At 44.3% G+C, this 124,064-nt stretch overlaps 8 protein-coding genes and 2 pseudogenes across 12 annotated transcripts in view; 6 read left to right on the top strand and 4 right to left on the bottom strand.

The window, feature by feature from the left end:
• Positions 1–2,707: 2,707 nt before the first annotated feature.
• Positions 2,708–15,328, top strand: LOC109487240 (annotated as a pseudogene).
• Positions 15,329–17,954: 2,626 nt separating this feature from the next.
• LOC109487268 (sodium- and chloride-dependent glycine transporter 1-like) lies at positions 17,955–58,040 on the top strand. Of its 4 annotated transcripts, none has more exons than XM_019791250.1 (14): positions 17,955–18,055; positions 35,053–35,299; positions 35,689–35,820; positions 45,783–46,002; positions 47,307–47,439; positions 48,018–48,152; positions 48,859–48,962; positions 49,296–49,420; positions 49,903–50,015; positions 50,403–50,534; positions 51,191–51,290; positions 51,746–51,846; positions 52,435–52,602; positions 53,184–58,040. In XM_019791250.1, the coding sequence occupies exons 2-14, from the start codon at positions 35,083–35,085 to the stop codon at positions 53,331–53,333; spliced, it is 1,830 nt and encodes a 609-aa protein (XP_019646809.1). In that variant the 5' UTR covers positions 17,955–18,055; positions 35,053–35,082; the 3' UTR covers positions 53,334–58,040. The 4 variants fall into 4 exon arrangements, with proteins under 4 accessions (XP_019646809.1, XP_019646810.1, XP_019646812.1 ...); XM_019791251.1 differs by lacking the exon at positions 17,955–18,055 and adding an exon at positions 24,781–24,796; XM_019791253.1 differs by lacking the exons at positions 17,955–18,055; positions 35,053–35,299; positions 35,689–35,820 and adding an exon at positions 40,258–43,640.
• Positions 58,041–59,533: 1,493 nt separating this feature from the next.
• LOC109487239 lies at positions 59,534–72,700 on the bottom strand. The gene is made up of 7 exons (XM_019791224.1): positions 71,988–72,700; positions 71,094–71,200; positions 70,586–70,686; positions 69,834–70,431; positions 62,426–62,526; positions 60,430–62,109; positions 59,534–60,186 (listed from the first exon to the last, which is right to left on the bottom strand). Exons 1-7 carry the CDS (start codon positions 72,678–72,680, stop codon positions 59,534–59,536), a joined length of 3,933 nt encoding a protein of 1,310 aa, XP_019646783.1. The 5' UTR covers positions 72,681–72,700.
• A 1,602-nt stretch (positions 72,701–74,302) lies between these two features.
• Positions 74,303–76,447, bottom strand: LOC109487265 (E3 ubiquitin-protein ligase TRIM56-like). Its single transcript, XM_019791246.1, has one exon. The coding sequence runs from the start codon at positions 76,365–76,367 to the stop codon at positions 74,331–74,333; it is 2,037 nt and encodes a 678-aa protein (XP_019646805.1). The 5' UTR covers positions 76,368–76,447; the 3' UTR covers positions 74,303–74,330.
• A 2,309-nt stretch (positions 76,448–78,756) lies between these two features.
• LOC109487238 (tripartite motif-containing protein 2-like) lies at positions 78,757–90,060 on the top strand. Its single transcript, XM_019791223.1, has 2 exons — positions 78,757–79,911; positions 88,045–90,060. Exons 1-2 carry the CDS (start codon positions 78,823–78,825, stop codon positions 90,058–90,060), a joined length of 3,105 nt encoding a protein of 1,034 aa, XP_019646782.1. The 5' UTR covers positions 78,757–78,822.
• A 364-nt stretch (positions 90,061–90,424) lies between these two features.
• LOC109487237 lies at positions 90,425–92,814 on the top strand (annotated as a pseudogene).
• A 2,110-nt stretch (positions 92,815–94,924) lies between these two features.
• Positions 94,925–96,971, top strand: LOC109487236 (E3 ubiquitin-protein ligase TRIM56-like). Its single transcript, XM_019791222.1, has one exon. The coding sequence runs from the start codon at positions 94,977–94,979 to the stop codon at positions 96,969–96,971; it is 1,995 nt and encodes a 664-aa protein (XP_019646781.1). The 5' UTR covers positions 94,925–94,976.
• A 2,427-nt stretch (positions 96,972–99,398) lies between these two features.
• LOC109487266 (tripartite motif-containing protein 2-like) lies at positions 99,399–113,210 on the top strand. Of its 2 annotated transcripts, none has more exons than XM_019791247.1 (2): positions 99,399–99,717; positions 111,383–113,210. In XM_019791247.1, the coding sequence occupies exons 1-2, from the start codon at positions 99,458–99,460 to the stop codon at positions 113,109–113,111; spliced, it is 1,989 nt and encodes a 662-aa protein (XP_019646806.1). In that variant the 5' UTR covers positions 99,399–99,457; the 3' UTR covers positions 113,112–113,210. The 2 variants fall into 2 exon arrangements, with proteins under 2 accessions (XP_019646806.1, XP_019646807.1); XM_019791248.1 differs by lacking the exon at positions 99,399–99,717 and adding an exon at positions 107,262–107,338 and having other exon boundaries at positions 111,180–113,210.
• Positions 113,211–114,136: 926 nt separating this feature from the next.
• On the bottom strand, positions 114,137–118,750 carry LOC109487235. Its single transcript, XM_019791221.1, has 6 exons — positions 117,640–118,750; positions 116,982–117,301; positions 116,414–116,553; positions 115,568–116,005; positions 114,990–115,201; positions 114,137–114,408 (listed from the first exon to the last, which is right to left on the bottom strand). The coding sequence occupies exons 1-6, from the start codon at positions 118,748–118,750 to the stop codon at positions 114,137–114,139; spliced, it is 2,493 nt and encodes an 830-aa protein (XP_019646780.1).
• Positions 118,751–122,078: 3,328 nt separating this feature from the next.
• Positions 122,079–124,064, bottom strand: part of LOC109487234 (ice nucleation protein-like) — an 8,931-nt gene continuing 6,945 nt past the window's right edge. Inside the window, exon 8 of the mRNA XM_019791219.1 lies at positions 122,079–122,385. Coding sequence (XP_019646778.1) covers positions 122,324–122,385 — 62 coding nt within the window. The 3' untranslated portion in view covers positions 122,079–122,323. The remainder of the gene's footprint in view (positions 122,386–124,064) is intronic.

The raw sequence follows: 124,064 nt of genomic DNA, 5'->3' as shown, positions 1-124,064 counted from the left end.
CTTCTCTCGGCGGCTGGTTGTAGGATGGCCGGCTATTAAAAGAACGCGTTAGAAACTCTTCAAAACGCTGCATCAAAATTCCCACCCGCCCCGGAGCCTGCACAGGAGGCTAACCCCTTCCCAGCAACTCGCAACAAAATTTCCCACATCGTTCAGGACGGCGACAATAAAAGAGCGTTCTCCGTCCCTCTATGTACAGCTGTGGGTCAACGTGGTCAGCTGTAATAAGTGTGGATACCTGGTAGACCAAATTGGAAGAGATTTTCAATAATTGCAGTTTTTATTATGTTTTTTTTTAACGACTGAACCGTTTAATCTGTACCGGCCCGCCAGGGAACTCCGGGAATGATGCTGAATCCGTGTTTTTGAGATGTCCGTTTCACGCTGCTGTTGTATCTGTATCTAACCCTTGAACATCTAACTCTAGACATTGTTAAAGCTATCTAACGATAACTGTACTACCAAATGTAGGGAAGAGAAATGGGTCAGACAAAGTAAATGACAAAGATACAGTTTACGTCAACTAAAGTTCTAAAAAGTCTATATACATATCATGATGATCGGCAAAAGGTCACTGAACTTCAAAATAGTGAATTATCGCCTAAACATCTACCCTATTACATTGGAAGGGGCCAACATGCGAACATCGGCCAAACTCTAACTACCGCTCAGTGATTGAGAGAGCGCGAGCCGTACGCGTGTTGATGCTGCCAAAAATGTCCTGCAGAGCCCGCAGACGCGCCGGCAGAGATATCTTCCTGCTGTGTGACGGCGTCTATAACTCAGCCCAGACGGTAGACCTGCCATGTCTTGTGTTTGTTTAAAAGAAACACACAACGATGACAAAGGTGAATCTGCAAAAAGATCTACTAACATAACATCAGTAGTCCCCAAGGGTTGCATACTTCAGACAGCGAGGCGCTCAAGATAGTTTTGAGAAGACCTCAAATAACAGAACATTGTTGTTTTAATGTGACAGTCTAAGGGCACCTTACTGAGTTATGTAAGCAGATGTGAACGCTACATAACGCAAGATTAATTGTGCCGCCTTCTTCTGTAACAGGGGAATTACCCTTTTCCTTCTGTCACGACGCAGGCAGAACTATCCTACCGTCCTTGGCGATAACTTTTCACTGAATATCACTGCAGACATGCAGCAAGTCTTAGCCTCCGTAGCAGGCTTATAGAACTGGGGGTTTGGTGGTCTTCGGCTGTTTCTGATCAGCCCAGTTCTAAAAACGGGGGTAATTCAACCAGGCCGGCTATGGTTGTCTATATATGCAATCAGAAAATAGCACATAAAAGCTCCCAAAGACCATGAAGACCCCCAAAACCACCAGTTTTTGGCATGCTATGGAGGCTACAGGAAGTCTGGCATTTCACAGGCGAGCATACAACCCATTCGTGGAAGCGTTAAGATAATTACACGTTATTTTATTTAAAGCCACTTACTGGACTGACGCTACTAGCTGACACCATTAAAGAGTTGAGTAGCGGAAACAATACACTTATCCAAATGGACCTGATGGTATCTTATGAACATTACATGACTTACCGGATGATGTACTGGAAATGATCCAAAAGTTTCTTCAGCTTTTGGGTAAAGGTTTTGAAATCCAAACTCTCCCTTAAGTTATGATTATACAGACATATAATTCTCTGCCACAAAGTATTTTAACCGTAAAGGCATAATTGGCCTTACTACAAGGCTTGATGATCTAGGTTAACAGGATTAAGTACAAGACATGAACCGAAGGTGATACTAGTACAGGTTTAGACCTTCTTTCACCGAAGACTTGGTAATGTTACTGATAAAATCCTTAATCTTAATGCAAGAAGAGTTTCTCAAAACAAGTCCTAATTAAGGTGAACAGATCGGTGAGATGGATCATATCAAATTACCCTTTGTTCTCTGTCATCTTTTCTTCTCCGCACATCGACCCTCGCCTGATCGATGCCTGCTCCGCCCGACTTGCGGGAGAACCCCGGTGATGTATCGTTAACCGGAGCAGAGTTAATGACACATGTGACGTGACAGTAGAACGGTCCCAAGGCGGCGTGACGTAGGTGGTCACAGGTAATTATGTCGCTAATGGACCTTCACTCTGGAGAAAATATGTAGCTAGCTTCAGTCTATAATAGGGACGTCCCTCGGACGAAGACCCAATTTCGTATCAGCCAAAGGCACGGTTCTGGATACACATGGGCTATCCGGAACCGTGCCTAGCACCTGAGCATGACTCTTGATAAAGCACGGTGAAACGTTGTTGAACGTTGCCTGCCTTCCCAAATGTACCGTTAGACGTTGCCGGCCCTCTACGATTTACCGTTCAGCGTTGCCAGGTCACCCCATACAGACCCCCCCTGCGTGTGTGCGTGCATGTGTAATACAATAGAAAAGGCGTGGTAGTCAGTGTTAACAAAATCCGTGCTTTCCTCTTGTCTACACTTCTCCGAGCACTGTCTTCTGAAGAGTCGGTCGCTTGTGTTTTTTTTTCTTCCTGACACCAGCTAGTCAAGATATACCGTTCAGCGTAACCTGGTCACCTCCATACAGACCCTCGTGTGTGTATGTAATAGTCCGACCAGTAACAGAAAAGGCGTGGGAGTAAGTGTTAACAATATACGTGCTCTCCTCTGGGTCTCCACTTCTCCGAGAGAACCTGTCTGCTGAAGAGTAGGCTGGTTGTTTTTTTTCCTGCCTGATACCAGCTAGTCAGGATTTACCGTTCAGCGTTACCAGTTCACCCCCATACAGACCCTTCTCTGTGTGTGTAATAGAAAAGGCGTGGGAGTGAGTGTTAACAAAATTCGTGGTCTTCTCTGGTTCTTCACTTCTCCGAGAGAACCTGTACAGGTCTGCTGAAGAGTCGTTCGTTTGTAGTTTCCCCCTCCTGACCCCAGCTAGTAAAGATGAAGACGGTTCTAGCTGTCTGCTGCCTGCTGTTGTCCCTCTGCTCGGAGTTCCGGGCGGCCGGCGCCTTCACCCCCTTCAGCTACTTCTCCCGCCTGGCTGCCAGCCGGCCCGGGAGGGGGTACGACTCGCGGCGGGGCGGGGGACGCGGCGGCGGCCGGGGAGGGGCCCGAGGGCGAGCCGGCGAAGAGGGGCGCGCGGTTCCCGTGGGAGTGGAGCGGCCCGATGGACCGGGTGGCGTGGGGCGGCGGCAAGTCCAACTCCGCGCTGGAGTACCTCGGACCCCGGCTCAGGAAATCCGACCAGGCCGACCTGCCAGCCTTCCGTAAGTTTCTAATATTGTTTTTAATACATGGTATTGGTTTTCCAGATTAGTCAGTTTAAGGCTTCCACGCATCAAGGCGGACCCCTACTGTTATCGAAAAGCGTGGAACCGTTCCTAGGACAGGACATTAAGCCATGGTCCACTAGTCATTGGTCTACAAACGAAAATAGCCAGGGCGATTTCTCCGTACAATTAACCTGTAAGTTCTGTACATAGCCTCTGTCTTCCCTGCCACGACTAGTGGAAGAGTAGCTCTTTGGTGAGCAAAATGGTTTTGAGATCACTTCTACTTTGTACCACGCACCATGTAGAGTAGGCGATGTCCTTGGTTCTGAAAGCCAACATACAGTGTAGCCGTGACGTTAATACACAGCACACATCACGCACCTGTTTTCCCCCATCAAGACCAGTGAAAGAGTAGCTTAACTGGGTGCATGAGGGCTCAATTGTTACGAGATGCTGTGTAGGCGATGTCCTTTGTGCTGAAAGCCAGGCTACAGTGTAAATGCGACGTTATGCACTGGTCAGCAGCGCCTGTCACAACCAGTGGATATTAGCTCAGATCAGCACCAGAGTAGCTTAACTGTTTATTGAGTTCATTGAGTTAAACTGGTTCGTAGAGTCCCAACACTTTTCTCTGTCAGATTCGATCAAGAATTTGACCCATTTCCGCCGACATTGACCGATGGGCACGGTAAAATGTTATCAGATTTCTCTCTGTATTGGGAAACAGTAGAAAACGTACTATCGCTCATTCAAATTTCAGCTTTCATTATGAAATTTCCAGTCTCAGTTCTCAATCATTAGATCAAACGGGAGCATGTATGGGAAGGATTTTCTTCATCGGTCAATCAAACTGTATAATCTAGCGCGCAATGTTTGGCTCCTGCCATGTCAGTGGCGCACATATGTGTTTGGGTTTTGCATTAATTGTAAATATCAACGCCATCAATGGTCCCGTTTGTGTACAAGAGATCTGGGCATATGAATACAGAATTGAAGGATTGATAACCACGGCTCATAACCACGGCCATATAGATATGAACATATGTGTTTTACATTAATTGTTGATACCAACGGCATTCATGGTCCCATTTGTGTGTGTGTCAGAGATCTTGATATATGAATACAGAATTGAAGGATTGTTTAGAAGATTAGGTCAGAGGCCTCATAACCACGGTCACAACCAACCATCCGTCAATCCACTGTCCACATGTCCGCGATAACAGTTCACGGGTCGAAGGCGTCAATACAATCCATTCATTTCATTTCTTATTTATTTTACCAGTATAGACCCATGACCTGCATTTTGGGTACCCCCTTGGTACATAAAAACCCAATTCAGAACAGCACACCGTAAGCCCAAACGCCATTTCAAACAAGAATACCTTAATTCTAACGCAGGTACAAGAAATAGAACACATTTGGTACAGGTAACCAACGTCTGGTACTGAATTTATTAAGTTACACTCAGAAAAGAAACTACTTTTAACGCACTGGTCTGGGGCATTTGAAATACATGTATGACGTTTTATGTTACCCAATAATATACTGTATGGCACAAACGTGTAAGATGTTCTGCGAGCATGTGGTCAAGGTAGCCAAATTTCAGATCATTTCATATCATATAAGGGCACAGGATTCTAAAGCATACATTTTAGGCTGCAAATAGATAGATTGAAAACCTCAGTAGAAGAAATCTCAATGCCTATATCAAACAATGGGAACCCTCTGGGGGTATCGGCTCAGTGGTAACGTCTGTTGACATTGATTTTCGCGGGTTGAAGTCCTTGTTCCGGGTGGTTTAACTCGCTGTGATGAATAACAGTTATCGGCTTTATCGACTGCGATTGGGAAATGGGAGTTAAACAAAACCTGCGCACAGCGTAAACGAGCCCAATAAAACAAGTCCTGTCGTTCTGATTGCCAACACAAGGCACCAAGTCTGGATGCGTGCACTGTGGTTGAAACATGGTGGCACGGTAGTCTGATGGATGTAAAATCTTTGGCGATACTGTTGGGTTAGAGAACGGAGGCCTACAATGCGGCACTTTGTTCTTGGGACTCGGGTTGAAGACTTGGAATCTAATCTAATGGTTCTGGGTTCGAACCCCTAGCAGGCCCCAACGTTGTGCCCTTGAGAAAGGCACTTAACACCTACTTCCTCACTCCACGTGCTCACTCTAGCTAGGTGAAAATAAGTACCTTTTAGGGACACCCCGCGCAGTTGGCTTAGAATCTAAATATTCTGGATTTGAATCTCTGGCAGACGATCACTTATCTCCTCGATCGACTAGGGTAAAAATGAGTGCCTAGCTTCGTTTAGGGTCACCCTCTCGGATGGGAGGAAAATTAGCTCTGTGGTGATGAGCTAAAACTGGTTTTCCCTGTCTCATTCGCAACTCCAAAGAGTTTGAAACACGTCACCACCGCTCAGATCGTGTTCTAACCCTCCGGCTCCAGCTTCAGTAAAAAAGACGAAATTGGTTTGGACTGGTATCAGGTTATACATGGCCTTAGGGACCACGTGTAGGGGCCGCATGTCAAATGGTGAAAAAGTACGAAATAGAGTGAAACAAAGCATGGGTTCATACGAAGACTCTCTAGCCACAGTAAAGAAATGGACACAGAGGTGGTATGGCCAGGTGTCATGGTATTCAGGGCGAGCCCAAACCATCATGCAATGAGCAGGATAGGTAGAAAGAAAACGGGTAGGCAACGGAAAAGAGAATGGACCAGCATGACACAATTAAAAAAGTCAAGAGAAACAAAAAACCGGGAAGTGTGGAGAAAAGTAGTCATCAGATCATAGGTGGTACCACAACTGTCGGATAATTAAGACTAAATGAAAGATGATGATGGCAATGAGAAAGCTCTGGCATCATTAAGAAAAACCTCATCCCGTGATATTTTGCCCTTTCCGATGTAGCGGATTAATTGTAGCAATCTGGGCCGATTTTTATGACGTTCTCTGGCGGTAATTTGAGTAGGCTACGGGGGTGTCCGGTTAATTACCGTCATCTCAGATCTAAAGGTCGCTACATCCGATAATTGTTACATGCAGAAAGTAGCAGATTCTGTAGCCTCCGGGCGTGCGGTGTCACTTTCTCATCGTCTATGATGTCATCAGCGGAAAGTCTCAATCCGGAGTTGGCTAACAAAAGGTTTGAACACATTTTCAGTGGATGCAGCCCCATTGTGTTTTTGAACGCCCACCTTCAATAACAAGCGCATGTATCTCATGGCCTGATACATCGACAGACGTACATAGACCAATCTGCCTGAGATGTTAGGCCTAGGAAAATGAAAGAAAAGTTATCTCGAGCAAGGTTAGCCCACCCTCCACTTACCATTACAAGTGGTAAGTACAGTATTTACAGTTTCAATATACCGGGAAAATTCCCCTAGCTCTTTTCAACGAGTGAATCCCGACCTAGGAACGACGACCCTTTCCAGTTGCGTGCAATCTGAGTGAGTGTGAGAAACGACAGATGCTATGTAACGTTACAGTATTTACAGGTTTCTTGTGCCGAAGAAATTCCCCCTAGCTCTTTTTGACTATGAACAGTTGACTACAGCTTAACATCCCGTCCTAAGTACGGCAACCTTTCCAGTAGCTTGCAGGTCGGGCGAGCGACAACAGCCGGGGCTCGAACACCCAACCTCTTCCAACCTCCTACAGCAATCGGAAGAGGGCAATGGGAAATCGTTACAGAATCGCCCTCGTAGAATTTAAGAGCGGCCATTACGCCGAAATCTCGTCTTTCACATAAACGCGGGGTCCTCACCCGATACTCCGTGCGGTGACGTCAGAAGGCGTCTACCATTACAATAACGGTGTCATTTGGTAAGGTTGTCGGCCTCGGCCTCGCACAACACCTTTCTTTGAATCTCGCTGTTTTAGGAACATTTTTTGCCTAAAAGTTACAAATCTTAACAGGTATGTTCTACACAAATATTACCGACTACCGACCCTTGCTAAATACACTGTACTGCGTACGATGACGTCAGGACGTGGCCACCATTACCAGTACGCCGTGGTGGGGTCGTGTGGCGCAGTCGGTAGCGCGTTCGGCTCACACCCAAAAGGTCGCGGGTTCAAATCCTGCCCATGTCACCGATCTTGTGCCCTTGGGAAAGGCACTTTACACGACTTTCACTCAGGTGTAAATAAGTACCTAGCTTCGGTTAGGGACGTCCCTCAGATAGGACGTTAAATGGAGGTCCCGTGTTTGGGAGAGCCACACCCCACGCACGTTAAAGAACCCACCACACTTATCGAAAAGAGTAGGGGACCTTCCCGGTGTGAGTGGTTCAAACCTTACAGTCCGGTCTTACGCAGCTTGTACGTACATGTACAAAACTGGTTTACCGGTTATGCACCGTGTCATCAGCAACCACTTACGGCCGTCACGTGTGCGGGCCATTCGGGGCGGAAATCTGCAGTAAAAGCCTGATTATGGTCATGATATTAATTTCTCCCCCGCGTGGATTCATTAGTGGTGATGGCTTCAGTCGTAACAAGTTGATTAGATCCATTAATAACTGTCAATCATAAAACGATCTGCAGTTTTTTTTTAGTATTTCTGCCTTTTGGATCGTTGTAAAATGTTGTAAAATGGAAAATTTCGTTTCTATGAAACATTTTGTAATTTACGTCGATGAAGGTTAGACATCCAGGTAATACGACACGCCAAAAAGCAGTTACTCAAGCAACTGGATATGATTTTGGAAACGGTCAAACGGTCAAACGGACCGTTTCCCAAATCATATCCAGTTGCTTGAGTAACTGCTTTTTGGCGCATTTTGTATTTTTTTTTATTAACAAGTGCAAAATAGCATGGTAACACCATATAAATTACAATTGTCTTTGCCTTAAGTTATGTGAAAATAACACAAACCAACGTAACGTACGGGTTCATACCGTACATGTTAATCGTAAGGTTCATGACAAATTGAGAGAACTCGGCTGTACATTTAGATGAAGAGGCGCACTAAAAGACATTTTAGTTAAGTCATCCAGTTATGTCATTAAACCTAATGAACCTCAAACGGGAATTCAGGGTCTTACTTTTTATTCCCTTTATGCGAAAATATTTCTTCTTCAAAGCTCCATGTGATTAGTGGCGCAGTTTTCCTGATGAATTTTGAAGGCGGCCATGAATAAATAGAACACATCAAGAGAAACGGTAATCCGCGAATCTCTGCGGCAGTTTGGGAGTTATTTTCCGGGTGTTACACACACAGCATGAGGCCGGGTCTGAAGTGACATCCAGAATCCAACTTCAACTTTGTAGCAGAGTCACTGATCCGTGTTTTGTCACTTAAACATACACTTGTTACAGGAACGGGTTGTTACACTTATTTAGAGACTCACATTGTGTACAGGATACATGGATGTTATTTATCATCATTATGTCAGCTATATGCCACATGTCCCTATGACAATTGGTCGCTTGACTCGCTTACACATCTAGAAACATAAGTCCTGTTGCTAGCAACTCTACCTCTAGACCAAGAGGTCGGGAGTTGAAATCCCAGAAAGGGTCGCAGTACTAAGAATTAGACGTCATGGGCCACGGTCTGATGTTCGTTGTACTTATCAAAAAGAGCTAGGGGAATTCCCCTGGTACAACGAACCTGTGTATACGGTACATACAATGTACATAGCGTTTGTCTTCTCTGTTACACCCAATGGAAGATTAACTCTTCAGTGCACTAAACTGTTACGAGATGCGGTGTAGGTGATGTCCTTGGTACTGAAAGCCAGGTTACTGAATATAACTGCAACGTTTTGAACTGAACACAGCGTTTGTCTTCTCTGTCACCACCAGTACGTAGAACTTTTAAGCTCTTCAGTGAGCTGGAAATTTTATTTTTATACCATTCTTCCCGTAAAGCCTTAGCCTGGGTGCCATCCAACTTGCTACGTGGCTCCTTGCACTCACTAGTCTCAGATCAAGACTTAAGCTAGAACAGCTCGACGCAAAACTGCGAACTCTTCTTCTTCTTGAAGAAGACTGGTATTTTGGGGGAGAGTTGAGAGTTGTGTAAGGTGCCTTCCCCAAGGGCACAACGTCGGGGCATGTAGGTGGAGTCGAACCCAGGACCCATGGGTTCCGTTTCGACCCCCCTACCAAATGTTACACACACGACGCCTTTTTATCGACTGTGGAAAACCAATCTATGATCTCGCACGGCCAGGCGTGACTGTAGACTGATTGTCCCTGACTAACCCCGCTGTCCGGCAGTACCGTATGGACAGAATCACTTCATTCTGTGGTGCCAGATCTTCAGATGTACATTACCGCACCTCCCGGGTTGCCCCGTCACGCCGGCAGTCTTTGGACAAGCGTTGATGAAGCCTTTGATAGCGACCCCGTCTCAACGCTCCCATGTGGTTCTCGGACGTAATCCTTTCGTCACGCCTGTACCTTATCTCTCTTCCCAGATGGACGAACAGGATTCTGATATATGCTCTGATACTGAAATGCTTAACAAAGACATTACTGAGGTAAAATTAGACCCGTGGAGTTATCACTGTTTGCTCAGAGAAGGTTCAAAGTTGCTCACAAAGACCAAACGGTGTTCTCTATTGTCAAAACTACAGGTTTATAGGTAGATCAATAGAGATTTCCCTAGCTACCAATCTCTTGAAAACTAAATATGTGCCGAGTTTTGTTTTCTCTCCGCCCATGGAAGTGGGTCTTGACAAACCATGTCTACCCCCAGTGACAATAAAAGATCGACTGCTTCTTTACGGTCGAGCCCTTCACCCACTCCTTAGAAAACTGATATCGTTTAGGAGAAGTATCCAGAGTCTTGAGCAGGTACTCCCTAGGATTAGGCGGTAATTAGGAGCTTGAATGATGCCAAACGCGCGGCACGGGGTAGGAATACGGTCGGCAGACAAGCAGAGAGATTCTCATCGGGATTTGATAGTCCCTATTCTTACTAAGTAGTCCTATCCAGTACCCAGCACCAGGTAGCTCGATATGTATGAATAACGTTCTAGGGCCAAACAAACGCTTCTTATTGAGGCAAAGGTGCCATATACGGAAGAACCATTGTGTCATGTGTCATGAACCATGTGTCAATTACTGTGTTATTGGTCGTTCCCAGAGTAACCATGACCGTGTTTATTTCTCGTTCCCAGCCTGTCACAACTCGGAGTGGCTGATCTACGTGGACGGAGAGTCACAATGTGGTGAGTACAGGGGATATGTTTGCTTGTTTGTTTATTTATCTGTACTTCGAGTACGTGAATATAAAACTGTTGCAGACTAGTAAGTCGGTGAAGGTTAGACATCCAGGTAATAAGATACGCCAAAAAGTTCTAGTAGTTACTCAAGCAACTGGATATGATTTTGGAAACGGTCAGACGTTTCAGGTAGCATCCAGTACCTTTCGTCTGAGACACTAAGAGGCCAGTGGAGAAATGCAGGTTTATAAGCACGAACTATTTACAACCTAACTTTACTCTGACGGGTTGCCAAACCGTCAACGACTGGCTGTTGTAAGATTGCTTTTCTGAGGAAGATTCTGTCACAGAAAAAAACTGTCTGGCCTGTCCAGGTGTGAGTCCTGGCTACAACAGATAAGTGTTATCTGTGAGCCTCACGCCATCATGTGTCCACGGCCTCATGATTGTCACAGGTTTAGTTGACAAGCATGACGGAGTTAACTCCTGGTCATTTGAGAGGAAAACGTGTCTGATTTTACAATCCTACTTAACTTATACCAGATACTGGCTTCTTTTACAGCAAGAAGGTCTCTAGAGAGCTAACTTTACTCCGACGGGTTGCCGGATCATGAACACGATTGTCTGTGTTAAGATTGCTTTTCTGAGGAAGATTCTGTCACAGAAAAGAACTGTCCGCCCTGTCCAAGTGTGAGTCCTGGCTACAACAGATAACTGTTATCTGTGAGCCTCACGCCATCATGTGTCCACAGTCTCGCGATTGTCTCAGGTTTAGTTAAAAGAAGCATGGCAAAACTGTCTCATGGTCTAGAAGAAAAAATTATCTGGCGAGACACGAAGTTTCAGAGGTTGTCGAACTTCCCAAGTTTTATCCGAAGCATGCCATGAAATCTGCCGAGATTGCACCGGAGTGAGTGCTGATGGAGTGATTGAGGTTTTGATGGGCGGGAGAGGAGGTTTTACGCGACTGGCAATCGGCCTGTACAGCCGGATGGTGATCATCGTCAGACGTTCAGACCTGAACTAAAAACGCTTGTACATGTATGTATGATTCCGCGTTCTGGAGAGTTTTCTGCAAATGTGGATCTGTAAACATTTCCTAGGGTGTTTTTGTACAAGTTCTGCCGGGCATTGTCATTAGGGAAGCTTCCGTCTTATGTATCCAGAAATATGACAGGTCAACAACTGTCTCACTGTGCAACAATACTGCATACTAAAATATTTAACTGAAAGGCAATGTACCATACGCTGTACGATCTTTGTACGATCGCAAACCAACAACACATCAATAAAAATTATATTATCGAGCTTTAAACTTCGGTCTACCAAACGCCAACCCCGCACCTGCGTCACTCCACAACTTCCCTACATCTTCGCCCGTTTGTCACACAAAGTTGCTAATTATCATGAATAGTTTGTTAGCTAGAGTAAAAGCAAACATCAACTAAGTGCAGGCAACATTTTACAGTCCATTTAGTAATCTTACTCCGCTTACTCCTGCTCATCACAGTTTATATTCTGCCTGGTGAAGTTGTGCCCTGATGTCTTGTTGGAATCAATTCACCATCAAATCCTATAAACACCACCACTTAATCCTGCCATATGAACAACGAAAACATCACGGCGCATTAGTTATCTAGGAGGGTAGTGGTGGTTACTGAAAAACATCTAAATGCATTGCCAAGTCATGTGGCTTAACGCGACATCTAAAGCTGGATGATTAACAAAAGCGGTCAACTTTACCACGGATGGGTACTTACTGCCAAATGCGGCCTTTAGCGTGATCGGCTGCCGAAATATTCTGAATTAGTTTTGATCATTATGGACGTCGTTATAACCCAAGGTTATAGAATAAAGTTTATTGCAATTACATGCCCGAGGTCTAAATGCAGGTACAAACAACATGTATGAAAAAAAAAGAAAATACAATGGTATGTGAGAATACGTCTAATATTATACTACATTCTACAACATACATGGCACTAGTTTTTCTGGGTTTGACTTCTTCTTCAATGTAGACGATGTCGGCCCCCGTCGAAGTGAAGGGTGCTGGGCCCTGATGTAAATAGCCTTCCTCACCCCTCCCAGGAAAGTATAAGCAGTATTGTTACAGCACCCTAAAAGTCCTCAGCCACCCTTCAATCACCTTCAGATTAAAACTTGAGAAATCTTGCTGGGTGCCACAAGAGATATGCGTTCAAATTATAGTGGTTTATTCTTTCCCCAAACAACGTTCTGTCTACAGTCTACAGTCCAGCTAATTTGCTTTACGAAAGTTGATATATTTGTTTAAAAGTTGGCTTTGCCATGTATGGATACAGGACAATAAGACTTGAGCCTGTTCAGCTGCTGAAGTTGAATACTCCGATCATCATAGCTTGTCGTTTTATTGAAGAATTGGTGAGAAATCTTGCAGGGTGCCAAGGGGACGACATCCCTGCACTGACGCGCAGACACGATCTCCCCACAGCGGCTGGTGCAACACGATAAGGACCCCGGGCTTTTGTCTGACTCTGAAATAAATTGTTTCCTGAGCTTCCTTAGATGAGTGCCAAAAAGGGGTACAGCCAAGACCATGCATCAACCTGTCGCGTTCCCGTCTTGGTGATCATTTAACACCCTGGTAATACAAAACAAATTAACCAACTGGATACATTCTCCGAAGAGTAAAAACGTTTCAGATAGCCTCTGCTATCTTTCATCTGTGTCTAAGAATGAGTCTGAAGGCAAGTTTGTTGGTTGATGAAAGTTCTTCTTTCATCCAAGAAGGCCAATTGCGTACTCAAAATGGATTCAATTAACTGGATAAATTCTCTGAAGAGTAAAAACGTTGCAGATAACCTCCGCTATCTTTCAACAGTTACTGAGAATGAGTCTGAGGACAAGTTTGTTGGTTGATGAAAGTTAACGGTAGATAACCAAGAAGGACATTTACGTATTGAAAATGGATCCAAGTAACTGGCCATGGATAATTCTCTGAACTGAAGAGTACAAACGTTTGAGATAGCCTCCACTATCTTTCATCAGTCACTGGGAATGAGTTTAAAGACAAATCCCAAAGGAGACTCTATCTGAATTGAATATAAATGAGGAACTTCAACTACTTAGACCTGTTGGACCACAGGGGCTACTGTTGTGTCCGGGGTTGGCAAGGCGGGGTCTGTCTGGATGTCTAACCTTCATCCACGTATCAGGAAGTTTGTGTATTAAAAAAAATCTTATAATGTTTACATTCCCAGAAGGAAAAAAAAACATTGCTGTTGCTCTGTTTCCTTTTCTTCCGTTCCAAACAAATAACGTCAATGACCTGGACCAGGCAGTTGTCACAATGGTAACTGGTGCTGTAGCAGACACCCTGTTGTGTTGGATTACATTATGTAGCAAGTGGCAGGACAGTGTTTGAGGGGCTGGTCACAATATACATGTGTTTGAGTAAGAATAAACAGAGCAGTAATTTGTAAGACTAGACCGTGTACATGTAAAGGTACAAAAAATGCATTCGCTTTAGAAATATTACCTTTCTAATTAATTATTTGTTTGTTTGTTTGTTTGTTGACTGCCTTATTTCCACCCCACAGTCCCCCCACTGTACGACACTGCCTACGATGACGAGTACTGCATCAAGGTGGACATGGGCCCCCTAGCGGGCCGCGTGGTGTGTGCATGCGAGCGGGGCGCGACCACGGTGGCCATGAAGGACGGAATGGACACCTGCGTGGAGATAGGTCTGAAATATTTTTACCTTTTACAGAAGGAAATTATAGAACTGTTTTTGCTTCTCCTCTTCAATAAATGAGGTCAATGACCAGATGGCTTTCACCACGCTAACTGGTACTGTAGCGGACACCCTGTGGTGTTGGGTTACATTAAGTGACAGGACAGAGGGAGATAACACCAGTTTCTCCACAAGTTCCTACACCCAAATCTGGCTTAAAAGAAGTTACCATAGGTCACATACCAACATAGAGTTCTTTCTCTATATATGTACTCTGCTCTTCAACTGAAACAGATGATTTGGTTGCGTATCACTATCCTAACATCTCTAATTGCCTCCTGGTTCTTTCGTCCATCATTCAGACGTGGTACGACAGGTAGGGTACTGCGGGCTGAACCCGTGTCCGGGCGGCTACACCTGTCAGGAGCTGCCGGTGTCCGGAAGGTTCAACTGCGTCAAGCAGACCCCCAAAGGGGAGGTGGTCGTGCCCAACTGGGTGAGTCTTGTCAGTCGCTCTCAAAAGACTATGACTTAACTGCGCAAAAAAACACGATGGCTCCGTTCAAATTTGAGTCTAAAATCATTACATAATGCCAAAGTACAAGTTAAAGTTAATTGTTCAAAGGGGAAATCGCCATGCCCAACTGGGTGAGTAGGAAGATTTCACTCTAAGTTAGCTTTGTGCAATGGCATGGATTGTTGTATTCAGGATAGTCCACGCGTATCCATACCAGAACCGTGCCTTAAACAAGTCTACGTTGTTGGATACGTGATCTAGTCTCCACGGTGACTGGCTAACTAACCTGGCCAGTTACAATCCGTGTGGACCAATTTCTACCATTTACAAATGTCTGGTGGAGATTAGAGACTATCCAGAACCGTGCCTGATCCTAACCCTAACCCATTCAGGCATAGAACTAGATAGACACGGTTCATGTCACTCGATACAACAACGTACAAATACAAATCCCGCCAAGAAAGGCATTTCCATGTTATAAGCCCTTGTTTGTGAGGCAGTGGTGTCTAGGTACATGTATCAAGTTACTAGTCGCCATCTTGGATCCGTTACACACCACCAACATGGCAGCTATTCCATATATGGAAGTTGTGACGTCACGAAGCTAAACCTTCTCATATATTTATTCCCTTCCAGTACGCTCCCGTGTGATGTAAGAAACAACTTACCCATGAGTCTGTGCGTATTCACGCGGGGGGTCTCAAGCGACGTTTCCATGGTAACCGCATCCACAGACCCTCTGAGTGATGACGTCAGCCGATCGGCTCCATATCCGTGGATTCTGACTGTACAAATCAATACACAAGATATTCCCTCTGTATAATTGTATACTCTAGTCTTGTAGTGTACGTACTGCTATATGAAGCATAAACATTTGAGTAGTTTGCGTATTCATATCGTACTTTGTTTATCTTTTCACATGTCAGTTTACTTTTATCATCTAGACACAGGCGAGGCCACTTGATAATTTCGGTTCGCGACAGTTTAAACTCATTCCGTGGTAGCTATCAGGAATATTCGTGAGAAAAAACAAACAACATGTACATATGGTACATGTCCACGGCAGTTGTTGATAGTGATACAAGAAATAAAGCAAACTCAACAACCTGTAGTATTGTGACGGCATGTGTGTACATATGTGTGTGCTTTATTTTGAAGTGCGAATTTGTAATTAGTGACACAATCAGTAAGTTACTAAGATAACTCACGATTCCAGTCCTTCGAGAAAACAACAAACAAATTTGCATTGAAAAATAAATCCTGTTGTGTGATTTAAAGAGGTCATCATTTCAGCGGAACCGTTTCTGGAACTATATACGACGTAAATGGCCGACTGCGAGAACAGGTTGTCTAAAAGTGAAAGTATCACAGCGCCACCTAGCAACTTGTATCATATTGCAAACGTTTCAGAGGTTATACATGTACTATAGCAAAGAAAACCTAATCCGTGGAGCCTGCTTACGCTGAGGTCACATTTCCAAACCGGGGCCCGGCAGGGATGTTTAGATTAAGGACAAATTAACAATCTATATCAATAATATACGTAAATAGTTCCCATTATTGATTTTTAAAACTTTTTTGTGCTTTGTTGTCTTTTATATCATACTTTTCGTTACATAAGACTGCCCGGCCGGGCCCCGGTTTGTAAATGTGACCTCAGCATTAGCGTCTACCAGGCTACTAGGGGCTGAAAAGAGCAGAAATTGGCCAAATACACAGATTATATGGACGTCAGGTAAAACTGTATTCCTTTAGCGGACCAACTCCCCTGGCATGTTATCTGTCTTTTTGGTCAATTTCTACTCTTTCCAACCACTTCTAATTCTGGAGCCTGGTAGAGACTGTACTTAATTATTGTCATCCAGATTTCCATACGAATTACGGAGAATCAGAACAGCTTGCCTCCTCCTTACAAAACTGGGGCACGCAGGCCCTTGATAAAACTATAAGTATGATTAAACCGCGTCCGCACCACCTGTAATGGGTGACACAGAAGGCCAATGGTCCGTACTGGTACTATTTGGGGATATCGGTGATTGCGTCTGAAGACAAAAACCCACTAACACCACTTCTCATGATTCGGTTTATATAGGTCAGCTTTTATTTGGGGGCCTGCATGGGAAGGGGGGGGGGGGCTGACTGCATGGCATTCCATCGACGTTTTACGCTAAATTCAGGAGGGCCACCTACTCATTTTACTAATTAGGAAGACACGGAAAACGGCTGTCAGTTCCTACAGTTTACGGGAAAATTGAAATTCCTCAGCTTGTCTAGTCCAGGCTACTTGAGACTCCATGTAGCATATTAATAGCCACTGGCCAAATACGAGCAGACTGAATGATATAGCAGTCCGGGAGTTGGCCGGCCATAGAGTTACCGTTTCCAAAAAACGGATATAGTACTTTATTAATGCAATGACGTCGTTTTACTCAGCAACACTCAGTTATGACAGCCATGTTTGATTTCACACACACACACCGGCCTCTCCAATTTTACCATTTTTGATCGATGAAATTTCAACGATAACAAAAATACATATCATTCAAATGTCGATCATAGATGAAGGGAAATTACTCAATCAATCAATCTACCAACCAATCAATTGATCAATCAATCAATCAATCATCCACTGATGATCGTCGATCTCTGAGCGCCCTAATTTTCTCACCGAACGAATAGGATCCGTACATTCGATCCATCTTTGTGAACATGATATGATTTTAATATATTCGTGCTGTCAGTGTCAACCGCTTGTATGCTAGCGCGCTGTGAAAACATGAATATGTAATTTATTCGGTGTAAATATCATTGGTATTGCTATTGCTTGGTTTAAAAACCAAAACCGACTCAGTATATTAAAGGAAGGTACGCCAAACCCCAATGACCCTGAATTCTATGATTATTTTACAAGGGAAATGTAAGAAAAATATATTCCTGGTTGAAGATAGACATGTGATAGACATGCGTCACTGTAAAAACCATACGTCATGCATGAAATATTTAAATTCTCGAGTGTGTTACCACGTGATTTTATGCTGACTAAATGCAAAAATTCGGACGAATTCAAGTGATTTGAATTCACTAAGTATATCTTCACCTTCCATCCAATATTTCCCTGAAACAACAGTATTGCAATTATTAATCACAATGTAGATAAGCCGCAAAGCCACGTCGAAAGAATATAAACAAAACGAAATATGGAAATCCATGCGCCAAGCTTGAAATTATGACGTGTAAAACACCCCTATACGGAGAATGGACGAGTCCTGGCCCCGCCCACGATGACGTCAGTGTAAGTGAAACTGAGAGGTTCACTCATTTCGCGCCATTACGAATCTGCGATCGGCGTGCGAAGCTGTCGTCTGCGGCCAACAAAAATCACGGTAAGGGCGAAATTTAGGTCATTATTTCCTCTGTCGTCCCCGAAATTCGCGTGATAGCCAGAGGCACGCCACGTTTAGGTCAGATTTAGTTTATTTTCGTGATCGTGACCGTTTTTTTAACGTACAATCGGTACCGTTAGTGTGCGCGGCTGGCGGCCTTTGTCACAAAATCGGCCATTTTTAACGGCTTTTTCCTCGCCAAAACTACCCCGTCTGACACCTTTACCCTTCGGGATCTGTATGCCTATGTTTGTACGTTTTCCTGTCTAATTTATACACCGTACTGGTTTATTTATCTAAGGTGTTAGAGATATATTTACCGCGGGCTGCCGTGCGCGCGAGGAAGCCAGTGTTTTTTCGGTGTTTATTTCCTGGCTCGCACGAGGCGAGGAGCTTTGTTCATGAGCCAACATGTCTGCTGGCCATTTTTCTGCGCTTTCCTACTGCAATTATTCCCTCAGAATCTCAGTCAGATCCTTAGAAATCCTTGAATTAAGTGCCAAGGGACTCATTGTAAATCCACGTGGTGTTTTCGACGTGTAACTCTACTCTATTCTACAGAAAAAAATAACAAAGAAACAAAGGACCACTCAAAAAGAAATCGGTGTAACGTTACTTATTTTCAGGTCTTGCTATTGATAGGGCTTTTCCATTCCCGCCGTTTGCATATCATTACAATACATGTTATTCAGTGACTCATGTTTTGTAGCAACTGTTTCTAGATGGAAAAAACATTTGAATGTATTTTTCCACTGGACGAATGAACATTTTACTTACTTAGGCCCGATTTAGACTGGAAACGGTATACCGTTTCGAAACGGTGCGAAACGTTTCGCCACAGAAAACGGTTCGTCTTTAGACACAGAGGCGGAAGCGTTTCGGGCCGCCCGTGGCGCAGGATGTTTCTGACCCACAGTGACCTATGATGACCTCCCCAAACCGCTTCTACGGTTTGCCTCATTGGCCTTATGATACTTTTGTTTCAGGGCCTTGAACTTCGCCCGAACCTGATTTGGGGTGCGTAAATACCCCTCAGCCGCCAGCCCGTCCACAAGCATCTGTATGCCCTCCCTATTACGCGAGGTCTCCAAGCGGGATTGTATAGTTTGATCGGCCCACGAGCTGATCAAGCAGCGGGTCTATTCTTGGGTCCAGACCCTCCCCTGGCCTTCTGCCATCCCCCCAGACATAAAGGATGACGAAAATTCGAGAAATACATGATATAAAATGGCGAAAATGGACACAATCGAATATGGCGCGAATCTAGCAGAAAATGGACGCGCGCGGGCTTATTAGCATGTGATTAGCATATGACACGTGACCTGGTTTATCGTTTCAAGAAACCCTTTGACTTTAGACCTAGCAAAAAGCGTTTCGGACCCCCCGCTGAAGGGTTCTGAAACGGTCGAAAACCACGATGGAGGTGGTTTTCGGAAACGGTCCGCGTAAACCCAAAACAAACCGTTTTTTCCTCTTTAGACCGGGAACGGTTAACCGTTCCGAAACGTTTCCCTGGCCAAAACCCCTTAAGCGTTTCTAGTCTAAATCGGGCCTTAGACCCGCGTGTACGTGTGTGTATGCTACAATAGCTTTGATTCAGATGTTTTAGAAAGAACAAAAGAGAACAATGGACAGTGTTAATAATTTATGATTTTGGGTGGGACCGTTCTAAAAACGGATTTCACGTCAACAGTTTTTCTGTAGAGGATGATGTATGGAAAAATTATATAATCTATTCTTCCGGTGGTATTGTATACATTTCCTGAAAAATGTAATTAGAAACAATGGATCTAGAGAAAATTATGCTACCTGATACTCTTTTGCATCTCAATACATTATGTTAATTGGTCTGCAAATGTATGAGTCAGGTAGTGTAGAGAAAGCGGCAGCCAGAGAATTTTCTTTGTTTGCTGAGAACAAACATCTAAGCTTGTTAGCGACACGACTTCTCCGAAAAACAAGTGCAAGGTAAATACACAGAGAAAACACAGGATTATTAGTCTCAAAATTGGACTAGAAACGCGAGGAATATTTTGTAGGTGAAAACAACACTCCTGCGTCATACATATATTTCCGCCCAAGGTCCTGGCTCATGTTTTTCACATTAGGCGAGCCACTAATTGGCTGCGTGCTGCCATGTTTTTATCCAAGTGTTCTTGGCTGTGTTTTCAGCCATGAAAGCGAAAGGGCTCTTAACTGGCGCCTGCAACTGTAATCTTGAGTATTTTATTGGAAGAAAAGTGTACTCAAGGTGTTTGCATGTCTGCAAGACCCCATGGACTCTTGTATTTTTCCTTGACTGTGCCCTTGTGTTTTAAGATGTACCAGCACTTGTTGACCCCACTTGTTTTTGTTTGTTGATTTGGCGGTGAAAGTCACACGGTCAGGGCTGACCAAGTGGCTACTAGTATTACCAAGCCCTGGTCCCGCTAAGAAAGGAAATATAGGAAGAAATTAACATTTTGAACATTAAATATCAGTAGCCCAGGAAGAAGCCAACATTTTAAGATTGATAGGTCAAGAAAATCCCCAATATACATGTACAACGAAAACTGAAAAAGTGACTGAGTGAACCCATAGAAATTTACGGAAGTGCAACTCATTCAGACATGGGTTAGAAATGTTAACTTCCCATTTTCTCACGAATATTGTGCTGTCTCTTGAATGGCCAGACCATATTAGCTTACATGTTGAGAGAAGTACTGGGGGAGGGAGGAACAGTAACCATGGTGACAGTGACGTCAAGAACTACAGGTACCTCGGCCAATCCTGACATTTTGTGACGGCAGGAAAAACAGATTTTTGTGTGGGCTGTTGGCAACCTTGCACAGTATTTCAGTGTGATATTGCATTTATCACAAGCTGTGTTAACTAATGCACGACATGTGCCTGTAAAATTATTCAGGATAGTACACCTCACTGGTTTACCTATAGGCTATACATGAACAAAATCTGCACTGTTTCTCACACTAGTGATGAGTAAATTGAGTGCTGGAATATCATGAAAACATGTTAATTTGTAGGTAAGGTTTTTAGCTGTGACACATTTCATAAATAGAAAACATCACCCAACCTCACGGATCATTTTTGTGCGACTGACTGTGCAGTGATCATGAGTGAGTGACTGGACTTATATGTGCAAATATTTTATATAGAAAATGTATTATATAACGGTTATATATGTATTATATAGGTCTCCATTGCTAACCTCTGACACGCCGGCCTATATTACTCAGATGTTGCTATATTTACTCCAGCGTGTGTTGTTTTTCACTTTATGGGCAACGGAAACAACCATCCATATATGTGATCAATATCTGGCATTTTCAAAGATGTACACGAATCTTCACATTTTGTATCTACACCAAATGTTTAGGTATCAGTATTGTCTGTAATGTTGTAAATAATGTCTGATATGGAAGTGACTACATGTATGTGTATTTACACTTCCTAATATACGACATACTCGAATTGATACTTGAACTGAGGGTCATGGTATATGTATGTCATTCATCTGTCAAACCTCTGGTCTGATATATGTACTAGTATGTTGCTTCACCAGATACATATATAGTTAGTAAGACATCCTTTGATAAAAAAAAGAATGCCACCTAAAAACACAACAAGGGTGACAATCAGTAAAAAAAAACATTGATGTTGTTTTTAAGGATTTGTACATGATTAATCAGATTGTGCCTGAAGTGTTAATTTGTTAAGGCCTTATGTTTGTTTGCATCACAGTATGTAACACAAACTGCAGGTACCATGTATGTGCAGGGCTCGAAATTCTTTTTTGGGAATAGGTGCACTGGTGCACAAAAATTTTTTGGGGTGCACCATATAAAATGAAATACATGTAAGTAGAATGTCAGTAAAACTAATTATGTTTCATTTCTAAAAAAATTGCTACAAGCACAACAATAATTCTATTATTTTTCTGACACTGAAATGTTAAGAATATGCTGTATACTATTATACATATAACATTTTTACATACAAAAACCTAAGAAAATATTTGGGTGCACCCACAGAAAAAAAATTGGGTACATAGCTCCAAACTTGGGTGCACTTTAAGGTGCACATGCACCCAGTATTTCGAGCCCTGATGTATTAGTTCCACCAGTATAGTATTTTATGTAGCATGACCTGAACTAGGCCTCCATCCAGCAGCACCATATATGGTGTACACAGCCAGCTGCTTCCGATGTGTCGTCAGACAAGGCAGGATTCTTCCCTTGACCTTGGAGCCAGACTATATAAGGACAAGGAACCACCAAGGAGACTCTGTGTGTGTGGGAGGGGGGGGGGATGCAGGAATGAAGAAAAAAGGAGTTGTACAGTAGTACATGTATGTGAACTGAGAAAAAAGGAAAGGACAGCTGGTGTGTTACGCCGTAGGGCGGTTATACTGGCTATACTGGTACAGATATTGAAAGACACATATTTGATAGAGAAAGTCTAAGAGTTAACACCAAAGAAAAGACTAACAGTCACACATACACACATGTACACACACATACATAAATTTTATCCTTCTTTCTCTACTATAACTATAACTAGCAGTTGTGTCTGTGTAAACAAGTCTGATCAACATCCCAGGATAGTTTTCTGTAACATGTGTCCAAACCCCAGAGCCACACTGGAGAAACAGGTGTAGGAACACTGCTATGGTGGCATGGATGGCTAGCCTGTGTGAGTTATGGTACTTCTACAAATAAATTTGTTTTTTGGGCTGATTGGACCTTCTTTCTGACCAGTGGAAGGACTGCTAGGATCCAGAATCATGATGAAGTCACAATCATCTTGCAGATCTTTTGGTAGCTAAAAAAGACAGTATCAAATTTGCCAGCTAGTTACCATTTGGTTTGCTGTGATTTGGCGTAAAAAAAAAGAGACACCAGACTGACCAGTACAGAAAAAGCCTGTCGAAAACACCCCAAAACACACAAAAAAATAACCCACAGCCTAAACGTCTGCTTGGACTTGGAGAGTAGTGATGTCGGACCAGCAGTGTTGCCAGAATACAGCTATTCTGGGGTTGTCAGCAACTGAACCATGCTTTGTTCTTTGGGTTCCTGTCCTTTGTTTGACTTGGCCAGAGCTGAAAGAGCATTGACTCTGTAAAAGTAAATGAACACAAGAAAATCCTTTCACGCTTTTTCTAGGAAAGATTTTGAGCGTGATTTGATTGAACATTCAGAATGTCGTGATTTCGTTAGCATAATTCTGTTTATTTTGTGAAGTGGACTAAGCCCGTGCCAAGTTAATCTGTTGTTTCTTGGATTTGAAATAATGCTAAACTGAAAGATCAACACGAAAATAGAGTCTGATTGGAAAATGCCTTCCTATATACACACAATTTCATGAGTGTATAAATGGAAGTTTTCTTCCCAGCCCTCTGTTTTCTGTTTTCCTCTTGCTAAATCTTTACTAAAAGGTATCCAAGAACCAAAGATTTGAATTTGTATGGCCTGCAGTGGCAGGTGTTGTAGCATTGTCATGACTGAACAATGGAGGATTACCATGCATACATTGTACATCTGCCACCAGCTGTCAGGGTTTGTGACAGGGAATTATTGACACTTTTACATTGACAATGCCACACTTTAATGATGTAACACTTTGATAATGCTACAGACAGCAGCACAGTCATGGATTGTGTGGAGATACAGATCTTTTGCATACAATGCCACTTTTATAACAAATGCTTACTTGAACAATCACAGTTTTGGAGCTGGCTTGTGCCAGGCTATACATGATTTATGTGCATATAATATATTATTGATTGATGATACTTCAGAGTTAAAACAAAAAATGTTACAATTGTCAGCTTAGAGACCAAACAAGTATTATACAGCTTTGCAACACCAGCATTAGGAACCTGTTAGATGTGTGTTACTGTGTACTATTGTTACTGTAATAATATGTTTGAGGTATGGTGTTAATCATTCTATTAATGACTGTTTTCGGAGTCATCCACATTTAAATGTTGCAATTAAACATTTTTGGAATCAAAAATATGCAAAGATAATGCTACTTGCACTTTGGCAAGCTAAGAGAACGCAGGATCTGATACAGTGTCGTAAATCACATAATATGGAAAGCAAAGTATTTACAGCTTTGATCTGGCTGAACAACACTGACATGACAGCGAAAACTGAAACCTGCCTGGCATGTCCCCAGCAGTGCCATAGCAACAGTTGCTAGGCAACGATGTGTGACATTTGGCAGGGACAACGCTCTGTGCCAAGTTCATGTTGCTGACAGCTCTCTGTGCTGTAAACTTGTTTTTTTTTAGTTAACTTAATTTGGAGGTACCACTAAGAGTGGGATCTGTATCGGTATAGCAGGTGTAACAACCCTTCGGCGTAACACACCAGCTTCGCAGGCACTTGGCACGGCGGTAGCTGGCTGTATTACACAGGAACTAGGGTTCAATCTGGCTGGAAAACTGGTTCGTCAGCAAAAGCTGAAACTAGCATGTCCTGCCCCCTGAATGTCTAACAGTCCCAACAAGTGTGTGGAATTTGGCAGGGACATGTTGCTGACAGCTCGCTGTACTGTGAACTTGTTTTTTTAAGTTAATTTAAGTCCTTCCAGAACAAACCGGTTCCTTCTAGTTCCTTCTCGACTCAATCAAGGCCTTCTGAGCCAGAAATATAAATCTGGAACAAGTGTACAGTCCGTCATATACATACATGTAAGGCTGTGTTGCACTCCCCAGTGCAGTTCATTTAAGAGGTAGGTTTTCCTGTTCTTGTCTGTGGTTCTGGTACTTTGTACTGTACATGTATCTGTTTGTTGTCAAGTGGTTGTGGTTCGTCCTCACCAATGACCTCACGTTAAGTTGTGTGTGTCCGGCTGTGTCTTACTTTTACCAATCCTATATATACAGGCCACAAGTTGGGCACATGTGGGTTGCTGGAGTCCTATTGGTTTCAATGGCAGGTGCCTGTCGTATCCAGAACTGTACATATCTAGTTCTATGCCTGAATGGGTCAGGGTTAGGATCAGGCACGGTTCTGTATAATCTCTGTGTAGCCAAGTGCTAGTATTGTAGATATGCCTCAGGCACAGTTCTGCGTGGACCATCCAGATCCGTGGTCCATGCTTATCCAGAAAACTGTGCAATAACTAAGTTTCTGGATAAAGCATGCATATGATATGGTTCTGAATGCAACAGTAGTCACCCACTCATTCACCTGTTAGAGAACTCCCATGCCTGGTGGAAGAAAATCTGTATCCTTATTTGGGCATACTCTGTGCTGAATCATTTTCAGACTCCGGAAGTCACAAAATTACATCAGTGTTCCATCAAAATTAAATTTGCAAGCAACGATAACAATCAGGATTGGGTCTGGGTGGTGATATTAGAAATATGCAGTCCCGCTAAAATAAAAATGGGAAATGCTGTGTAGTGTTGAGTTTAAAAATAAAAAAATACTAGTGTGAAATGGGTCATTCGCAGATTGATGGATTTATTCCGTGTTATGGACAGACATCTGCCAAGTATCTATCGACTCTAAATGGACAGAAAGCAAACAATAATTAATAGATCAATAAGTTACTGTAGGAGGAAAGATTTCATTACGTTTGTGGTAGCGAAACGTCAATGAAAATCAATGAATATTTTATATGTTGTAAATCGTTTCGAATCAAATATCAGTGCCATGGAAATTTACCACTTCCCAAAAAGCAAAAAAATTATAAGCTCAGCTGTTCATACCCAAAATTAAGAATTATATATTTTTTTTTGCTGCATTTTTTATCATTTATATTTCAGGTGTAAATTTTCAACCCGCTGGCCAAATATACCATCTAATTTTTTTAGTAATTAAATCTAATTCTTTCGCTGTAAAAATCTAAAAGGTACAACATTAAAATATTAGGACACAGTCTCAGACTGTATAAGTAGATATGGAGGGCTCAGTTCCAGTTCATGTTTTTCATCGGCAGAAAATCGGATTCCCCTCTTGTCCCTCTTACTCCTGCCGGCTGATTATTATTCATGTCAGGTACTTTGTTCCACATAAAGCACACCTTTGGGAGAATGGGGCTGTGTTCGGCGCAGATAGGGTTAGGCCTTGGGAAAAAATGTTGTGTTTCCTGTTTCCCAACCGACCCTAGAAAATAAACTGCGGACCCTAGACTTTTTTTGTGTGTGGAGTGTGGACCCCTGCAAGGGACATAAATTTTTTGAGCTGATAAACATTTTCTAGCTCCATGATCTGACACCTGACTGATGAAACGTTGTGCAATCGGTTTTTCAACATTGACGTTGAAAAATATAATGTTTGTCTTGCATGTTTTACTTTGATAAACTGTATTGTATAAGTTTGATCCCTAGAGATTGCCAAAGTCTAATAAAAAAGAAAGAAAAAGATAATCCCTACCTACCAACCCTAATTTTGTTAGGACTGAAACAGGACATTGTAGTTGTACAATCAGTTTTCCAACATTGACTGAAAATTTAAGTGTAATGTATAAGTTGGATCACTAGAGATCGCCAAAGTCTAATAAAAAAAAGAAAAGAAAGAAAGAAAAAAAATTACCGGCCCTAATTTTTTCAAGACTGAAACGGCAAACGCAACATTTTTTCCCTCTGCCAGAGAAATTCATGACGTGACGTGCGCCCGCGGGAGTGGAAAATCACGCCTCGTGCCGGCCACGCGCGCGGTGCGTGATCTCTGCACGGCACGCTGGGATTGGGCAACGCCGGAATAATGGGAACCTGCAGATCAATATTCCGCCTCGCCTCGAAATTCATTTTTTGAGATTTGGTGGTGCGCCGGTGCAGGGGTCTCCCCAGAAATTTTTAGGGTAGAGATGCCCCCTAATCGATAAATGTCGTGAAAAAAAAATCATTGAGTGAAAATACTAAGAGAAAACCCTAAATTTAAACATTTTGGGAGAGGTGCTAGGATTTTGGAGAGAGGGGGAGTTGCTTGGGAAGAGCCCACTGGTGGGACCCACTGGTGCACCCAATTGTAATTAAGATAAGAAATCAGGTGCATAAAAAATTTTTTGGGTGCACCATATATAAGCTGAAATAGGTAGAATGTCAGAAAAAACTGATTGTTTCATTTCTAAAGACAGTGATCCTAAAGCAGTGATTTTATTACTTTTCTGACACTTAGATGTTAAGAATATGCTACATACACATGTACACTACTATACATTTCACATCTAACAAACGTAAAAGCTATGAAAATATTTCGGTGCACCCACAGAAAAATATTGAGGGCACAGCTCCAAATTCGGGTGCACATGCAGCCAGTATTTCCAGCCCTGCGTCTTATTTAATAACAGGGAACACTGCAGATTTACTGTCTGCCCTACATTCTCTGTCACAAGATAGATGGTGGTTATATAGTTTTTTGTGTTATCTTTATTTTTGCACTGAGCAACATAGACAAAGACAATAATTATAAAACCAAAACCTCAGCTTGTAATCGATCATAGTCTCATGATTTGAATGAAGTTAAATAAGCGTCTAATTTATGCACTGGGTTTATCAGCAATTTTATGCAGTGCATTCAGTGCTAGCAGTGTCCATCCAGATGTAGCCGGAAAATTGTACACCAAGAAACATTGCATGGCTCACTCTCAGAATTCTAAAAAAAAATCTGTAGCTTTCCTCCAATCTAAATGGAGTGCTTGGCAGACACTTTACAGAGGAGGGCAGGAGTCCAACATAAATACATGAAATGACTGACGTAAGGGAACATCAGTGGTTTACAACTGAGTCCTTCCAAGAGAAAAGAGGCTGAAGCATTTCGTGGGGCAACAAAAACATTGGCAGCCAGCCACACCCCAGTTTCACATTCATTGGTATTCTGTTCACACAATATTCTCCACGTAACCTGCGTGTTTCGTTAGATACCAAGAACTGTTTTATTCATGAGTCATATGAATAAGACAAAGAGCTGCTTCCATGTCCATACATGTTGTGAAACGTATTGCATAATGTTGTGAAGAGAAAAGCAAGACTCATGATTTCAAATTTTCTTTTATAGATATGACTACGAGTACATACATATATGGCCCAGGCCAGTCAATTGATACAGGAGCCATGTAATGATGTATATTCATTCGTACATGTATAAGGCTGAGCAGTGTTTTCAAAGTAATAATACAGTTTCAGCCTGCATTTTTCAAAACAATTTCGGGTCTGCAATGGTGCAACTGTGCAGGCTAAACCTGTTATGGTCTCTGAATCAGACATTGTTAAACAAACGATTTTTAAATTCACTCCTCACCATTCTGAATACATTGTAATTTCCTAGCCCCAGTGGAGTTTTATTCATTCTCATTGTCTGAGTTTTAACCAAGCTCCCTTCAAGCCGTATCTTTCCCCAAATGGCTGTTGTGTACATGCCAGGTTGACAGATGGAGCAAACTGTCTCCTAAAGGTCCTCACAAAGATGCTCTAGAGTGATCTCGCCAGGCCTTCTGAGCATAGAGCCCCCCTATGCTGTGATTTGGACCCCCTATGCTGTGATTTGGACCCCCTATGCTGTGATTTGGACCCCTACGTATGCTGTCTTTCAAGCAGCATAGGGTTTTTTTTGGGGGGGGGGGAACCTTCATAAATCTTGCAAAAAATGAAAATATAACTTTAGATTGAAGCTATAGCAAAGGGAAAACCTTAAGTTTACAAAATCCCCCAATAAGTGAGAAATAGTGTCTCAGTGGGTTATGAGTTTCAAAATTTTTAGGCTCAATGTGCGACTTGCGCCGCGAAAGTTGCCCTTCTGTACCTGACCCCTATATTATTATGCTATGAAAAAATCCTGGTGAGAACACTGATGCTGCCAGGTATCGATTCGTTCCTTCATGGCTTTAAATGTCCCAGTCAAGCAAATCCCTGAGTGAGTTCTGCGATCTTTCATTATCCAGAGATGAGTTGGATCATGGTAAGTGTGGGGTGGACTGCCTCAAAGGTGATCTACTGAACGTGCTAGGACTGCAGATGAGGAAGAAGTGGTGATAACCAAAGATCCAGTTTTTTTATCAATTTTTTTTCTTTCTGTCTTTATTTCAGGAATCCATGGCCCGTATAAAAGAAAACATACAAATAGAAATACACCTAATAACAACAGTTAAAAATATGGCTTATATGTACAGACAGAGCTAGATACTGCAGAAGAATCTTGTGCGAAATCTGTTTGTCAACCAAATTTCTTAGACAGGAGCCCCATCTCGTCCATGCTAGCTTAGCTTTTAATGTTTTCACAATGTAGACTTCAGTCAAGCAGCTTCATTATTGAAGCATTTCAATGTCTGCAAAATTGCCCTGCAGCCTCCAGAGTAATAAACCATTGCTCAGTGGGGTTTAATTGCCTTACTGAAGTCCTCCGCTGGCATTTGAGAATTACTGGGTGCCCACTAGAGGGAGTACATCTCTGTCCTTTATTGCTGTGGGACTGGTGTGCAAATGCCTTCCACGCTCTGATCTGATGTATGTTTGCCATAAAATGCTAATCTCCAAGCAGATCCTAGGGTGGCAAAAGATAGTATCAAATTGGCCAGGCAGTATCCATTTGCCCGAGAGGGTCCAATATATATATGCCACCCAGCACTGCCTGGCCAATTTGATGTTGTTTTTTGCCACCCTAGGATCTGCTTGGAGATTAGTAAAATGTGAAGTGCGCAAGTTTCATTTTGTTTGTTTCTTGCTGATGAAATTTTGAGTCCAGAGATGACCATATTCAACATTATCGACCATGTATAGTCTACATACAATCTGTTAATAGGCACTCTGATAGTCAATGAGCATTCTGATCTATAATACGATTAATATCTGTTGATAAGCAGTATGTAGTGTATGATGAAGGGAAAGAGAAATCACCCTTTTTGGGTCCCACAGACAGATGTGTTTATGCACATCACACCGGTTATGAAGTAGGTTTTTCAATGATGTGTGTGCATGGGTGTGCATTAAAACTCAGGGAATGACCTTTATTGCAATGAGGTTGGTTTGCAAATGCCTCCTGCACACTGATGTACTGTGGGCATAAAAGCACTGGTGTTACAGGTAGAATACATGAACAGCACAGTCATTTGTTCTTTAAAAATATCTAAATGTTTAGTCAATTGATATCACGATTGAAAAAAATTTAGAGCCCTGCTCAAGCCCTATCTATGATACCAAATTTCTCTAAATTTCTGGGTCTTAATTTCGCAATTTTTTAGTCCTTGGCTCTACGTGTATGTATAAAGAAATCACCATTAGGGGCCCCATGCTGAGACTTGGTTATGCATACTGGTATCACACCAAGGGGATTTTGCAATGGTGGACTTTATATAATGTGTGCAATGAAGCCATGCATTGAATCCATGGGTGGTGCTGCATTCAGACAGACAAATTACTGTTTGATATCTGCAATTTTTTCAGGCGGTTTGCATATTCATTATAATTTTTACATATTCATATTTTACGGAAAGGTTATCCAGTTGTTTAATATATTCATGTTTTACGGGTAGGGTGCTCACTTGTTTAATCAGCGTCTCGGGTAGAGCAGAAACACAGATTCAGGTTTGATTTTATATTTTACTTCTTAAAATTTTGAATTAGATTATGAGTATATGTAGTTTTATGTGGGCAGTTGTCAAGGAAATTTGTGTACATTATTTGTGCATTTCTGAGAAAAAAATTCAATCTATATGTGAGGTTTGCACTTGTTATTTTCTGTTTCGTAATGACATAACAGCCAGTGGTGCAGTACGACCATATATGGAGATTATTTTTATCCCAGCTGTTACATCATGCAGTCATTATGATCATGTATGGCTCTCGGCTTTTTCACCAAATGGTTAGACTGATTATGTAACATTTTGTAGGCTTCGTGCGATTTTAGACCATACAAAATTCTAGGTGAGGATCAAGGTAGATAGCTTCCATAGCATGCCAAAATCTGGGGGTCTTCAGGGTCTTTAGGAGCTTTTATGTGCTATTTTCTGATTGCATATAGACAACATAGCCGGCCTGGTTGAATTACCCTGTTTTTTTTAACTGGGCTCATCAGAAAATAGCTAAAGACCACCAAACCCCTAGTTCTATGAAGTATAAGCCTGCTACGGAGGCTACAAGGTAGAGTGGTTTTGAGTTTGACAGGTGGCCTTCATTGACAGGTGGCCTTTTTTTGGCCAGGGCAGATTGCATAATGCTTGCACCTGTGAAAAAAATGGGGAACCAGAAAAGGGTGTGTGTTATGAGTGACCAGATAACATTGGTGGCCACTTTGTGCAAATTTGTGTTAGGACTTTGTGATGGAGAGGCCACCACAAAAAGGAAGCAACTGCAGACATTTCATTTTCAAGATTTAAGTGAAATACAGTATTTTTTTTTGCTCATGAAAACAGTGGTTGCTTTAGCCTGGGATCCATCTGTTCCACACCCGGGATAGCCAGTGCAATAGGAGCTCCGTTACAAAAAGCATAGCACCCAGGCTATATGGAAGCTGCACATTCAGAAGAGGACAGATGGAAGGATGTCATCAGTGGTCATTTGTAAAGAGTGCAGATGGCAGATGAGTGCATGTTTAATTGCCTATCAATATTCATGCTGAATCCCCAGTGTGATTTGATGGTGCACAGTCCCATATCTGCTTTACTGGAGTCTGGGTGCATCACAAGGTTAGAGGTTCACGTCTCTGTCATGCTGAAGTAGTCATTTGCCAGTTCTCTGTTGGTTTTGGGCTGAGGCAAAGATTTGTTAACCTTTAGCATACTGAAGTAGCCAAATATTTTGTATGGGTTGTGGGAACAGGTAGCACGAGGAGGTTAACTTTTAGCACACTAAAGCAACCATTTGGCTACCAATTCTGTATTTGTTACACTACAGGGTTAGGCAGCAGGGAGAAGGTTAACCTTTAGCACACTGAAGTACAGGCATTTGATTGTAGAGTATAGTATAGTATATTTTGTAAGCTTTATGCGTCTGCCTGTCTTTTGAGTCATATATTTTCCTTCCTGAATTGTATAATTTGCAATGTCATAGCCAGGAGGTCATACAAATTCAATTAGGTGGCCCAATGGTCGCTTAACAGTCGCCTGATGATCCAGTGAAAGGGGACCTTACTAAGTTACTTAGGGGGCCCTGAATGCCCTTTTTTGTTATAACGTAATCAGGGATTTAAATTCTGCATAATTTGTAGGCAGTCGTTGTGATGTCCTTGCAGTTGTTCAATGTAATGGGTGACGATCTGTACATTTGCTGTTGAATTTTAGAGTGTAGAATTTGGCATGATACGCAGCTGGACCTTTCAAATTTAGCGTAGAGCGTTGTTGGGATCCCCACATGAGGGCCCCACTTAATTTAGCAGTAGGGTACCAAGGAAAGTGCAGATTTACTCAATCTAGGCATTTATCTTCAGTAGATTCTATCAGTTCCTTGTAGCAGTGTAATTTACTATCATTAGCACAGTTACTAACACTAACATACAGACAAATGGCCCATCGGTACCTGCCCTAACCGTTAGGCCACACTGATTGGCAATTAACCTGTTAATGTGCACATAATTTACACCCAGAATCCATCTTTTGGGCGGTTGTGTAAGAATCATGAGACCACCTGACATGGTGTTAATGTTTCTGCTGGATTAGGGGTACTCTCCAAGCAGAGGTTGATGGTGGAAGATCGTTTGCTTTATATATATATATATATATATATATATATATATATATGGCCCTTTTTTTTTTGTCGCTACCACCTTCAGTGGGGAAATGCATCCTGTCCGGCCAATTGGATACTAAGTAGTTGTCTTCCCCCACCAAGATCCGCTTGGAGATTAGAATTTTAGATTAGGGGCGCCTGGAAAAAATGGTATTTACCGTCCATTTTATTATTTTTTTTACAGAAAGAGAAAGTGTAAAATTCAATAGATGACACTTCAATACTTCTTACATGAGTTAAAGTTTTCATGAATTGAGTTAATTATGATACCTTGCAATTTTTCGAGTTCAAAAAGTTTGTCTATCGTTAGTAGTTACTAGTTAGTCTTGTCATCCCCTGAGCTTCTGAACTTCACAATGACATTAGCGGATAGCAGAGAAAATGCAGAAATCCCTGAGCGCTAGACCATCTGCATTTCAAACTCCGCTAGAGACCATTACGGTTTTAGTACAGGGTTCTGGAACCTCTCCAGGAGGCTAGGGATGTCAGAAAGTAATGGCTTTGCAATTTTTTTGTGTGTCAGAAAAAAGTTCATCTGAAATTGCTAGTCTTCCTGAACCTGACAGTGACATAACCATATAGCAGACATCCCTGAGCACTAGGCCATCTGCATTTATAGAGACTATTACGGTTTTAGTACAGGGTTCTGGATTCGCTCCATGAGGCTGGGGATGTCAGAACGTAATGGTCTTGCTGTGGCCTTCCATCTGTCTGTGCCATTGCCATGAGAAATTGCAGTTGAATGATCCTAAGTGCTAATACATCCCTGTCTGATAAAGTACTCTGCATCATCTGTTTTGTCTTCCAGATATCGGCCCATCTGCCCAATATCATTTAAGGGTAGGGATCTCTTAAGGCTGAGAGTTTATTAGGACTAGAATCATTAGGAGACGGTGTTAATTCACCAAAAACAACAGTTACTCAAGCAACTGGATATGATTTTGGAAACGGTCAGACGTTTCAGGTAGCATCCACTACCTTAATTTCGTCAGTAACACTGGAGAGTTGTCAGAAAAGCAAGTTTATAAATATGTACAAACTATCGATTGATATGCAAATAAGTGAAGACAATTCTTTTAAGACAAGGATGATGCAAATTAGTCCAGTAGCTCTTGTTTTCTTTTGGCGTATCTCAATTCTTATTACCTGGATGTCTAACCTTCACTGACGACAGTGTTAATTTTTAGGTTTCACAGGAAACTGTACCTTTAGGGAACAATAATACTTCAAATTGTGCAGAAAATTCTTCTGTGTCATCAGAAGTTTGTGGAAAATGTGAAACAAATCGTATTTGTGTCTCGTTGCCTTCCCATAGACTTCCTGTTGTGCATTAGTAAATAGCATTACATTGAGACAGACTGTGCAAGCATTTCCGGGCAAACTGGATTATCATACCGGGAATTCACTTATTTTTGCTGGCATCTTTGCCAAGACATTGTGCCTTTGGGGAAGACACTTTGCACGACTTTCCTCACTCCACCCCGGGTACCTGAGTTCAGTTGTGGTAGTATTAAAGACAGTGGAAGGAGAGGGATGGGCTCCATCTTCCAATACCGTGCCCTAGACACAGTGGACTAACAACCCGCTGCCCCTATGACCTGAAAAAGGCTATGAGGCTACCTTTTTACTGTCAGGGTGAAAATTGTGCCCCACATTTAATGACAGGGTCCCACGGGAAATCAAGCAAAAGGAGATAAGCTTTATTATATAGACATTCTTCCGTCCCATCCATATACATGTATATATTATAAACCTTAAGCATCTGCCTGGGCTCCACTGATTACAGGCAAATTGGGTCTGCATAAATTTTACTGTGTTTTCTGTTCTGTATGTCCTTGGAAAATAAATGAATGTTAGCCCAGTACTGTAACGGTAAGGAGAGGTAAAGCATCTGTGCTTAATTCAAATGTGGTGCTTTTATGTGTCAGCTAGGAGGAGCTAGTGGCCTCTGAACGACACCTCACATTTTCAGTCTGGTACACTCGAGGCGTTTTGGGCTCTTAAATGTCCTGGTAGTTGACAGTATTTTATTTATAGATAGAGATATGGAACATACAAAGATCGGGGATAGAATCTAACATTGAAATCTGTGTGTGTTTGCTACAATATACGAGTATCAAATTTAAGATGGAATCTTAAATTTGTGTCAAAGATGGAATCTAATAGTGAATTTTGTACTTGTTTGCTATGAATCTACTTATATCAAAGATGAATACATGTATAATGGTGAAGTTTATAATATGTGTTCACTACAGACCTACCACTAACCAGTACCAGAGATAGTCTAACGGTGAAGTTTGTATTTATGTGTTTCCTACAGTTCAGATCCTACAACTTCAAACCACCAGAGATGGAGTCTAATGGAGAGATGAAGATGAAGGAGGCCAGCATCCCCCTGTCGGTCCAGGACCATGAGGAGGAAGAGGAGGAGGAGTTTCGTGATGATCTGGCGAAGAATCGGGGGCAGTGGGGGGCCAAGCTGGACTTCATGCTGTCCATGCTGGGCTACTGTGTGGGGCTAGGCAACGTGTGGCGGTTTCCTTATCTCTGCTACAGGAACGGCGGAGGTAAGGATGAGAATGTCGTAATTCTATAAGTTGTTATTATAGTTTCCTCTAGTCTAAAGCAAGGCAAGTAACAGAAGTACATTTCAGGTAATATCTAATGGTCTGCAACCAAAGGTTTCAGTTGGGGCTTTATTTTGTTGTTTTGGTGGCCTTTCTAAGATTCTATGAATTCTTTCATTTTCTTCCCTCTGATAACTGTGTTTGTTTGAGTCTTATGTAATGCTCAAATCTGGCCACATTTCTTAATATATAAGGGAAGAGAAACGGGTCAGAAAAAAATCACAAATGTAATACAAGCCTCAGAAGGACTAGCTGCCTGACCCAGGGACACTGACAATGCATGTTTTGTAGCTTGATGTTAAGATATTAACAGGTGTGGATTATTACAGGTGCGTTCCTGATCCCGTACATCCTGTTCCTGACGTTTGCCGGCATCCCACTCTTCATGATGGAGATGAGTTTCGGGCAGTACGGCAGCCTCGGCCCGCTCACCATCTGGCGCGCCTGCCCCATCTTCAAGGGTTGGTATCATTCGTGGGGCCCCGGGGGTAACCTGTCAGCCAAGCCTGCGCCAAGTAGGCAACTCCACGCAAACCCAGGGGTGGAGGGTAGCCCACACTACAGCTCTAATAATTTGTTTTTAAACAAAGAAACAAACTTGTTTGAAAAGAAACGTATTCTAAAAGTACACTGTGATTTTCAGCTTGACTTACACAAATTTTCAACTGTAGTCAATTCCAGTCTTTGTCAAGAAATGAGCAATCCACCGCTTCTGTGACATCACCTTGCACAGATATGACACACGTGACTCAGTGAGCAAGTTGCAGAAAGTCTGTGGAATTTTTCTTCCTGGTTGTCGTCTTGCATTTGTTAGTGGATAAAAAAATGCTGTGACAACGAAAATGTTTTCCTCTTTCGGAAAACCAGTTTGATTACAAATGAAAGTTGACTTATGAGCTTATCGAGAGCAAAAGCTGCCTTGGTTGTTACTGCTGTTACATGCTTTAGGCCAGCCTTATTTGTAGTAAATTTTAATGTGATGAAGCAATGTGCAAAGGTCCCACATGATGGGGAGTTGAGCTTCAAACTGCTTGCGCTGAAGTACAGCTTCCCACTTATGAGGGGCTAACGCAAAATCCCAGACAAACGCATAAACATTAGGACTACACCAATTCACTTCTTTGGTTCACGGACATTTAAGAAGAAAAATTACTAACAGGTCAAGATGAGAATAGAGGGCTGGGAGAAGAATTTGCATCCAACAATTTTCACACACAGAAACTGTGTTCACAAATGTACAGACTTCCCCTCAAACTCTGTTGTCATGTTGATCTTGCAATTCAGCACGTCCGAGAACCAACAAACTGAATTGGCGTGGTCTCAAACAAGGAAAACGCTTTTGCAAAAGACAAAGCAACAGTAACAAGCAAGGCAATGGAAACTTACTGAGAACAGATCCTTCATCCACTGTTGGAAACAGTAGTATGAGGGATGTAGGCCCCCTGGTGTTGGGTGGAGGTGATCTAACACAAGGGTGCAGCGCTTGGCTCATGGTATTGGGAAGGTAGAGTTTCCACTACAGATACCCAGGAACTGTCATTCCAAGAGAAGAAACAAACCATTGATGAAATCTTGTTTTGATGGTGAGTTATACTTCAAAATGTTCTGTTTCATGGTTTTGAGAGAAAAAAACAAAAAAAACATTTGGAAGGAAAAATTATTCGTGACAGTTTCTCATCAGCACGGAAACTCTGCCGTCCAAAGTCTGTGATTTTCTTGTTTTTATTTCGTGTCGATAGAATCTGCTTCATTTTGTCTTGGACAGACAACCGTTTGGCTATTCATTCTCGAAACGTTTGGCTGCACTCTTCAGATGGTTAGTTAGGAAATCAAATCATTCGAAACGTTTCTAAAATTGAAGTTTAGTTCACTACAATCTCAATCTTCAAAACAGTCGCTCTCTGCCGTTTTTGTTTCAAGTATTACTACAATTTCAAAACTTAAAGTGAAATGAAGAAAAGGTGAACGTAAAGAAATGGAAAAGATACTGAAGCAGATTGAAGAGCGTCCCCTTCTTTTCGTTTTCGTTTGTCACTCGAAATACCCGGAAAATTTTCTCGTTGCTGGCATCTGTTTCTGTGCATCTTCTGAAGGTACAACTGTTCATGGTACTGGTAGGTGCATTTCGGGTTGTCACGCTCGGTAAAATTTTCTACGTATACTTTATGGTTTGCACTGTGTTAAATTTGAAGAAGCCACACTGACTGTTGAAGTCACAGCGAGATAGTGCTGCAGCTAAAAAATGACGAGGTTTAAATTAGGATTGGCAGATTGGCTTCGTGCCAAACCAAACTTGTTTATGGGTCTGGAAAGAGGCCAAAGAAAGGAAGTGGTAGTAAATATTTCGCATGGGCTGTTTTAAAGGCATGTGTCACGGTATACTGTCCAAAATGGCGTCGGAGTTTCTGGAATTTTCTTGTTACTTCATAATGAATTGAACTACCATAAAAACAAATCAGGCCTTGTGTGACATGACAACTCAAACACAGTTGTTTTGAAACATATCTGTAACTGAATTGATATCAAAACGGTTAAAACAGCAAACCAAAAATGTTCTAACAATCTCTAGCATGTAACATGAATTCTATGGACTGCATAGAAGGAGACTTCAGCAGTCAAGGCTTCTTTCACCTCCTATGAAAACTGTTAGCTGTAGTCTTGCATCATGTCACTGTAAGTCTGTTGATAGTTATGGGTACACAAGCGCTGACAGTTTCCCAGATTTCCAGGCCGTAACTTAAAAACACCATCATACACCAACATTCTGATATTTGATTCAGTACAGTATGTATGTGTTTTTTTTACGTTATACAGTACTAATACTTTGATCTACAAAGAGATAGGTTCATATTCATGCCCATGGGATCAAGATATGTTAAAGTATTGTCAAGTTGACAGAACTGTATAGCTCTCAGACCTAATGCTAAATCTGATACAAGAGTTAGGAGAAAAATAACATATTCACCCATATTGCAATGGGATAGGCCACCAAATCATAGTCTCTCATACATTCAAATGTCTCAGATGTGTAAAACTAAAAAAGAAAAAAAGATTATGTACATCATTTTGATTCTGGTCTGTAATGAACGTATTATACTAAGCTATAACATGGATCAAAATCCTTGTCAAATAAGCAAACACTTGTGCAAAGAGACATACTTTCACATATTTTGATCCCATTGCAATGGTCATAATCCATCTTAAAAGAAAACCACACCACTAAGAAAAAGTGCAGTTCCCTCGACATATAACAGACCGTTGTACCTGTACCTAGTCACCTGTTTTACTCTGATGTATGCAAACTGGCTGCTGCTGTGGTGTTATGAGTACAGTGGGTGTGGAAAGCATGCCGTTGTTTCGAAAAATGCAGAAAGAAATTAAAAAAAAAACAGGCTGACGTGTTGAGAAATGATGTTGACACTCGCCTCGTGCAATGAGAAGGTTTTACCCGCTTTTAAGCCTTCTGATTGGTTCAGCTGAGTTATATAATATTGGCAACTGCTGAGGGAAGTTATTGTGTCTGGGATACTGTTTTTGTTTGTCTCTGTTCGACGTGTCAGTTAATACAAAGAAACAAACAAACAAAACAGAATACTAGCAAAAGAACACTGAAATCAAGACAAAAACAGAATGATCAGTAAAAAGCACTTGCCTGCAGGCAGTTTATTTAAAACATTTTAATTTGAGTAGGGAGGTATTAGTAGTTCAAATTTTTAACTCGTACAATATATATACAATTCTCCCATAGTAAGCATCGCAAACGAAAGGAAATTTAGGTGATCTTAAGTGATGATGATGTCTTAGAAAAAGTTTGAATTTATCAGGCTGAAAAAAAAATATCAAATATCAAATATCAGATCACAGTGCACAAGGAATTAAAATTATGACTAAACCGGAAAAAGGCCACCAATATTTTAACCACTTATGAGACGCACATGTTTTTAAAGGTTATCTCATCACCATATGAAAATGAAAAAATAATTTTTAGAAAGAAAAACTCAACCATGACATGATAATTTCCCTCACTTTTATTGAGCATGCTCATGAGACAACAACAAAAAAAGAAAAGAAGAAAAATGTATGTTATATTTTGAAAAGTTGAATGTACAAAAAAAAGAACAGAAAGAAAATTGCATGTATTTTGCTGATTCCACGTTTTGCTACCCCACCTAAGTTGCTGTTTGTTTGTGTGCCCCTTGACCTTATAAGGGGCAGCTAACTTTGAACTTGAGCATCTGTTGCGGCCATTCAAACACAACACTTCGTGGTACTGTCTGAGGCCTTGTTGGCCAATTCTTATAGGTACTTTTAACCAACTTTGACTTCAAAATGAAAGCTGTAAATTTATCATTCGATTTAGTTATCAAAATATGACACTGTCAAAAAAGACAGATCATAGAGATAGACCTAAATTACTACAGTGTTATCGATAGAAAAAAATCATTTTCAACAGTACATGTAACTATTATAAAGACTCTATTTGCAAAATCATGCCCGAAGGCTAATTGCTTTCACAATCAAAGTATTATTATATCCCACACATACTGAAATTTTCCATGGTTTGTCAAAGTGCCTACAAAATTCAAGCTGAGAAGACAGTACTGTTATTAATAAGCAGGAAAGAATTTTGCTTACCCAATGTGTTTGGCAAATAACAAACTAAGACATGATAAAATCCAGAGTTTTCTGAGTGTCAATGGCACAGTTAATTCAGACAGTCTGGTACAATTATGTGTGTCAAGGGTGAAGCAAACTATCCTGAAATATTTGGCCACGTCTGCAGTTGATAAAGCTTACGTAGTCACTATGGCAGTACGCACAGTTACAGAAAAGTTGAAACACTTGGAATGAAACCAGGGCCTTGGGATCACTGTGAACAAGTAGGATACATTAGTACCATGTTTACATGACTTAATACATGTGTACATAACAATCTTGCACCAGACTCTGTACATTTGGAAGCCATCCAACTATAAAGTGGTAAACAGGAAGTGTGTCTGTCACCTACTAACTCAAGTACTGGGCAAAGCTATCATAGGAATTTGGACTCATTAAAACAAGGGGTTAAATTTAAAGCCTTGTACATGTATGTATTTCATGGACAAAGGCCATGTACTGGACATACATATAGGCATTTGTGATAATATGGCATATTAAACATTTCTAGGGGTGTTCAACTTTAATAAGCACACTTCCATTTTGCTTCGTGTGAGCACTAGTTAGCAGAAATTGACAGATACGAACAATCTATGTTCTTGTTGGAAGAATTGCAAGATTTTAGAACCCAACAGTTTACTGCATTTATAGACATACCTTGTGAGTTAGACTTACAAATGTACAGAGCAGTGTTGTGACCACAGTATTTCAATCAAACTTCATAGTTCAAGAGCAAGACCATAGTTCAGATCAGAAAACATCTGCACTTGGTTGTAAAAGGAAACTTTATCCTGGAGTGAACTGAATGTCCAAATATACACTGATAGCTGAGGGGTCAGTGTCCTGGGCTGCTGTGTAACTGGATAGTGTGGATCATTCTAGACGGCCTCTAGTCACTGGTAGATGACTCAGATTTTCAGGATTTCATACGTGTAGATGTTGACTTTGAAGTGTATTTAGTTTGTGATGAAATTTAAATGCTTATGAAACGTGTGAATTACAAAATCTGGGCTTTTTCAAAAAGATTTTAATAAGTACATGTAGTATTATATGACAGTAATACATTGGCACTCTTTTATTTTTATGACAGACATCTGACACAGATTTTTAGAATTTCATTCATGTATTGTTTAAACTGATCAACTTCTATCTGGTAATTATATAAAGAGGGCTACTTTAAATTTATATCTCTAAGATCTACAGTTACAGTACATGAAGATTGCCAATGTATAAAGAGAACAAAAACAAGAAGCGATTATACGCCAATGATTCGTTACGTCTTGTTGACAGAATGTCAGCTGTGACCTTGGAATGGTGCCAAGGTCATTCTATTGACAACAACTGTACTTAAGATGGTTCTAGAAACTTCCAAGGCATCTCTTTGCCGAACAGCTGACTGCAAGACTTAGTGTTATCTTGGCCTTGAGACTTATTTTTAGCTTTCGCTAATCACTATGTGCTGATGGTTCAGGCTTCAAGTTGAAAACAAAATGGCACATTCAATTATTACTGTAGCATATTATTCGTTAAGACTTGAGTGGCAAGTGTTAGTCAAGACTTTTAGAGAAAGAAGTTCAGAGGTTGCGTTCTATAGGTAGGGTCAATGCATTAGAAGGGTAAAACTTGGGCAAGTAAAGAAAATTTTGATGAATTTCTGGTCTCTAACATATTCCACACATTTTAAATCGTGTTAGTCAAGACTTTAAGATCAGAGAAAGAAGTTCAGAGGTTGTGTTCTATAGGTTCTATAGGTAGGGTCAGTCTTGGAAGGGTAAAAGTTAGCCATTAAAGTAAAGCAAATTTTGATTAATTTCTGGTCAGTAACATCATACACATTTTAAATGGACAGAATGGTTCTCCATCGCTGCACCACTTGGGGACACCCCTGTTATGAGTGCCAAGTTCGGAGTTGTTGACAGAATCTCAGCTTTAAGCCCTGGAACAAAGCCAAGTTGGTGTCAGAGACAGCACAGGAAAGAGTGATTGCATCAGGGCGAGGTGTTAACTCAGGGTGTGCGGCTGCTCTGAGGATGCAGATTTATATGTACATATCTGACCTCTTTGGTGCTATGTAATGCTTCATCCTGGAGCCAAAACTACATGTGACAATGATATTGGCACCGAAGAGTGGAACTTGTTTCCACTAAGAACAGTAGGGGCATCTTCACTAGAACTAGCTTTGAACAAGGTATAGATTTAGATGTAGCTATGATGGCTGCAGGTTGTTGAGTGTAATATGACCAACTGCAGCTGGTGTGTTATACCGAAGGGTGGTTATACGGGCAATACAAGACAGATACACAAGCTGGTGTGTTGTGCCAAAGGGAAGCTGTGCAGATATTAAAAGTCAGGGTAGGTTGCTGGGTGGGGGAGATGTTTTTCCAAAGGGTGTGAGCAGCTAGAATGACACTCCAGACTACATGAAGGGTGTTCAGATACTGGGTTACATGTGTGTAGGTCAGTTTTTGGAAGGCTGGGTCAGTAGAGAAAAAGTGAGACGTGTAGGCTATACCATAGCGAAGGTTCTGGAAGATTTTAAAAATAAACGGGCAGACATTTTGATAAAAACACCCCGAAGGTCAGCAATACTCAAAAGCTTTTCAAATTTGAAAGGTTTTGTTATCACAAATGGAGAGCAAAGTTGAATAAGTCAGCTGCAGACTTGAAAGACAATGTACCCTGAAATAAATTCTTACTAGCATGGCAAAGGTCATATTAACTTATTCAGAATCAGTCGAAACACTTGAATTGGTATAAGAGGTATGTAGGTTTCCACTACAAAAGTGGAAAGAAAAAGGGAAGTAAAATTGAGTACCGTGTTAGAGTTTAAAATTGCTCTGAAATAAAAGAAAAACAGAAAAAGGAAGTGTCACAGTGCTTGAGTATTGAACCCACAAAAGTGCCCTTAAATTTGAGAAACAGAAAGGAGAGAATGAGCAAGTTGAGTGCCAAAAGGGTTGGGCATTGAACTCCCAAAAGTGCTCCGAATTGAAAAGAAAAAGAAAGGAAAGTGAGAGAAAAGCAAAGTTGATTGCCAGAAGGGTTGTTGGTTGTACCCTGAAATAGATTCTTTGTAAACTGTTCTACAACCAAGAAAGATTACTTTAAAATAAAAGAAAAAAATGGAAATTGAGTACCATATTGGTTGAGCATTGAACACATAAAATTGTTCTAAAAAAGATGAACAAACATGAAAGAAAAGCTCAGTGCCTAATGGTTTGAGCATGAACTCCCAAAAGTGCTCTGAATAGAAAAGAAAGAGAAAGGAAAGTGAGAGAACAGTAAAGTTGATTTGCCAGAAGGGTTGATGGTTGAATGGCGGCGGCAAGCATTAGGACCATGGCACGTGTGGTCGTGGACTCTCGAGTGTGATGCAGAATCGAATGTTTCTCCACAATCTCACTGATCGTATCCTCTGTGTGGCTGTGTCCATATATAGGTGTGATACTACATTTCTAGGAGAGACCCTACTATCTAACCCACACAGGGCCTAACTTTAGGCCCCTGGACTACGTAGCTCCAAGCCAAGCCGCTCTGCTTCTGCTGTTGCAGTGGTGGAGAGGACCATAACAGCATGAAGGATGAAGGGTGAACATATAACATGTGATGCCAATGTGTACTACAGGTACAGGTAACGCACAACATCCAATCCTGGTCTGTAATAATATCATGACGTTGATTGTTGATTGTTTTCTTGCTGTTGCCATTGCAGACACACACACTTGCTGACTAATCCAACACTTGGATCTTATAGGAACCCGCCACCCCCCTCTTGCCGTGGTTATGGCACTGCGAAAAGGCCACGCGTTGGGGAGACACACGTGCGCTCGCTCTCGCACACAAGCGGCCCGTTGTTTGGCCACCGCATCTCGTTCGTGGGTATGCCATGTCGAAAAGTGTCCGAGGAATTGGCTAGGTCGCTACTACTATATCGTACTATCGTTTTTTTTCTCGACGTTTGCTATGATCTATTTCGGTATGGTCTTGTCTTGTGACTCGTATCTCTCTCTTTCTCCACTCTCTCCGAACAAAGTTGGAGCCGTGTTTTACTGGTGAACTTTGCACTTATGGGTCATGGGTTAGATGTCACGAACTTTCAACTTTTCTCAGGTTCAGTGCAGTATATCTCAATGGTGATGTAGTGTGCACGTTGTCTGTTGAAATGCCATCACGATGCTTTTGTGGCAAGCTTTTCTGTGGAGATTGGACTCAGAGAGCACCAGCTTACCTACATGTAGAAGTATTTTTCACAAAAGTTGTGAAGAAAGACAACTCACGATACACAGGCAAATTGAACACTTCATATTGTAGCATCAGTCCTATTTTGCACGGATGGAAAACTCTAAGATCATTGTATTCTGCTCTTTGCTACATGTGTAAATCTGATCACTTATTACCTTAGCTTCAGCCTTCACACAAAATGCTATCAGTTATTCATAGCTTTTTGCTTTCCCAATCCACAAATTATTGTACAAACCAACAAGTCCTGATTCAAACAGTGCCGGTAGTCACCAGCTGATACAGAAGTGGTCTTTTTGCCCTGCACCGGCTCCCCCTGGCAATGTACATGGGAACTGCAGTGATGTATAAAAGTGAGACAAGGAAAAGCTGCAACCTCTGACCAGCCCAGAATTGACATGTTTGAAAATGTGTTTTTCCTTCAACTACAAACAATGTCTTGTGGACTGGAGCAAGACATTGCCTCGTTGTGGATAGTTTTCACATTTGAGCAGCTGCTTTTTCTACTTAAAATGTTCAGGAAAAGAATGGTTTTATCTTTAAGGTACTGAAGTACTACTCATCCACTGGTTGTGACAGAAGACAGATGCAGAGAAGAGAAGACAGATGCTATATGCATTAGTGTTCACAGATTCACTGTACCAGGGAAATGCCCCAAGGTTTTCGGTTAGGTTGATCAGGGGAAGAAAGTGATGATTCAAAAGAGTTAGATTTTCATTGCAGCAGAAGTTGTCACCTACGTATTCTAGGGTCTGTCTGTGTGGCTAAAAAACATCACGGTGAAGAAGTGAGCAAGCAAATAACGACAATAAACCACCAGCATGTGTAGAAATTACGAACTTTCTCAACATGGCATACCCACGGTAGATTTGTTTGTTTTTCCTCCATCAACCGCCCATCCGGAATTGGAGCCTTTATAACTGCCCCTTTCATTATAAGACAGGTCTCTAACTTTGGACACATACAAGTAGGAATATCGCAACGCGGTGACAGGCTGGGCACTGGGATGGGTGAACTCTGACCCCTCATGGGGCCACTTTGAGGTGTCAGAACCATCTGCATGAGAGAGAGAATGACGATGGTTGTTTGGACACTTTTCTGCCTGCGAAGTTTGGCATCACTTGCCGTAATTTTTAGAAAAAAAAGTTGAAAGATAAGCATACTATAAACATGTACAAACGAAACTGTTAAAAAAAGTCTATTTTCAACTACAAATCGGTGGTGGTTGCAATTGGATGATGAGAGTCGGATCCAGAGTAGTCAACAACGAAAGAAAAATATACCAGATTCAAATTTAGCATAAGCAGAAACTGCTCCTTGCAGTTTGTCTTTTCGTAGATTGAAGAACAAAAAAAAATCAAAGCAAGTATAAAAATGTAAAAAGAAAAAAAAAGACATGTAACGTCGCTTGCCTGCAAATCGACTTGACACCTCCAAGTGGCCAGGTGTGATGAGGGGAGGTGGAAAAACATGACAGTGTATGTGTCCCTCCCGCACGGCTAACTCTCGTACCTTCGACTTCTCCCAGGAATCGGCTATGGCATGGTGGTAGTGTCAGGCCTGGTCTGTATTTACTACAACGTTATAATCGCCTGGACCCTGCACTTCCTCTTCTCCTCCTTCACGTCGGCTCTGCCCTGGGCCAGCTGTGACAACCCCTGGAACACGGAGAACTGCACCCTCGCCGCTAACCACTCTGCACTGGAGGAGAACGTCACACGTATCTCACCTACACAGGAGTACTGGAAGTAAGGATGCATAGCTTATACATGCGTGTGTGTGTGAGTATATGTGTGTGTGCAGGTTTTTGTGTGACTGCGACAACCCTGAAACACGGAGAACTGCACCCTGGCAGCCAACCACTCTGCCCTGGAGGAGAACGTCACACGTATCTCTCCTACACAGGAGTACTGAAAGTAAGGATGCATAGCTTATACATGCGTGTGTGTGTGAGTATATGTGTGTGTGCAGGTTTTTGTGTGACTGCGACAACCCTGAAACACGGAGAACTGCACTCTGGCAGCCAACCACTCTGCACTGGAGGAGAACGTCACACGTATCTCTCCCACTCAGGAGTACTGGAAGTAAGGATGCATAGCTTATACATGCGTGTGTGTGTGTGTGAGTATATGTGTGTGTGCAGGTTTTTGTGTGACTGCGACAACCCTGGAACTCGGAGAACTGCACCCTGGCTACCAACCACTCTGCACTGGAGGAGAACGTCACACGTACATTTGTATCTCACCCACTCAGTAGCACTGGAAGTAAGGATGCATTGCTAGTGTGTTTGTGTGTGTGCACAGTATGTGTGTATGTGTGTGTGTGTCTGTGTGTGTGTGTGTCTGTGTGTGTGTGTGATCGTATCTGCAAATGTGTGTGTCTGTGTTTGTGTGTGTCTGTATGTGTGTCTGTGAGTATATGTGTGTGTGTGCAGGTTTTTGTGTTTGTGACAAACCCTGGAACACGGAGAACTGCACCCTGGCCGCTAACCACTCTGCACTGGAGGAGAACGTCACACGTATCTCTCCTACACAGGAGTACTGGAAGTAAGGCTGTGTTACCGAATAGTGTGTGTGTGTGTGTGAAGGTGTGTGTGTATGTGTGTGAAGGTGTGTGTGTGTGAAGGTGTGTGTGTATGTGTTTGTGGGTTAATAGGTATGTGTGTGAATGTGTGTGCGTGTTTTTGACTGCAAAATGGAGAACTCACCCACTCAGGATTAATGGAAATAAGGATGCATTGCCGACTATTGTGTGTGTGTGTGCGTGTGTGTGTGCGAGTGTGTGTGTGTTCTTGTGCGCGTGTATATTGGTAGAGAATTGAGAATGAAGTTTTCAGTGAAGTTTTGAATGAAATGTGCTGGTATTTTTGAGAACGTCACCCGTATCTCACTCAGGAATACTGGAAGTAAGGATGTGTGTGTCTGTACTTGTGTGTGTGTGTCTGTGCATGTGCGTGTCTACGCGTGTGTGTGCGTTGGTGAATGTGTGAGTGTGAGCTTTCTGATTCTCAATAGTATCTAAAAATGTGACCTTTCCCCCCTTGTTTCCCTAGTAACCGTGTTCTGGGCATCTCGGCCGGTATCGAGGAGACGGGGACGGTTCAGTGGGAGCTGGCGCTATGCCTGCTGGGAGCCTGGGTCGTCGTCTTCTTCTGCCTCTTCAAGGGCATCAAGTCATCTGGAAAGGTAAACACGTCAGCTACTTCACGTTAGACACTTCACGTTAGACACTTCACGTTAGACACTTCACGTTAGACACTTTTGTTTTTACCAAGTCGTCTTCAAATGCATGGTTATTGAAGCGCATCAAGGTCATCACGTCATCCGGATAGGTAATCATGTCGGCAACTCCAGTCAACTTAGGAAGTTTTGTTTTCACCTTGTCATCTTCGGAAGTCACCTTTTAGTTAGGAAGTTTTGTTTTTACCTTGTCATCTTCGAAAGTCATCTTACGAAGTTTTGTGTTTACCTTCAAATTTGTCATCTTAGAATACATGATTTTTTGTTTGATAGTTTGGAATTCAATTCCGAGAGTATTGCTAGTGTTGCAGTAGTATGTCTGCCACAATACTCCTTTTTATAAAAATGTACGAGAAAGAATAAAATCAAATTGACATGTAGTGTGTTGTTTTGTTAGGTTGTGTACTTCACTGCCACGTTCCCCTACATGATGCTGATAGTCCTGTACCTGATGTTCTACATTGTTCTGTACCTGATGTTCTACATTGTTCTGTACCTGATGTTCTACACTGTTCTGTCTGCAGGTTGTGTACTTCACTGCCACGTTCCCCTACATGATGCTGATAGTTCTGTTCCTGCGCGGGGTTACCCTGGAGGGTGCTGGGAAGGGTCTGGTGTACTACCTGACTCCTGACTTCAGCCGCCTGGCCGACTCTCAGGTAGGGACGATCACCATCCAGCTTCAGTACAACGTTGCAGAAAATCTGCACAGAATAACAGTTCTCACCAGAATAACACCAGTAGTTAGTAGTAGTAGTAGTAGTAAGCCTTTATTTAAACTCGAAAGCTTGTTTGTGTGTGTTTGCATGGCTGGAAATACTGGGTGCATGATTGTGCACCTGAGTGCACCCAAATTTGGAGCTGTGCATACAATTGTTTTCTGTGGATGACCAGTGCACCCAAATATTTTCATAGGTTTATGTAATGTTAAATGTATTGTACACTGTAGTATACAGCATATTTTAAGTGTCAGACTCTGAGGTAGGACGGAGTGGAACTTCACTTCCTCTTCTGGGCAGTCATTCTCTTAAAAATACAGTCTGATGCACCCACAGTAGCTTTTGGAGTAATGTATGTGTGCCTGTATGTGTGAGTACATGTAGGTGTTCATGTTTTTGTGTGTGTGTATGTGTGTGTGTGTGTGTGAGTAGGTGTGTGTGGGTAGGTGTGTGCATGTGTGTGTGTGTGTGTTTGTGAAGTGACTCTTTCTCAGTCACTCATAAAAGATACAATGTAGCAGATGCTATCTGAAACATCTGAATCTTCTTCGGAGATACCCAATTCGTACAACATGTATTTTCTATACAATGTACGTGTATGTACATTGGAGAAGACATTGACATGTACTTGTAACTTTGTGTGCAGGTGTGGTATGACGCTGCCTCCCAGATCTTCTACTCTCTGGGGATTGCTTTCGGCGGGACCCAAGTCATGGCCAGCTACAACAAGTTCAACAACAACACTCACAGGTGAGAAACAATAACACACACAGGTGAGAAACAACAACACTCACAGGTGAGAGGCCTACAGAGAATCCGCAGCATCCACAGTTTCTTTTAAGAAATATCGTTGGAAAAATAAGCGTATACGTAGTAAATTAAGCATAATACACCAGTCAGCTTCAGGGTAACACAAAAGCAAACATTCGTTTATCTCCCAAATCATTGCCTTGTTTCCAGGGATTCTGTGTCTATTGCACCAACTAGTAATTGTTTTCTTGTGTATCATTTTACCTGGATGTTTTTCCTTAATTGACATGGGATTTTTTCGGTAAATCTGACACGCTGCCTTGTTGTTTTCAGGGATTCTGTGTTCATCGCGCTGAGTAACTGCTGCACCAGTGTGTTTGCCGGTGTTGTTGTGTTCTCCATCCTGGGCCACATGGCTCACAAGCTGGACATGGACGTCAAGGATGTGGTCGCAAACGGTACGCAGGTTTTAGCTCAAAGGTTCCTCTGTGTAGGGAGAAGTCATCATGAAGTTTGAACTGTAATTTCCAACTCAAAAAATTGGCCTTAGGCTGGAGTATAATAAAAAATTTAGCTTTGTCAAGGCATGAGCAATCCACCGCTTCCGTGATGTCACACAGATAACACACGTGACTCCGTGAGCCCACTGCTCATAAGGTTGCAGAAAGTTTGCTGCACTGCCTGTCCCTGTTGAGGGATACTTGCCTTGATATAGATGCCTTCTTGAAGCCCCATGCAGATATATTGCCCTTCTTCCTGTACATATCTTAAATGTGCTGAGGCGCGGAAACTTGCTTGATTTTTTTCCCTTTCAACGCCTGAAGAGGAGAAACCATGTATGGATGTAGTAGAATGAAATGTATGTAATTTTGTTGATACATTCTCTAAGGCAAAACAAGAATGTAATATGCTCACTGTCATATAACCCTTCCCCCTGTAGGCCCTGGCCTTGTGTTTGTTGCGTACCCCGAGGCCCTGACTCTGCTGCCGGTCGCCCCACTCTGGTCCGTCCTGTTCTTCTTCATGATCTTCACTGTAGGACTCGACACTCAGGTGTGTACTCAGTTTTTACGTTTGTGTATGTTTTGTGTTTTGTTTGCTTGTGGTGCTGTTGTGATTTCCACATCCTAGGCATGTCACACGTTGTTACTCAGTCATTTCTCGGTCAGTTTTCCGTCTTTTTTGTCCATAGTAAGAGTAAATTCTACTTTTACCCCAACCCTTAGTGAGGTCAGACAGTCATCTTTGTCAAGAATTTAACAAGACTTATTTAACTAAAAAAACTCTTGATCTGTAGACTTATATTAACTGGAATCTCTGACAACTTCTCAATTTTTGTCCATGTATGCTTTCTTGCAGTAAAGCTATCTGCATGGATGTGTATTTTTTGTCCATTATAGAGCAATTTAACCAAACCTCTCTCTGTGTTTCCCCCACTAGTTTGTGATGCTTGAGACCTGCATTACTGGCATCTGTGACGAGTTTCCCCACATCATGCAGAAGTACAAGACATGGGTGCTGCTGGTCGTGTCTGTCGCCATGTACCTCCTCGGACTCACCTGTGTCACCAACGTAAGTTAAACCCGTCTATATTGACCAAACTAGCATGTCTGAGCAGCAGCACAAGATTGAGAGGTTGGACTAAACGATTTGTAAGGTTTTTGCTATAGTACTTTTTGTCAATTAAAAGCTGTCTATCAAAATGTGCCTTTAACCTGTCTATACATGTACATGTATGTCATTGTAGTGTGCATAGTCCAGTGGTTTTAGTGACCCTGCCTCAGGACCAAGAGATTGGGAGATCAAATCCTGATAGTTTGCTTTCCTGGCATGCACGCTATATTGGTGGAGTGAGGAAAGTCGTGATAAGTGCCTTTCCCTAGGAATATAACCTGTGACCTCTTATATAAATATGTCTGCTCACCTAGCCACTGGGCCATTAGATACACACATGTACAACAATGCTTGGGGTAGGGTACTCAAGAAATTTTTGCTCAGCTGGATAGAATTTCATAGCTATCCAGTTTCTTGAGTAACAGTTTTCTCATGTGTAACATTACATGCATGGATGTCTAACCTTCATCGATGTTACTTGGAGTACATGTGTATCGGGCAGATGTTGATATCACCATCAGTGTGCAAGCACGTGTACTCCTCAAAAGATGGGGAACAACAGATGCTAAACCGGATAGACAGGTAGTTGAAGTTTCTATGCTATCTCTTCCCAGGCCGGCATGTACTGGCTGAACCTGATGGACTGGTACTCAGCTGGCTTCTCCCTGATGGTCCTGGCTTTCTTCATGTGTGTGGCCATCTCATGGGTGTACGGTAAGTTCTGCCGAGTACTCACTTCAATTCTATTGAAATCTTAAGTATCTGTATATCCACCCATTTGTGTAACGCACTAGATTGAAGGTACTCGGTGCAGCAGCTAAGTGTTGTTTAAAGCTATCTATGGTTGGTGGCAGCAAGTTGTACTCTACAATATGTCTAAGAAGGAATCTTCCTTATCTGTCATTGTTGGTCTCAATACTTCAGAAGTTTTCTTTGACACGATTACATGCAATGTGACCACCTCTAAATTAATTTTTGTTCGCAAAGGTGATTTTATGAACTCAGATACAGATTTTTTACTCATTCCAAAATGAGTAAATAGTGATTACAATTACTAAACAATTTAGACTTAAAAGTGCCCAATAGAATTTTTCAGTGTATTTGTACAACCCTTTTTCAACACCATACTGAAAATTATTGACTTATTTTTCTCTTCATTTTTTTGCCAGGATTCCAGCGCTTCTGCAAGAACGTTCAGGAGATGATCGGCTACCAGCCCAACTACTACTTCAAGATCTGCTGGGCTGTCATCTCTCCCATGGTCCTACTGGTACGTACATGTAGCACAAGTTGTAGTTGTTATTGTTGTAGTAACTTAGTTACTGTTGTGGTAGAGTTGCTACTGTACAGTAGTACAGAAACTGTAGTTACTGTTACAGTTACTGTAGTAGTACTAGTAAAAAATGTAGTAAAGTAGTAGTAAAAAGGCAGCAACGAACAAAAAACTGTGGAAGGCAATGCCGGCCGGCCTCAGTGCTAAACACTGATATGCACTAAGAGAGAGAGAGAGAGAGAGTAGTAGTAGTAGTGGTGGTACTGATACTGTAATTCACTTTATGTTCACGGTAGCAAAATTTCACGGTCTGAGAAAAATGGACATGTTCACGTAACTATATGTTCACGGTGGTGACAAGTGCAGGAACAAGAAAATCCAGGAATTATTTGTTAACTGTAATGATAAGTTCACTTTACACAAGAGACAGTGAAAACAGTGAACTTATCAGTACAGTGAACAAATCAGGAATTACAGTAGTCAGTCATCTCTTGTGCTCTTGTTCAAGTCTGAAATAGACTCTGAATACTAATTAACCAATCATTGATCAATCAGTCATTTGTAATTGTTCTTTCCTCTCCCTAGTTCATTGTAGTGTTCAGCATGGTGGTGCACGTGCCTGCGTACTACGGAGACTACCAGTACCCCGGCTGGGCCATCTGTATCGGCTGGTTCATGGCTCTGCTGTCCATCATTATGGTGCCCCTGTTTGCGGTTCTCGCCATCCTCAAGGCCAAGGGCAGCTTCATGGAAGTGAGTTTTTGGTGATGTTGTCTTTTGCTCAATATTGTCTTACATGTGACTTTGACTCAGATGCATGCAGATCTTACGTGTACTTGTATTCTTGTTTTTTTTCTTAAGAGCTTTAACCTTCTAGATTTAGAGTCATTTTCTGTGGTCTGACTTTTGAAACTGTTTAAAGTTAATGTCCAATTCTATGTAAACAACAGAAAGGATTTCAGAGACTGCAACAAACTCTCAGCTCCCTCCATAGCACCTACATGTACGCTATACCTGCAAATTGTCAGGCGACTGGGGTCCATCTGTGAAACTGCTCTTTCCAACAGCTTCCTGAAGCCTTGTAGAGGCTAATTCTGTACTAGGATGTATAGAAAGCAGTACTACATTGTGGGATGTGTAGAAAGGTTTGCAGAGACTATAACTAATTCTTGGCTCCCTCCTTAGCGGCTATACTACATGACATTGTATGCCTGCGAGTCGTCCAACAAGTGGGATCCATCTTTGAAACTAGCTACATTTAGTTCTGCGTAATCACTAGGATTTGTACAGTGAGGATCAATTAAGACTCTAACTAACTCCCTTTCCCTCCGCAGCGGCTACGCTATGCCTGTGAGTCCTCAGACGACTGGGGTCCCGCCCTGGTGAGCACCAGCAGTGCAGAGTCCTCACAGTCGGAACCGGAGAAGAAAGTTCCCCTCCAGGACACAGAAGGAACAGGCAACTCCTACATCTCCACCATCTAGCAGGCCAACCCTTAAAACCCGCCTAACACAGGGCTCTAGCCGGCAACCAGTTTTTCCTCAATCCCAGGGACTTTGTGGCGTTTGCTGGAAAAATTCTTAAACCAAACCGTCAACTTCCTTCTTCGGTCATCCTCGTCATAAGGTGTAGCAGGAGAAGTTCTGTTTTCGGTTCTGTTTGTCAGTCAATGCAGACAGAAGTTCAGGTCCTTCTAAACCAGTTTCAGATTCTATGAGTCTTTGAGAGTTGTGGTTAGAAGACCGATCCTCCTTTTCACATCCGGAGTCTGTCAACTTTGATGGACAAAATTGACAAAAATTTTGGGTAGAAATATAAAAAACGTCCAAAGGACCACCAACAATCACTCTTATTCCCATGATTTGCCTCTCAAAATGTGGGAAATTGCATTTTTAAAGGCTTGGAAATCCAAAAATTTGTCCCCGGACCTCCAAAATTGCGAGCACTCTTCCCCCAAGTCCGATGACCAAGTCCAACCTGGGTTGACGGAAAAAGATTTAGAGCTGGCTAGAGCCCTGGCCTAACACCTGTGAAAAGAAGTACCTTACTCCTGATATTACTATTTGAGGATAATATATTGCCTAGTTGATAAGGATGTTCAGATTTGCCTACTGTAGAGAGTGTGTTTGGATGGGTGTGAAAGCAGACACTTGGCTTCAAGAATGCCCCCCACCCCCACCCCAAAAAATGTTATTGGACCCAAAACAGAAACCTTTTCAGTACTATTGGTGCTGTTTTCTCTGCAACAGTTTAGAAGTGAGCACTTAAGACTTCAAAACCTTTCAAAGGGACTCAGGATGTGTTCATACCAATTTGGACAGCCTAAAGAATGCCCCCCACCCCCACCCCCAAAAAATTGTTATTGGACCCAAAAACGGAAACCATTTTCAGTACTAGCGGTGCTGTTTTTCTCTGCAACAGTGAACACTTAACTGTTCGCAAACCTTTCAAAGGGACTCAGGCTGTGTTCATACCAATTTGGATAGCCTAAAGTTACTTACAAATACTGGATACTACTACTACCACATGTACCAGAGTCTATACAAAACAATATTTTACATTTGGATAGTCTACAAAGACTGGATACTACTTCCACAGTCTGCAAAACAGTGTTTTTCTTAAAGTCTCTCCCTGTCCCCTAATAAGGAAGGCATGAAATGTCTGCTTGGTCGTTGTGTAGTCGTGGAAGCCGCTCTGCTCACTTCTGGTTCACCTTGAACTTGTAAGTTCCGAACCCCCCATATTGGGGTGACCCTTGGGTAGGGTGTCGTCCAGAGATTGTTCGTTTCATGTACATTAGTTCCTGATTTTTGTTTATGGTACAGTAACTGTTATGTACACTGTTTTCAGTGTACAGTGAGCTAATATCATTACAGTTAACAAATGATTCCATGGACTTTCTTTTTCCTGCTCCTGTCGCCACTGTGAATAGACAGTTCAATGAACATGTCCATTTTTCTCAGACCGTAAACTTTTGCTACCATGAACATAAAGTGAATTACAGTACTTCAGAAAAAAAACTTCTCAAGGCTCTGCTGAGAAACTTAGAGATTCCCACATTCCTGTCATTTTGGGCTTTGCAGCAGAAGTTAAAGATGATGGAGAAACTAAGAGAATGTACAGTTTGGACCTACAGTACTTTTTTGTGAAAATAGTCAAACCTTGTTTGCACAGTGATGAGACTTGGCTTTCATTACTAAAGCATTTTGAGCATTTCCAATCCGGTAAACTTGTTCGAAGACAAGTTTTGCGCTTCTCGGTTTTAAGAAACTCACAAACGAGCAAGAAATTTTTTTATGCTTGCAACACTTCAGTGAGTTCTTCGAAGCATGTTCCTACACTTGTCCTGGACGGCACCCTCCCCAAGCCTCTATCTGCGTACTACAGAAATAGCCTTTATTTTGTGGAAAGTGTACCTCACTAGAACCAACCCTTAAGGTTAATTAGCTGGGTGTGTTTAAGAGCACTTAACGGCACATAATTAAGTAATAGGGAAATGAAACAAAACCAGGGTCCAAATGTTAAGTATTAAATAAGGGTGTTTGAGTGTGTGATGTGGTTGTGACAGGAAAACACGTAAATCTTGGATGTTTTTTGTAAGGAAATTACATGTACTTGAGGATGACCTGTATATGATAATTATGCCTGTTTCGCTGCATACATGACCACAGTCGTGGATTGCCATAACATCTTCTCTATGAAGCTTATATTTTTTCGTATCACAATCAGCACGAATCATGGAAATGGCATCGGAAGTTTCTACTAGCTCGTGACAGAATAGTAACAAAAGTATGTTCCTTTGCCGCCAACATTCAACTGATTTGTTGGGAAAGCAACAGAAAATGCACTTGTCGAAAGCAGAATATTGCCATTATTTATTTTTCTGCTTAACAGCTTGCTTTCTAGTTATGTGATGTGGAAAAGCTAGATGCTTGCGAGCTTAAGATTAGTGATTAAAAGTGGAACTACTGTATACTACATCATTGCAGAATGTCTTGCACTTATGCGGAATGATTGTCAGTAGTAGTTCCTTACCTCATATGGAGCAATAATATAACACCAAGGCTTTGTACATGTACATTGTATTTAGATGCAACCCTTTGTACATGTACTTTATGTGGTTGCAAATCGGCTGCATTTTTGCTCTATGAGGGTTTATGCAGCCTGTCGCTGTGCCATAACTGCATTATGTATTAATTACTGTATATATACGTGGGACTTGCCCCATGTTTGACATGTGGTCTGCATTTTGTACTTTTAAGATGAGCCCGTCAATGTGTAGCATGGAAGGTTCATCTGTGTAAAGCTTTAGCTGCTTGCTGCAACTTGTCTTGGAACAAATCCTGAACACAAAAGCACTTGGTTGCACCCAAAATTTTTATAACCTTTGCAAAACAATGAGTCGATCTGTTGCTATTTTGTATTTGTTTCGTTATTTATTTATCTATCTGTCAATCCACCATGCACATTGTGCAAATAACACATGGGTATAGCAGTGGCACATCTGTTCCAAGTATGAGTGTTGGAAGATGCAGTTCAGGATTTGATCCAAAAGGGGCCAACGCTCTGTAACAAATTGTTTGTAACCACTTTCTGTTGCAACTTAGTCCACCATGGATAGTATGGCTACGTCTTTGCAGTGTCCATCGTCAGCTTTAGCTGCTTTGTTGTAGCCTCCACCAGGTTTTCTTGGGGCACAGATTGTAGAATTTCGTAAAAAAAAGGGGAATAGTCTGCCAGAAGAGTCAGTCTCTATGGTGGCTAAACTCCCATAGTCAATTATTCTCCCTATTGGCTAAATTTTACTTTTTTTGAACCCACTTTGTTAGCCTGGTGGAGACTAGCTTTGTGAAATGTGTCTTCTGTGTTTTGCGTAACTCTCCGTCTTTTGTTTTCCCTGCTGTGTTTCTTTCTGTGTGTCTCGCCCTTCCCTTCCCTCGTCACCAACAGGGCAGAAGGAGAGGTTGGTCCCGCGAAGTTGGTCCGGTCACCAGAGAGAGCGTTACCGAGTGGCCATCGAGGCTTACATCTGACCTCGTCTGTAACCCAAACTCTCTGTCCAGAGTCCCTTGCAAGCAACTTGTGACTCTTTGTTGTCTACGATGTCTTGTCTTCTTTACTTCCCTACTTCTTTACACCCTTAGCCTTCTGAAGGTTAATCCTAAGTACTCCACCTTTTTACCTCACGGTTTCGCAGGGTTAACCATTTGCTTAACGTTGACCCTTCCGTGCCATGTCTATCTGTAGTGTGTTAGTTACTAGTAGTTTTGCTGCTATCCTCTTTGCATCCGTAAGTAAAAGCACGGCCCATTGCTGGACATTGGCGTTGTAGTAGTTTTGGACACTTTTATGCAGATGTACACATTTGTTGCTTTACCGCTGTTGCCAAAGTTTGTCTCGGTTGCAGATACTTGTCACATGGACAGATGTATCAAAGAGGATTTGCTGTATTTTTTCTTATTTTATTATTAAGTTTGCATTTTTGTATGTCGTAGGCAGCTTTCAGTGTAAAGAATTTACCTCTGCATCCACTCCATTGTAAAGCTTTTGATAAGGAATATGTGCTTAAGTACAGTTTTAGGAGAAGTCCAAGAATCTTGTCCATATTCAATATGCTGGAAAAATAAGTTGTGATGTAAAACACCAAAAAAATCAAGAATTGTGATTGTAGAGTGTACAATTCCCATTTCTGAAATTGATGCAGGTACGACTGCATGGCCTTATAGTAACGATGGTGGATGATTATACTCAAGGAAAATTTCTATCTTTAAGTAAGGCAGGTGTTTGTATATATATTGAAAGATTCTACCTTTAAGAATTGTGCTGAAGGTACCAAAGTTTGGTCACTTGGTCCTTGTCTTACAAAATTGTCTTTGTGACTTAAGGTTCTGATTGAGATTCTGACAAGAAAAGGGATCAAGAACCAAGTGACAGACTTTGTGTTGCCCTTAGGAAGAATTTAAGAAGTGAATTGTACTTAAAACATTCTCTGGTGTTGCAAGCTCTAGATCAAGTATGTTGCTTACCTTGTTATGTATTACTGCTCAATGCTTTGCTAGTGGAAGCTATTATAGTGTATATGTTGGCTAAAAAGTTTATTTTTGAATGCATGGCAAGTCTGAGTCTTTCTGTAACAGGCACCATTTCTATGATCAGTGGTAAAAAGGGTTCTCTGTGGATGGATTGTAAAATGATGGGTTGTTTGATGACAAGTTTAATCTAGTCAAATTGATTTATTTATTTACGGTTCTTTTGTAATTCAGAAATGAAGGTTTTGAACACTCAAGAAAAGGAAAGTTGTTTTAAAATCCCTTGACATGTCTTTTCAACTAGGCTTTGTTTTCATCCTGGAAAAACAGACAAATTATTCATCTGAATTCTGTCGCCTACGAACTTTAATGAGATTTAGTGAAGTTGTGTATTTTATGACAAAAAGACTCAGACTGTCATCTGCTGATCCGAATCATTCCTCTTTGCGTTTCCCGAGATGTGATCAGTTTGAAGTATTTTTGAAAGCTTTTGTTGTTAAGATCGTTGTCACTAGTTTGTTGCAATAAAAAATGAGCACAATATGACTGTTGTTTTCTTTCGACCTTTATTTAACCTTGAAATTACAATTCGACCGTGACCGCTTTTCAAACGTTCAAGGGGAGAGGTAAGGGGTCCCAATAGCATATAAATACAAAATTAACGTATTACAATATTTCAAAGAAGAGTACTTTTCAAAACTTACACAAGATACAGCATCGTCTCTATCAATTCAGTCCTACCAGTCCTGACCAATCCCGTAGTAGATTATTGTAGCATGTTCTTAAATGCTGCCACTGAGGGTGCTTTTCTTACATTTGGTGGTAAACTGTTCCATGTCGTTGCACCTGAATACGCTATCAATCTTTTGTGGATCTACGCTGCTGTCTAAGGAAAGTTAAGTTCTAAGGAGTAGGTACGTTTGTGTGTATCCATGATAGGTTGACAGCACGTGGGTGGGAGAATGACAGGAGGTCAGACATAAAAATGGGGTGAACATGAAGGACCCAGATCTAGTAGCCAGCAGGAATTCAGATCGGTTGAGTCGGACGAATTTGAGTGAAATTGAAGCCAAGTTTGATTCCGGAACACTGCTAACTTACATTGTACTTCAGGACGGTTGGCGGTTGTTTTGCTGACTTACGGTCGAAAACCAGCCAACTATGATCGAACCTCCCGAACGCTTTGCTAATGATTTTTGAACATTTTGAAACAATCGGCAGTTGCAGTGGAACTGTTGCCGAATCAGCCGAACGCTGGTGTGTGAAACACAAGCTCCTTGTCCGGCGCTTAAGGAGCATTCCACCCCAGGGTGGCGGACTAACTAGGGAGCCGGTGAAAAGCGAGGATCAGTCAGACTAGCCGAAGGCAAGCTGACCAACTCCTAACCAACGTTTGCGGGTGATCGGGAGACCAAATTCGTGAATGTGTGACAGGAGGTTCAGGTAAGCCTCCTTTGGAGGGAACGGGCGCAGACAGCTTGCTTTGGGCTTAGTGGCCCACTACTTGTATTTAAAAACTTTGTTTACACGTACGTGAGGTAACATCAATAAACTTATATAATGAGACGATATGGAAGACAGACTGTGGATGTCTCGTAGTGTCTCCATCTAGTTGACTATTCTTGATTGTCGATTTGTGATAAAACGGCTTTACTCTAATCACTGGTGGCCTTTTTACATAATCGAATGTTGTCCAGTACCGCTGCTATGTGGGGATGTTCCGGGTTGTCCCTGTAGATAACTTTCATCATGTCCAATGACAGCTCGTAATACCTCATGGCTTTACTGTAGTCTCCAAGTTTTCCCCAACAGTTTCCAATGTTACAAAGTGAATACGCAATGTCAGGATGTACTCTGTTTTCACCATAGATAGCTTTCATCATCTCCAGTGACTTTTCGTGATAACTGATAGCTTTCCCCTGACCGCCAAGATCACTCCAACAGTTCCCAATGTTGTTCAGTGAAGAAGCAATGTCGGGATGTGGCGTTGTTTCACCATAGATAGCTTTCCTCATCTTCAGTGACTGTTCGTGATAACTGATGGCTTTAGTCTGATCGCCAAGGTCATTCCAACATGCTCCAATGTTGTTTAGTGAAGAAGCAATGTCGGGATGTGGCGTTGTTTCACCATAGATAGCTTTCCTCATCTTCAGTGACTGTTCGTAATAACTGATAGCTTTCCTCTTATCGCCAAGGTCACTCCAACATGCTCCAATGTTGTTTAGTGATCCAGCAATGTCGGGATGTGGCGTTGTTTCACCATAGATAGCTTTTTTCATGTTCAGTGACTGTTCGTGATACCTAAAAGCTTTCCTCTTATTGCCAAGGTCCCTCCAACATGCCCCAATGTTGTTTAGTGATGACGCAATGTCGGGATGTGGTGTTGTTTCACCATAAATATCCTTCCACGTCTTCAGTGAGTGTTCGTGATAACTGACAGCCTTTCTCTGATCGCCAAGCTTATTCCAACATGCCCCAATGTTTCCAAGTAACGAGGCAAATGTAGGTCCATCAATGGTATTTCCAATGCTAAGTGCCCGTTCGTAGAAGCTCTTTGCAGTCTTATAGCCACCGCGCCAGTAAGAGGCACTGCCTAATTCATTAAGTATTTCGAACTGTTTTTCCTCGTCACCACCCGAATCTTTCAGAGCTGCCTCCAGGTGACGACTGGATGCATCAAACTGCAACAGCTGCAGTGTTATTTTACCCTTTGCTAGAGATGAGATGTCAAAGATTCGTGTTGGGAATATCGTTGTCGTTGGATTTTCCTCTTTAACTGCATCCACAATGCATCGTTTTAATGGAATGGCAGTATAGTAGTACCTAAAAAGCATTTTTGAGTCTGGTATGTAGAAAACTGATTCAACGAAAGTGTCATCTATGTCATGTTTGTCCAGTTGGACTTTCATCTCCGTGAGAGGAGACAGTCTGTCCTTCTGTCCTCCGTTGGCAATGTACGTTCTTAACCGTAGCTCCGCTGAGATGCTGATCAGTACAGTCAAGTGGTGGGCATCTTCGTCACTGATCCGCTGTGTCTTGTGTAACTCTTCTATCATTCCCCACACACTGGGGATCGTGATACCGCAGCAAATACTCAACACATCAACGGCCACGCTGGGAAAACGGTAGATGTCTTTCTTGACATCCAGAAGTTGGTCCGTTGGTTCAGCATTCACTATTTGCTGAATATTATCCTTTAGCATTAGAATTGCTGACAACCGTGTAAGAACTGGAGAACGGTCGACGCTTTTGTTGACTTTGTCCGTATACTCATCCACCAAAAACTCATCCCCTGTCAAGTAGGTCACCCGTCTGAGGATGTCTGACAGGTGATAGCCTTCCGCCAGGGCGATGTGCAGATGCTGATATTCCGCCAACTTGGCAGGAGTCTGGATAAGACTAACGGGAGGTTTGCTTTTGGTTTCGTCTCTTCCAAACGGAGTCTTAGAAGCCCACGGCATGAAGCCGTCGAAGGCGAAGCCGCGAGGTGTGACGGAGTCGAAGAACCAGTCTTTCTCTGAGTCTTCTGAGAGAAAGTCGTTGAGTGACGGGATGGCCATGGCTGGGAGGATGGTTTCCCCAAGGTTGATGACTTTTAGATGTAAGTAGTGTGTGAGATTTAGGAAGTACCTCTGTGTATCATCATCATCATCCTTCCCCTCCTCAATCAGAATGGCGAACTCCAGGTCGGAGTACGGCGTCACCAGTTCTGTGGCCTGTGACCCCAACCCGGTGAAAGCGTACTTACAGGGAGGAGGTCCGAGTTTGGCGATGCATTCATCTGTCAGTACTTGGATAAACTCTCGTCTTCCAGCTGTGATGCTCTTGAACAAGTTCTTGATTGCTTCAGCTCGTTTGGTCTCCACCTCTCTCACGACGGGATCGTCTTCATCATACTGATAAGGGTTGTGTTCCTGATGAATTGTTTCGAGCTGAGATTTTGCACAGGCGCGCGAGTTGTCCAGTTCCTTTCTGTGATCTAACGCGCTGCTATACGGACACGGTTCACAGTCAAGGTTACAGGTGTTTCTAAGAAACTGCCTTTCTGTTTCTTGCAGTTTCTTTATCATGTTTTGTTTGTCTCCATCTGTTCTGGCTATGGAGGCGTTATACAGAGCTGCCGCCTGTGTGAATTTCCTACCTTCTCCTGTCCGCTTACCTCGCTCGACGTAGACGTCACCCAACCTGCACAGACAGTCGGCTTCTTTAGCCTTGTTGGGTTTACTGCGATCTGTAGGTAGGAATTAGAAAAAATTATGGGATGGGTCAAACTGATACTTTCATGAATGATATTTATGTGATGGAGATAGTCACATTAAAATTTACAAGTCGAATTGTCACTTGTAAAACATGATATCTATAGAAATTATGAATGTCGGAAGATTTTCAAGATAGAGGAAATTACCTTAAAATATCTTAATTGTGCATTTTAGACCTTTCTTAAGAAATTTTTTACTTAAAAAAAACACAAAAAAATTAAAAAAAAATTTGAAATTCAATGATCAGCCATGCATTAATTGTGTTTTCAAGGAACGTGTATAACAGACCGTGAACCAGCTTCAGGGCGGCTGCTAGGTTCTGCTCTGCTGCGTCCAGGTCTCCATTTCCCAAGTCACGGTCTGCCGTCAGGATGTACCTGCGGTAGGAGCTAAACAACGAGAGGTTTGAAGCAACTTTAGTTTTCAAAGGTGGCAAACGTACAACAAAGTGTTGTACGAAAGGGATATTATGCCAACCATATATTCTTACGGAAATCTCTGCAATCTAGTCACAAATCACAATTATATATAGTAATATTTAATGACGTGCGTAATAAATATCTGGCTACATTTCCATATGACGTTGATTAATTGATCATTAGCATTCCCATAACCTGGTTTTATCAGGTCTAATATTATGTAACATTCCCAGTCATGAAATGTTTGATACAGTTTGATACAGAACTGATACATGGTTTTCTTTTTTAACTGGGAGGGGGATCAGACAGTTTATGCCTGTCCAATATGCGAAAAATGTAGTCTTCACTAGCAAATATTGTGGTGTGGTCTTTTGTTCCTCTCAGGGCGTATAGATCTCCTTTTAACGCACGGGCATGTACTTGTATGTGTGATTATTTGTATCACATTGTCGGTAACCATATCTGCACGTTGCGTGCAAGCTGCCCCATGGGGAAGGCCAAACCCACCATACCTGAGCAGAGACACTCAATAGAGAATCCCCTCAATTGTGTAGCTGTGTATAGGCAACTGGCAATAAAACGTAACTAAATATTTTATAAGCCATCTCCAATACAGCTACGTGCTCACGAGCCCGGCCCAAACATGGGCGTAGACACAGAAATGCCTTCTCATTGCTTCCGAGCCACTGGTTTCTTTGTGTAGCTGACAATCGGTAGTAACGTAAATATTTTATGAGCTATCATTAACATGTAGCACACTGCTCACATACTTTTAGAGTATTTGCCAATCAAAAGGACCAAACATACATACATGGGAACACGCCGCATTCCGTCCTCAATGACTTCTTCTAAGGGCGCAGCTGAGAAGGGAGTGAAGTTGCTCTTCCGTCCCCTCAAGTCCTGTCGTTGCATACGTGTCCATCTCTACGTAAAGGTCATTGATGAAAGAATATGCAAGCAATCTTATCATCTAATTTATAATTGAACGAATGGTGAAAGGAACAGGACCTGATGTGATCTCTGAACAACCCAAAGTTAAACGTTGTGAGAAGGCTGCAGCTAGTTAGTAGTTTGGGCATTATGGTCTACACTTCAGTCTTCTAATAGACCATGAATAGTAAAAATACATTTACAAATTCTTGAAATATTAAAATATGAGACACAAGAAAACGCAAAGACAGTTACACATCCTGGTACAAACTACGGACACACACAAACGTATCTCATCTATCCCCTAATCTAATTATTCGACCGTTGGGGAGACAAGACCTCCACCCTTCTCGGTATTCTGTCCTTCCTCACGTTTCAAGTTAGTATCGTAGCGTAGTTACAAGGTCTTCAGTGTGCTAAAGCTGCTATTAATCTAGGGGAAACCGTTCTTATCTCATCATGAGTGATCTATGATTCTCCAAATTGCTGCTAGCTATGGCCACTCACCTTTATGTTTCTGATGTCTTGTCTGACTTTTGCAGTGTGCAGTAAGCGGTGAACAATGACAACTGTACCATGGACGTTGTGACACCGCGCCAGTGCCCTGTTGTACAGAGCAGTAGCTCTGGTCAAGTTTCTAGTGTCTCCAGTTTCTGTTCCTCTTTTCAGGTACACGTCACCCAGACTCTTGATCGCTTCTGTTTCTAACATGCTGTCGTCGTTTACTATCGCCTCTACCATCACCTGTGCGTATCCAACCAGCAAAGATTCTGTGTTACCTCCGGTAGCCCGTCTCTTGTCCAGGGCTTGAAACCTTGCCGCTACCTTTGCAGGTGTAGTCGTCTCCTTGTCTGTAGTTGGCTGTTCTTTACCCTGTGACGACACCCCTTGTAAAAGCCTCTCCGTGTAGTGGTAGCGGTGTTCTATACCATCTGCCTGTTCTTCATGGTAACACCGCACCATAGCAGCAATGTAAAGCGCCAAGGCTGTGTTGAACTTCCCCACGTCCTTCCCGAGTCTACCCTTCTCCACGTTCACGTCGCCCAGAGTTTTGAGCAGCTCCACTTCCGCCAGTCTGTCCGTGTCGGCCATGGCGTCCACCAGGGCACGGAGGTAGCCTGTCTCCGCCCGGGCTAGTCCGTACCTCCTGCCCTTCTCGTCCGCCTCACGGAGTTTCTCACACACCCGCAACATGGCGAGCTTCTGCTGAGAGAACGTCTGTGAAACACACTATTTTTTTCCTTCGCTCTCTGTTCTATTTTTAGGTGCGTGACTCACGAACAAAGAAACGTCTGGCCAGGTTTGTTTCGCTTCCGGGGTTTGTCGTCACTTCCGGGGTTTGGCACTGTAACCGTCATGGTTCGAGTATTTTGCCACTATGTTGACACTGTCTACAAGATAGAAGTCGTCCCAGCAGGCACGTGACTCATGGACTGTACCTCAAGCAAAGTAAACTCAAGTGGAGGGGAATACTGGACGGTTTCAACCGCCACAACTGGCGCAGTCGGTAGCGCGTTCGGCTCACACCCCAGAGGTCGCGGGTTCGAACCCTGCCCATTTCACCGATCTTGTGCCCTTGGGAAAGGCACTTGACACGAATTTCCTCACTTCACTCAGGTGGAAATGAGTACCTAGCTTCGTTTAGGGGCGTCCGTCGGATAGGACGTTAAATGGAGGTCCCGTGTTTGGGAGAGCCACACCCCATGCACGTTAAAGAACCCACCGCACTTATCGAAAAGAGTAGGGGATCTTCCCGGTGTGAGTGGTTCAAAACCTTACAGCCCGGTCTTACGCAGCTTTTACATGTACGCACATGTACAAAACTGGTGTGTTGCGCCTGAAGGCGGTTTAACGGTTATGCGAAACAAACAAAACTGTTATAATGGACTTATCCTGCTAACCAACCAACCAACCAACCAACAAATAAACAAACAAACAGACAGGTGATGACACTGTAATATATCCCTGATGGAGGTAAGATCTCCTGCCACATGTGGTAGTCGGAATATCGGGGATAAACAAGACCTGTTATGCGATACTGTCAGCTGGTGAGAACCCACATAAGGATAAGTCTGGTGCTGTCCTTGGTGCTGATCGTGCCATTCCGTGGGTACCAGCTAGATGGTGCGTCGACACAGTAAAAATCACTTCTAAATAGGCACGATTCACGGCAGTTATTGGTCCTTAACAGTATTCAATAGACAGCTATGGGTGTGACTGGTATGTATGTAAATAACTAAATACAGTGTGTGTGCGGGGGGTGGGGTAAAGCCTTTGATAAGGAATATGTGTAGTTTTTCTGTGAATCTTGTCCATATTCCTTCAATCTGCTGGAAAAATAGTTTGTGATGGTAAACAAAATCAAGAATGTGATTATAGAGTGTACAATTTCCCATTTCTGAAATTGATGCAGGTACGACTGCATGGCCTTAAAGTAACAATGGTGGATGATTATACTCAAGGAAAATTTCTATCTTTAAGTAAGGCAGGTGTTTGTATATATATATTGAAAGATTCTACCTTTAAGAATTGTGCTGAAGGTACGCAAAGTTTGGTCACTTGGTTCTTGTCTTGTAAAATTGTCTTTCTGACTTAAGATTCTGATTGAGATTCTGACAAGAAAAGGGATCAAGAACCAAGTGACAGACTTTGTGCTGCCCGTAGAAAGAATTGTGAATTGTACTTAAAACATTCTCTGGTGTTGCAAGCTCTAGATCAAGTATGTTGCTTACCTTGTTATGTATTACTGCTCAATGCTTTGCTAGTTGAAGCTATTGTAGTGTATATGTTGGCTTAAGGTTTATTTTTGAATGCATGGCAAGTCTGAGTCTTTTTGTACAGGCACCATTTCTGTGATCAGTGGTAAAAAGGGTTCTCTGTGGATGGATTGTAAAAAAACATGATATTTTCTCTGATGTCAAATTTGGTTGATTTGTTTATTTACAGTTTACTTTTTTCTGACATTTTGTAATCCAAAAAAATTATTTTAATCAGCACTAGAAAAAGATTTTGAACACTCAAGAAAAGGAAAGTTGTTTTAAAATCCCCTGACATGTCTTTTCAGCTAGGCTTTGTTTTCATCCTGGAAACACAGAAATTATTCATCTGAATTCTGTCACTGAAGAATTCTGTCGCCTACGAAATTTAATGAGATTTAGTGAAGTTGTATATTTTATTACAGAGAGACTCAGACTGTCATTCGCTTATCCGAATCATTCCTCTTTGCGTTTCCCGAGATGTGAGCAGTTTTGAAGTATTTTTGGAAAGCTTTTTTTGTTAAGATCGTTGTCACTAGTTTGTTGCAATAAAAAATGAGCACAATATGGTTGTGTTGTGGATCTGTCCTGTTTCAAAGGAAAATTTACTGTTGAGTAGGTTGGTTTGTATTCATGACAGAGCAGGTTGATAGCACGTGGGTGGGATAATGACAGGGGTCAGGCATTAGAAATGGGGTGAACTTGAAGGCCCTATATCTAGTAGCCAGCAGGAATTCAGATCGGCTAAGTCGGACGAATTTCAGTGAAATTTAAGCCAAATTTGATTCCTGAACACGCCCCGAACACTGCTAGCTCAGGGTAGTTGGCAGGGTTTTTCTTTTGTCTTTCGGTCGAAAACTAGCCAACTTCGATAGGACCAAGTCAACTGCCTGCTGCGATGGAAGATATAGAGCGAAATGGAAACAGACAGTCATGGGGAGACTCGGAGTGAGTGGTGATAGGACCTCCCGAACGCCTCACCAATGTTTTTTTTTCTACATCTTGAAACATTCGTCTGCCGCAGCCGAACTGTAGCCGAATTTGCAAAACGCCATGGTTGGCGGGCGTTCGGCTAGCGTTCGGGAGACCAAATTCGTGAATGTGTGACAGGAGCTTCAGGCAAGCCTCCTTTGGAGGGAACGGGCGAAGACAGTTTGCTTTGGGCATAGTGGCCCACTACTTGTATGAAAAAAATAATATAAACTTTATTAACACGTACGTGAGGTAACATTAATATAGTTGATGGGGCGATATCGGAAGACAGATTGGGGAAGTCTCGTAGTGTCTCCATAGTTAACTATTCTTGAGTGCCGATTTGGGATGACTAATAATGGCTTTACTCTAATCACTGGTGGCCATTTTACATACTCGAATGTTGTTCAGTACCATTGATATGTAGGGATGTGCCGGGTTGTCCCTGTAGATAACTTTCATCATCTTCAGTGACTGTTCGTAATACCTGATGGCTTTACTGTGGTCACCGAGTTTTTCCCAACATTTACCAATGTTATTTAGTGATGCAGCAATGTCGGGATGTGGCGTTGTTTCGCCGTAGACAGCTTTCATCATCTTCAGTGACTGTTCGTAATAACTGATAGCTCTCTTCTGATCGCCAAGGTTATCCCAACATGCCCCAAAGTTGTTTAGTGATGAAGCAATGTCGGGATGTGGCGTTGTTTCGCCATAGATAGCTTTCATCATCGTCAGTGACTGTTCGTAATAAATGAGAGCTCTTCTCTGATCGCCAAGGACACTCCAACATCCCCCAATGTTATTTAGTGTTAAAGCAATGTCGGGATGCGGCGTTGTTTCGCCATAGATAGTTTTTTTCATCTTCAGTGACTGTTCGTGATAACTGATAGCTTTCCTCTGATCGCCAAGGTCATTCCAACATGTCCCAATGTTGTTTAGTGATCCAGCAATGTTGGGATGTGGCGTTGTTTTACCATAGATAGCTTTTCTCATCTTCAGTGACTGTTCGTGATACCTGATAGCTTTCCTCTGATCGCCAAGGTCCCTCCAACAAGTCCCAATGTTGTTTAGTGATGATGCAATGTCAGGATGTGGCGTTGTTTCACCATAGATAGCTTTTCTCATCTTCAGTGACTGTTCGTGATAACTGATAGCTTTCCGCTGATCGCCAAGGTCCCTCCAACAAGTCCCAATGTTGTTTAGTGATGATGCAATGTCAGGATGTGGCGTTGTTTCGCCATAGATAGCTTTCCTCATCTTTAGTGACTGTTCGTAATAACTGATAGCTTTCTTCTGATCGCCAAGGTTATCCCAACATGCCCCAATGTTGTTTAGTGATGAAGCAATGGCGGGATGCGGCGTTGTTGCACCATAAATATCCTTCCACGTCTTCAGTGACTGTTCGTGATAACTGATAGCTTTTCTCTGATCGCCAAGGTCACTCCAACATACCCCAATGTTTCCAAGTAACGAGGCAAATGTGGGTCCATCAATGGTATTTCCAGTGCTAAGTGCCCGTTCGTAGAAGCTCTTCGCAGTCTCATAGTCACCGCGCCTGTAAGAGGCACTGCCTAATACATAAAGTATTTCGAACTGTTGTTTCTCGTCACCAGCCGAATCTTTCAGTGCTGCCTCCAAGTGACTCATGGATGCGTCTAACTGCAACAGCTGTAGTGTTATTCTGCCCTTTGTTAGAGATGAGGTGTCAAAGATTCGTGTTGGGAATATCGTCGTCGTCAGATTTTCCGCTGCAACTGCATCCACAATGCATCGTTTTAATGGAATGGCGGTATAGTAGTACCTAAAAAGCATTTTTAAGTCTGGTATATAGAAAACTGATTCAACTAAAGTGTCATCTACGTCATATTTGTCCAGTTGGTCTTTCATCTCCGAGAGAGGAGACAGTCTGTCCTTCTGTCCTCCGTTGGCAATGTACGTTCTTAACCGTAGCTCCGCTGAGATGCTGATCAGTACAGTCAAGTGGTGGGCATCTTCGTGACTGATCCGCTGTGTCTTGTGTAACTCTTCTATCATTTCCCACACACTGGGGATCGTGATACCACAGCAAATACTCAACATATCAACGGCCACGCTGGGAAAACGATATACTTCTTTCTTTACATCCAGAAGCTGTCCCGTTGGTACAACATTTTTTATTTCACGAATGTTGTCCTTCTCCTTTTGATTAGTATTCGCATTGCTGACATCCGTGACAGAGCAGGAGAACGGTCTACACTTTTGTTGAGTCTGTCCACATACTCATCTACCAAAGACTCGTCTCCTGTTAAGTAGGTCACCCGCCTGAGGATGTCTGACAGGTGATAGCCTTCCGCCAGGGCGATGTGCAGATGCTGATATTCGGCCAACTTGGCAGGAGTCTGGATGAGACTAACGGGAGGTTTGCTTTTGGTTTCGTCTCTTCCAAACGGAGTCTTAGAAGCCCATGGCATGAAGCCGTCGAAGGCGAAGCCGCGAGGTGTGACGGAGTCAAAGAACCAGTCTTTCTCTGGGTCCTCTGAGAGAAAGTCGTTGAGTGACGTGATGGCCATGGCTGGGAGGATGGTTTCCCCAAGGTTGATGACTTTTAGATGTAAGTAGTGTGTGAGATTTATGAAATACCTCTGTGTATCATCATCATCCTTCCCCTCCTCAATCAGAATGGCGAACTCCAGGTCGGAGTACGGCGTCACCAGTTCTGTTGCTTGTGACCCCAACCCGATGAAAGCGTACTTACAGGGAGGACGTCCGAGTTTGGCGATGCATTCATCTGTCAGTACTTGGATAAACTCTCGTCTTCCAGCTGTGATGCTCTTGAACAAGTTCTTGATTGCTTCAGCTCGTTTGACCTCTACTTCTTTCACGACTGAATCGTCTTCATCATACTGATAAGGGTTGTGTTCCTGATGAACTGTTTCGAGCTGAGATTTAGTACGGGCGCGCGAGTTGTCCAGTTCCTTTTTGTGATCTAACGCGCTGCTATACGGACACGGTTCACAGTCAAGGTTACAGGTGTTTATAAGAAACTGCCTTTCTGTTTCTTGTAGTTTCGTTACCATGTTTTGTTTGTCTCCATCTGTTCTGGCAATGGAGGCGTTATACAGAGCTGCCGCCTGTGTGAATTTCCTAACTTCTCTTGTCCGCTTGCCTCGCTCGACGTAGATGTCACCCAACCTGCACAGACAGTCGGCTTCTTTAGCCTTGTTGGGTTTACTGCGATCTGTAGGTAGGGGAGAAAATGATACCAACAGTTATATTAATGCAAGCTCGCAGGATCATACTTGCATCCCAGCGGAGGGCAATGTTCAAATAACACAGGGTTTGCAAACTTTGATTTTTAAGTTCGTACAAAGAAAATGAATAACATTACAGACCGTGAACCAGCTTCAGGGCGGCTGCTAGGTTCTGCTCTGCTGCGTCCAGGTCTCCATTTCCCAAGTCACGGTCTGCCGTCTGGATGTACCTGCGGTAGGATCTGAACAACGAAACGTTGATGTGAAACAAACGTGTTTAACAGAGGTTATATCTGCACTATAAAAGCAATAGTATGCAAAGCACCCATTAGTATTGTTACATAAATCTGAAGGACGCAATACCGATGTCACACAAAGTAACATTTAATGATGCGTGTATACTACTAGTACATTTCTTTCCATTTACTAACGTTGCCTAACTCATTGTTAGCGTTTCTATACCAAACATTGTACAGGTTTCATAATATGCCACATTTCTATACTTACTTACTTACTTGTACTTGTACTTACTTTAATTAGTTATATACAAAATATAAAATGGTCCTACATGTATATTCATCTATTTAATATTTACTTGGACTGGGAACAGCACTTATTACATTAGACAAGGAAATATGAAAGCACTAACATGTCATCAACTTGACTGGTGGTTCCGTCGCTAGAGGGCGCAGCTGAGATGGGAGAGAAGTGGCCCCTCCGTCCTCTCACGTCTTGTCTTTGCGTATGTGTTGCCCTCTGCGAGAACCGGTAGGAAATCTATATGGTAAACAGCTGGTACTGTAATCCACAAATGACCTTAGAACTTCATCGGTCGAAGGTAAGCGACCTGACATTGATTGTTAAGCCACCTTATATGTTGCTGTAATGTTTTGTTAGCCTCTACCAGGCGCCGCAAATTGATGGAAAAATAGTAGAAATTGGCCGAAATATAAAAGGGATAGTATACCACAGAAGATCCCGGGCCATAGAAGATCCAATTCGCGACCCACGGTACTATTTTCCCAGCGATCCGCGGTGCCTGGTAGAGGCTAATGTTTTGTCATGTCTTGTCAGCAGGGTAAGCTTTTGTAATAGCCACTGGCTAGTTGGGCTGTCCTGGCTGTGAGGGTTGAACAGCCAAACCGATAAATGAAAAAAAACGAATGACCTAACATGACCCAAGCAAGGTAAAGGCAAACGTTTCTCAGGCGAGTTGTTTATTTGAGCATCATTTAACTACAACAAAGTACAAGGGCGAAGTATGACACATTCCAGATGTACACATTGCCCACCAACAGAAAATACATTGTTGTTCTTAATAATCCAGTACAGGTCAACCCATAATTTTGTTTAGGGAATTAAGCAATGAAGTGAATAAATCAAGAGGTTGGTATTACTCCTGACCTCAGGCGACACTATAAGATGTTTTGCGAAAAGCGACGCGAAATGCATGACGGGAGATAAACAAACCCAGAAGTCGAAACCCGGAAGTCTAGTCAGCATGGCGAGTTCGTCATGCTCAAGTAAAAATAGAATCCCTCACCTTGCGTCTTGTTGTGGTGATGTCTTGTCTGATTTTTGCGGTGTGCAGTAAGCGGTGAACAATGACAACTGTTCCATAAACGTTGTGACACCGCGACAGTGCCCTGTTGTACAGAGCAGTAGCTCTGGTCAAGTTTCTAGTGTCTCCAGTTTCTGTTCCTCTTTTCAGGTACACGTCACCCAGACTCTTGATCGCTTCTGTTTCTAACATGCTGTTGTCGTTTACTATCGCCTCTACCATCATCTGTGCGTATCCAACCAGCAAAGAGTCTGTCTTACCTCCGGTAGCCCGTCTCTTGTCCAGGACTTGAAACTTTGCCGCTACCTTTGCAGGTGTAGTCGCCTCCTTGTCTTCAGTTGGCTGTTCCTTACCCGGTGACGACAGCCCTTGTAAAAGCCTCTCCGTGTAGTGGTAGCGGTGTTCTATACCATCTGCCTGTTCTTCATGGTAACACCGCACCATAGCAGCAATGTAAAGCGCCAAGGCTGTGTTGAACTTCCCCACGTCCTTCCCGAGTCTTCCCTTCTCCACGTTCACGTCGCCCAGAGTTTTGAGCAGCTCCACTTCCGCCATCCTGTCCGTGTCGGCCATGGCGTCCACCAGGGCACGGAGGTAGCCTGTCTCCGCCCGGGCTAGTCCGTACCTCCTGCCCTTCTCGTCCGCATGACGGAGTTTCTCACACACCCGCAACATGGCGACTTTCTGCCACGAAACCCTTCTGTCTTTTACCGGTTTCACTTCCTACTGCTTGCGTCAACATCACGTCATCTATCAGTTCAAAGTTCGAAAGGTGAATACACTGTAATCTCCAAGCAGATACGTTTGGGGGGCTGGGGACGATGAAATTGGCCACCTGAGTTACCATTTGCACCCTTATGTGGCGTATTGGGTACTGCTTGGTCAATTTGATACCGTGTTGCCAATTTGATACTGTATATATTGCAGCTGCTATTAATATAATATAAAAAGATTTGCTTTGAGATTCAGATCACTGTACATACCGGTGTAGATACTCAAGATAACCTGCGTACATGTACAGAAATAAAGAAATATTCAATGAAAAGCGGTTGCATGAAATACGAAGTATGCAAAATGATTTTAAAACAAAGGCTAGGCTAGCGACCGTTGGCGTTAAATACAGTTGTTTCGGCCGAAGGTCCTCAACAGTATGACGCCGGCTCAACCGGCCTGGGTGTCAGACTGTTTCCATTACCTACTAGTGCACAACAATCTACTAAAAACAACAGCAGTAACGACAAGAACAACAGCAGTAACGACAAGAACAGCAGCAGTAACGACAAGAACAACAGCAGTAACGACAAGAACAACAGCAGTAACGACAAGAACAACAGCAGTAACGACAGGAACAGCAACAGCAGTAACGACAAGAACAACAGCAGTAACGACAAGAACAACAGCAGTAACGACAGGAACAACAACAGTAACGACAGGAACAGCAGCAGTAACGACAGGAACAACAACAGTAACGACAGGAACAGCAGCAGTAACGACAAGGACAACAGCAGTAACGACAGGAACAACAGCAGTAACGACAGGAACAACAGCAGTAACGACAAGAACAACAACAGTAACGACAAGAACAACAACAGTAACGACAGGAACAACAACAGTAACGACAAGAACAACAACAGTAACGACAAGAACAACAGCAGTGACACCAACGGTTGACATGATGTGATAGATTCTATGCGTTTAAAGTCTTCTCGTCTCTGAAGTCTCTATTCTTGTTTATAAACAGACCAATTTCAACTTTTGCCCCTTGGGGATGTGTTTCCATCGGGCTGGGCCTGCCTAGTTACCATCTTCTGGCAAGTTACTGGCAAGTTACTGTAACCCTATTTATTCTATTCTGTTATTATTATGCTTTGCATGTCTGTTTTAATTTGCATTTGCTTCTGTATTTTTGTAATGTCAGATGGCGACATGAACATAAGCTTCGGCTTGAGTGTGTCGTCATCCTGTCCACTTTGCTTCTAAATGTTTTAATAAAGAAAAAAAAGTTCCTGGCTATTCGTACATGTTGTTGAAACGCTGGATTGCAGTTAAGTAGAACAAAGTCTGAATTATTCTATCGCACAGAACAAATAAAGAACACAATAACGAAAAAAAACACCACACGAGTGTCCTAAACAACCCTTTATTCACATAAAAACATTTTAACCTCACAAACATTTGCTTAAGGTGTATATTCAGAGAGCAGGGCTTCACCAAATACGAATATGATTGATAGATCAATATTAACTTAATCAATATTGCATATTGACACATTTAAGGTACAATAGCACTTACAATAGGAGTTAGCAAGTTGTTAATAGAAAGTTTTCATTTTACTTGGAAAAACTTCAAATAACCATATTCGGTAACGATCAATTGTCGGTCATGAGTTAGCGTCAGTCCTCTTGGCTCGCACAGTCCGTGTTCTTGCCCTGTCAGCACGTGCCTGATAAACGCGCCGTCCCGACTGAACAGGGAAACGCGATGGTTGCACCCCTCAGCCACGATGATGTTGTCCTCGCTGTCCGTGATGACACAGCCGGGTCCGTTCAGCTGACCTGGTCCCGAGCCACGTGACCCGCACGTGAAGAGATGACGACCGGCGGAGTCAAATATCTTCAAGTTGTCGTTTTGATAGTCACTGACGATGATCTGGTTGCTGCTGTTGACGGTCACGCGGAGGAAGGAACCCAACTGCTGCTGACCTTGACCTTTGTCCCCAATCTTCAGCATGACGTCACCGCAGGGACTGAGTACAAAAACTTGGTGCCCGATAGTGACGATGATGCGTCCCGAACCGTCAACAGCGATGCCGTATGTAGTGTCATCTGTCTCTGCAGCCCCTGTCACCTGGATGACGCGTGACTTCCTCCCCTGTTTGTCCAGAACGTGAATCTTGTGTCCGTCTCCTGTCACCAACAGCTCGCCGTTTGTCAGTGCCGCCACGCACTCAGGCATGAACCCCAGATCGACCTTCTTCTTGAAGCAGCCGTCTTTGTCCAGAAACTGCAGGCGTGAGTTGCCATAATCAGTCACGACAATGTCTCCCTCTGCGGTGACAGCGAGCGAGGACGGAACGTTAAACTGTCCATCTCCACTGCCCCCCTTCCCAACAGTTTTGACGTGTTCCAGACTCACGTCGCCATTACCGATCGCCACGTTCAGTCGCACCTGTGGAGTCGGTGGGATCAAAGGTGTTCTCACCTGGTTTATCCCACCTACAAGTTTAGCGACTTCCTGCTCCAGTCCGCCAGCTGGTGGGGCAAAGGGCAACTTCACAAAGTTCATGGCCAGTTCAGCCCTCTCGACGCTTTTGTCCTCCGCGGTTCGGTCCAACCGTCCGGTCAGTTCTCCGGCCACCGAGATGACCTCCGCCGGGCTGCCGTACTCCAACACGTTGTCCGCGAACTGGACACAGCTCCTGGCCGAGGCCAGGTCCATCTCAGCTGCCTCCATGGCGGCGTCCATCTGTTTCTCCCGAGCAGCGTTCATGGCCCGAAGCTGGCCGATCCTGTCGTCTCCCGCCTTCTCCGCGGCCTCGATGATCGCCTTGACTTGTTTCCTGACCTGTTCTTCTGTACGCCGTACCTCTGAAGGCCACTCGTCCCTCACTGACTGCAACTGTTGTCCCCACGTCTCATGCTGACCTATTGTGTTCTTGACTGTCGCCACTTTTGCCTTGATCTTTGCCCCCTCCCTCTCTGCCGCCTTCTCTATCTCCACATACTGGTGCTCTTTGTGCGCCGTGACCACGCAGTGCAGACAGATGACCCGCTGGCAGGTGTCACAGTAGAACTTGTTCAGTTCGCGGTGATCCTCGCACTTGGAGGTCTCCCATGCCCGGAGCTCGGCGGCAGCTTGGCCGGATTGCAGGTCTTGAACCGTTACAAATTTGTGGGACCGGTTCCCTTTGAACCGTTGGTGCATGTCGTCACACGTCTGGCACAGGTAGTCGGTACACTCCACGCAGTAAAACTGGGCCGAGTTGCCGGCCTCACAGACCGTACAGGGGACTCCATCCTCCCGCGCCTCGGACGTTTTTCCTGTCGGCTGTTGTTGCAGAATGTCGCGCAGTTTGCCGACGAGGAAGTTGGACTTCAGTCCCTGGACGCCATTCTGGGGGAGGGGCACGTCCTGTCGGCATGTCGGACAGTCCAGTTTCCCTACCGGCTCTGCGGCCAGGAGCTTCTCCAAACACGGCTGGCAGAAGGTGTGAAGACACGGCAGCATCTTAGGCTGCCTGAAGTCCTCCAAACAGACCTGGCAGACGAGAAATTCGTCGGCAATGTCGCTGAAAGCGTTGGATGCCATTTTCAAAAACAAGTCCCTGCACTCACTAAAACTGGAAGGACAAGATACCAACATGCGTCACCTATTTACGTCATATTAGGCGGTTCCATTTTCTGTGCTCGGAGGGGCGCAAACTTCTTTTTTATGAAACGCTCAGATCGAGCATGGAAGGTTTGAGCGAGACACCTCTACAGTAATTGCCGCCCTTCGAGACCAACACGCCACCCTTACTAAGTATATCCTAGTCAAGCTGGCAGCACACAACAGGGCATACATTTTCCTGAGTGCGTCGGACTCCATTTTCAAAATCTCCGGACCCACTAATTATAAAACTGGAAGGACAAGATACCAAAGTGCGTACTTAGTAGTACGTGACATGATGACGTCGGATTAGATTGTTCCATTTGTGGTGTGGGGGGGGGGAGGCGCAAACGTGTTTCTTATAAAACGTTCAAGTCGAAACAACATGCAAGGTTGTGAGCAGGGCAGTGTAGGAGTAACTGCCGTCCTATAAGAGCAGCACGCCAGGAAAATAAATTCCTCTACGACTCTGCCAGCTCAAATGGACATTTTTGGCCGGAATACGGCCGGTGTCGTCTTGATCACTGCTCTTTTCTTATGTATGAATCGGCCGATTACGGATGTTCGCAGATCAACGAACCTCTCCCAATGTGACAAGGTTTAATTTTTACAGGCGAAAGATATCCTTGTCTATGATGACGTTAAAATTCCTAGAACTTCTAGACTGGTATCCAGTCTATCGTGGTCTGTGGAGCCCTGGTAGGTCCCCCCGCTTTGTTCAACTCTAGTCGCGTGTACTAGTAGGGGTTTTGTGCCCCGTAGACGTTTTGCATGGCAGGACTAATTAGTTGTGGCCTATTTGAACTCTTGCCGTGCAAACTCCTACCGGTGGGGTGTGGTCGTGTGTGACTCGGAATTAAGAGGCCCCAGGTTGGAGTCCTGACATGCCACCGATCTTGTGCCCTTGGGAAAGGCACTTTACACGACTTTCCCCACTAGGCTCAAGTGAAATAGTGGGGTGAAAAGTGAAAATGAGGATTGTCTTGTCCTGTATTCGTCCTCTGCGTTTGTGCCGGCATAAAATAAGTTCGCCATGTTTGGTCATGAAATGTTGGGAAAAAAACTCCTAGCTACCGGTGTCAAGCTAAGTCGGACGGCCGAGAGCTCCTGACGCACACGACGAGAGCCCGACCAAACACGGTAGACTGGACACAAGGCTAGCCACCGTTGGGGTTCAATACAGTTATTTCGGCCGAAGGTACTATGACGCCGGCTTACCCAGCCTCTCTAGGCTGGACACCACACTGTTTCCAGGCCCTACACACAGGCCAGTTAACGTTCCTTGGCGACATTACATACGTAAACATCAATGATAGATCGCTCAAAGCCTTTTACTGTGGCCCCATACCGGTGCAATAGCTCAGTTGGTAGAGTGCTCGTTTTGTAACCGGGAGTTCAAACCCCGGCCGGGTCATACAATGGTACACACTTCTTTCTCTGCTTAGCACTCAGCACATATGAGAAAGAGTGTGGGAAGGTCAAACACACAGCACTACCAGCGGACTAGCCCCCTGCTGTAGTGCCCTGCACAATTGTGTGTCGCCCAAGGGCTACGGAAATGGACATATGGGCACCAAACCCCTATGCTCTGTATAGCGCACGGCTAGACCATTTAAAGCTTCAAGTGAGAGTCCAAAAGTCCGTATCAATACTTGATAAGAACGGCGCCCAACGCAAACAGCGACATGACAAACAAATTGGCATCTATTGTTAATACAGCTATTCTACTAGCAAAAATGTATATTTTCAGAAATAGAGATTCCGAAGTAGTTGCCTTAAGTGGTTTTGTACAATTCGTTAGTACTTATTGTAAGATTGAGTTTATTATTGCACAGACTTGTCAAAAAGTAAAGAAACATATGGGAAAATGGGGAACACTACACGATTATCTCGTAATTAGGAAACCGTTTGTAAACTATTTTGGATTACTATTTAGTTTTTTGTCTTGTATACCACATATACTTTTTTGTATCCTACAACTGTAATACTTTCTTGAAAATGCAATAAAAAAATTCCGCGTCCGGCAGTTTATCCCTCAGTATTATGGCTGCCTTGTGCTGATTACCGTATGTCGTCACGTCTGCTACCCCTCCCAAAAACACAAATGGAACCACCCACCACACACTAGCCTCCTTCGCAGTCTTGTCGGCGTAATTTTTTTCTGTGAGCGACGAGAGTAATATGCGGCCTCGAGGGACGATTTGCTGCCGAGGGAGTTGTTGCCGCCGAGACAAGGATTCGCTGTTGTTGGAGCAAATCGTCCCTCGCGGCCGCATATTACTCGCGTCGCTCACAGAAAAAATTACGCCCACGCCCAACAAGACTACGAAGGAGGCTACCACACACCGTCACGAGGTAAAAGTCAATGAAGCGATCACAAATATTACCGATGCCCCTCTCGACGTTTCAGTAAGTGTGCCAGAGTGTACAAACACGTCCCCGGGTAAAGATGGCGTCCAACGCATTCAGCGACATTGCCGACGAATTTCTCGTCTGCCAGGTCTGTTTAGAGGACTTCAAGCAGCCTAAGATGCTGCCGTGTCTTCACACCTTCTGCCAGCCGTGTTTGGAGAAGGTCCTGGCCGCAGAGCCGGTAGGGAGACTGGACTGCCCGACGTGCCGACAGGACGTGCCCCTCCCCCAGAATGGCGTCCAGGGGCTGAAGTCCAACTTCCTCGTCGGCAAACTGCGCGACATTCTGCAACAACAGCCGGCAGGAAAAACGTCCGAGGCGCGGGAGGATGGAGTCCCCTGTACGGTCTGTGAGGCCGGCAACTCGGCTCAGTTTTACTGCGTGGAGTGTGCCGACTACCTGTGCCAGACGTGTAACGATATGCACCGTCGCTTCAAGGCCACCAAATCCCACAGAGTTGTAACGGTTCAAGACCTGCAATCCGGCCAAGCTGCCGCCGAGCTCCGGGCAAGGGAGACCTCCAAGTGTGAGGATCACAGCGAACTGAACAAGTTCTACTGTGACACCTGCCAGCGGGTCATCTGTCTGCACTGCGTGGTCACGGCGCACAAAGAGCACCAGTATGTGGAGATAGAGAAGGCGGCAGAGAGGGAGGGAGCAAAGATCAAGGCAAAAGTGGCGACAGCCAAGAACACAATAGGTCTGCATGAGACGTGGAGACAACAGTTGCAGTCAGTGAGGGACAGGTGGCCTTCAGAGGTACGGCGTACAGAAGAACAGGTCAGAAAACAAGTCAAGGCGATCATTAAGGCCGCGAGAAAGGCTGGAGACAACAGAATCGGCCAGCTTCGCGCCATGAATGCTGCTCGGGAGAAACAGATGGACGCCGCCATGGAGGCAGCTGAGATGGACCTGGCCTCAGCCAGGAGCTGTGTCCAGTTCGCGGACAACGTGTTGGAGTACGGCAGCCCGGCGGAGGTCATCTCGGTGGCCGGAGAACTGACCGGACGGTTGGACCGAACCGCGGAGGACAAAAACGCCGAGAGGGCTGAACTGACCATGAACTTTGTGAACTTGACCTTTGACCCTCCAGCTGGCGGACTGGAGCAGGAAGTCGCTAAACTTGTAGGTGGGATAAACCAGGTGAGAACGCCTTTGATCCCACCGACTCCGCAGGTGCGACCGAACGTGGCGATGGGTAATGGCGACGTGAGTCTAGAACACGTCAAAACTGTTGGGGAGGGGGGCAGTGGAGATGGAGAGTTTAACTATACGACCTCGCTCGCTGTCACCGCAGAGGGAGACATTGTCGTGACTGATTATCACAACTCACGGCTGCAGTTTCTGGACAAAGATGGCTGCTTCAAGAAGAAGGTCGGTCTGGGGTTCAGGCCTCTGTGCGTGGCGGCACTGACAAACGGCGAGCTGTTGGTGACAGGAGACGGACACAAGATTCACGTTCTGGACAAACAGGGGAGGAAGTCACGCGTCATCCAGGTGACAGGGGCTGCCTGCACAGAGACAGGTGATTCTACAGAAGGCATCGCTGTTAACGGTTCGGGACGCATCATCGTCACTATCGGGTACCAAGTGTTTGTACTCAGTCCCAGCGGTGACGTCATGCTGAAGTTCGGGGACAAAGGTCAAGGTCAGCAGTTGGGTTCCCTCCCTCCGTGTGACCGTCAACAGCAGCAACCAGATCATCGTCAGTGACTATTGGAACCACAACTTGAAGATATTTGACTCCGCCGGTCGCCATCTCTTCACGCGCGGGTCACGTGGCTCGGGACCTGGTCAGCTGGTCTTGCCAGCATGTGTCATCACGGACAGCGAGGACAACATCATCGTGGCCGACCTTATCAACAATCGCGTTTCCCTGTTCAGTCGGGACGGCGCGTTGATCAGGCACTTGCTGACACGGGAGAAACACGGACTGTACTCGCCAATTGGACTGACTCTGACTCACGGCGGACATTTGGTCGTTTCTGGTGCTGGTAATTATATCACGTTTTTCCAAGTAAAATGAAAACTTTCTAATAGTATTAACAACTTCCTAACTCCCTCTATTCCATGTAAGTGGAATTGTACTTGGAACTCATGACGGATAATTGTTTGTTTCTCAATGTAATTTTTTCATGTCCATTACAAATGTTAAAGCCTTCACATTGGTATATACATATATTGACATAAAGCCATTGATCCATGTGTGCCGTTAGGATACAATTGAATTCTACACTTCAAGTGGAATATTTGAAGCCTACGGACGATTGCTAGTTGGATCTTTACTTTTTTGTACATCATATCTGTTGGACTGTTGTCGGTGCACTTATATATTTGTATCATCAATTATGTTTAAAAAATGTATGCAATTTGAACTCACCATATTTGACTCTACCATTACGTAAAGTAAACTTTGATAAGGTTTCCCTGTTCAGTCGGGACGGCGCGTTTATCAGGCACGTGCTGACACGGCAGGAACACGGACTGGACCCGCCAATGGGACTGGCGCTGACTCACGACGGACATTTGGTCGTTACTGAATGAATGAATGAATGAATGAATGAATGAATGAATGAATGAATGAATGATACTTTATTTTCGTGTCGTGCGCTATCCCGCGCCCAGCCCGTGTGGGCTTATACGACACCGATTCAGTAAGTTATACATAGACAAAAGACGATCAAAGGAACAGATAACAGAATCCAAACAAAATATGCACGCAAATAAAGGTAGGCTATATACAATAATGGTGAACAAATAAGTGAACTCATAACATACCGTAAATTCAAATAAACAAATCTGTACATAATGAACCAAGAGTTCACAAAATGAATACAAGTACATAAGGTAAATCAAACATAATAAGAGAAAACAAAACGTGCAGAAGTAACAAAAAGTGAGAACTGTTGATGTGTTATGAATACAGGTATTTTCTTCTTTTCCCCCACGCTCGATAAATGAAAGTTGCTAGGTCAGATACACCCTCGTTAAAGAGCCACTTAATTCTATTTTCATCTCTTTCCCATATGATGTCAGGTGATTTTGTATAAATTTTACGAAACAAATTTTCTCGAAGTGAATGTGCTTATAGGAGTGCTGATTTCAAGTTTTTCCATGTTAAGTGAGATAAATGGTCACAATTTCCTACATTTGTTTTACAATGCATGTACTAGTTCCGATACATAATATTATGAATTCAGAAAGTTAGTTTTCTATCATCAGCAATAGTACTGTACCTTACAGTTTTGTCTACACACACTGTATACTCCATCAATATATTATTTAGTAAATAAAGGTGAAATAGGTTGCTCCCGGTGTACACTATTTCTTATATATGTATTATGATTTTTTAAAAATAAGTTTGCAGGTTTGAGCCACTGCATTTTGACTGTTCAATTACAGGTAAACTTTTGCAGTAGGCTTTTAATTACAAGTAAACTGTAAACTTTGATGAGGCTGGAAAATGTTGTTTTCTAATGTTGGTGAATAAAGGGTTGTTTAAGGCACTCTTTGAGTCTTCATTCCTAATTGTGTTTTTTCCTGTGTATCTTATAACTATTCTAGGCGACAGAATATTTATCCAAGGAACTTCTAATGTTTGAAAATGCTTAACGGAGGGCCAGTAGCTTTGGAACGAGGACTGTTACTAGTTACTAGACAAGCCACACCCAATAGCAACCACCCCAATAAAATTAACGCCCCCCACCCCCGACCCACCCAGAAGAAATCCAGGGCTGACACATCATACAAACCGTCGGTGTCAATGGATACTCCATACTGTTCTCCTTAATTCTAATAAAGAGGACTGAACTAAATTGCGAGCTACAGTCAGTCCCAGGCAGACCACATCATTGGCGAAGACTGACTGTCCAGCGAGCTGGAATGCTCACAGTGGCCAGGGGAATTTCCTCTCAGGCCTAAGGAGAAGCCTGGATGCCATACCCATGGTACATTATAGGCCACTATTTAGCCAGCGTGGCCCAGGGTATAACTGAGCAAACTGAGAGGGCAGTGGTATAATTTCCTTCGGGGCATGTTGGCCCTGGAGCCGAGGAACTGGTCTGTGCAGGCCCTGGAAACAGTCTGGCACCCAGGCTACCATGTTGGCCCTAGGAACTGGTCTGTGTAGGCCCTGGAAACAGTCTGGTACCCAGGCTAGCATGTTGACCCTGGAGCCGAGGAACTGGTCTGTGTAGTCCCTAGAAACAGTCTGGAACCCAGGCTAGCATGTTGGCCCTGGAGCCGAGGAACTGGTCTGTGTAGGCCCTGGAAACAGTCTGGTACCCAGGCTAGAATGTTCACCCTGGAGCCGAGGAACTGATCTGTGTAGGCCGGGTGGAAACAGTCTGGCACCCAGGCTAGCATGTTGGCCCTGGAGCCGAGGAACTGGTCTGCATGTGTAGGCCCTAGAAACAGTCTGGCACCCAGGAGAGGCTAGATAACCTAGCTGCCGTTATACTGTTCACGACCTTCGGCCCAAATTGTTGATAACCAGAAGCTCGCTAGCCTGGAGTCAAGTCAATCATGGTTTGGGCTGGCTTTCTTTGTGTAATCTCCAAGCAGATGTTTAGGTGGCGTAAAAGAGAGTATCAAATTGGCCAGGCAGTATCCATTGGCCAGACTGTATCCATTAGCCACCTAAACATCTGCTTGGAGATTATCTTTGTGGGTGTCGGCGTCAGGACGTACGTCTTCGCCGTCTGGCTCAGCTCGACACCCGCAGGAGTTTGCACGGCAAGAGTTCAAATAGGCCACAACTAATTAGTGATGCCGTGCAAAACGCCTACAGGGCATAAAACCACTAAAGGGCGACTAGTTCAACTAAGCGGGGGGGGGGCCTACAAGGCCCTACTAGGGCTCCAAAGGGAGTCCACACAGACCACGATAGGCTGGATACCAGTCTTGAAGTTATAAGAATCTTAATACCTTAGTGATGCCTATAGCCCCTATGTTCTGGCTGTAGGAGTTTGCACGGCAAGAGTTCAAACAGGCCACAACTAATTAGTGCTGACGTGCAAAACGCCTACGGTGCACAAATGGGGAGACTAGTTGAACTAAGCCGGGGGGGGGCTCCAAAGGGAGTCCGCTCAGACCACGATAGACTGAATACCTGTCTAGAAGTTCTAAGAATTTTAACGTCGTCATAGACAAGGATATCTTTCGCCTAAAAAATCAGCCCTGTCTCATTGGTAGAGGTTCGCTGGCCTGCGAACATCCGTAATCGGCCGATTCATACATAAGAAAAGAGCAGTGATCAAGACGACACCGGCCGTATTCCGGCCGTGCTGCTCTTAAAGGGCGACAGTTACTCCTACACTGCCCTGCTCACAACCTTGCATGTTGTTTCCTTTCGTGTTTTATGAGAAACCCGTCTGCGCGCCCCCCATATCCACAAATGGAACAATCTAATCCGACGTCAGCATGTCACGTAAGCACTTTGGTATCTTGTCCTTCCAGTTTAGTGGGTGCGGAGACTTTGAAAATGGAGTCCGACGCACTCAGGAAAATGTATGTCCTGTTGTGTGCTGCCAGCTTGACTAGGATATACTTAGTAAGGGTGGCGTGTTGGTCTCAGAGGGCGGCAATTACTCCAGAATTGTCAAACCTTGCATGCTCGATCTGCGTTTCATAACAAAAAAAAATTTGCGCCCCTCCGATCACAGAAAATGGAACCTCCTAATATGACGTAGATAGGTGACGCATTTTTGGTATCTTGTCCTTCCAGTTTCAGTGGGTGCGGAGACTTGTTTTTGAAAATGGCATCCAACGTAGTCAGCGACATTGCCGACGAATTTCTCGTCTGCCAGGTCTGTTTGGAGGACTTCAGGCAGCCTAAGATGCTGCCGTGTCTTCACACCTTCTGCCAGCCGTGTTTGGAGAAGCTCCTGGCCGCAGAGCCGGTAGGGAAACTGGACTGTCCGACATGCCGACAGAACGTGCCCCTCCCCCAGAATGGCGTCCGGGGGCTGAAGTCCAACTTCCTGGTCGGCAAACTGCGCGACATTCTGCAACAACAGCCTGCAGGAAAAACGTCCGAGGCGCTGGAGGATGGAGTCCCCTGTACGGTCTGTGAGGCCGGCAACTTGGCCCAGTTTTACTGCGTGGAGTGTACCGACTACCTGTGTCAGACCTGTAACAAGACCCACCATCGGTTCAAATCCACCAAGTCCCACAGAGTTGTAACGGTTCAAGACCTGCAATCCGGCCAATTTACCACGGACGAAGACCAGGTGACTACAATCATTAGCCACCCTGAAACTACGCAGGTGCGACCAAACGTGGCGATCGGTGGTGTCGGCGTGAGCCTAGAACACGTCAAAACTGTTGGGGAGAAGGGGAGTGGAGATGGACAGTTTAACGTTCCGACATCGCTCGCTGTCACCGCAGAGGGAGACATTGTCGTGACTGATTATCACAACTCACGCCTGCAGTTTCTGGACAAAAATGGCTGCTTCAAGAAGAAGGTCGATCTGGGGTTCGCGCCTTGGTGCGTGGCGGCACTGACAAACGGCGAGCTGTTGGTGACAGGAGACGGACACAAGATTCACGTTCTGGACAAACTGGGCAGGAAGTCACGCGTCATCCAGGTGACAGGAGCCGTAGAAAAAGATGGAATTACGAGAGGCATAGCTGTTGACAGTTCGGGACGCATCATCGTCACTATCCTGCACCAAGTTTTCGTTCTCAGTCCCAGCGGTGACGTCATGCTGAAGTTCGGGGACAAAGGTCAAGGTCCGCAGCAGTTGGGTTCCGTCCTCCACGTGACCGTCAACAGCAGCAACCAGATCATCGTCAGTGACTGGAACAACCACAACTTGAAAATATTTGTCTCCGCCGGTCGTCATCTCTTCACGTGCGGGTCACGTGGTACGGGACCTGGTCAGCTGAACGGCCCCAAATGTGTCATCACGGACAGCGAGGACAACATCATCGTGGCCGACTGTTGCAACCATCGCGTTTCCCTGTTCAGTCGGGACGGCGCGTTTATCAGGCACGTGCTGACGCAGCAGGAACACGGACTGACATATCCAATGGGACTGACTCTGACTCACGATGGACATTTGGTCGTTTCTGAATGTTTTTCTAATAATGTCAAGTTTTTCAATGTAAAATAAAAAAGCAGCTTCCAAACTCCTTCTATTTAAGAGCTAGTCAGTTGATTCGCCCCTACTGTGTCATCACGGACAGCGAGGACAACATCATCGTGGCTGACTTTTGGAACCGTCGCGTTTCCCTGTTCAGTCGGGACGGCGCGATTATCAGGCACGTGCTGACAGAGAAGAAACTGTACGGGCCACTGGGACTGACGCTGACTTACGACCGACAATTTGTCGTTTCTGAATATGGTGATTCTATAAAGTTTTTCCAAGTAAAATGAAAACTTTCTAATAGTATTAACAACTTCCTAACTCCTTCTATTCCATGTAAGTGGAATCTTTTTCTCAATGTAGTCCCGATTCTTTGAGATTTTCCATGTCCATTACAAATGTTAAAGCCTTCACATTGCTATATACATGTATTTACATAAAGCCATTAATCCATTAGTGGCGTTACAATACAATGTAATTCTACACTTCAAGTGGAATCTTTGAAGCCTACGGACGATTGCTTGTTGGATCTTTACTTTTACTTACATCATATCTGTTGGACTGTTGTCGGTGTACTTGTATATTTGTATCATCAATTATGTTCAAAAATGTATGCAATTTGAACTCCCCATATTTTGACTCTACCATTATGTAAAGTGGACTTTGATAAGGTTGAAATGTAATTTTTTAAAACTTTAAATGCTTTTCAATAAAGAGTTGTTGTAGGCACCATTTAGTCAGTTTTTCATCATTGCGGTGTTTCGTGTATTTATACAACGCGACATAAAAATAATTTCCTACAAATTCTACTGAACTTTAACTTTTTAACATTATACTACTATTAGCCAGTAATATAGCCTGTAGTATGATAGCCAGCGCTAAATAGCACCCCCACCCCGCCTCCCTATCCCCACGAACTTATAATACAGGTCTGTTTCTAAACAAAAAAGAACTTGAGAACAGAAGGAGACAATATTTTATTTTTGTTTAAGTGCAGTGCCGAAGAACTCCGAATTTATCACATCAAGAGGTAAAGGGGTCGATACCATTGTAAGCCCTTTCATATATTTGCATCACCATTTAAATTTATGTAGGTTATCAATTTCAAACCTTTACATACTAGTATTGAATATAAATCTAACGTAAACGTTGAGGTTGAAAAATGTTGCTCGATAAAGAATTGCTTTAGGCCCCCCAGCAGCGTTTTTCAATACCTTGTGGTGTTTCGTTTGTTTATCCTACGAGACATATAACTCATGTTTTCCAAACAAGTATAGGAACATCTAGAATGGAACGTCCTAAGGCGACATTACATACGTAAACATCAATGATAAATCGCTCAAAGGTTTTTGCTGTGGCCCCATTTAAAGCTTAAAGTCCAAAAGTCCGTATCAATACTTGATAAGAACGGCGCCCAACGCAAACAGCGACATGACAAACAAATTGGCATCTATTTTAATACAGTTATTCTACTATAAAAAATGGATATTTTCAGAAATAGAGATTCCAAAGTAGTTGCCTTAAAAGGTTTTGTTAATTCGTTAGTACTTATTGTAAGATTGAGTTTATTATTGAACAGAATTGTCAAAAAGTAAAGAAACATATGGGAAAATGGGGAACACTACACGATTATCTCGTAATTAGGAAACCGGTTGTAAACTGTTTTTAATTACTGTTTAGTTTGTTTGTCTTGTATACCACGTATACTTTATTTGTATTCCTACAACTGTAATACTTTCTTGAAAATGCAATAAAAAATTCCGCGTCCGGCAGTTTATCCCTCAGTATTATGGCTGCTTTGTGCTGATTATCATATGACGTCACGTCTGCTACCCCCTCCCAAAAACACAAATGGAACCACCCACCACACACTAGCCTCCTTCGCAGTCTTGTCGGCGTTATTTTTTTCTGTGAGCGACGAGAGTAATATGCGGCCTCGAGGGACGATTTGCTGCCGAGGGAGTTTTTTTGCCGCCGAGAGAAGGATTCGCTGTTGGAGCAAATCGTCCCTCGCGGCCGCATATTACTCGCGTCGCTCACAGAAAAAAAATACCCCCACGCCCAACAAGACTGCGAAGGAGGCTACCACAAACCGTCACGAGGTAAAAGTCAATAAACCGATCACAAATATTACCGATGCCCCTCTCGAACTTTTTAGTAAGTGTGCCAGAGTGTACAAACACGTCCCTGGGTAAAGATGGCGTCCAACGCAGTCAGCGACATTGCCGACGAATTTCTCGTCTGCCAGGTCTGTTTGGAGGACTTCAAGCAGCCTAAGATGCTGCCGTGTCTTCACACCTTCTGCCAGCCGTGTTTGGAGAAGCTCCTGGCCGCAGAGCCGGTAGGGAAACTGGAGTGTCCGACATGCCGACAGGACGTGCCCCTCCCCCAGAATGGCGTCCAGGGGCTGAAGTCCAACTTCCTCGTCGGCAAACTGCGCGACATTCTGCAACAACAGCCAGCAGGAAAAACGTCCGAGGCGCGGGAGGATGGAGTCCCCTGTACGGTCTGTGAGGCCGGCAACTCGGCTCAGTTTTACTGCGTGGAGTGCACCGACTACCTGTGTCACACGTGTGACGACATGCACCGTCGCTTCAAAGGGAACCGGTCCCACAAACTTGTAACGGTTCAAGACCTGCAATCCGGCCAAGTTGCCGCCGAGCTCCGGGCAAGGAAGACCTCCAAGTGCGAGGATCACCGCGAACTGAACAAGTTCTACTGTGACACCTGCCAGCGGGTCATCTGTCTGCACTGCGTGGTCACGGCGCACAAAGAGCACCAGTATGTGGAGATAGAGAAGGCGGCAGAGAGGGAGGGGGCAAAGATCAAGGCAAAAGTGGTGACAATCAGGAACACAGTAGGCCTGCATGAGACGTGGAGACAACAGTTGCAGTCAGTGAGGGACGAGTGGCCTTCAGAGGTACGGCGTACAGAAGAACAGGTCAGGAAACAAGTCAAGGCGATCATCGAGGCCGCGGAGAAGGCGGGAGACGACAGAATCGGCCAGCTTCACGCCATGAATGCTGCTCGGGAGAAACAGATGGACGCCGCCATGGAGGCAGCTGAGATGGACCTGGCCTCGGCCAGGAGCTGTGTCCAGTTCGCGGACAACGTGTTGGAGTACGGCAGCCCGGCGGAGGTCATCTCGGTGGCCGGAGAACTGACCGGACGGTTGGACCGAGCCGCGGAGGACAAAAACGCCGAGAGGGCTGAACTGACCATGAACTTCGTGAACTTGACCTTTGACCCACCAGCTGGCGAACTAGAGCAGGAAGTCGCTAAACTTGTAGGTGGGATAAACCAGGTGAGAACACCTTTGATCCCACCGACTCCGCAGGTGCGACCGAACGTGGCGATCGGTAATGGCGGCGTGAGTCTAGAACACGTCAAAACTGTTGGAGGTAAGAAGGGCAGTGGAGATGGACAGTTTAACCATCCGAACTCGCTCACTGTCACCGCAGAGGGTGACATTGTCGTGACTGATTGTTGCAACTCACGTCTGCAGTTCCTGGACAAAGATGGCTCCTTTAAAAAGAAGATTGATCTGGGGTTCGAGCCTTATTGTGTGGCGGCACTGACAAACGGTGAGCTGTTGGTGACAGGAGACGGACACAAGATTCACGTTCTGGACAAACAGGGGAGGATGTCACGCGTCCTCCAGGTGACAGGGGCTGCAGAGAACTATGAAACTACAAGAGGTGTCGCTGTAGACCGTTGGGGACGCATCATCGTCACTATCGCGTACCAAGTGTTTGTACTTAGTCCCATCGGTGACGTCATGCTGAAGTTCGGGAACAAAGGTCGAGGTCCGCAGCAGTTGGGTTACCGCCTCCGTGTGACCGTCAACAGCAGCAACCAAATCATCGTCAGTGACTTTTACAACCACAACCTGAAGATATTTGACTCCGCCGGTCGTCATCTCTTCACGTGCGGGTCATATGGCTCGGGACCTGGTCAGCTGTTCTGGCCCGACTGTGTCATCACGGACAGCGAGGACAACATCATCGTGGCTGACTGTTTCAACCGTCGCGTTTCCCTGTTCAGTCGGGACGGCGCGTTTATCAGGCACGTGCTGACACGGGAGGAACACGGACTGTACCTGCCATGGGGACTGACTCTGACTCACGACGGACATTTGGTCGTTTCTGAAGATAGTCATTCTATCAAGCTTTTCCAAGTAAAATGAATCTCTTATATAATAAATAACAAATAAGTAAATTCATTATATCTAATGTAATAAACATTGCACGTGCACTCTATTGCATATAAATGGTAAGTTTCTTATTTTGGCTGTAATAAACAGTGCGTTCTATTGCATGTGAGTGGTACTGTACTTTACAGATATCAATATTAACTAATGCTAGAGCAAGAAGGACCTTTTTATTTGGTTCAAAATAAAAAAAACAAGCAGAAAGAAACTTTACAAGAAACTAAGACAGAGCAGAACAAGTCTTGTCACAATGGATGCGACATGGGCGATGCGGAATACACCGTGTTGTATTTTATTTATACCATACCCACCCAAGAGAAAACACGCCTTTCAATGCAAAATGAGCCCAAGTTTGGTGCCCCTAAACTAAAAAGTGCAACAACGTCCATTCCAACGTCCGATTTCTGTGTTCGAATTTTCGAAAGCGACGCACACGGTTAGGGCAAAACTCATCGTTCTATGTAACGTTCGATAACGGGTTCCGGACCAGTCCGTACCGTAAAGTACGGACCGGTCCGGAACCCGTTATCGAACGTTATCGCGGCCCGGGTATGATATAAGGTTGGGAATTATCAAGCTGTGCTGGCGGTGACCCATGATGGAGAAGTGGTAGTTTCTAAATGTGAAAACTTCCCATTTTCAGCTTTTACGTGTGGTATTGTAGTAAACAAATGCTAACACATTTAGAGTGTTAAAGCTATATTATGTAGAATTTTGACTATTTTAGAAATCTTTCTTTACACATTTTCTTGCTCTTTACACCTACCTGACTTCATGATGACATTTGGGGATTAACATATCAACGTCGTTTCGCCGCAAATACGCGTTGGAAAACTGCGCACTCCGCGGCGCTAGCGCGGATCGCGGCCATGTTTGTTTACATCCGACCGCGTCCGAGCATTCCCGAATCCAGCCGAACCGCAGGTCACCGTAGAACACGTTATTCTCTAAAATACGGCATATGCCGGGTCACAATTTGACAACTGTCAATAGTGCAACAAAAACACCTTAGACATACGTAACGTTTATACTTTTTCATATCTACAGGATTTGCCTAGTACAACAATGTAGATATTTCGTGCATTACAAAATGACACCGATCGTTATGGCCTTCCAAACATTAGCATTTTTGGTCAGTTTATCTGTGCTTATCTTTTTTTACTGGCCAACTGGATCCCATTAGCTAATACCACAGTGTGATAGCCCACATCCTCACCTTTACATCGATACCAAAGTCCCCTGGTTAGTTTTAGGACAAACGGGTTTGCCCCAAAGAAAACCGCGACGGTGCACACATCGCGGTGACGAAATTTTAGCCCAGTTGTAGCTACCGGCGCACACCATTCTGAGTTTCCGCAACATTTTGATACATTTAGCGTAATGTCATAAACTTCGTTCCTTGGTATGAGAAACTGTATGAATGTGGTTACCACATGCAATATGATAAGTGACATGATAACTTTCAAGTATATACAAAAAGAGGATTTTAGATTAGGTACTGACCCTTCAAAAATTGGCAAATTTGAAGTCAATCGGCTTCGAACTCCAGCGTTCGAAAGCGTTCGAACCATGGAACCCAGACACGCGCCGGAAGTTGCCTAAGATTTCCGAACGAAAACCGTTGTTTGTTTACAGTCTATTTATTGTGGCACACATAAATACATCTGGCCTTGCGCAACTTATTCTCGCGCTGCGCTGAGTTGCCGAAAAGGCGAAATAGCGACGCTGATACGTTGAAAGTTATCGAAAATGACAATCTACATGAGAAAATTTCAATTATTTGTATTTTCAGTTTTGGCGCGAAAATCCTACATAATATCACTTTAACATAAATCTAGAGCGTGCAATATATATAATGTGATCGATCAATCTGTGCCGTTACGATACAGTTTTACACATAGAGTTTTACACAGTGAGTCTAGAACACGTCAAGACTGTTGGTAAGAGGGGCAGTGGAGATGGAGAGTTTAACCTTCCGACCTCGCTCGCTGTCACCGCAGAGGGAGACATTGTCGTGACTGATTGTTTCAACTCACGTCTGCAGTTCCTGGACAAAGATGGCTCCTTCAAGAAGAAGGTTGATCTGGGGTTCGACCCTTGGTGCGTGGTGGCACTACAAACGGCGAGCTGTTGGTGACAGGAGACGGACACAAGATTCGCGTTCTGGACAAACAGGGGAGGAAGTCACGCGTCATCCAGGTGACTGGGGCAGCAGAGACAGATCAAACTACAAACGGCATCGCTGTTGACAGTTCGGGGCGCATCATCGTCACTATCGGGCACCAAATTTTCGTTCTCAGTCCCAGCGGTGACGTCATGCTGAAGTTAGGGGACAAAGGTCAAGGTCCGCAGCAGTTGGGTTCCGTCCTCCGTGTCCGTGTGACCGTCGACAGCAGCAACCAGATCATCTTCAGTGACTGTTGCAATCACAACTTGAAGATATTTGACTCCGCCGGTCGTCATCTCTTCACGTGCGGGTCACGTGGCCCTGGACCTGGTCAGCTGAAATGGCCCCGCTGTGTCATCATGGACAGCGAGGACAACATCATCGTGGCTGACTGTGACAACCATCGCGTTTCCCTGTTCAGTCGGGACGGCGCGTTTATCAGGCACGTGCTGACCCAGGAGGAACACGGACTGGTATTTCCATTGGGACTGACGCTGACTCACTACGGACATTTGGTCGTTTCTGATGTTAGTAATTCTATAAAGTTTTTCCAAGTAAAATGAAAACTTTCTTTTAACAACTTCCTAACTCCCTCTATTCCATGTAAGTAGAATTGTACTTGGGACTCATGACGGATAATTGTTTGTTTCTCAATGTAATTTTTTCATGTCCATTACAAATGTTAAAGCCTTTACATTATATTGCTATATACATATACATATATTGACATAAAGCCATTGATCCATGCGTGCCGTTAGGATATAATTTAATTTTACACTTCAAGTTGAATCTTTGAAGCCTACGGACGATTGGTAGTTGGATTTTTACTTTTTTGTACATTATATCTGTTGGACTGTTGTCGGTGTACTTGTATATTTGTATCGTCAATTATGTTAAAAAATGTATGCAATTTGAACTCCCCATATTTTGACTCTACCATTACGTAAAGTAAAGTATTTAATAAGGTTGAAATATGATTTTTTAAACTTTAAATGCTTTTTAATAAAGATGTGTTTAGGCACCATTTAGTCAGTTTTTTATTTTTGCGGTGTTGCGTGTATTTATACAACGCGACATAAAAAGTACTAATTTCCTAGAAATTCTACTGAACTTTAACGTTTAGGCATTATTCTACTAATAGCCAGTTATATAGCCACTAGTATAATAGCCACCCCCTTCTCCCCACGACAACTTACAGGTCTGCTTCTAAACAAAAAAGAACTTGAGAACAGGAGACAATATTTTATTTTTGTGTAATTGCAGTGCCGAAAAACTCCGAATTTATCACATCAAGAGGTAAAGGGGTAGATACCATTGTGCGCCCTTTAATATATTTGCATCACCAATTGAATTTATGTAGGTTATCGATTTCAAACCTTTATATCTTAGTATTGAATATACATCTAACGTAAACGTTCAGGTTGAAAATGTTGCTCGATAAAGAATTGCTTTAGGCCCCCTAGCAGCGTTTTCAATACCTTGTGGTGTTTCGTGTGTTTGTTCTACGAGACATATAACTCTATAATGTTTTCCCAACAAGTATAGGAACACCTAGAATGGAACGTCCTAAGGCGACATTACACACGTAAACATCAATGATAGATCGCTCAAAGCCTTTTGCTGTGGCCCCATACCGGTGCAATAGCTCAATTGGTAGAGTGCTCGTTTTGTAACCGGGAGTTCAAACCCCGGCCGGGTCATACAATGGTACACACTTCTTTCTCTGCTTAGCACTCAGCACATATGAGAAAGAGTGTGGGAAGGTCAAGCACACAGCACTACCAGCGGACTAGCCCCCTGCTGTAGTGCGCTGCACAATTGTGTGTCGCCCAAGGGCTACGGAAATGGACATGGGCACCAAAACCCTATGCTCTGTATAGAGCACGGCTAGACCATTTAAAGCTTCAAGTGAGAGTCCAAAAGTCCGTATCAATACTTGATAAGAACGGCGCCCAACGCAAACAGCGACATGACAAACAAATTGGCATCTATTGTTAATACTGCTATTCTACTAGCAAAAATGTATATTTTCCGAAATAGAGATTCCGAAGTAGTTGCCTTAAAAGATTTTGTTAAATTCGTTAGTACTTATTGTATGATTGAGTTTATTATTGCACAGAATTGCCAAAAAGTAAAGAAACATATGGGAAAATGGGGAACACTACACAATTATCTCGTAAATTAGGAAACCGTTTGGAAACTGTTTTGCATTACTATTTAGTTTTTTTGTCTTGTATACCACGTATACTTTATTTGTATTCCTACAACTTTAATACTTTCTTGAAAATGCAATTAAAAAATTCCGCAGTTTATCCCTCAGTATTATGGCTGCCTTGTGCTGATTATCATATGACGTCACGTCTGCTACCCCTCCCAAAACACGAATGGAACCACCCACCACACACTAGCCTCCTTCGCAGTCTTGTTGGGCGTGGGCGTTATTTTTTTTGTGAGCGACGCGAGTAATATGCGGATTCTCTCTCCAACAGCGCGAATCCTTCTCTCGGTGGCAAAAACTTCCTCGGCAGCAAATCGTCCCTCGTGGCCACATATTACTCGCGTCGCTCACAGAAAAAAATAACGCCGACACCCAACAAGACTGCAAAGGAGGCTACCACATACCGTCACGAGGTAAAAGTCAATAAAGCGATCACAAATATTACCGATGCCCTTCTCGACGTTTCAGTAAGTGTGCCAGAGTGTACAAACACGTCCCCGGGTAAAGATGGCGTCCAACGCATTCAGCGACATTGCCGACGAATTTCTCGTCTGCCAGGTCTGTTTGGAGGACTTCAGGCAGCCTAAGATGCTGCCGTGTCTTCACACCTTCTGCCAGCCGTGTTTGAAGAAGCTCCTGGCCGCAGAGCCGGTAGGGAAACTGGACTGTCCGACATGCCGACAGGACGTGCCCCTCCCCCAGAATGGCGTCCAGGGGCGGAAGTCCAACTTCCTCGTCGGCAAACTGCGCGACATTCTGCAACAACAGTCGGCAGGAAAAACGTCCGAGGCGCGGGAGGATGGAGTCCCCTGTACGGTCTGTGAGGCCGGCAACTCGGCTCATTTTTACTGCGTGGAGTGTACCGATTACCTGTGCCAGACGTGTGACGACATGCACCGTCGCTTCAAAGGAAACCGGTCCCACAAACTTGTAACGGTTCAAGACCTGCAATCCGGCCAAGCTGCCGCCGAGCTCCGGGCAAGGGAGACCTCCAAGTGTGAGGATCACCGCGAAGTGAACAAGTTCTACTGTGACACCTGCCAGCGGGTCGTCTGTCTGCACTGCGTGGTCACGGCGCACAAAGAGCACCAGTATGTGGAGATAGAGAAGGCGGCAGAGAGGGAGGGGGCAAAGATCAAGGCAAAAGTGGCGACAGTCAAGAACACAATAGGCCTGCATGAGACGTGGAGACAACAGTTGCAGTCAGTGAGGGACGAGTGGCCTTCAGAGGTACGGCGTACAGAAGAACAGGTCAGGAAACAAGTCAAGACGATCATCGAGGCCGCGGAGAAGGCGGGAGACGACAGGATCGGCCAGCTTCGCGCCATGAATGCTGCTCGGGAGAAACAGATGGACGCCGCCATGGAGGCAGCTGAGATGGACCTGGCCTCGGCCAGGAGCTGTGTCCAGTTCGCGGACAACGTGTTGGAGTACGGCAGCCCGGCGGAGGTCATCTCGGTGGCCGGAGAACTGACCGGACGGTTGGACCGAACCGCGGAGGACAAAAACGCAGAGAGGGCTGAACTGACCGTGAACTTTGTGAACTTGACCTTTGACCCACCAGCTGGCGGACTGGAGCAGGAAGTCGCTAACCTTGTAGGTGGGATAAACCAGGTGAGAACACCTTTGATCCCACCGACTCCGCAGGTGCGACCGAACGTGGCGATCGGTAATGGCGACGTGAGTCTAGAACACGTCAAAACTGTTGGGGAGGAGGGCAATGGAGATGGACAGTTTAACTTTTCGTCCTCGCTCGCTGTCACCGCAGAGGGAGACATTGTCGTGACTGATTATGGCAACTCACGCCTGCAGTTTCTGGACAAAGATGGCTGCTTCAAGAAGAAGGTCGATCTGGGGTTCGAGCCTTGGTGCGTGGCGGCACTGACAAACGGCGAGCTGTTGGTGACAGAAGACGGACACAAGATTCACTTTCTGGACAAACAGGGGAGGAAGTCACGCGTCATCCAGGTGACAGGGGCTGCAGAGACAGATGGAACTACGAGAGGCATCGCTGTTGACGGTTCAGGACGCATCATCGTCACTATCGGGGACCAAGTTTTTGTACTCAGTCCCAGCGGTGACGTCATGCTGAAGTTCGGGGACAAAGGTCAAGGTCCGCAGCAGTTGGGTTCCGTCCTCGATGTGACCGTCAACAGCAGCAACCAGATCATCGTCAGTGACTGGAACAACAACAACTTGAAGATATTTGACTCCGCCGGTCGTCATCTCTTCACGTGCGGGTCACCTGGCTCGGGACCTGGTCAGCTGATCCACCCCCACTGTGTCATCACGGACAGCGAGGACAACATCATCGTGGCCGACTGGCACAACCATCGCGTTTCCCTGTTCAGTCGGGACGGCGCGTTTATCAGGCACGTGCTGACACGGCAGGACCACAGACTGTATTATCCAGTGGGACTGACGGTGACTCACGACGGACATTTGGTCGTTTCTGAATCTGAATGTATTTCTAATCATATCAAGTTTTTCAATGTAAAATAAAAAAGCAGCTTCCAAACTCCTTCTATTTAAGACCTAGTCAGTTGATTCGCCCCCACTATGTCATCACGGACAGCGAGGACAACATCATCGTGGCCGCCCTTTTCAACCATCGTGTTTCCCTGTTCAGTCGGGACGGCGCGTTTATCAGGCACGTGCTGACACGGGAGGAACACGGACTGTATTTTCCACTGGGACTGACGCTGACTCACTACGGACATTTGGTCGTTTCTGAATTTGGTGGTTCTATCAAGTTTTCCAAGTAAAATGAAAACTTTCTTTTAACAACTTGCTAACTCCCTCTATTCCATGTAAGTGGAATTGTACTTGGGACTCATGACGGATAATTGTTTGTTTCTCAATGTACATTTTTAATGTCCATTACAAATGTTAAAGCCTTTACATTATATTGCTATATACATATACATATATTGACATAAAGCCATTGACCCATGTGTGTCGTTAGGATACAATGTAATTATACGCTTCAAGTTGAATCTTTGAAGCCTACGGACGATTGCTAGTTGGATCTTTACATTTTTTCGTACATTATATTTGTAGGACTTTTGTCGGTGCACTTATCTATTTGTATCATCAATTATGTTCAAAAATGTTTGCAATTTGAACTCCCCATATTTTGACTCTACCATTACGTAAAGTAAACTTTAATAAGGTTGAAATATGATTTTTTAAACTTTAAACGCTTTTCAATAAAGAGTTGTTTTAGGCACCATTTAATCAGTTTTTCATCATTGCGGTGTTTGGTGTATTTATACAACGCGACATAAAAATAATTTCCTACAAATTCTACTGAATTTTAACTTTTTAACATTATACTACTAATAGCCAGTTATATAGCCAGTAGTATGATAGCCAGCGCTAAATAGCACCCCCACCCCACCTCCCTATCCCAACGAAATTATAATAAAGGTCTGTTTCTAAACAAAAAAGAACTTGAGAACAGAAGGAGACAATATTTTATTTTTGTTTAAGTGCAGTGCCGAAAAACTCCGAATTTATCACATCAACAGGTAAAGGGGTAGATACCATTGTAAGCCCTTTAATATATTTGCATCACCAATTAAATTTATGTAGGTTATCGATTTCAAACCTTTATATTTTAGTATTGAATATAAATCTAACGTAAACGTTGAGGTTGAAAATGTTGCTCGATAAAGAATTGCTTTAGGCCCCCCTAGCAGCGTTTTTCAATACCTTATGGTGTTTCGTGTGTTTATCCTACGAGACATATAACTCATGTTTCCCAACAAGTATAGGAACACCTAGAATGGAACGTCGTAAGGCGACATTACATACGTAAACATCAATGATAGATCGCTCAAAGCTTTTTTGCTGTGGCCCCATTTAAAGCTTCATATGAGAGTCCAAAAGGGGGCCACAGCAATAGCTCAGTTGGTAGAGTGCTCGTTTTGTAACCGGGAGTTCAAACCCCGGCCGGGTCATACAATGGTACACACTTCTTTCTCTGCTTAGCACTCAGCACATATGAGAAAGAGTGTGGGAAGGTCAAGCAGACAGCACTACCAGCGGACTAGCCCCCTGCTGTAGTGCCCTGCACAATTGTGTGTCGCCCAAGGGCTACGGAAATGGACATATGGGCACCAAAACCCTATGCTCTGTATAGAGCACGGCTAGACCATTTAAAGCTTCAAGTGAGAGTCCAAAAGTCCGTATCAATACTTGATAAGAACGGCGCCCAACGCAAACAGCGACATGACAAACAAATTGGCATATATTTTTTATACAGCTATTCTACTAGCAAAAAAATGTATATTTTCCGAAATAGAGATTCCAAAGTAGTTGCCTTAAAATGTTTTATTAAATTCGCTAGTACTTATTGTAAGATTGAGTTTATTATTGCACAGAATTGTCAAAAACTAAAGAAACATATGGAAAATGGGGAACAGTACACAATTATCTCGTTGATTAGGAAACCGGTTGTAAACTGTTTTTAATTACTATTTAGTTTTTTGTCTTGTATACCACGTATACTTTATTTGTATTCCTACAACTGTAATACTTTGTTGAAAATGCAATAAAAAAATTCCGTCAGTATTATGGCTGCCTTGTGCTGATTACCATATGACGTCACGTCTGCTACCCCTCCCAAAAACACAAATGGAACCACCCACCACACACTAGCCTCCTTCGCAGTCTTGTTGGGCGTCGGCGTTATTTTTTTTCTGTGAGCGAAGCGAGTAATATGCGGATTCTCTCTCCAACAGCGCGATCGCGCGAATCCTTCTCTCGGTGAAAAAAACTCCCTCGGCAGCAAATCGTCCCTCGCGGCCGCATACTACTCGCGTCGCTCACAGAAAAAATTACGCCGACGCCCAACAAGACTGCGAATGAGGCTACCACACACCGTCACGAGGTAAAAGTGAATAAAGCGATCACAAATATTACCGATGCCCCTCTCCACGTTTCAGTAAGTGTGCCAGAGTGTACAAACACGTCCTTAGGTAAAGATGGCGTCCAACGCAGTCAGCGACATTGCCGACGAGTTTCTCGTCTGCCAGGTCTGTCTGGAGGACTTCAGGCAGCCTAAGATGCTGCCGTGTCTTCACACCTTCTGCCAGCCGTGTTTGGAGAGGCTCCTGGCCGCAGAGCCGGTAGGGAAACTGGACTGTCCGACATGCCGACAGGACGTGCCCCTCCCCGAGAATGGCGTCCAGGGGCTGAAGTCCAACTTCCTCGTCGGCAAACTGCGCGACATTCTGCAACAACAGTTGGCAGGAAAAACGTCCGAGGCGCGGGAGGATGGAGTCCCCTGTACGGTCTGTGAGGCCGGCAACTTGGCCCAGTTTTACTGCGTGGAGTGTACCGACTACCTGTGTCACACGTGTGACGACATGCACCGTCGCTTCAAAGGGAACCGGTCCCACCAACTTGTAACGGTTCAAGACCTGCAATCCGGCCAAGCTGCCGCCGAGCTCCGGGCAAGGGAGACCTCCAAGTGTGAGGATCACCGCGAACTGAACAAGTTTTACTGTGACACCTGCCAGCGGGTCATCTGTCTGCACTGCGTGGTCACGGTGCACAAAGAGCACCAGTATGTGGAGATAGAGAAGGCGGCAGAGAGGGAGGGAGCAAAGATCCAGGCAAAAGTGACAACAGTCAAGAACACAGTAGGCCTGCATGAGACGTGGAGACAACAGTTGCAGTCAGTGAGGGACGAGTGGCCTTCAGAGGTACGGCGTACAGAAGAACAGGTCAGGAAACAAGTCAAGGCGATCATCGAGGCCGCGGAGAAGGCGGGAGACGACAGAATCGGCCAGCTTCGCGCCATGAATGCTGCTCGGGAGAAACAGATGGACGCCGCCATGGAGGCAGCTGAGATGGACCTGGCCTCGGCCAGGAGCTGTGTCCAGTTCGCGGACAACGTGTTGGAGTACGGCAGCCCGGCGGAGGTCATCTCGGTGGCCGGAGAACTGACCGGACGGTTGGACCGAACCGCGGAGGACAAAAGCGCCGAGAGGGCGGAACTGACCGTGAACTTTGTGAACTTGACCTTTGACCCACCAGCTGGCCGACTGGAGCAGGAAGTCTCTAAACTTGTAGGTGGGATAAACCAGGTGAGAACACCTTTGATCCCACCGACTCCGCAGGTGCGACTGAACGTGGAGATCGGTAATGGCGACGTGAGTCTAGAACACATCAAAAACTGTTGGGGAGGAGGGCAATGGAGATGGAGAGTTTTACCTTGCGAACTCGCTCGCTGTCACCGCAGACGGAGACATTGTCGCGACTGATCATAACAACTCACGGCTGCAGTTTCTAGACAAAGATGGCTGCTTCAAGAAGAAGGTCGATCTGGGGTTCAAGCCTCTGTGCGTGGCGGCACTGACAAACGGCGAGCTGTTGGTGACAGGAGACGGACACAAAATTCACGTTCTGGACAAACAGGGGAGGAAGTCACGCGTCATCCAGGTGACAGGGGCTGCAGAGACAGATAAAACCACATCCGGCATCGCTGTTGACGGTTCGGGACGCATCATCGTCACTATCGGGCACCAAGTGTTCGTACTCAGTCCCAGCGGTGACGTCATGCTGAAGTTCGGGGACAAAGGTCAAGGTCAGCAGCAGTTTGGTTCCACCCTCCGCGTGACCGTCAACAGCAGCAACCAGATCATCGTCAGTGACCATTGGAACCCCAACTTGAAGATATTTGACTCCGCCGGTCGTCATCTCTTCACGTGCGGGTCACAAGGCTCGGGACCTGGTCAGCTGCACTGGCCCCACTGTGTCATCACGGACAGCGAGGACAACATCATCGTGGCCGACTGTTACAACCAGCGCGTTTCCCTGTTCAGTCGGGACGGCGCGTTTATCAGGCACGTGCTGACAGAGGAGGAACACGGACTGGCATGGCCAATGGGACTGACGCTGACTCACGACGGACAATTGGTCATTTCTGAATGTCTTTCTAATCATATCAAGTTTTTCAATGTAAAATAAAAAAATAGCTTTCAAACTCCTTCTATTTAAGACGTGGTCAGCTGCACAGCCCCTACTGTGTGATCACGGACAGCGAGGACAACATCATCGTGGCTGATGACTGCGACAACCATCGGCATCGCGTTTCCCTGTTCAGTCGGGACGGCGCGTTTATCAGGCACGTGCTGACACGGGAGGAACACGGACTGTACGTTCCAATGGGACTGACGCTGACTCACGATGGACATTTGGTCGTTTCTGAATCTGGTGGTTCTATCAAGTTTTCCAAGTAAAATGAAAACTTTCTTTTAACAACTTCCTAACTCCCTCTATTCCATGCAAGTGGAATAGTACTTGGGACTCATAACGGATAATTGTTTTTTCTCAATGAAGTCCCGATTCTTTGAGATTTTCCATGTCCATTACAAATGTTAAAGCCTTCACATTGGTATATACATATATTGACATAAAGCCATTGATCCATGTGTGTCGTTACAATACAATGTAATTCTACACTTCAAGTTGAATCTTTGAAGCCTACGGACGATTGCTAGTTGGATCTTTACTTTTTTTGTACATAATATCTGTTGGACTGTTGTCGGTGTACTTGTATGTTCGTATCATCAATTATGTTCAAAAATGTTTGCAATTTGAACTTCCCATATGTTAACTCTACCATTACGTAAAGTAAACTTTGATAAGGTTTCCCTGTTCAGTCGGGACGGCGCGTTTATCAGACACGTGCTGACACGGGAGGAACACGGACTGTATTTTCCACTGGGACTGACGCTGACTCACGACGGACATGTGGTCGTTTCCGAACTTGGTAATTCTATCAAGTTTTTCCAAGTAAAATGAAAACTTTCTAATGGTATTAACAACTTCCTAACTCCTTCTATTCCATGTAAGTGGAATCTTTTTGTCAATGTAGATGTTAGTAATTCTATAAAGTTTTTCCAAGTAAAATGAAAACTTTCTTTTAACAACTTGCTAACTCCCTCTATTCCATGTAAGTAGAATTGTACTTGGGACTCATAACGGATAATTGTGTTTTCTCAATGTAGTCCCGATTCTTTGAGATTTTCCATGTCCATTACAAATGTTAAAGCCTTCACATTGCTATATACATATATTGACATAAAGCCATTAATCCATTAGTGGCGTTACAATACAATGTAATTCTACACTTCAAGTTGAATCTTTGAAGCCTACGGACGATTTCTAGATGGATCTTTACTTTTTTTCGTACATTATATTTGTAGGACTGTTGTCGGTGTACTTAAATATTTGTATCATTAATTATGTTCAAAAATGTTTGCAATTTGAACTCCCCATATTTTGACTCTACCATTATGTTAAGTGGACTTTGATAAGGTTGTACTATGATTTTTTAAAGTTTAAATGCTTTTCAATAAAGAGTTGTTTTAGGCGCCAGTTTTTCATCATTGCGGTGATTCGTGTATTTATACAACGCGACATAAGAATTACTAATTTCCTAGAAATTCTACTAAACTTTAACTTTTTGACATTATTCTACTAATAGCCAGTTATATAGCCAGTAGTATAATAGCCAGCGCTATATAGCACCCTCACCCCACCTCCCTATCCCCACGAACTTACAGGTCTGTTTCTTAACAAAAAAGAACTTGAGAACAGGAGGAGACAATATTTTATTTTTGTTTAAGTGCAGTGCCGAAGAACTCCGAATTTATCGCATCAAGAGGTAAAGGGGTCGATACCATTGTAAGCCCTTTAGAATATTTGCATCACCAATCAAATTTAAGAAGGTTATCGATTTCAAACCTTTATATACTAGTATTGAATATACATCTAACGTAAACGTTGAGGTTGAAAAATGTTGCTCGATAAAGAATTGCTTTAGCCCCCCCCCCCTAGGAGCGTTTTTCCATACCTTGTGGTGTTTCGTGTGTTTGTCCTACGAGACATATAATTCATGTTTTCCCAACAAGTATAGGAGCACCTAGAATGAAACGTCCTAAGGCGACATTACATACGTAAACATCAATGATAGATCGCTCAAAGCTTTTTGCTGTGGCCCCATACCGGTGCAATAGCTCAATTGGTAGAGTGCTTGCTTTGTAACCGGGAGGTCGTGAGTTCAAACCCCGGCCGGGTCATACAATGGTACACACTTCTTTCTCTACCTAGCACTCAGCACATATGAGAAAGAGTGTGGGAAGGTCAAGCACACAGCACTACCAGCGGACTAGCCCCCTGCTGTAGTGCCTGCACAATTGTGTGTCGCCCAAGGGCTACGGAAATGGACATGGGCACCAAAACTTTATGCTCTGTATAGAGCACGGCTAGACCATTTAAAGCTTCAAGTGAGAGTCCAAAAGTCCGTATCAATACTTGATAAAAAACGGCGCCCAACGCAAACAGCGACATGACAAACAAATTGGCATCTATTGTTAATACAGTTATTCTACTAGAAAAAATGTATATTTTCCTAAATAGAGATTCCGAAGTAGTTGCCTTAAATGGTTTTGTTCAATTCGTTAGCACTTATTGTAAGATTGAGTTTATTATTGAACAGAGTTGTAAAGAAGTAAAGAAACAAATGGGAAAATGGGGAACACTACACAATTATCTCGTAAATTAGGAAACCGTTTGTAAACTATTTTGGATTACTATTTAGTTTTTTTTCGTGTCTTGTATACCACGTATACTTTATTTGTATTCCTACAACTGTAATACTTTCTTGAAAATGCAATAAAAAATTCCGCAGTTTATCCCTCAGTATTATGGCTGCCTTGTGCTGATTACCGTACGTCGTCACGTCTGCTACCCCTCCCAAAAACACAAATGGAACCACCCACCACACACTAGCCTCCTTCGCAGTCTTGTCGGCGTTATTTTTGTCTGTGAGCGACGCGAGTAATATGCGGCCGCGAGGGACGATTTGCTGCCGAGGGAGTTTTTACGGCCGAGAGAAGGATTCGCTGTTGAAGCAAATCGTCCCTCCCGGCCGCATATTACTCGCGTCGCTCACAGAAAAAAATAACGCCCACGCCCAACAAGACTGCGAAGGAGGCTAACACATACCGTCACGAGGTAAATGTCAATAAAGCGATCACAAATATTACCGATACCCCTCTCGAACTTTTTAGTAAGTGTGCCAGAGTGTACAAACACGTCCCTGGGTAAAGATGTAAACTTTAGGTAAACTTTTAAAGTAGGCTTTTTAATTAAAAGTAAACTGCATTTTGACTAATGAGTACAAGCAAACTTTGATGAGGTTAACTTTTGGAAAGTGTTGTTTTCTAATGTTGGTGAATAAAAGGTTGTTTAAGGCACTATTCGAGTCTTCATTCCTAATTGTGTTTTTTCCTGTGTATCTTATAACTATTCTAGGCGACAGAATATTTATCCAAGGAACTTCTTATGTTTGAAAATGTTTAACGGAGGGCCAGTAGCTTTGGAACGAGGACTGTTACTAGTTACTAGACAAGCCACACCCAATAGCAACCACCCCAATAAAATTAACGCCCCCCACCCCACCCCCGACCCACCCAGAAGAAATCCAGGGATGACACATCATACCAACCGTCGGTGTCCATGGACACTAGATACTGTTCTCCGTAAGTCTGATCTACTAAAGAGGACTGAACTAAATTGCGAGTTACAGTCAGTCCCAGGCAGACCACATCATTGGCGAAGACTGACTGTACGTCCAGCGGGCTGGAATGCTCACAGTGGCCCGGGGAATTTCCTCTCAGGCCTAAGGAGAAGCCTGGATGCCAGAACCATGGTACATTATAGGCCTCTTTTTAGCCAGCGTGGCCCAGGGTATAACTGAGAGGGCTGTGGTATAATTTCCTTCGGGGCATGTTGGCCCTTGAGCCGAGGAACTGGTCTGTGCAGGCCCTGGAAACAGTCTGGCACCCAGACTACCATGTTGACCCTAGGAACTGGTCTGTGTAGGCCCTGGAAAACAGTCTGGCACCCAAGCTAGCATGTTTGCCCTGGAGCCGAGGAACCGGTCTGTGTAGGCCCTGGAAACAGTCTGGCACCCAGGCTAGCATGTTGGCCCTGGAGGCGAGGAACTGGTCTGTGCAGGCCCTGGAAACAGTCTGGTACCCAGGCTAGAATGTTGACCCTGGAGCCGAGGAACTGATCTGTGTAGGCGCTGGAAACAGTCTGGAACCCAGGCTAGCATGTTGGCCCTGGAGCCTGGATACTGGTCTGTGTAGGCCCTGGAAACAGTCTGGCACCCAGGCTGGCATGTTGGCCCTGGAGCCGACGAACTGATCTGTGTAGGCCCTGGAAACAGTCTGACACCCAGGCTACCATTTTGACCTTGAGCCGAGGAACTGGTCTGTGCAGGCCCTGAAAACAGTCTGGCACCCAGGCTAGCATGTTGGCCCTGGAGGCGAGGAACTGGTCTGTGTAGGCCCTGGAAACAGTCTGGAACCCAGGCTAGCATGTTGGCCCTGGAGCCGAGGAACTGGTCTGTGTAGGCCCTGGAAACAGTCTGGCTCCCAGGCTAGGAGATAACCTAGCTGTCGTTATACTGTTCACGACCTTCGTCCCAAATTGTTGATAACCAGAAGCTCGCTAGCCTGGAGTCAAGTCAATCATGGTTTGGGCTGGCTTTCTTTGTGTAATCTCCAAGCAGATGTTTAGGTGGCGCAAAAGACAGTATCAAATTGGCCAGGCAGTATCCATTAGCCAGACTGTATCCATTAGCCAGACAGTATCCATTAGCCACCTAAACATCTGCTTGGAGATTATCTTGGTGGGCGTCAGGAGGTATGTCTTCGCCGTCTGGCTCAGCTCGACACCCGCAGGAGTTCGCACGGCAAGAGTTCAAATAGGCCATTGCACAACTAATTAGTGATTCCGTGCAAAACGCCTACAGGGCACAAAACCACTAAAGGGCGACTAGTTCAACTAAGCGGGGGGGGGGCCTACTAGGCCCTACCAGGGCTCCAAAGGGAGTCCACACAGACCACGATAGGCTGGATACCAGTCTTGAAGTTATAAGAATCTTAATACCTTAGTGATGCGTATATCCCCTATGTTCTGGCTGTAGGAGTTTGCACGGCAAGAGTTCAAACAGGCCACAACTAATTAGTGCTGACGTGCAAAACGCCTATATATAGCTACAGGGCACAAAGTGGCGACTAGTTCAACTAAGCAGGGGGGGGGGGCTACTAGGGCTCCAAAGGGAGTCCGCTCAGACCACGTTAGACTGAATACCAGTCTAGAAGTTCTAAGAATTTTAACGTCGTCATAGACAAGGATATCTTTCGCCTAAAAAAATCAACCCTGTCTCATTGGGAGAGGTTCGTTGGCCTGCGAACATCAGTAATCGGTCGATTCATACATAAGAAAAGAGCAGTGATCAAGACGACACCGGCCGTATTCCGGCCGTGCTGCTCTAAGGGCGACAGTTACTCCTACACTGCCCTGCTCACAACCTTGCATGTTGTTTCCTTTCGTGTTTTATGAGAAACACGTCTGCGCGCCCCCATATCCACAAATGGAACAATCTAATCCACTTTGGTATCTTGTCCTTCCAGTTTTAGTGGGTGCGGAGACTTTGAAAATGGAGTCCGACGCACTCAGGAAAATCCATGTCCTGTTGTGTGCTGCCAGCTTGACTAGGATATACTTAGTAAGGGTGGCGTGTTGGTCTCAAAGGGCGGCAATTACTGTAGAGTTGTCTCGCTCAAACCTTGCATGCTCGATCTGAGCGTTTCATAAAAAAGAAGTTTGCGCCCCTCCGAGCACAGAAAATGGAACCGCCTAATATGACGTAAATAGGTGACGCATTTTTGGTATCTTGTCCTTCTTCTGCTTCCAGTTTCAGTGGGTGCGGAGACTTGTTTTTGAAAATGGCGTCCAACGTAGTCAGCGACATTGCCGACGAATTTCTCGTCTGCCAGGTCTGTTTGGATGACTTCAGGCAGCCTAAGATGCTGCCGTGTCTTCACACCTTCTGCCAGCCGTGTTTGGAGAAGCTCCTGGCCGCAGAGCCGGTAGGGAAACTGGACTGTCCGACATGCCGACAGGACGTGCCCCTCCCCCAGAATGGCGTCCAGGGACTGAAGTCCAACTTCCTCGTCGGTAAACTGCGCGACATTCTGCAACAACAGCCGGCAGGAAAAACGTCCGAGGCGCGGGAGGATGGAGTCCCCTGTACGGTCTGTGAGGCCGGCAACTCGGCCCAGTTTTACTGCGTGGAGTGTACCGACTACCTGTGCCACACGTGTGACGACATGCACCAACGGTTCAAAGGGAACCGGTCCCACAAACTTGTAACGGTTCAAGACCTGCAATCCGGCCAAGCTGCCGCCGAGCTCCGGGCAAGGGAGACCTCCAAGTGTGATGATCACCGCGAACTGAACAAGTTCTACTGTGACACCTGCCAGCGGGTCGTCTGTCTGCACTGCGTGGTCACGGCACACAAAGAGCACCAGTATGTGGAGATAGAGAAGGCGGCAGAGAGGGAGGGGGCAAAGATCAAGGCAAAAGTGGCGACAGTCAAGAACACAATAGGCCTGCATGAGACGTGGAGACAACAGTTGCAGTCAGTGAGGGACGAGTGGCCTTCAGAGGTACGGCGTACAGAAGAACAGGTCAGGAAACAAGTCAAGACGATCATCGAGGCCGCGGAGAAGGCGGGAGACGACAGGATCGGCCAGCTTCGCGCCATGAATGCTGCTCGGGAGAAACAGATGGACGCCGCCATGGAGGCAGCTGAGATGGACCTGGCCTCGGCCAGGAGCTGTGTCCAGTTCGCGGACAACGTGTTGGAGTACGGCAGCCCGGCGGAGGTCATCTCGGTGGCCGGAGAACTGACCGGACGGTTGGGCCGAACCGCGGAGGACAAAAGCGCCGAGAGGGCGGAACTGACCATGAACTTTGTGAACTTGACCTTTGACCCACCAGCTTGCGGGCTGGAGCAAGAATTCGCTAAACTTGTAGGTGGGATAAACCAGGTGAGAACACCTTTGATCCCACCGATTCCGCAGGTGCGACCGAACGTGGCGATCGGTAATGGCGGCGTGAGTCTAGAACACGTCAAAACTGTTGGGGAGGGGGGCAGTGGAGATGGACAGTTTAACTATCCGTCCTCGCTTGCTGTCACCGCAGAGGGAGACATTGTCGTGACTGATTGTTGCAACTCACGGCTGCAGTTTCTGGACAAAAATGGCTGCTTCAAGAAGAAGGTCGATCTGGGCTTCTGGCTTTGGTGCGTGGCGGCGCTGACAAACGGCGAGCTGTTAGTGACAGGAGACGGACACAAGATTCACGTTCTGGACAAACAGGGGAGGAAGTCACGCGTCATCCAGGTGACAGGGGCTGTAGAAAAAGATGGAACTACGAAAGGTGTCGCTGTTGACGGTTCGGGGCGCATCATCGTCACTATCGGGCACCAAGTGTTTGTACTCAGTCCCAGCGGTGACGTCATGCTGAAGTTTGGGGATAAAGGTGAAGGTCAGCAGCAGTTTTGTTCCTCCCTCCATGTGACCGTCAACAGCAGCAACCAGATCATCGTCAGTGACTGTTGGAATGACAACTTGAAAATATTTGACTCCGCCGGTCGTCATCTCTTCACGTGCGGGTCAGAAGGCTCGGGACCTGGTCAGCTGTACGGACCCGAATGTGTCATCACGGACAGCGAGGACAACATCATCGTGGCGGACTTTTGGAACCATCGCGTTTCCCTGTTCAGTCGGGACGGCGCGTTTATCAGGCACGTGCTGACACAGGAGGAACACGGACTGGCATATCCAATGGGACTGACGCTGACTCACGACGGACATTTGGTCGTTTCTGAACGTTTTGGTTCTATCAGGTTTTTCCAGGTAAAATGAAAACTTTCTAATAGTATTAACAACTTCCTAACTCCTTCTATTCCATGTAAGTGGAATCTGTTTCTCATTGTAGTCCCGATTGTTTGAGATTTTCCATGTCCATTACAAATGTTAAAGCCTTCACATTGCTATATACATGTATTTACATAAAGCCATTGATCCATGTGTGTCGTTAGGATACAATTGAATTCTACACTTCAAGTGGAATCTTTGAAGCCTACGGACGATTGCTAGTTGGATCTTTACTTTTTTGTACATCATATCTGTTGGACTGTTGTCAGTGTACTTGTATATTTGTATCATCAATCATGTTAAAAAATGTATGCAATTTGAACTCCCCATATTTTGACTCTACCATTATGTAAAGTGGACTTTGATAAGGTTGAAATGTGATTTTTTAAAACTTTAATAAATGCTTTTCAATAAAGAGTTGTTTTAGCCACCATTTAGTCAGTTTTTCATCATTGCGGTGTTTTGTGTATTTATACAACGCGACATAAAAATAATTTCCTACAAATTCTACTGAACTTTAACTTTTTAACATTATACTACTAATAGCCAGTTATATAGCCAGTAGTATGATAGCCAGCGCTATATAGCACCCCCACCCCACCTCCCTATCCCAACGAACTTATAATACAGGTCTGTTTCTAAACAAAAAAGAACTTGAGAACAGAAGGAGACAATATTTTATTTTTGTTTAAGTGCAGTGCCGAAGAACTCCGAATTTATCACATCAAGAGGTAAAGGGGTCGATACCATTGTACGCCCTTTCATATATTTGCATCACCAATTAAATTTATGTAGGTTATCAAGTTCAAACCTTTACATACTAGTATTGAATATAAATCTAACGTAAACGTTGAGGTTGAAAAATGTTGCTCGATAAAGAATTGCTTTAGGCCCCCTAGCAGCGTCTTTCAATACCTTGTGGTGTTTCGTGTGTTTGTCATACGAGACATATAACTCATGTTTTCCCAACAAGTATAGGAGCACCTAGAATGGAACGTCCTAGGGCGACAGTACATACGTAAACATCAATGATAGATCGCTCTAAGCTTTTGCTGTGGCCCCATTTAAAGCTTCAAGTGAGAGTCCAAAAGTCCGTGTTCAATACTTGATAAGAACGGCGCCCAACGCAAACAGCGACATGACAAACAAATTGGCATCTATTTTTAATACTGTTATTCTACTAGTTCGTTAGTACTTATTTTAAGATTGAGTTTATTATTGAACAGAGTTGTAAAGAAGTAAAGAAACAAATGGGAAAATGGGGAACACTACACAATTATCTCGTAAATTAGGAAACCGTTTGTAAACTATTTTGGATTACTATTTAGTTTTTTTTGTGTCTTGTATACCACGTATACTTTATTTGTATTCCTACAACTGTAATACGTTCTTGAAAATGCAATAAAAATTCCGCGTCCGGCAGTTTATCCCTCAGTATTATGGCTGCCTTGTGCTAATTACCATATGACATCACGTCTGCTACCCCCTCCCAAAAACACAAATGGAACCACCCACCACAAACTAGCCTCCTTCGCAGTCTTGTTGGGCGTCGGCGTTATTTTTTTTCTGTGAGCGACGCGAGTTATATGCGGATTCTCTTTACAACAGCGCGAATCCTTCTCTCGGTGGCAAAAAGTCCCTCGGCAGCAAATCGTCCCTCGCGGCCGCATATTACTGGCGTCGCTCACAGAAAAAATAACGCCGACGCCCAACAAGACTGCGAAGGAGGCTACTAGACACCATCACGAGGTAAAAGTCAATAAAGCGATCACAAATATTACCGATGCCCCTCTCGACGTTTCAGTAAGTGTGCCAGAGTGCACAAACACGTCCTTGAGTAAAGATGGCGTCCAACGCAGTCAGCGACATTGCCGACGAATTTCTCGCCTGCCAGGTCTGTTTGGAGGACTTCAGGCAGCCTAAGATGCTGCCGTGTCTTCACACCTTCTGCCAGCCGTGTTTGGAGAAGCTCCTGGCCGCAGAGCCGGTAGGGAAACTGGACTGTCCGACATGCCGACAGGACGTGCCCCTCCCCCAGAATGGCGTCCAGGGGCTGAAGTCCAACTTCCTCGTCGGCAAACTGCGCGACATTCTGCAACAACAGCCGGCAGGAAAAACGTCCGAGGCGCGGGAGGACGGAGTCCCCTGTACGGTCTGTGAGGCCGGCAACTCGGCCCAGTTTTACTGCGTGGAGTGTACCGACTACCTGTGTCACACGTGTGACGACATGCACCGTCGCTTCAAAGGGAACCGGTCCCACAAACTTGTAACGGTTCAAGACCTGCAATCCGGCCAAGCTGCCGCCGAGCTCCGGGCAAGGGAGACCTCCAAGTGTGAGGTTCACCGCGAACTGAACAAGTTCTACTGTGACACCTGCCAGCGGGTCATCTGTCTGCACTGCGTGGTCACGGCGCACAAAGAGCACCAGTATGTGGAGATAGAGAAGGCGGCAGAGAGGGAGGGTGCAAAGATCAAGGCAAAAGTGACGACAGTCAAGAACACAGCAGGCCTGCATGAGACGTGGAGACAACAGTTGCAGTCAGTGAGGGACAAGTGGCCTTCAGAGGTACGGCGTACAGAAGAACAGGTCAGAAAACAAGTCAAGGCGATCATCGAGGCCGCGGAGAAGGCTGGAGACGACAGAATCGGCCAGCTTCGCGCCATGAATGCTGCTCGGGAGAAACAGATGGACGCCGCCATGGAGGCAGCTGAGATGGACCTGGCCTCGGCCAGGAGCTGTGTCCAGTTCGCGGACAACGTGTTGGAGTACGGCAGCCCGGCGGAGGTCATCTCGGTGGCCGGAGAACTGACCGGACGGTTGGACCGAACCGCGGAGGACAAAAGCGCCGAGAGGGCGGAACTGACCATGAACTTCGTGAACTTGACCTTTGACCCTCCAGCTGGCGGGCTGGAGCAGGAAGTCGCTAAACTTGTAGGTGGGATAAACCAGGTGAGAACACCTTTGATCCCACCGACTCCGCAGGTGCGACTGAACGTGGCGATCGGTAATGGCGACGTGAGTCTAGAACACGTCAAAACTGTAGGGGAGTACGGCAGTGGAGATGGAGAGTTTGACTATCCGTCCTCGCTCGCTGTCACCGCAGAGGGAGACATTGTCGTGACTGATTGGGACAACTCACGCCTGCAGTTTCTGGACAAAGATGGATCCTTTAAAAAGAAGATTGATCTGGGGTTCAAGCCTTGTTGTGTGGTGGCACTGACAAACGGCGAGCTGTTTGTGACAGGAGACGGACACAAGATTCACGTTCTGGACAAACAGGGGAGGAAGTCGCGCGTCATCCAGGTGACAGGGGCTGCAGAGACAGATAGAAGTACATACGGCGTCGCTGTTGACGGTTCGGGACGCATCATCGTCACTATCGGGCACCAAGTGTTTGCACTCAGTCCCAGCGGTGACGTCATGCTGAAGTTCGGGGAGAAAGGTCAAGGTCAGCAGTTGGGTTCCGCCCTCCGTGTGACCGTCAACAGCAGCAACCAGATCATCGTCAGTGACTATCACAACCACAACTTGAAGATATTTGACTCCGCCGGTCGTCATCTCTTCACGTTTGGGTCATATGGCGTGGGACCTGGTCAGCTGGACGAGCCCTACTGTGTCATCACGGACAGCGAGGACAACATCATCGTGGCCGACTGGCACAACCATCACGTTTCCCTGTCCAGTCGGGACGGCGCGTTTATCAGGCACGTGCTGACAGGGGAGGAACACGGACTGTATTTTCCAATGGGACTGACGCTGACTCACGACGGACATTTGGTCGTTTCTGAAGCTAGTAATTCTATCAAGTTTTTCCAAGTAAAATGAAAACTTTCAATTAACAACTTCCTAACTCCCTCTATTCCATGTAAGTGGAATTGTACTTGGGACTCATAACGGATAATTGTTTTTTTCTCAATGTAGTTCCGATTCTTTGAGGTTTTCCATGTCCATTTCAAATGTTAAAGCCTTCACGTTAGTATATACATGTATTTACATAAAGCCATTAATCCATTAGTGGCGTTACAATACAATGTAATTCTACACTTTAAGTTGAATCTTTGAAGCCTACGGACGATTGCTAGTTGGATCTTTACTTTTTTGTACATTATATCTGTTGGACTGTTGTCGGTGTACTTGTATGTTTGTATCATCAATTATGTTAAAAAATGTATGCAATTTGAACTCCCCATATTTTGACTCTACCATTACGTAAAGTAAACTTTTATAAGGTTGAAATGTAATTTTTTTAACTTTAAATGCTGTTCAATAAAGAGTTGTTTAGGCACCATTTAGGCAGTTTCTCATTATTGCGGTGTTTCGTGTATCTATACAACGCGACATAATAATCGATACTTTCCTAGAATTTCTACTGAATTTTAACGTTTTGACATTATTCTAATAATCAGTTATATCCAGTAGTATAATAGCCAGTGCTATATAGCATAACACCCTACCTCCCTATCCACACGACAAACTTGCAGGTCTGTTTCTAAACAAATAAAAAGAACTTGAGAACAGAAGACAATAGTTTATTTTTGCGTACGTGCAGTGCTGAAAAGACTTCGAATCTGTCACATCATGCCAACCGTCGGTGTCACTGGCTGCACAAAATGTGTGAGGAAAACATACGGTTACTGCTGTTGTTCTCGTCATTACTGCTGTTGTTATTGCCGTTGGCGTTGTTGTTGCTGCCGTTGGTGTTGTTGTTGTTGCCTTTGGTGTTGTTGTTGTTGCTGCCGTTGGTGTTGTTGTTGCTGTCGTTGGTGTTGTTGTTGTTGGTGTTGTTGTTGTTGGTGTTGTTGTTGCTGTCGTTGGTGTTGTTGTTGTTGTTGTTGTTGCTGTCGTTGTTGTCACCAGAGGAAGATGGAGCAGCCGTCCTCCCGCGCCATGGCCAGTAGACAGTCCAGCACCACCAACATGTCGTGTCTGAAGGTGTCCGGCACCAGGCGGCCCACCGTCTCCCGGAGCAACTCTGCGTCATGGTAACCTGGGAGATAGAACAAAACAGGTAACCTTGGTAACATGACCAGCAGACAGTCCAGCACCACCAGCATGTCGCGTCTGAAGGTGTCCGGCACCAGGCGGCCCACAGTCTCCCGGAGCAACTCTGCGTCATGGTAACCTGGGAGATAGAACGGGTAACCATGGTAACCTGGGAGACAGAGCAGGTAACCATGGTAACCTGGGAGACAGAACGGGTAACCATGGTAACCTGGGAGACAGAACGGGTAACCATGGTAACCTGGGAGACAGAACAGGTAACCATGGTAACCTGGGAGACAGAACAGGTAACCACGGTAACCTGGGAGACAGAACAGGTAACCATGGTAACCTGGTAGACAGAACAGGTAACCATGGTAACCTGGGAGACAGAACAGGTAACCATGGTAACCTGGGAGACAGAACGGAACAGATAACCATGGTAACCTTGGAGACAGAACAGGTAACCATGGTAACCTGGGAGACAGAACAGGTAACCATGGTAACCTGGGAGACAGAACAGGTAACCATTGTAACCTGGGAGATAGAACAGGTAACCATGGTAACCTGGGAGACAGAACAGAACAGGTAACCATGGTAACCTGGGAGACAGAACAGGTAATCATGTTAACCTGGGAGACAGAACAGGTAACCTTGGTAACCTGGGAGACAGAAGACTATGCCATGGGTCAAGGGACCAATCTATAATGTACATGTATATACCTTTCTGTTGCACGAAGCTGTACTTGTCCCAGTCTGTGCCGAACCTGCCGAACCGCAGCAGGATGTCCGTCATGAAGAACGGGTGTCTCTGCGGGTCGAACCCGTACAGCCGCAGGGTGGCCGTGACGCGACCCAGCTTCCGGGTCAGGAACTCTTTCTCATCCGGGTCAGGCTCCAGCCGGACCAGGTCACCGATCGTGCGCAGGCTGAAACTTTTGGTTGGGTTGGGAAAAAAAGAATCAATGAAAGAAAATCGAATGAATGGATGGACATTCAGTAAATGAATTATTGTAAAACTATTTCGCAGCCTGCTGAATTGAAAAAAATATATACATGTACAACTATTTTATCGTGGAAGTTAAATCTCTCGCAAGGCAAAAAGTTTCACCGAATTTTCAACTTTTTTGTACTGGGGCCTTCGTTAGGTTCGAATGACCATTCAAAGACCACGTGACCTTGCAGGGCCTCCTCACATAAAAAAATGACCAGGGACCAAAGTGATCGATACATTACGATGACTCATAAGAATTGATTGATTGATTGATTGATTGATTGGTTGATTGATAATTGGTAATCACCTGGCATGGTCGATCTTTTGCCTTGGAAAGACGGACACCAGCACTCGCTGTTCCAACTGGTGGCACACCTCCCCCAGGAGACGGACTTCTCTGACGTCATGGGCTTCGGAACTCCTCCGCGCTCTTCCATCCATCGTCTCTTCTCCCCCCGTAAAACTCGCCATTTTGGAAAGGCTCCCTCCAAGACCGGAGTCATCGGGTTGTGTTGTCTCCTTGTTTGCCAACTGGACGGCAGTACCGGAGTGTTCCGCATGAGGGCGCGGTATATACAGCCTGGGTGCTGAAGCGCCTTCCTGTGAGCATGAAGCGGGAAGAGGCGGGAACGCGCCAAGCCTTCGCGCGTCGCGCCAAAGGCTCTGGTGGTCGCGAACCGTCAAGTCTAGGTCGATCAGGCTCCGCTCCAGGTGGTGCAAGACGCGCTTGATCTCTCGCACCGAGCTTTCCAGCCAGACGGGGTCGGGGCCGGGCGACTCCCTCGCCCGCCGGCGTGTTACTGCATCCCTCGGTGAACGGGCTGTGCTATCTTTCCAGTCGGGGCCTGGAGCCTCCCGCGAACGACGGCGTTGCAAGGCATCTCTCGGTGAACGGGCTGTGCTCTCCTGCCAGTCGGGACCTGGAGCTTCCCGTGACCGCCGGCGTGTGCTGGCATCCCTCGATGATCGGACCGAGCCCTCCTGCCGGGTTGAGTCGGAGCCTGAAGCATCCCTTGACCGACGGCGTGCATTGGCATCACTCGGTGATCGGTCTGAGCTTTGATGCTGCCTGTCGGAGTCTGACGCTTCCCGTGCCCGCCGGCGTTTCTCTGCGTCCCTCGGCGGACGGAGGGAGGCCAGCTCCCTCAGGCACCTGCCCAGCCCTCGACCGGACACCGTGAAGCCGCCGGGGTCGTCCTCGGAGCCGAGTTGAGACAGCTCCGACAGGGACCGGCAGTCGTCCGGTGACAGCAGGCCCTGGTGCCACGCGATCACCAGGCTGATCAGAGATATCTTCAACCGGAAATAAACATTTTTTTAGAAACCTTGAGCCAAAACTAGAAAGGTAGCATTGATATTTGCAAAGCAAATACAGAATGTTTACCTTCACACCTAACCTTTACCTAACAAATTACTGCTCTACTTATTCTTACTCAAACACATTCATATGTATGGTGACCAGCCCCTCCGACTCTGCCCTGCCACTTGCTACATAATGCTTTGGAACACCACACGGTGTTTGCTACAGCACCAGTTACCATGGTGACCGTCTGGTCCCGGTCATTGACTCTATTTGGAACGGATGATGAGCAAACGGAGCAAAAGCGGTATGTTTTCCTTCTACAAAGGTAAACATGATAACACATCAAGTTCAATAATCATAAATGAATGATAAATAATAATTTTACCTATAACACTTGGATAACACATAATAATCTGACCTGCTTTAGCTCGGCGTTGCGCTTGAACAGTTTCAGCTGATCTTTGAGAAGATCGTTCTCGCTACACATCCGTTCGTTCATCTTCGTCAGCCTTCGGAGGATTTCGGAGTCGTCCGCCGACAACTCGGAACCGCTCGGGCCCGACCCGCGCGTCACGGTGGTTGCTATGCGCCTGACCCCGCCTAGAGACGATGCTGACTCCCGCGTTGTTGAAGTCTTTGAAGTCGATCTTGACGCTCCCGAAGCTTCAGCCGAACTTTCGTAACTCCTACGGAGACTTAAGACTTCGGAGGTTCCGACGCTCGGTCCTTGGGCTCTACCTTGATTGATTGATTGATTTTATTGGTTTGCACATTAAACAAAACAGGCAGTAATAATACAAAACAAGGATAAAAACTGTTGCAGAGGGAGGGGAGAAGCATGGAATGCTCATACAAGGCCCTCCTCCTCTAAACTATGCAAAATTAAATATAATCAATAAATGGAAATAATACAATAGAAAATGGAAATAATACAATAAGGATAATCAAATAATATACGGTATAAATTAATGACAATGAAATAAGGTAATGTAAGTTATAAAATTAATGCAGTGCAATAATGATAATTATAATAATTATTATGAGTTAAAATAAGAGAGAACACTAAATGAAACTACCTTGATTCGAAGAAGCGCTTTCGCGCGACGGTTCCGAAAACAACTTAGTACTCGACGCGGGCCAAGAGCCGTTGCCAAGAGAAGCGTCCACGTCACTAGACTTTGCTTTTGAGGTGAGCTCGGATGGACCAGAGGAAACCTTTCCTAGAGTAGCCCCATCGTCGCGCGATTGGTGAGACGCCTGTGGCTGTAAAGACGGCATCGAAGGAAAGTCTCTCGTCGCCAAGGAGTCTTGGCTACGTCTTGGCGAGGTCGCGAAGACTCTTGAAGACGCCGGGGTGGACTCGGGTGTCAAGGCGTCCCCCTTTTCTTGAGACTTTTGTGGAGACAGCAAACCGGAGGAAGAGGAAGTGACGTAGCCTTTAGGAAGAGAGTCCCAGGGTTCGAGATCGTCGGTACAGAGAGTTGAGGGGTAGCGGTCGGAAAGGGCACTGCTGTCCCGGCGGAGCTGGGCACTGCTGTCCCGGCCTAGCTGAGCACTGCTGTCTCGGCGCAGTTGGTCATGGTCGGACAGCACTCTGTTGTCCCGACGGTCGGATAGCACACTGCTATCCCGGCCTGGTGGGGCACTGCTGTCCCGGGGGAGCTGTCCACTGATGTCCCGGCCAAGCTGATCGCGGTCGGAGAGGGCACTGCTGTTCCGACGGAGCTGATCACTAGTGGATAGCATACTGCTATCCCGGGGGAGCTGTCCACTGCTGTCCCGGCCTAGCTGATCGCGGTTGGACAGCACATTGCTGTCTCGGCGGTCGGAATGGGCGCTGCTGTCCCTGCGTAGTGCCTGGCGGTCGGACAGCATACCGCTGTCCCGACGGAGCTGGTCACTGCTGTCCCGTCGGTCAGACAGCACACTGCTGTCCCGTTGGGTGGACAACACACTGCTATCCCGTCGGATCTGTTCACTGCTTGCTGCTCTCTCGCTCTTGGGTGTTGACGTAAACATGACCTTCGAGGGTCTCCGGCTGGCTGACTCCTCCCCGTTTCCCGCTAGACGCGAGGACTGTCGACTGACCGAGGGCGTCACGTCGGGCGTGCCCTCGGGCGTGGCGCCTGGAGTGCCCTCGGACTGGATAGTGGAGAGTGACAGGTCGGGCGTCAGAGCGCTCGCCATGGTCTCAACACTTTTCGTAAACCTAAGCCACAAGCATGTCTTGTCAAATACAAGTCTGTCCGATTTGTTGTGTGTGCGTTGCTATCTTGTACTATTACGTCGGAATAGTTGTTCTAGAACGCTGGTTAAAGTATCATTGTGAGTTTCGCTATTCGTTGTATTCTTGAAGAAATTTTCGCTGTTCGTTGTTTATTCTTTCGTCATGAAAGTTAGGTGTGAAGTTTAGGAAGGACAGTATTTTTTTCGGTGCTAATGTTACGATCAGAAGTTCAGCTTTTGTTGTGTCCAAAACTAGACGGTCTGCACGGAAAGATTCGCCCGAAAATGCGCCAGAACAGCGATATTGTAGATCGTCACCTTCCAACTGTGCTTTACGTTCCAGAACGTCAATCGAATGCTAATTCTGAAGCACAAAACACGGTTGCAATGCACTTAGAGACCGACAGGAGTCGACCTTAGCGCTATAGGCAGACTGTCATCAATGGCTATCAAAATGTAAGACAAAATTTCCAACGACTATTGTTAAAATCTGCAGGTTTCTACTGGTTATTTTAAACAGATACAATAAGGAAAAATGGAATAAAACGCGTTGTCAGAAAAGTATGTACATCTTTATTTCATTCCATACAGTCCCAACTTTCGATCATTATCTAACACGATATATTTTTACATTTTTTACTCCATTTTCTACTCTTCCATATGAAAACCCCAAAGCCCATAACAAGAGGCTCTAGAAGACGCAACAAGATGGTCAGACAAACGTTGGGATTTTAGGGACGAACAGTATAAGTTGGTTCACGGGTTGAACTGCGCCTGATCAAAGTCAAAAGTTGAATGGCCTTTTTGTTATGTCTCAGGGGCCTTCAAGCTCAACATCCGCATATTATACAATGCATCAAGCTGAAAATGCGCAGGGCAAACCGTGCACCAGCTTATACATAAATACTGAGGGTTATTTTCCCTGCAAAATGTGTTAGAGAGACAGTGCGTGAACCACACATAACGTACAAATCAATTTCCGAACAAGACTTAGAATCTTCAGGCCCGAATAATTCCTTTTTTTTTCTGGGGCCCAATTTTTTCCTTCATTAATTCTGTCTCTAGAAATAGAGATCACTTTCTATGTTCTGTACTTTTTTTCTTTCTTCACTCCAATATCTCCGCCAAATCTGTTTCTGTCATTCATAATTTGGCAACCAGAGGAATTCATCATTCGAAACTGTTACGTTTGTTAAGTTATGCCAAAATGTTTGCCATTTCTTGCCGATCAAATCTTGCACTTCGAAATCCTTCTATACCAGAGCCGTTTCTTCTCTACCGCTTTAAGTATGTGAGAGACAAAAAATGGTTGGGCATGAAACTAAATCCTGACTGGAAGGCATTGGATGCATGGAGGAATGTCAAAGCTGTGACTGAAGGGGGGTGGGCGAGCCCATCCCAATATGGGACATCTGTGCTGTACTAACTTAGTAGTAAAAGCAAGTCCTGAAAATACTGTTGTTTTCTGACAATGATGAGCAAAATATCACCTTCCTTCCACCCACATGTATAACATGCTAACCAACTTTTAATGATACAGGTATAACAGTCTATTATAATTTCGCATGATTAAGCCTACCCCCCCCCCCGACTTAAATGGATTATGATTTTGGACTGAACCAAGATGGATGATAAGGAGGGGGGTGAGGAAAGTTTGAATCAGAAACAGAAAAAATGCTGAGTGAAAGAAGAATGTAAAAAGAACTATGAATATGTTTGGATTTAGGTACAAAAATGTAGTCATGTTTTTTTATGTGCAAATGTCGAGCCAAACATTTGTTTATATACAATCTAGCTGCTGATAAAGTGATGGAAAACTTGACCATGGAGTTCTAACCTTTCGCAAACTGAAAAAAAATGCTTCATTTCATTTTCACATGTGCAAGACTTGTCAGGTTCTGATATACAATCTGTACAATATAGATACAGTTTTGGGGGCATTTCATGACATTACATTAGAAAAAACAGCCCTGCTTGTAGAATAATATTACATGAGGTACAGGAACTTTGTAACAGTATCTGGTACAAAAACTGGTCTACACTGAACAAGGAACAAGAGTAAGTGGTCTGTCTGGGTTTTCAACAAGGAAAAATCTGAAATTTACAATAATTTTGGCAAAATTCATCCAAGTAACTACTGTAAGGGTAACACTGGGGCTGTACATCTTCTGGGGATAACATTTTTCACTGTCATGATTCAAAAGAACAATGCTAGTACATGTATAGTTAAACTTCTACTCTCATATTTGGCAACCTTGGTTAGAATTTAACACATCTCATGTTGACCGACCGACAGACAAAATGTTATACAATTCCTTAGAACAATACTTGTAATTTTATATATATAATATAATATATCTATTTCTTCTTCAAAAAGTTCATCTGTACTTCATGGCAGAGTAGGAAAAATTGTGTGGATTTTTGCATAGAAAATCTACTATTTCATTTCATAATAGACAGCGAGAATGATCATCATTGTACAAAGTCTATTCTAACTATATGTTCATATTTGTAACTATTGGCCCTACAATGGAGCTCTATCAACACATGCAAGACCACAGAGTCCTCACAGCCATTATACCCCCATAGTTTCACAGTCTGGGTTCCTCTTTGTTACAAAGATACCAAAGTACAGTTTATAGACAACTCTGATACAAAAGGACAACTCTTACTAAGCTTTGGGCTTCTGGCAACACAAGAGCCTTAAAACAGCTCAAGATGTAACAGGCTCAATAGCCTTGCAGAGTATATTTACTTACAGACTGAGTTGGCATTGTCTTACTAAAGAAATTTGTACAACAGTTGAACTACTAAGCTGCAAACCACAGACACATGGTGCCTGCAGTACCACACTTTGCCATTAGGGGGCTCTGTATGAATGTAGTGATCAGGACTTGACATTTCCTGACATGGCAGTGAGAGCAAATGTGTTTGAAACAGCACCCTGAGAGTAGCACAAATGATTTGTTGTCTTCAAAAAGGTTTCTGTAACCCATTGTCTAGCTTCTTACTCTGTCAGCGCTGACCAGCTATCAGCCAATCAGACACTACCATTCTTTCAGCCAATCATGTCGCAGCCTGTGGTCAAGAGGCAACGTGATTGGCTGATAGGTTTCCCTCCTGTAACAAAGAGGGAGTATCTGATTGGATGGCGGCTGGACAGCACTAGCACTAGAGAGAAAAACTAATGCTGGAAGAGTGTGAATTATGAAGAGTTCAGTGTGTTATTCTAACAGTTCATCTGTGTTGGTAGAGTCCCTCTACATCAGGGCATTGCAACCATCCCTCAACAGTGACGGGGGGCGCCACAGACTTTCTGCAACCTATGATCCACTGCTCACGGAGTCACGTGTGTCATCTCAGCATAACGTGACATCATAGAAGCAGATTGTTCGTTCCTTGACAAAGACTGGAGTTGTACAGTTGAAAATTTGGGTAAGTCCAGTTTCTTGTGGGAAATCAACTTGCTTCCTAGTTGAGTGTGTTGTCTTTTTGTTGTGCCCCTGTACTTTGGTGTGCTGCTACGATGTGGTACTACTGGATCTGTCTGTGTGGGGATGTGGAGTTGTTGCTGCTGTGACTTGAGTTCTTGGCTTCTGAAACGAGAGAGTCGGGACAATAACTGTTAATAACAGGCAGCCCAAATCATCGGTGTAGCTTGTAAGTTCATCTGTGTAGGTAGAAGTCATTCTGAAACTGTTTCAGAAATTCTTTTGATCTCAAAATGTTTTCCAACACTGTGGTTCTCAGGGGCATCATTTCTTGATACCTTTGGCTGCACCGATTTGATGATTTCATCTGTGTTGATAGAAGTCATTGTGAAACATTCTTAAACTGTACAGTTCAAACATGTTTCAGAAATCCTGGTCTGTTGTTCTCAAGGGCATCATTTCTAACTTTTGCCGCATGTATCAGATTTGTAAGTTCTTGGGTTCGACCCAAAAGTAAGTTACATCCTCTTTTTCACTAGAAGAAGACATATGACAGGTTGCTCAACAAATTTTATAGGTAATGAACAAAACATTTTGCATTTTGAATGATTGTCTTCAATCTAATGTGTTGTCTTTTAAATCATACTTTAATGCATCGTATTCCTGTAATAAAACCAAGGATCACAGAAATCCAATTTTGGTCACTCAACAGTCCCTAAGCAATTGGCATGTAGTGAAAAAAGGGGGGTCTGAGCGCGCCATGCAGGCATTACAGGTTGCAGGAGTGAAGGGAGAGCGAGGTTGGAAGAAAAGCCGCTGAACGAAACGTAAGCGAAAATCAGGCAGACCAATCTGCTCTACACACAATTCCACAACATGTATCATGCACACAGCCCAAAATGCTACCAACATCGGCAGCCCTTGTGAAGGGCTGCATCTGTGCTGTATACATTGATATTGTCTTGGCATCACAAGACGTGCTGTAAGAATGTGGTGGCAGAAAAAAAAGACATTTGCAGTGCAGGTGAACAGGGTGCGCAGTGCTGACTTCGTGCACGGTGCAGTACTGTAAATTCGTTTACTTTTTACAGTGGTTTTATCTGGTGATGGGAAGGAAAAGGAGGTATTCTTAGTGTTTTAAATTCCATTGTTGGTGTTTCAAATTCAAGATATGTCGATGAAGGTTAAACATCCAGGTAATAAGATAACCAAAAAGCAGCTACTCAAGCAACTGGATATGACTTTGGAAACGGTCAGACATTTCAGGTAGCGTCAACTAGCTTTCGTCAGTGACAATTGTTAAATTCAAGATTTAACAATTCTGTGCCACAGTGTTAGTAGTAATACCAATACATTCAATGGAAAAACATATTTGCGGTGACCACAAGTGCAACGCCACTGTGAAAGTTTTAAGAAATTACAGTACGGAGGCCAAGGCATGCATACTCCAGGCCAACATGCAACAACTACTGCACAAAAGCGTCCCAATTTCGCATTCTCAGGATTTTCCTAAGATTGCAAACTAAGCAACTTTCTCCAGTAGGTCCACATGCACTGACTTAATTTTATGGATCACCTCCTCTGAGGCTCTGGCCTGGGTGCCATCCTCCATAGTCCATGGCAGCTAGTGACAATAGGGAGCCGGAGGTAACTATGGAGGATCGCACCCAGGCTGCCGAAGCTCCACGGAACTCAAGAAAGTTCTGACTCATAAATGCCGTAAAAAGCCAGCATGTGCCTGCTTCTTGTAAAAGTAACGGTAAATCCACAATACCAACTTTGCACTGTGGTTTAGCAGCATTTTTTTTTTGGCTGGAATTTTTTTTATTCACCCGCAGGCACTA

The sequence above is a fragment of the Branchiostoma belcheri genome, unplaced genomic scaffold, assembly GCF_001625305.1.
Source record: "Branchiostoma belcheri isolate BF01 breed outbred unplaced genomic scaffold, Haploidv18h27 scaffold87, whole genome shotgun sequence".
NCBI classification, from domain to species: Eukaryota; Metazoa; Chordata; class Leptocardii; order Amphioxiformes; family Branchiostomatidae; genus Branchiostoma; species Branchiostoma belcheri.
The sequence above is the reverse complement of the archived record's forward strand: the minus strand, read 5'-3'. Positions and strand labels throughout refer to the sequence as shown.

Bases quoted from the DNA above. Each gene is read 5' to 3' on its own strand.
- LOC109487268 (XM_019791250.1), top strand. From the start codon at position 35,083: ATGGAGTCTAATGGAGAGATGAAGATGAAGGAGGCCAGCATCCCCCTG. The intron at 48,153-48,858 runs GTAGGGACGATC...CTTTGTGTGCAG, and splicing joins GCCGCCTGGCCGACTCTCAG to GTGTGGTATGACGCTGCCTC. The intron at 51,847-52,434 runs GTACGTACATGT...TCCTCTCCCTAG, and splicing joins TCTCTCCCATGGTCCTACTG to TTCATTGTAGTGTTCAGCAT.
- LOC109487239 (XM_019791224.1), bottom strand. From the start codon at position 72,680: ATGTTGCGGGTGTGTGAGAAACTCCGTCATGCGGACGAGAAGGGCAGG. The intron at 71,201-71,987 runs GTGAGGGATTCT...CGGTTCTCGCAG, and splicing joins TCACCACAACAAGACGCAAG to AGGGCAACACATACGCAAAG. The intron at 70,687-71,093 runs GTTAGTGCTTTC...TTCGTTGTTCAG, and splicing joins ACCAGTCAAGTTGATGACAT to ATCCTACCGCAGGTACATCC.
- LOC109487265 (XM_019791246.1), bottom strand. From the start codon at position 76,367: ATGTTGGTATCTTGTCCTTCCAGTTTTAGTGAGTGCAGGGACTTGTTT.
- LOC109487238 (XM_019791223.1), top strand. From the start codon at position 78,823: ATGGCGTCCAACGCATTCAGCGACATTGCCGACGAATTTCTCGTCTGC. The intron at 79,912-88,044 runs GTAGGTGGGATA...TAAGTGTGCCAG, and splicing joins AGCAGGAAGTCGCTAAACTT to AGTGTACAAACACGTCCCTG.
- LOC109487236 (XM_019791222.1), top strand. From the start codon at position 94,977: ATGGCGTCCAACGCATTCAGCGACATTGCCGACGAATTTCTCGTCTGC.
- LOC109487266 (XM_019791247.1), top strand. From the start codon at position 99,458: ATGGCGTCCAACGCAGTCAGCGACATTGCCGACGAGTTTCTCGTCTGC. The intron at 99,718-111,382 runs GTTGGCAGGAAA...CGACATTCTGCA, and splicing joins CGCGACATTCTGCAACAACA to ACAACAGCCGGCAGGAAAAA.
- LOC109487235 (XM_019791221.1), bottom strand. From the start codon at position 118,750: ATGGCGAGCGCTCTGACGCCCGACCTGTCACTCTCCACTATCCAGTCC. The intron at 116,006-116,413 runs GTGCCTGAGGGA...CTGGCTGGAAAG, and splicing joins TCCGGTCGAGGGCTGGGCAG to CTCGGTGCGAGAGATCAAGC. The intron at 114,409-114,989 runs GTATATACATGT...TCTATCTCCCAG, and splicing joins CAGCTTCGTGCAACAGAAAG to GTTACCATGACGCAGAGTTG.